The 139,203-nt window shown below is 60.9% G+C and overlaps 2 protein-coding genes and 1 long non-coding RNA gene across 12 annotated transcripts; 1 reads left to right on the top strand and 2 right to left on the bottom strand.

Annotated features, from left to right (window-relative positions):
* Window positions 1-15,679: 15,679 nt before the first annotated feature.
* On the bottom strand, window positions 15,680-18,774 carry LOC116574914. Its single transcript, XR_004279544.1, has 3 exons — window positions 18,622-18,774; window positions 17,178-17,530; window positions 15,680-15,712 (listed from the first exon to the last, which is right to left on the bottom strand). It is a non-coding gene; the product is annotated as an uncharacterized LOC116574914 (long non-coding RNA).
* Window positions 18,775-36,527: 17,753 nt separating this feature from the next.
* On the top strand, window positions 36,528-105,345 carry LOC116574906 (maestro heat-like repeat family member 5). Of its 7 annotated transcripts, none has more exons than XM_032315902.1 (30): window positions 36,528-36,769; window positions 46,326-46,477; window positions 47,705-47,850; window positions 49,078-49,206; window positions 52,657-52,816; window positions 54,388-54,440; window positions 66,031-66,138; window positions 66,473-66,589; window positions 67,454-67,573; window positions 68,600-68,746; window positions 69,383-69,505; window positions 70,234-70,313; window positions 70,735-70,870; window positions 72,559-72,654; window positions 74,154-74,258; window positions 74,943-75,078; window positions 75,378-75,550; window positions 79,287-79,436; window positions 80,180-80,334; window positions 88,406-88,565; window positions 89,300-89,481; window positions 95,740-95,877; window positions 96,250-96,364; window positions 97,140-97,283; window positions 102,195-102,371; window positions 102,869-103,024; window positions 103,632-103,754; window positions 103,917-104,019; window positions 104,257-104,331; window positions 104,579-105,345. In XM_032315902.1, exons 1-30 carry the CDS (start codon window positions 36,621-36,623, stop codon window positions 104,674-104,676), a joined length of 3,906 nt encoding a protein of 1,301 aa, XP_032171793.1. In that variant the 5' UTR covers window positions 36,528-36,620; the 3' UTR covers window positions 104,677-105,345. The 7 variants fall into 7 exon arrangements, with proteins under 7 accessions (XP_032171793.1, XP_032171792.1, XP_032171790.1 ...); XM_032315901.1 differs by having other exon boundaries at window positions 46,305-46,477; window positions 104,588-105,343; XM_032315899.1 differs by having other exon boundaries at window positions 46,305-46,477; window positions 104,579-105,343.
* Window positions 105,346-107,353: 2,008 nt separating this feature from the next.
* On the bottom strand, window positions 107,354-138,956 carry PTP4A3 (protein tyrosine phosphatase 4A3). Of its 4 annotated transcripts, none has more exons than XM_032315923.1 (6): window positions 138,871-138,956; window positions 112,664-113,523; window positions 110,801-110,893; window positions 109,043-109,173; window positions 108,506-108,580; window positions 107,354-107,593 (listed from the first exon to the last, which is right to left on the bottom strand). In XM_032315923.1, the coding sequence occupies exons 2-6, from the start codon at window positions 112,766-112,768 to the stop codon at window positions 107,476-107,478; spliced, it is 522 nt and encodes a 173-aa protein (XP_032171814.1). In that variant the 5' UTR covers window positions 112,769-113,523; window positions 138,871-138,956; the 3' UTR covers window positions 107,354-107,475. The 4 variants fall into 4 exon arrangements, with proteins under 4 accessions (XP_032171814.1, XP_032171815.1, XP_032171816.1 ...); XM_032315924.1 differs by lacking the exon at window positions 138,871-138,956 and adding an exon at window positions 123,417-123,674; XM_032315925.1 differs by lacking the exon at window positions 138,871-138,956 and adding an exon at window positions 122,154-122,232.
* Window positions 138,957-139,203: the final 247 nt, after the last annotated feature.

Below are 139,203 nucleotides of genomic sequence, written 5' to 3'. Positions count from 1 at the left end.
ACCGGCTGATGCCGGGCGGAAGAACGGGGGAGACAACACAGCCTACAAGGACACACTCATCCTGCGTGACCTGCGTACTCACTGCCTGCTGACTGTGCTGGGGGGGGGGGGGCGGTGAGAGCCCCCCCACTCCCTCTCCTAGCCCTGCCCCCTCCCTGCTGAAGAATCCTGGCTTCGGTTTGCTGGGCCACCTCCCTGTTTACCTGCCCCCTGACGCGCCCTCTTACCCTCCTTGCTCCTGGGTCAGTGCCCGGCACAGGGGATTGTCCAGCCCAAGACGGGCCCCCAGAGTCGGGCAGCTGTGGGCAAGGCAGTGCCATCAGCAGAGAAGGGGACACTTGCTGCGCCAGCCTCTGCTGTGACTGTGCAGGACAAAGAGGGTCCTGCTCGCCACACAGGGACGAGGACCAGCCTCCTGAGGAAGCAACCCTGGCGGCAGGTGGCACAGGCTGGGCCGTGGGGACAGAGTCAGCACTTGGAGCCCACACTGGGGCCTGAGCAGAAGGGCAGAGCGTCTATGGACAGGATGGACGCCACCCGGAATGTTGTGCCGTGAGATGGCCCAGGAAGGTGCTCCTGGATTCTCAGTGCAGCTGGTAGAGGGGCAGCGCCTGGGCCCCACTGACCCGAGCTGACAGCAGAGGAAACAGGCCCCCAGGGGGCTTCTAGATGCTCTATGGGTACCCCACAGGGGATCTATGCAAAATCCTGCCTTCTCTCCTGGAGACCTGGTTCTGGACATGCACTGAGGCCACAGGGACCAGTATGGACCAGCAGTGACCAGCAGCTGGCCAGGGATACACAGAGGAAGAGGCTTCCCAGGGCGAGGCAGACCCGTCGCACCTTCCTGAGGCATGGCCAACCAGCCAGGACATGTCCTCATTTCCCAGGGGTCTAGCCCAGGGCAGATGAAACGCTTGCCAGCTTGGAGGAGCATGTGTCCCAGAAGAGGTGGTGACAGAGGCAGCAGAGACCCCCTGCCTCACCCCCACCAATAAGTACAGGTGTGTCTGACCAGTTAGGAGAGCCAGGGAGACAGGCGGGGCCTGGCATCATGTCAGCCCCTCCTCTGAGGCAGGAGCATGGGTCCGGCGCCCACAGGGTCCTTCCTGTGGCAGAGCCACCAAGCCCTTTGCTATGGAGCCGCTGACCAGCCTCTGGGTCCTTGAGGAAGTCGCCAGGCTCTGCATCAGGCTGGAGGAGACTGTCTCTAAGGGTCTGGTCTCAGGGGCACCCAGCGTGGGCCCATACCTGGCCAGGGAGAGACGCCCACCTGACTCCCAGAGGGGTCCTGCCTTCCTCTCCCACCAGCATCTACGAGGTCCCTGCTCTGAGTCACGACCACACTGGCCCAGTGCACAGGCACAGGGACCCCCCCAGACCCCCCAGGAGTGCACCTACAGCCGGCCGGGGAGGAGGCTGGACGGAAGGGCCAGGAAGCCCCGCTCTGGCCCCTTCTCCTTGACGCCCCATAGGACCACAGTGCAGACGGTCCCGGGACCCCCAAAGCTGAGGCCTGGGGGCGGAGAGGACCCCCAATCCTCCAAAGGGTGGGAAAAAGGAGAGTACCAGCTGCCTGCGGCTTCTGGGAGGGGCCGGGTCTCGAGTGAGGCGGTCGGAGTGTCACACAGAAGGCAGGGGTGACAGCCGCTGGGGTGCGGGGTTGGGAAGTCGGTCCTGGAGAGGGAGGTCCAGGGTCCAGCTGGGGCTGCAGACAGAAGAGAGGGCCGGACCCGGGGCCGTTTCCCTCACCCACCTCTCCGCGCACACCTCCCTCCCTCCGCGCTGGGGCAGGAGGACGAAACTGGGGCATTAACTCTAAGCACACCTCTGGAGCCCCTAAACCCAGCCCGCACGTACCGGGCCAGCTCCTGCGGCCAGGCTAATGTCCCCGCCAGCGCGTCTGCTGGCCCTGGGGAGCACTCGCTGCTGGCGCTCAAAGGTTAAGTGAGCACCAAGCCCGCCTCCTTTCAAATGTCACTTTCTAGAGAGGAGAGGCGCCACTGCCGCTCCCACCCCAGTGACTGGGACCTGCAGCAGGACCCCACAGTGCCCTTCCGGGCACCTCTGCCTCATTCCGGAGCAGAACAGGGCTCCAGGGCTCCCCCCATAGACATCAAACCACAGTGCTGGGCAGCGAGCTTTTATCAGGCACCAGCTGAATGCACCGGCATTGTGTTCATCCCCGCACAGCCTCAGCAGAAGGTTCCCCGTGGGAGCTAAGGAAATGGGCCCCCAGAGGCAGTCCCTGGCTGGGGCCGCGGCGTCTGTCTGCTCCCCCATTACCCCGGGGCCACCAGGGGAAATGCCCGGTCACTTCTGGCCACCCCTGCCGGTCCACCACGCACCTTGCCAGCGCGAGGAACCGATGCCATGCTGATTCCATCGTGGAGGCTGGCCAACCGTGATCCAGGAAGTGTGGGCTCCGTAGCAGGGACTCCGAGACTGGGGCTTCTTCCAGCGGCCTCGCGGGAAGGGTGCCCAGCTGGGGCCCTCTTCCCCACGGTCCTCTACCTCCACGTCCGGCACACGGAGTGCCAGGAGTCTCTGCTCGCCGACTCCAGAGCGTGAAGGCCCGTCTTGAGATGGAAAGCACCTGCCGCCTAGGATCGTACTGTCGCCGCCTTCCTGGGGCCGGACACCCCCATTTTAGCCGCACCGACAACTCACGCCTCCCCCGGCCGTCCCGGAGAGACAGCACAATGGGCCAGCCCCACCGAGGTCCAGGCCCCCCCGTGGTCACTGGCTTGATAGCACCCCCTCCTGCAGCTGCTTCCTGGGATCCCACACACCCCAAAATAAAGCACATGCACTCAATTCCCTGCTCAGATTATACTTTCAGGGGCCACCCAACCTAAGAGAACAGCTCTCTGAGGCATCGATGTTACAGTAGGGGAAACTGAGGCAGGGACTGGCAGAGGGACAAGGAGCGCAGTCAGGAAATGGTACGCGCTGAGTGCTGCCCCTTGACCGTGAGGCTGGCCCTGCTCTGGGCACAAGGGCCAGTGCATGTGCTGGTCGCCCCAGCACCCGACTTCCTCCCCAGACGGCACATCCCTAGAAGGGGGGCGCCGCTTCCTGTCCTGCCTCCTGGTTCCTCCAGGGCGGCTGGAACCAGGGTATGTGATCAGTGCCACGAGGAGGTGGAGAAACAGAAGCACAGTGTGGCCCAGCAGGTCCACGGCCGGTGTGCGCCCAGGCCATCTGCAAACACCCGTTGGCCCCGAGACCGGCCCTCCGGCGCCGCGGCAGCTCAGCTCCCCTGCCAAGCAGCAGACGGTCCTGGCCGCCAGCCACTGACCCACGCCAAGAGAGCCGCTGTGTGTGCCCAGGAGGGGACAGCTGCTGCACATGGCCAAGCGCGAGACCACCACGTGGCATGGCAGAGGCCGGCCACCCCAGGCCACATGGTGCTGATTCCATTCATATGAAACGTGCGGAACGGGCAAGGTCACCGAGGCCATTGGCGGGTTCGCGGCTGCAAAGCAGAGGAGGCCCTGGCCCAGGGAGGTTTGGGGAAGAGAGGCTCCTCGTGGGGTGACGAAACCATTCTCAGATTGCCCGTGATGGCGGCGGCCCAGCTCTGCAAGCGCTAGAACCCCCTGACCTGTGCCCTGGGGTGTTGGGCTGGATGCTGGAGTCCACGTCACCATAGCTGCCTCCGAAATGGTCCACAGCTTTCTTTGGACAAACCTAAGCTGTTGGCTTCGAAGTTAACCCTTCTTACTCCCCGAGAGCACTGCCAGGGGAGTCGCTCAGCCGGGCGGGGTGGCCGGGCCCCCCACACTCCCACAGGCACCCCAACGGGGGCAGCCACCCCGCGAGGCCTGCAGGGACAGGCTGGTGCCCGCTGCGCCGGGGGCCGGAAGGGCTGCTCATGGTGGGCTTCCTGTCACCTGCCCCCGTGGACGGGGGCTGTCAGCGTGACCATAAGGAGAGGGAAGGAGACTGCGGGGTCCCGGCACGATGGACGACGGCCGACTGAGGATGTGGACGCCCGGCGGCCACGGCCCCGTACACGGGCCCCGGGAGCGGGCAGCAGGCAGGGGACGGCCGGTGCAGGCTTCCGAAGGACAGCGTCCTTGTCACCAGGGCGGCAGGCGGAGCGGCAGGTGGGGCACAGAGAGGAAGGGCCGAGGGGGGACGCTTCCTCTTCATTTGTCCCCTTTCATGCCTGATTTCCGCCTCGATTTGGGTAATTACTTGCTACTCAGCATCATTTCTTTCCCTCATTCAAGGAGGGGAAAAAAACACCCCAGAATTTCTGTGGGGGAAGGAGACGCCGACTCTGCAGCTGTTCTCGGCACGGGGGGCGGGCGCGCTTCAGAGTTGCTCCGGCTGCTGTCCCCTGAGCAGCCCGCGCCTTCCTCCCCACGCGGCGCTCTCTGGGAGCCGGGCCTCGGGCCCCTCGGCGACGCTGGTCCCAGACCCCGGCCGGCAGGTCGGTGGGAGCCAGGACAGGTTCCTCCCCAGGCAGAGGCAAAGACGCCATCCGGGAGCACGTGCGGTCCGAGGCCACGGCGGGCTCTGCTCACCCTGCGTGAGGCCCAGGGGGTTGAGGACGTCCCCTCTGTGTCAGAGGAGTGGAAACCGAGGCCCGGAGGGTAGGGGGCCCGCACGGCTCCCGGTGTCCAGTGCCGGGCAGAGCCGGGCACCTAAGTGTGCTCTGCTCCCACGCTCGCTCCCGCGCTCGCCAGGACACAAGGGCACGCCGCGTCGTGGGTTTGCCCGACATTTGCCTGCCCTGGGTGTGCCGCGGAGGGACAGACTGGGGCACGGTGTGGAAAGAGGCCTCCAAGGGGCCCCCAGTCTGGTAGGGGAGGACAGCGGTCAGAATCACGGTGACGTGGCCACCGTGCGTGGGCCGAGGGACAGAGCAGAGCGCTGGAGGCAGGAGGAGAGGTCCCGCCGGGCACCTTGCTCGAGGAAGCTTCTCAGAGGAGGCGGCGTCAGGGCAGACGTCTGGTGAGCCAGGGTCACAGAACGGGGGTCAGTGGAGGGGTGGCCGGTGAAAGGTGCGGCTGAGACAAAGGGGTGGGGCTGGGAAGGGGCAGGACGGGGCTCAGGGAAGAGCCACAGGAAGCCGTCCCGCACCCTTGGGCTGTCCCGCGTACCCTGCGCCCCTCCACACGCCAGGGCACCCTGAGCTCCATCCAGGAGGCTCCCTGCTGTCTGTCTGTCTGTCTGTCTGTCTCGGGAGAGGAGAGGGTCCCCAAGGCCATGTACCCATTTCCTGGGGGGACAGAGGGGACAGTAACAAAGGCCACACCCCGGGGAGCGTGACCTGCAGACACCGACCGTTCAGGAGGCGGAAAGCTGAGGTGCAGGCGCCAGACAGCTGCTTCCGGAGGTGCTGATGGAGACCCTGCTCCCGCCTATTCCTTCCGGGCAGCAGACACGTCGTCCTAGTCTCTGTCTGTGCCCAGATTCCTCTCTTCTTACGAGGACGCCCATCACAGCGATCCGTGGGCCACCTGCCTTCCAGTCTGACCTCACCCGACTTGCTTCCAGCTACACGGAACCCATTTCCTAATGAGGTCTCGTTCCCAGGTAGGGGGTCAGAGCTCAGACCCAGCTTGCACGGAGGGCCCACTTCAACGCACAAGTCAGGGGGCTGCGTGCACGGCTCGGTGGCACCCAGGTGTTTGATGATTGACTCAGAGACCAACTCCACTGTTCCCACCCCAGGGACGCACTGGTCTATACCCTTTATCCAAGACCCCCCTGATGAGAGCCGGCTTGTTGGAATATCTGAGTCTTTGGGGCAGACTGGGGTCCCCGCCCACACCCCTGTGGGAGGCGACCTCCTCGCCCTCCGCTGGTTCCCTCAGAAGACTCCAGACGCAGACCCTCCAGGGAAGCGACCGAAGACACAGTCGCCAGACCCAAACCTCCCCCGAAAAATGCGCCGAATGCCAGAGCCCTTAATATGATTTATTAATCTGCCAGGAACTTTTCAAGATTTTAATGTGGTATTTAGAGTCTATTTAACGGAGTAACAAAGCCCCCAGCACCAGAAACCGTAAATAATTATCACAGCCGTCGGGTCTTTCATGTGTGGACGCGGCGTCTTCCTCGGAGCGGCTCCGTGGCAATTTCGCTGCCTCTCCCCGCGTTTGGAACAAGCTCCCGGTTCATCAAAGAAGGTGCCAACCCAGGGCTTCAGGAAGTGCCAAAGAGGGACCCCTGCAAGTCTGTGATTAGAATACAAGAGGCAGGATCAAGGTAATTAATTTTTTTTAACTTAAAAAAATTTTGTTTAGTTTCTCCATCAGCTCCCGCAAAGCCGTGTGAATTATATCTGCTTATGTAAATAAAGCTAACGGGCGATTACATTAATTAGCAGCATAAAACTTTTGCTCATCTGGCTGGAGATAGTAGGTAGTTGGGGAGAGGATTAATTTCTAGTTTAATTAGAAATTTACATTTTCAGCAGCTCGGCCTCCAGCGGTGAACAATGTCAGTGCCCAGCGATGGAGTCCGGCTCTTTCCGAAAGGGTTGGCGTCCGAAAGGGCACTGGGGTCACTGTCCCCCAGACGGACTCTCCGTTCATCTCCCCGCCGGCGCAGAGCTGGCCGATGGAAAACCAGGCGGCAGAATGAGAAAGTCCCTCCGTGGGGGACGGGAGGGCAAAGACGAGGCTGCGGGGGGAGGCGGCGGCTGGGGGTGCCGTGATGCTGTCCCTTCCCCACAGCCCTCTCCCACTTGTCTCTGATGATCTCCGCGGGGAGAAAGGCCGGCAAGGCGAGATGGGCGGCCCCGACACCATCTTCGGCGGCGAGCACCAGCCTCGGACCCTCCACTCACTGAGCTGCACCTGCGACCCCAGGCAGGTGAGCACGTGGGCCCCAGGTGGCCCTCAGTTTGCTGCACTTGGCGGGGATGGACACGCTCTGTCTGTCCACACGTGCATCCTGTGCACGTGTGACCAGCAAACCGCAGCTTCTGAGTGAGGTCTGTGTGTCTGTCTAACGTATGTGCCAGCTTCTGAGTGAGGTCTGTGTGTCTGTCTAACGTATGTGCCAGCTTCTGAGTGAGGTCTGTGTGTCTGTCTAACGTATGTGCCAGCTTCTGAGTGAGGTCTGTGTGTCTGTCTAACGTATGTGCCAAGAAGGACGTGAGCAGAGAGAGGATTTCCGTGTCTGATGGGGACGGGTGCGTGCGTGCCGGTGTGATGGGCGCCTGTCGTGGACAGGGGGTTTGCTTGTGTGCATGTGTGTGTAAGAGGCACAAGCTGGGGCCCGGTCACCTTGAGTTTACACTCTCTCCATGGCTGTGGGCGGACGCCACAGCCCCCTGACCTGCTCTCCTCAGCCCAAGGGTGGAAGGGAGGGCCCAGGACCCCCAGTCCCCCAGGGTGAAGGCAGAGGTGCTGGAGACCATGACGGTGCTCCTGCAGCTTCCCCTGCCTGCCCGCGAGCCTCCTCGGACGGGAGCAAACAGCGGAGACCACCCTGCTCATCCTGTTGCGGATGAGGAAGCAGCAGCGCGGGCTCCCGTCCTGGAAAGCCCGTCTTGCCTCCCTCCCCGTGAGGCAGCCGTGCAGGCCGCAGGGAACTCCTGGAGGAGCGAGTGCGCTGCCCCCCCGGAAGCCTCTCCCGGCCCTGCGCCCCGCTCTCCCCACCAGTCATCGGGTTCCAAAGGGGAGGCCGACGGTTGCCGCAGCAGGTAGAGACCAGGGCACAGACAGAGCGACACCCCCATGCCCCCAGAGTGCTGTGGATTTGGGGGGCATTCCAGATGACCGCCCAGCCCAGAACAAGTCTCCAGCCGCGCCAAGGTTAAACCAGCACATTCCCATTTCTGTACACGGAGCCCTGCAGACACGCCGGGCCTGACGGAGCAGGTTCGGCCCAAGCCAGAAGCCCCTCCACGGCGAGGCCAACCCAGCCTCCGCCCCCTGACCAGAAGGGGGGGCCCAATGGGGTCACTCAGCCTTGAGCCCCAGGCCCCAGAACGGGGCCCAGCCCTCACCGGGGGCGCAGATGCTCCTGGATCCCCATAATAAGAGCCAACAAGCGGCAGCCATGTGGGCCAGGCCTTGCTGCGAAGACCTTAGGTCCATGGCCCCACGGATTCCTCCCAACCACCTGCTAAGGTGGGAACTCCCCCCCACTTCACAGATGGGTAAACTGAGGCACAGAGAGATCAGTGAATGGAGCCAGAGGGCAAGTCAAGCAGCCTGGCTCTAAGGTCAATCCACGAACTGCTGTGCTAGGAAGAGACCTCATCAGCGGGTTCTCTAGGCATCCCCCGGAGCGGAAGGGCAGCCTGAATTTGGAGAGAGGAGGGGAAGCCTGAACGGGGGCAGCTGCAGAAAAAGGCAGGCAGGGCAGAGGAAGGGGAGACACAGGCCGGGCCAGGCCACAAGGCTCTGGATCTCAGCCACGGAGCCGGACTGGCCCCCGTGTAGGCGGGCGGGGCTCGTGCGGAGAGTCGCTCCCTGAGCCCGAGCGTGCGGCGCCCCGGGGGGGCTCTGGTGAGATACTTGTTGACTTCAACCCCCTCCATCTCATAGATGGGGAGGCTGAGGCCCAGAGAGCCCCCTGGCATGTCCTGGAGCTCACACCATGAGCCAGCCCGATCTGACGTGAGAATTCAGCATCGAGGCCAGAAATGGAGAGGCAGAGAGGTGGTGGCTGAATGACGGATGTGTGGATGACGGACGGACGGACGGATGGACGGATGGACGGACGGACGGACAGACGGATGGACGGACAGATGGACGGATGAGTAGGGGGTGGGTGGGTGAGTAGTGGGTGAGCGGGGGAGGGGTGAAGGATGGACGATGGACAGGTAAGTGGTGGACGGACAGACAGACAGAGGAGCAGTGGGCGGACGTGTGGGTGACGGACGGACAGGTGGCACAGGGACAGAAGGGCGGTGAGCGGGTGAACGAGTCTGTTCCACCGTGTGAGCCGCGCACCGTCTCCCCGGGGGTCAGGCGCCCGGCCCCTCTCCACCCCCTCCTCTCGGTGACCAGTAGTTACCTGGTGTCTCTGCACCAAGTGTCCTTACCTGGGGGAGAGGACGCAGCACCCGCCTGGCCGGGCTGGGAGGCGACAGACCACCTACGGCAGCATCCGGCCCACCGCAGCCGTCTCAGAGGCAGCCGCTCCGGTCGGCCGTCCCCACAGCAGGGCTGGCGGCACAGACACCCTCCCCCGGAGCTTCAAGGCCTCCAGCGTGGAGCCCGTCACCGGGCCTCGGTCCCCGCTGCCGCCGCCCCCAGAGGCAGCGTATGCTCACGGGGCCAGGCTGCTATTTTTGTGCAGTGTGTGTCTTCAGAGAGAGAATCTTCCAGCAGCTCTGGCACCCAGGGAAGAGCCAGCCCTGCCCCATCATGGCCAGAGGAAGGGGCACGTGGATCGCAGACCCCACAAATGCCCTGAAATTCCAGGAGACAAGGCCGGAAGGGCAGCAGGGCTCTCTCGCCTTCACTAGCAGGTGCCCACCTGCGAGGCAGCAAGGGTTCGCGGTCACTCCCAGGGTCTCTGGCAGAGCCGACACGGGACCCAGTGACCTCACCCCGTGCAGGCTGTCTTTGGGACCATGTCCAGCGGCAGTGGCCTCCACTCCACAGCAACCCAGAGCACCAGGTGCGCTGGGCCCGGAGGCAGGAGGAAGAGGACCCCCACCTTCCAGTGATTCTGGGGTCTGCCCAGCTGACAGCGACAGCCGTGGGGAGCCGGCCGGTGCCCCTGCCTGACCAAAGGTGCCTGGAGCTCAGATGCGGCTGGGAGTGGCCCCCGAGGGCTGGGGGACAGGGAAACAGTGTCAGGACCTGCTGTGGGGAATCCGGGGTCCGGACCTTCCCCCAGGGCACAGGTGCATTTCCCACCTACTGCCCCACTGAGCTGGGTGGGATGCCCGCCCTGAGGGCGCCCCCTTTTCCTCCAGCACACCCCCGACTCCGCTGTCGGTCAGCACAGGTTCTGACCCCTTGCATCCGTGTCCTGAAGTCGTCCTGTACTTCTCTGTCCATTCCAGAGGCCCCCCTGGTTCCAGGCCACCATCAGGAAAAGACCTCCACGAAGAGGTCATGGGGAACCCTCAGGCCCCGCCCCCATGCCCTGCGGCCCTCTGTCTCTGTGGAGCCTCGGCCCAGGCCAGGGGCTTCCTGCCCCACTTCTGCCATCTCCTACTCTGGGCCCCCCATCTCAGTAGCCAAGTGACTCTTTAAAAATGTCCATCCAGGGGCGCCTGGGTGGCTCCGTGGGTTAAGCCTCTGCCTTCAGCTTGGGTCATGATCTCAGGGTCCTTGGATCCAGCCCCGCATCGGGCTCTCTGCTCAGCAGGGAGCCTGCTTCCTCCTCTCTCTGCCTGCCTCTCTGCCTGCTTGTGATCTCTGCCTGTCAAATAAATTAAAACCTTAAAAAAAAATAAAATAAAATAAAAATGTCCATCCCAAGCTTCCCGTGGCCGCCTCTGTCCCACAGTCCTCATCTCAGTGCCCTCGGCTCCCTGACCACATGGGCTCACGTCCAAGCCCGGCTACCCGCCCAGCCCCCACGACACCTTGCCCAGAGCCTGCCCAGTCATGGACTACTTGGGCAGCGGCCACACGTGGCCCCCGTCCTCAGCCCGACGCCCTCCCTGTCCTGCCTACTCGATCCCCTGTGGCCGCGGGGGTGCAGCGATTGGCGGGCGAGCTTTGGGGGTTCCTAGGTCCCTGGCTGAAATCACGGGCACCACCAAAACCCAGAAGTCCCACCGCAACTGCTCACAACGGCCATTCCGGCTGAGGGCAGCCCTGTACCCCTCCTCACTCCGGACACAGCGGGAGTCTGACACACAGACCACCCGCCCATCCAGGCCCACCCAGAAGCCAGCCCCCCTTCTCGGCCCTCAGCCTGGCTCCTTCAGCCCTGGCTTCCTTCTGTCCTTCTGCCCCGGCCTCCATCACCGCGTGCGGCAGTGAGACAGCGGCTCTCATGACAATGGCCGGAAGCCGGCTCAGAGCGGGGGTCCCTGGGGACATCAGCTCTGCGGAGGCCCGAGCTACACACCAGGCTGGGGTGCGGGTGTGGGGGAACCCTGCGGGTCACCAGGCAGACCTCAGAGGTGGACCGCAGAGCTGCCGCGGTCCTCGCTGACTGTGGAGCCCCGGACAGGTCAGCTCGCCACCCTGAGCCTCAGTGAAAGCAGACGCGGGGACCCGTTTTCTAAGGTTTGCAGGAAGGTTGTCATTCGCAGCGATGATCAGGTCATTTTCAGAACCTCTACAAGGGCAGGACTCTTCACCCCTCTGGCCTTCGTGGAAGGGGTAGTTCCCCCACATTCCAGAGAGAGAAGGGGTTCCCGGGGGAAGAACCCGCCGGGGCCGCTGGCCGCTGCGCAGTCACGTCCAAGTGCAGGCCCCCTGGACTGTGGCCCTGTCCCAGCTCCCTCCGCTCCAGGCTGGCCCTGGGCCACAGCGGCAGGGCTGAGGCCACACCCCGTCTGCCAGCAGGGCGCCGTTCTCTTGGGGGAGAGGGGACAAGACACTAGTTGAGCTTGTAACTCTCCCAGGAGGCTTGCACACGTGCGTGCTCCAGGCCCAGACTGACGGATGCTTGGCCCAGCATCCCCAAAGGCCACATGAAGGGAAAGGACTTTGGTTTGGGGCTTTGCACGCATGTGGGGCACTGGGAACCGGCAGTCCATGCACGGAGGACGGTGCCTGCGCTCCAACCTTGCCCGCCGGTCGGTCACTTACCCTGCGTGGCTGTCAGCACAGACGAGGCAAACACATCTGTGTGCAGCTGTGACAATGGTTCAGACTCCCAGGGGCCCCTGAGAGCATCTTGGGGCCCCCTCGGGGTTCCATAGGCCACACTTTGAGAACCGATGTATTAGGTCTACTCCGGGAGGGCAGGGATCTTTGTTCTTGTCACCTCCTGGAATAGAGCCCGGCGCGGAGGAGGGGCCGGCTGCGGGAGTTCACGCCCTCTGCACACGCAGGAAACGCAGCCAGCGCCTGGCAGTGCTGAGCCCGGGGCCGCACACCCGGCTGGACCCAGGACACTGGGCCCCCTCAGGCATGGGCCCTACTTGCCCTGTGCGCAAAGGCCAGGTCCCCAGTGCCTCCATCCCCCGCTGGGGCTCGGCTGCAAGGTCATATCATCACGTGCCCCCTGCAGCCTCCGTCCGTCCCCCAAGCCATCACCGTGGTCCCAGAGCACCTGCGGACCCACACAGCACCCACCTCCTGGCCCTGGGAGTGTAGGAGTCGTGTCTCGACCACGGCGTGTCCCAGCCTGTGCCGGCTCCAAGTAGGTGTTCAGTAAATGCCCATGGAAGGGCCAAGTCCGCCGGCACCGCTGGCCACAGAGAGCCCCACTCACATGCGCATGCGGGGAGCAGGGACAGACCAGGGGGGAAGAAAGGGAGTCCTGGCCGGCCCCGGCCCCTCCCTGGGGACCCCCCGTGTGCCAGGCTATCTGCATGGGCCAGGGGCAAAGCTCACAAAACTGCTCCCCTCCAGGAGCCCACCAGATGGATGGTAACAGCGACATCACTTGTACCTAACAAGGCCTGCCCTGGGGGGAAACTGTTGTACCTGAGCGAAGGAAGCCCCACCTCCCGTCCCAAGCTGCCATCCTGTCCCCCGTGGGGGCCGGGGAGCCGGGCAGGAGCACGCGTCCTCACAGCCCAGGGCACAGGCTCCGGAGGGACTGAGCCTCTCTAGGGCTGGGCTCCGGGTAAGGGCCCCGGGGTGCGCGCCCTCTCACACTTACCCCACCAGGGAGGGTGACCCTCACACAGAGGAAGCGGCGGCTCAGAGAGCTTCTGCAGCTTCCCCAAGCTCACACAGCAGCAAGCAGAAGCCCTCAGAAGCCTCTCTGGGCAAAGCCCACCATCTCAGCCCAGGCAGGCCGTGTTGGAACCCACAGTTCCCCTCCCCGGCCCCAGGCTGCACACGCAGCAGAACGTCCCCAGAAAAGGAGAGGTAGGACACTTAGACATTTAAATGCTGGCGGTGGCCATGGGATGCCTCCCTTTGTTGGGCCCCCTCCCTGCACAGCTCACCCCAAGACTGACCCGCCTGGCCTCCTGGGAGCCTCTCCTCCTCGGGTCCCACCGTGGCAGGACCCTTCTCCTCTCCTGGAAAAGCTGACTGCCACCACACTGACCCGATGTGGGGGTGGGAGGAGTTCACCTGCGTCTGTGGAGATAGTCCCCAGGGTCATGTGGAGAAGTGAGCAGCACCCACACGCACGGACCTACCAGATGGACACAGCACAGCAGTGACCATGCCATCTGTCTCCTCCGACGACAGGCTCGGAACCGTCACGGGGCAGCGGGAGGGAACATTTTAGACTGAATGTGGGAAGACATCCGGGTGCCTGGGAAGCTGGGGGTCACGTCAGCTGCTCCCCGAGGTCCAAATCACATCCCTGAGCCCACAGGACTTCCCTGCGTGCCCTGACCCACCAGCCTCCCCACCTGGGAGCACCGGCCAGCGGGCTGAGGTCATCAGTGCGTGAGGAAGGCCTTAGTCTGTGAACATGCTCATGGCTCAGTCGGGGGCTGAGGTCAGGGATCAGGACGCGGCCGGGAACGAGATGTAGTCTACAACCAGGGCCAAGGCTCAATGAATCCCCAGGATCAGGGCTCAGTCTACAACCACACTCCGAGTTCAGTGTTTGGGATCAGGGCTCAGTATGTCACGAGGACTGGACTTCGTGTTCAACCAGGGTTCGGGGTGCGTGCTCCAGCTGGGGGCCAGGCTCAGCACGGGACCAGGGTCAGAGATGAGCGTGTGGCTGGGCTCAGGGCTCCGGCCTTCCTGAGGAGGAGGACAGGCTCCGTGGCATCACTCCCCATCCCCGCCAGGCTCCACGTCCAGGTGGCCATCAGAGGAGTGTCGGCAAGAGGAAGACCTCCAGAAACTGGCTGCCGCTCCTGACAGCACACTACACCCGTCTGCCTGAGTTTTTTCTCCCTTCCCCTACCCTCAGCCCAGCCAGGCAGCAGGGGAAGGTGTAATTAAAAATCAGGTTTGTTAACACGAACACGACGTACATAATATTTAGAACATCTGAGCGCCTTTAACTCGCTACCGACGTGCATTTGCTCATTAAGCAGGAATTTTTTATGGCAGCAACACTGCAAATAGCTCTTATTAAAATGCTCAAAACGCCATCTGGTCCCTAGCTGAGGCTCCGCAGCGCACGGTGGCCCAGCCTGCCTGGGGACTTGGAGGTTCCCAGCCGAGCGGCACGGCCAGATTCCCCACCCAGTCCCCACGGGGGTCCTCTCCGCACCCCACTCCACTCCATCCCAGCGCAGAGAGGGGGAGCCAGCGGCCGGGACAGGGAGACCCTTGTCGTATCGGCTCAGCTACCGAGAGGAGACACGGGGCTGTGAGCCGCGTCCTTCTGACCCGGAGGCCTAGGCTCTCTCCCAGGAGGACGGAGTTTGATGAGAGGCAAGGAGCCAGGGCAGCCGCGCCGGTCCATGGGGCTGGGATGGGGGGGTGCGGAGAAGCCGGGCTGTCATAGTCTGGACGCTGAGACACCACGGCCTGTGGTCTGGCTTTGCGGATGGGGCCGGAGGGGCTCACCAGGCCGCTGCCCTGGGGATGCGCGACAAGGGTTTCGCAAACCTTCCCCCGGAGGGGCAGGGCTGCCCGGCCTCCTGAGCCACCTGAGGGCTGGCCTTGTCCGGTGGGCTGCGACCGAGCACCTGGACGGGACGTCCTGTGCTCTTGCCCAAATTGTCGGCTTTGGGGGCTGCAGAGCTGTTGGGGGTGGGGGAGGCGGGGCTCCCGCCCTAGAGGAGCAGGGGTCCCGGCTGGACCCAGCCTGCACAGGCCAAGGGAATCAGCTGTATCTCCCCAACCTTGGGCCGGTCTTCCGCTGTTCCTCCCCCTGCTCTGCCTGCTCCTCTAGGCCCCTCTGCCCTCGGGGCAGACATGCAGACAGAAAGGACCCCCACTCTGCCCTTAGGTGGTGCGGGTCAGGCGCTGGCTGACCTCAGGGGCACACAGGTTGCTCCCAGCCAGCCACGGCCACCACACTGAGTGTGGCTGAGGATGGCGTCTGGGTCCCTCCCCCAGCAGGAGAAGCAGCCTGTACCCCCAGCCAGCACCGGCCATAGCAGGAACCTGTCTGCCATCGCCCAGGGACGCGGGGGTGGGATTCAGCGTTGAGGGCAGGAGATGGCGTTCCTACACCAGCCCGAGGTTCCAGCGGGCGGCTCACCTCACCGACACACGGAACCACAGAGCATTAGCTTCTGTGGCCGCACACACACAGGCTCAGCCCCGCCAGCAGCAGATGGCACACAGCTGAGCGACTGTCACTCAGACTGCAATATCCCTGGGGAGTGAGCCGTGGGGGATCTCAACCTGGGTACAGGAGGAGCCAGGGAGGCTTCCTGGAGGAGGTGTGATCTGGAAACTGCCTGAACTAGAGAGATGGAGAGAAGGGGGAGCAGGGAGGGGCTCGGGGTCCTGAGGGAGGGGGTGGGGGTATGGGCAGAGCCAGAGACTGCCCAGGGCCACCAAGGGAAGCAGGTCCAGGAAGGACAGCCGCCACACTTCTCCCGTGAGCCACAGGCGGGAGCTGCAGGAGCACACACAGCAACACAGCTTGGAGGCAGGGAGGCTGAGGTCGGGGCAGTGGGAGACAGGAGGGGCCTCCGCACACCGAGTGGGTTCCCCACCCCCACTCACCCCTCGGCCTCTTCTGCACCTTCCTGTGGGCCTCGCAGACATAGCTGTCCCTGTGGGGGCAGATCTCGGTTTGGAGCCCCAGACACATCCCCCAAACCCCCTCAGTCTCAGTTTCCTCATCGTAAGATGGTCCTCAAACCACAGAGCTCGGGGGGCTGCTGCAGCAGAGAGCGGCTGCGTGGGGGAAGCTTCCAGAACCGCACAGGGCTTTTATCCGCACACAAACACGGCAGGCGCAGATGCCCACAGAACTGTGGCTGCACAGACATCCATGTGTGTGCGCACGTGTGTGCCTGCACAGACACACGCATCCGCACTAACAAACACACACACGCACAGGCAGGCGCACACGCAGACACACGCATCTGCACTAGGAAACACGCACGCACACACAGGCAGGCGCACACGCAGACACACACATCTGCACTAGGAAACACGCACGCATGCACAGGCAAGCACACAGGCAGACACACGCATACTCACTAGGACACACACATGCACGCACGGGCAGGTGCACACACATACACATCCACACAAACACACATGCACAGGCAGGTGCACACGCACACACACGCATCCGCACTAACATACATGCACAGGCAGGCACACACGCATCCACACTAAGACACACGCACACACGCACAGGCAGGTGCACACGCCAGACACATACATCCACACAAACACATACGCACAGGCTTAGGTGCACACACAGACACACGCATCTGCACTAGCACACACGCACACACGCACAGGCTTAGGCGCACACGCAGACACATGCATCCGCACTAGCACACACGCACACATGCACAGGCAGGTGCACACGCAGACACACACATCTGCACTAGCAGACACATGCACAGGCAGGCGCACACGCAGACACATGCATCCACACAAACACACAGGCACAGGCTTAAGCACACACGCAGACACACGCATCCGCACTAGCACACACGCACAGGCAGGCGCACATGCAGACACACGCATCCGCACTAGCACATGCCCATGCATGCACAGACAGGTGCATGTGCAGACCCAGGTGTGTACTTGCACACAGCACTCGGAGCTCAGCACACCCATTCTTTTCATGCCTCTGATTCCACAAATGTGGCCTCGGTCAGGATGAACAGACACACACCCTGATCCTAAGAAAACAGGGACCCGATATTCCAGTTAATAAACCCGTTAAGACACGCTCCAGTAAAAATAAGTCACATGCAGACAGTCCTCTCCACCGTCCCTTCGATCCGTGCCCTGGGTCTTGGTCGGTGAGCCAGCCCCAGAGCCCAGCCCGCACCTGCCCCAGCCTCGCTCTGCCCCAGCCTCCCAGCACGGACCCCTGCAGAAGCCTGGTGTGCACCCTCAGATCTGGGCCTGGGGCTTGGCAGGCATGGCTCCTCCCCTACCCGGTCCCCAAGCCATAAGTGACAGTTTTTAGAAAGTGTCAATGTATTCCCAGCTGTTGTTGCCAAAAAAAGGAAAAAGAAAAAAACCTTTCTTGGTTTCAAGGAAACTCACAACAACTTCAGAAAAGCGCGTGGATATGACGGATGTGCTCATTTCCCTGAAGATTCGGCAAAGGCCAGAGGCCCTGCGTTTGTCACATGCCGTTGGGGCCACTGGAAGTGGGCTGGCCGTGGGGGGGGCCGGGGGGCCGGGGGCCTTGTCTGCGCCTGGCACGGCTCCTTCCCGGGCTCCACTGAGCTTCCTGAAAGGAGCCTTCCTTTATGCCCGTTTATTCCCAGGAATAACGGCTCTTGACATAAACGAGTCCCGCTCGCAATTAGCCGTGATTAATGCAGAGCTTCACTGGAGTGGAGGAAGTTCGCGGTCCCCGGGAGGAGGTGGGCGACGATCGCATATTCATGGATCTGGAACAAATGTGCGTTTAAGGGGAGTGGGGGAGGCTCCCTGGGACTCCTTCCAGCCCCGGCTCTCGGCCTGGGAACCGGCTGCGTCACAGCATGGCTGGGACTGCAGACAGGACTGGGGTCAGGGGGCCGAGGCCCGCCCACCCCGGGGACTCCCCGCCATCGGGAGCCTTCGAAGGAGACCTCGAGGGGCCGGGCCTGGGCTGAGCACGGACACACATCCGTCCCTTTGGTTCCCATGACGGCCTCACCTCGCCTCGTGGGGAAACACCCCGTCACCCCACTTCACAGATGGGGACCCCAGAGCTCAGAGAGACGTCAGGGGACTTGGCCACCGTGGGGGGCCATCCTTGGGGGCACAACCCTGGAGCCAGATCCTGCTGGGTCACTCTCCACCCAGCCACTATGGAGTTGCTTCTCCCAACGGAGGAAACGGGCACAATGGGGACTCACCTGGCCTGCGGCTGGGGTGCTGTCCGGCAGCCCCGTGCCCTGCCTTCACACCTGTCCCCTGGGGCCCACGTGAGCCCAGCGACGCCTGAACTTCAAAACCCCGGAAGCCTCCCAGCTGCGCCCCCAGGAGGAACCCAGGCTCTGCAGGAAGCCTCACCTCCCTGGACCCCATCTGTCCCTGAGACTCCCATGGTGGGGAAAGAAGGGGGTGCTGGGGCCATAAGCAGCTCTTCTTAACGTGATTTCAGGACTCATTGGTGCTCAGTAATTAGGGGGCCAAAGGAGAACCCATCACCCCTAACTCAGCATTAGGGCCTGAAACAGGCCTCAGCAGCCCCACACGGACAGTCCCCACTGCGCAGAGGAGGACGAGGCATTGGGCAAGCCGGCCCACTGAGCCGGGCGGCTGTGCGTGCCCCCGTCCCAGACCATGCAAGTGACTCAGCCACCGTGAGACAAGACCTCGTTCTGCGCCAAGCCTGTGTCCCCCACATGCCGGTTAGCTCGCAGGCCTTCAGCGGGCTCCCATCTGGGCTCGTAAAACTCCATCCCTCCCACGGCCCCAGCCCAGACTTGGGCGTCCCCGGCTGCTCTCCTCCCCTGCTTCCCGTCAGCCTTCAGGAAACCCTGCCGCTCACCCACTCGGCTCGATTTCCAGCAGGTTCGCCTCGATTCTCCCGGCAGCTCGGCCTCCGCTCCGCCCGCCCCAGACCTATCCCAGCTCACAGCAGACGATCTTTCTAGACCTTCCAGACCTTTCTTCCCTGGCTTTCCTCCGCTGTCACGCCACACGCCCTTTCACACGTTTCCTGATTTGCCACCGGAAACTTGAACCCACAGAGGACGCATGCGTCCGCCTATGTCCCACGTGTACACCTGTGCCCCACGCACAAGGAGTAAGTCTTGTCATCCCCAGGAGCAGACGAGCGCCCGCCCCACAAGAAGGCCTGTTCTAAAGCCCTCGTGTAGTCTCTCTGCTCCCAACCCCCACCACGGGACGGGAAGAGCTGCCGCAGTTGCCCCCAGGCCAACCCTGGGCCTCGGGACGGTAGAGGCGCCACTGTGCCCGGCACCATGGGTCGCCATGGCCAAGGGACTCACGCTGGCTGTAAATGTTCTGGCCCAGAAGTGACAGACGTCATGACGCCCTGGACTCAGCAGCCAGCACTAGTCCCCTGACCCCGCCCGTCCGCAGGGGTTGGGGGAGCAGGCCTGCCCTGGGGAGTTCCAGAAGGCAGTAACAGGAAGCCTCTGGTGAGCAATGAGAGTGACCACCCGGAGCCAATCTGGCCGGCCCACGCCAATGCCCACGGCCTTGACCTTGCGTTGAGATCTTCATCCAGACGGCAGCCTACGGCCTCCGCCAGCCCGGCCTTCATTGTCATTCCAGGCCAGTGCCGTTTCCAAGGCCGAACAGGGGTGTTATCTAAAAGGGGGAGGGACACAAGTGGGTCCTCACGGCAACTCAATTAATCCTCCATCGGAAATTCTAACACAATCAATTTGGGTAGCCGGCCGACATCATAACACAGTAATTAGGAACAACTTTCAACTCTCGGCTTCCTTTGAAGATTGTAATTGCAATTAATTAAACATCCTCGGCGTCCTCAGAGCCTGTTCCAGAGGAAAGTGGAGCAGAGGCGGGGGCGGGGGTGGGGTGCCCCGACCCCTATTCTCAGCAGCCCGGGAATCTAACAGGAATGTGAAAGGGCACGGTGCCCCTGTCCCCCTGGGAAAGCCCGTCATGACTGTGAGGGAGAGGACCCAGCCTTGGGGCTCTGAACCAACACCCCAGGGTCCTGACCCCTCCACCTGCACCCAGGATGGAAGGGGGACCCCAGCCCTCTGTTCGGCCAGCTTAGATCCCCAGGCCACAGTCACACATTCAAAGAACATCAGTTGGGTACCCACTGTTGCCAATAGGGTCCCAGAAGCAGAGGCTTCCCCGCTGGGCACTGACAGGGCACTTCCCTGCCCTCTGGGCTGATGTCCCAAAGGTGGTGCTGACGGTACACAAGGCTGCGGGCTGTTGCCCCAGCAGGTGAGCAAGCACAAGGGACGGAAGGTGGGTCTGCGGAAGCCGCTGCGGGCAGCCTCAGCCCCAGGGCAGCATCAGCACCCTGGACAGAGCAAGGCCGGCCACCTGGGTTAACACAAGGGGACAAATGATAGGCCGTGGGAGAGTGGACAGTCACGGTGGAAATGGCTGTCCTCTCCCTGTTGGGCTCTCACCGTGAGCCAGGCGGGGCCTAGGGACCTGACCGGTGGGCCCCACATCCCCCCAACAGCCCAGGAGGAGACCCCACGACCCAGGGTCCCAGAGGAAGTGCTGGTCAAGAGCTGCCGAGTCAGGACAGGAGAGACTCAGTATTCCAACAAGCTCTGTGGTCCCCAAAGACTGGTTGCAGCCGCTGCCACCCCAGCGAGTACCAGCGCTCATCACAGGGGCAGGTCCCGACCACGAGAGCCACACAGTCCAGCACACACCCCCCAGCAGGATTCTCAGAAGGTGGAAGAACCTTGCGGCAACTCAGTGGGAGGAAGGTGGGGTGAACTGCTGCCACCGAGACCCAGATCCGGATGACAAAGGTGATTCCAGGTGTCACTCTTATCGTTCTAGCCCCAGGTCCTGAGACTCGGGAGCCAAACGAGGGGGACAGTGACACCAGACAGGAGAGACACATTGCCCCCAAGGATCGTGCCCAAGGAAAGCTAGAGCAGTTGGGTATAAATGTCCTCAGAGCATCCCAACAGCCAGAGCAAAAAGGGCGACGTGAGGGCTCCAGGGCAGTCCCTGTGAGGCGGAGAGAGGCAGAAGGAGTTGGATCCCAACAGCAACTGCCCACGCGCTCATCCCAGAGACAGGGGCAGGGTGCTGTCCTGATGTCCCCTGCACTCCGAGTCCCCGAGCTCCTTCATGCAGGCGGTGTCTTCCCTCCCCAAACACTCAGCCCCAGCCCTGGAGCCCAGCACCAAGCTGGTGCTCAAAAGACAAGTTAGATTTTCAAACCTGCTTTACACTAAAGGGCAGCAGCTCATTTTTCTGACCACGCTTCTCCATAGGACCAGGATACCTAACTGAAAGAGAAAATGTGTGACTTGGCAAGATGTGTCGGGCTTGGGGCCATGTCCTACTGCTCAGGTCTCCTGGCTGAGGTGGACATGACAGTCACTCTCCATCAGCCCTTCCATTTTACCCCACCTACGCTAGCACAGGGATCCAGGCTTTATTCTTACAGTCCAGTCAAGGGAACCCCACACCCTGGCCATGGGGATTCTTTCAGGTAACACAGCCCTAAGCCCGTTCATGCATGTTACTGACTGGTTAAATCTTGTGTCCTGGATCAAACCTTACCTGAAGCTCAGCTTATTTCTGGATCTTCCAGTTATATAAACCAATTTTTAACCTTTTGTAGCTTAAGCCTATTGGAGCCTGACGATGGGTTTTTTTTGTTTTTTTTTTAATTTTTTATTTTTTATAAACATATATTTTTATCCCCAGGGGTACAGGTCTGTGAATCACCAGGTTTACACACTTCGCAGCACTCCCCAAAGCACATACCCTCCCCAATGTCCATAATCCCACCCCCTTCTCCCAATCCCCCTCCCCCCAGCAACCCTCAGTTTGTTTTGTGAGATTAAGAGTCACTTATGGTTTGTCTCTGACCATGGTTTTAACACAGAATTCTAATAATACATGGGCTTGTACCCCTGGGCAAGCTCCGTCCCCTCTCTAGGCCTCCGTGTCATCATCTGTCTGCCAACCCCATAGAAGTGCCATGAAGATAAAATGAGACTGTGATATACTGAGTATTTACCCTAAAGATACAAACGTAGTGATCCAAAGGGGCACGTGCACCCGAATGTTTATAGCAGCAACGTCCACAATAGCAAACTATGGAATGAACCCAGGTGTCCATCAACAGAGGAATGGATAAAGAAGATGCGGTATATATACACAATGGAATACTATGCAGCCATCAAAAAATGAAATCTTGCCATTTGCAACATGGATGGAACTAGAGGGTATCATGCTGAACGAAATAAGTCAGCCAGAGAAAGACAACTATCATAGGATCTCCCTGATATGAGGAATTTGAGAGGCAAATTTGAGGGTAGGGAAGGAAAAAAATGAAACAAGATGGGATCAGGAGGGAGACAAAGCAGAAGAGACTGAGCAAAACAAACTGAGAGTCGCTGGGAGGAGGGGAATAGGGAGGGGCGGTGTCGCTGGGAGGAGGGGAATAGGGAGGGGCGGTGGGTTATAGACACCGGGAAAGAATGTGAAGTGTAAACCTGGCGACTCACAGACCTGCACCCCTGGGGCTAATAATACATTATATGTTAATAAAAAGTTAAAAATTAACAAAATAAAATGAAATAATTGAAAATAAAAAAAATAAAAAATAATTTTAAAAAATGAGAGGTGATAGTGGAAGTCTTCGGAACTGAGAACCCCGCACCCCTGTGAAGAGGACAGCTCTGTGCTGGTCTCCAAAGCTCCCTTCCCGCACCCTGGGCCCTGGTCCCGCAGCTCCTGCCTCCAGCCCCTGGACACCTGAAGCTCTGTTTTATCTCCTAGCCCTTGCCCACACCCTCGGCTCCACCTGGAGCACCCTCCCCCAGAGGGCCTGTGGCTGGTTCCTCCCATTCTTCCAATCTCAGTATAGACGCCACCTCCTCCAAGAAGCCCTTCCTGACCACCCTGCGTGAAATACAGTCTGTCCCTACTCATTTTCTTCCTAGCACTTACGGCCATGTTTTGCGTTTTTTGTTTTGTGCTGTTTTATTTTGTTTTTTAGGTTACTTCTGTGGGGTCTTTGTCTCCTAGATCAATGTCTCTCAAACTAGTGGTAGTAAAGGACCAGCAGTTTTACTTCCAATCTGTCCCTGACTAATACTTCCATAAACTATGTTTAAAATACATTCCTAGAAAATGTTTTACTTAAATACTAAACAGAAACCCTGAATTTTTGTCATTACTCTCTACAGTCATAAAATTACTCTGCCAACTTGTTTCAGAAGTTTTTCAATGGCAACTCCATCTCTGCCGTTCGGAGAGAGGTTCAAGGTCAGTCCCCAGAGGGCAAGCACAGCCATCAGAATAACCGCCCCGGGGAGGTAGAGACAAACCCCTGGCTTCCTTGCCTCTGGGGTGGGGCATGCATCGGTGCTGTCTCCCAGGGCCCCCAGGGCCTCCCCGGTTGCACAGAGGGTTAACTCGCTGGGCACCACAACTGTTAAGGGCTTCCTCCTTTCTCTATCTACTTCTTCACCTGCATGTCACCCCTCAAATACACTGCACTCAAACCCCCGTTTGGGGACTGCTTCTGGGCAGACCTAAACAATTCATACACAACACAGAACGTACATTGACCTGACGTCAATGTCGTCACAGCTCTCACCCTACTGAGACCCAAAGGCGTACATGTTAGAAAGTGGCTGTTGGGCATCTCCATAAGGTGGAAAGACAAAGCCCACAGGTGGAAGGAGCCTGGAGTCGGGGTCGGGGACCTCACAAAACCACAAAACCATGAAGGGAGAAGGGGAATCTGGAGAGCCCTCTTGCAAAGCCCAGAGACCTTCTCTTCCAGAGGTGGGCACTTCCTGTCCCTGGTTCTCCAGCAAGTCAAGAAAGGCTCTGGAAAAACCATTTCTGCCCACGACTGGGGAGCTATAAATAACTCCCGGATCAGAAGAAAGGAAAAAAGAACTCCAATTCCATCTGCACTGGAGTGAGAATGCACCCTCCCAGCGCGCCCGCCTCCCCGGCACACCTGGAATCCAAGCCCACCCCAGCCCCAAAGGAATCCTCAGCCTTTGGTCCCAGGTCTGCAGAGGAAGCGGCCAGCTGGCTGCAGTAGACAGGCCTATCCCCACGGAGGGAGATGTGCCCAGGATGGAGGCTGGCTCACCATGGTTGTTCCAGGCCCACAAGAGGCATTGGAGGGCATAGTAAGAGACACCCCTTCTCCCCAGAGCCAACACGGGAGGGCAGCAGGGGGCAGCCCTTCTGGGGACAGCAGCCAGTGGCATTCTGGCCCTTTCCGGGTCATGTCCTCTCCCCCGCTCACCCTGCACGCTCCACTCCTAGTGTCCCTTTCTCTCTACCCTGCAACCTACGGCCCTTCCCTCTGCCTGTCCCCAGACCCTGAAGCCCCTGTGTCTCTGGAAAAGGAAAAACCACCAAACTGGAAGCCGGGTATACAGACAGATCCCAGATGATCCTGGGAGGAGCCAGAACCTGGGTTCTGGGAGGAGCCAGTGTCCTGCCATGTGGGATGGGTGCGCTATTGCCCACCCCCGGGCTGGGGCCAGGATCCCAGCGTGCTGGCTCTGCGGGTGGACGCCAGGCCCTGCCACCCCCAGCCCAGGTCCGTGCCCTCGGACAGCCTGCCCCTGTTGCCATGCGGATTTCACTCCCTCACTCACTGTCCGCTGGAGCCCCGTGTGGATCCCCCACAGCACCGGTGACCAGGCCTTGGCCCCAGGGTCAGCCCCTTTCCCGCCCCAGAGCAGCCGGCAGTCTCCGGGCGTCCAGCAAAGAGCCTGGGTGGGCCAAGCAGGGCAATACTTTATTGGCCGCGTGGGGCACGGGCTAGCCCAGCCTGGGGGCGCCGCCGGGGGTGGCGGCGTCGGACCCCGAGGGCGCAGTGAAGGTGGCGCCAGAGCCAGGCCCGGGCGCCAGCAGCAGCAGGCCCGGCCTGGGCGCGCCCGCGCTGGCGTAGCTCAGGGCCAGACGCTCCAGGCGCCGCTTGCGCACTGCCGCCTGGGCCGTGGCGTGCAGGGGCCGCAGCAGCGCGGGGGGCGGCGCGCCCGGGCCGCGCAGCAGGAAGTCGAAGCCCGCGCGGTCGTGCGGGTCGTAGAAGAGCGGCCCGCGGGCGGGATCGGGCCCCGGCGGCCAGGCGAACGGGAAGGGCAGCGTGAAGTCCTCGGTGAGCACGCGGATGGCGAAGTCGTCCTCCTTGCCCAGCGCGCGGTAGGCGCGCCCGATGCCGCGGAAGTGCGCCGCCCAGAGCTGCGCGTCCCCGCCGTAGATGTCCGGGAACGGGGGCTCCGGGGGCGCGGGGGGACCTGCCGGGCCCGCGGGCCCCGAAAGTGACAGAGAGCAAGTGACCACGTGCGCGGGCGGTGCCGCCGGCGGGAAGCAAGGAGCGGGTGCGGGAGCCTGAGAACCTGCCTCGGGGCTGGGCCTGGAAGGCGGAGCTGGGGCCCCAGGGCTGACAGGGGAGGCAGGAGGCGAAGTCCGGAGGAGACAGCGCCATAAACCAGGAGGGCAGAAAGGCACCGAAGCCTGGCCGCAGGAGTAGGCCATTCGGTACTGCTTGGGTGGAAAGTTCCAGACGGGGAGGAGCCCGGGGAGTTTGGCCAGGCCTCCTGAACAAGCTGGGCGCCCTGGGCTCAGCCCGCAGAGGGGCTGGGGAAGGTGCTGTGGCCCCTCTCCGTTGAAAATTGATCCTGGGCTGCCCAGAGAAAGGACCGTGGGAGCCCAGCCTGGAGGCAGGATCGGGCCCCAGTGAGGATGAGGTAGGGACATCGCCAGGAGAAGTACTCTCAGGAGACTGAGAGGCCAAATGCCAGGCCTTGCAGATGGAGATGGGAGGAGCCGGGGCTGACAGACGGTTCCCAGCCTGGCACTGCCACCTTGTGACCCAGGAAGAGGAGCAGCCCCAGGGGATAGAGGGGTCTAATTGGGCAGTGAAATGGTTCTGTGTTTGCTGGACAGCCTCCCCTGGGAGCACATCAATCATCCTGTGCCTCGGTTTCCCCCTCTTAAATTTGGGAACAATCAAGCCTGTTCTGCCAGCCTTGCAAATGAGAAGGCATGGAGGAACCTACCTTGTCACAGGAGAGTGACTTCCTAGCTCAGCCCCATAGATGGAGCAGAGCCTCCAATCCCCAGGTGGTAGTGGGGTGGACGTGGCTCTGAGCAGGGCGGTGGACAAGGCCAGAGGGGCTGCTTCAGGGAGCCACTGTGCTCAGCACCGCGGACAGCTCCGAGACGGGCTTGGCAGGGCCCAGAACCACCATGGGGCTGAAGGGTCCCGTCTCCATCCTGCAGCCTGCTCTTGGGGGAGCTGCCGGGGTTCAGTGCCAGGGGGTGGGGCAGGGCTGTGGGGTGTTGCTGTGAGTCGGGGATGAAAAAACGCTGCAGAGAAGAGAGGAGCTCTGGATGCAGCCCCCAGGAAAGGAGAGGGGAGAGCCCTGGCCATCTTCTGAGCTGCATTTGGCCAGGAGATGGTTGTGGTGGTGCACACAGGTAAGGGGGTAAGGGCAGCAGCAAGGGGACCATGAGGCAAGCAGGGTGGTAAAGCAGGTGAGGGGCCGGTGGCTCGACCACAGCAGCGGTGAGAAACGCTCAGATTGTGAGTATGGCTTGAGGGTGCAAGTGCAGGATTTGGGGGTGGAGAGGGTCGGGGAGGGGAGAGAAGGGGAAGACAGCGGACCCAAGCCACTGGAGGAAGGAGCGATGGGATGGCTGGGGGTGCGGGGAGGAGTCAAAAGCCTAATTTGGGGCAGGTGGTGGCCTCCAGATGGGCCAGGGAAGAGGTATGGAGGACAATGGGCTTTGAGTCTGGAGTTGGGGCAGAGGCTGGCGGCTGGAGCTCTAGACATCTGGGAGATGGAGTTGAACGAGGTGCCGGGCCGGAGCATGGAAGCCAGGCAAGGAGGAGGGGCACGGCTGAGCCCAGAGATGCTGATGTGTCCCGTCAGACGAGGCCTCAGAGCTGACCCCCAGTCTGGCAAGCAAGAGGTCATCGGTGACCTTGAGCAAAGCCACTTTAGTGAAGTGCCGGGAAGGAGGGGCAGCTCCAGCAGGCTCTCGAGCAAGTGCGGGGGGAGACGGGAAGCAGCAAGTCTAACTAACCTTTGTGAGGAGTTTTGCTATAAATGGGGAGCAGAGAAGCAGGACGGTAGCTGAAAGGGAAGTGGGGTCAAGAGACAGGGTACAACAGCATGCTTTTATGCTGCTGGAAAGATCTAGCAAGGAGAGAAGAAGTCACGCTGCTGGAGAGGAAGGTGGGGGCCGGCCCTGAGCAGGCAGGAATGTCCGCCTTGCTGGCCCCGCTCTTCCTCCTCTCCCTGGCCTGCTGAGAGCAGGGATTGGGTGGACAAAGCTGTGGGCACTGGTGCAGGTGGGCTGGTGCCTGTGGCGCTGGGGACCCGTGGGAGTCCTCTTCCGATGGCTTGACTTTCTTGAAAGAGGGAGCGGGGCCAGCAGGGGAGTGTGAAGAGGGAGGGGTGCAGTGGGAGCCGGCAAAGACCAAGGCCCCTCAGGCTCACAGTCAGGAATTTAAAGAGCATTAGCAGCGGCTGAGCTGATCCCCAGCTCGGCTCAGCTGTATGGGTGCAGGCGGGGCGTGGGTGGGGAGCTGGGGGGTTGCCAGGCTGGTACAATAAAACACAGAGGGCCCAGGGAAGGAGGGTGTGTGTGCGGGTGTGATGATCAAGGCAGAGCTGGGTGAGCAGGGGTGGGGGAGGGAGGGAGGCAGGGCAGGTGGGAGGACACAGAACGTGCTGGAAACAGCGGACTGCGGCTCACCCAGGAGGGCCAGAATCCTGCTCTGAGGGCCTGGGCCTGGTGAGACTCCCGAGAATGGGGTCAGGGCCAGGCTGCAGTTTGGGTGCTCACAAGGCCAAGGGCATGACAAGGACGAAGGGGGGGTGTTGGGGAAAGGGTTGGACGAGATGCCCCAGAGGAGTCTGGGAGACTGAGGGGCCAGAGGGGAGGAAGGAATCACAGAAGCTTGACCACCGAGATGGAGAGGGAGTCAGGCCAGAGTCCCACATTCAAGGGGGTGGATGACTGTCCCTCCCCAGTAGGGGTAATGGGTTTGAACTTCTGAGGACCTAGGATCCAGTGCCTGGGGATTTAAGGAGGCAGTGGGGGAGGGGGACAGAGAATGATCTGGAAGGGCTGAGGAGTGAGAACCCTGGCCCTCCTCCGGGATCAGGGACCCAAGGGCTGCAGGAACCCCGGGAGGCCTGTAGGGCAGTGGTCCCAGAGGAGAGCAGGAAGAAGGGAATGGTAGGGGTGAGGTCAGTGCCCCCACCCTGGGCCTGTCCTGCTGTGTGACCTTGACAGAGCTCCCCCGGCCCAAGAAGAAGGGCGGACTGTCTGCGTCCTCTCCCACATCCTCAGAGCCCCAGATGCCGAGGACACCCCCTTCTCCTCCATCCCTCCCCCTCCCTTATGACTTACCTAGAGTGGCTGCAGGAGGAGGGGGCAGACCTACAGGGCTGGGGTCCCCCGAAAGAGGGGAAGCCATGTCAGCCGCCTGGGGTCAGGCTTGTTTACCTGGCTGCCCAGGAGACCAGGGGAGGGGCCTTCTGGGGGAGAGAACCTTGCATTTAAAGGGGACCCACCTGGAACCGGGCTGGTGCCAGGAGGGAGAAGGGTAAAGGGGTTGGTGGCCCCGTCCCCCCACCTCCCTGCAGCTCACCTGGCCCTGCTCAGGAGCCATCCGACCCCCCACCCAGCATTCAGAGCCCTCTGGGCCCCTCCCCACTCACCCACCCATGCCTCTTCTGCCCCTGCCCCCCAGCTCAGCCCGGTGTCCACAGCCCCCATCCTGCGTGCTCACAAGGCAGCAGAGCCCGAAATCCCTCCCCCCGCCCCACCCCTGTGTTCAGGGTCCGAGTGGGTGTGGGTCAGCAGCCCCGTCTTCAGCAACTCCAGTAGTTCCGAGAAATGGGTTGAACCTGCCCCCTGACCTCAAGGGACCTGATGGGTTCAGGTTCCTGCAAAGTGGACCAAGCCCCGGTAGGGGAGCAGGGACGTGAGGCGTCCAACGGAAGGGAGCCCATGGCACACGCGTGGTGCGCGCTGACCGCTGTGGGACAGCTCCAAGTGACCTCACCCTCCGGGGTCCGTCCTGGGGAGGCGTTTTCCCCAGCACTGCGCCTGCCGGGGGCCCCAGCGGCCGTCCTTGGGGAAGATGGGAAAGCACTGGACACCCAGCTCAGACTGTCCTGTGTGCACTGAAGGCCATACGTGCCCAGGGCGGTGCCATACGTGCCCAGGGCGGTGCCACGCGTGCCCAGGGCGGTGCCACGCGTGCCCAGGGCGGTGCCACGCGTGCCCAGGGCGGTGCCATACGTGCCCAGGGCAGTGCCACACGTGCCCAGGGCAGTGCCACGCATGCCCAGGGCGGTGCCACGCATGCCCAGGGCGGTGAGTTATCGCAGCCCCACTGTCTGCCAGAAGAGCACAGTGACAGGTGAAGGAGAGGGCACCTTCCAGACGCCCAGCCCTGCATCTCCACACCTCTACAGTGAACTCACTCTCATCCTCCAGGCCCCACCTCACGCTGCTTCCTCCAAGAAGCCCTCCCTGCTTTTTCCATACACCACAGAGCCCACAAGGCCCAGCAGGCCTCCCGCTGCAAGTCATCAGGGGCGATGCCTTCCTTGGTTAGAGACCTTGGGTCAAGTGCCACCCTCGGGCCTCGGAAGGTGCGTGAGTAGGACGTTGGGGAGGACACAGTTGCACGGTGGGAAGCCGCTGCTCCATCTTCTCCCCAGCAGGTCTGGACACATCTGGGCCAGAGCTCTGGCATGGTCAGCCCAGCTGCAGTGGGAGGGCTGAGACCCTCTCCCCCAAATGAACTGAAGCTCACAGGTTCCCGACACCCTCAGAAAAGCAACTGAGGAAGGGGTTAGGCTGGGCTGGGGTTCAGGAGAGGAACCTGGACACGCTCACTGCAGGTTGGGCAAACCACATGACCTCCCTGGGCCTCAGTTTCCCCATGCATAAAACAGGGCTCAGGCCGTGATCTCAAGGTCGTGAGACGGAGCCCGGCTTTGGGGTCCCTGTACTCAGCAGGAGGTCTGCCTGGGTTTCTCTCTCCCTCCTCCCTCACCCCCGCTCACTCGTGCTCTCTCTCAGTAAACAAATAAATAAAATCTTTATTAGAAAAAAAATTAGTGTCCCACCAAGGACGGATGATAGAAGGCAACAGAACTGGGAATGTGACCCGGTGATGAAGAGCGGCCCCATCCCCACAGACTGGCTTCCTGACGACCTTGGGACAGGCTCTCACGGCGGAAGAACCCCCGGTCCCTGAGCCAGTGCGACCAAGGCTGGACCTCCCCCCACCCCTTCCCTGCAAGCCCTTGCGAGTGCGTCCGGCGCTCAGCAGCAGAGGAAGGGAGCACACAAGTCAGTCCCCGCGCTGCTGCTCTACCCCGCGCGCCCTCCAGCGTGGGCCCAGAGCGCTCGTTCTCCCCCACTGTGTCTCGGGCATAGCACCGGCCCTGAGGAGGGTTTCCGGGGCCCGGCCTCCAGCCCAGACGTCCCGTCCCTGAGGGCCGTAGCAGGGTCCCGAGAAGCAGCGGCCCAGGGCCCCATCAGCCCCTGCACAACCTGCCTCCCACCAACCAGCGCCTCCTGAGCCCCTGGCCAGGCCGGCGCCCAGGCTGGATGTGCCCTCGCAGTGCTCGTGGGGCAGGAGCACAGCCAGCCGTAGGCCTGACAGTCAGCCAAGGGCGAGTGGGGGGCCTGGATGTCACGTGACAGTGTCCACTTTCCATCAGCCCGTGCTCCAGACACACAGGCCCCTGACCGCCAGCTCTCGAGACAGGCGGCTGCGCTGGGGGGCGACTCAGGCCTCCACAGCGTGGGGTCCGCTGGGGAGACCATGATGCCATCACTGATGTCCATATTCTGCAGACCATCCCTGGGTCCCGCCGCGGACCAGGACCCGCCGCACCGCAGCCGCCCCACCAGGGCGTATCAGTCAGGGGAGCCGCTGGTACCGCAGCTTCAAGGAGACCGGGCGCGGTCCCTCCTGCAGCGGCTGTAACAGGCCTCCAGGCAGCTCTGCTCCCCAGCGCCCCCCCAGGTGTGTGGGCTTCTCGCAGCTGTGGCTCCGCCCCTCCAGCTGTCCCCTGGTTGGAGGACACGCTCCATGGCTCCCCAGCCCGGAAGAGGAGGAAGAGGGGCAAGAGGCCGTCCGGGCCAGCAGCTTCCTTGTAAGAGCACAAGGGGAAGCTGCTCTTGGAGCTCTAACCCCAGGCTGAGAACCGGGTCCCACGGGCCCTCTTGGCTGCCGGGAGGCTGGGATACCTGGCCCACACCTGAGCCGTCAGGTGCCAGCATCTGGAGGGACAGCTTCCAGCTTGCTGCAAGGCGTCTTTGCCTGGCCTCCCCAAGCTCTGTGTTGGTTCGCTAGTGCTGCCGTGACAGTCCCCGCCAACAGCATCCCGGGGACGGGGACAGACCGAGGTGTCCGTGAGGCCGCACTCCCTCCGAGGGCTCCAGGGGAGAGTCTCTTCCTCACCTCTCCCAGCTCCTGGGGGCTGCTGGCATGTCTCCTTCATGGCCACGTCACCCCACTGTCTGCCTCTGTGGTCACATGGCCTCCTCTTCTCTCCGTGTAGGCAAGCTCCCCCTGCCTGTCTCCCAGAAGGATCCGCGCGACTGCATTGAAGGACCACCCGGAAAACCTGGGGTAATCCCCCCCATCTGAAGCTCTCTGACTGAATCCCATCCACAAAGTCCTATTTTGCTGGACAGGATAACAATTCCCCGTTCCGGGGATTCGAACGTCGACGGCTTCAGGGGCAGTATTCAGTGCCCACCAGACCTTAAGGCAAATCATTTGAGGACAAGAGGTCACTTGCGAAGCCAACGCAGGGCACACTTTGGGCAATGGAAGGAGGCTGAGCCAAGCTGTCATCGGGCAAGCGGCTCGCTCGGGGACCCAGCACGGCTCCATCCCACCAGCCAAGGCCCTGGCACCTTCAGCCAGTGGCTTTAGAGCCCCCTCGAGGAAGACAGGCTGACATTGGAACCCAGCAAGAGGAAGGCCCTGGTGATGCGGGTGCAGAAAGAGTGTCCTCTGCTCCCAAGTCCCCACCTCTGGGAAGCCTGCAGTCTAGCTGGAGAGATAGTGAAGACGAATCAGAAAATGAAAGAATTATCAATCGTGCTAAGGCTGGAGAAGGAAACTGTGGGAACACCCCCTGTGCTAGTCTGTGGTCCGAGACAGCTTCCTGGGGGAAGTAACTTTGAAGCTGAGGTTAAGGAAGGACAGTATGTCATGAGAAGGGGGAGAAAGAGGGTCTGAGAAACCCTTTGCCTATGCAAAGGCCCGGTGGCAGGAACAAGAAAGGGCCCAGGAAGCCATGTGGCTGGTGAGCAGTGAGCTCACCAGAGAAGGGAGGACACCAGGGAGACTGGGGAAGCCAGTAGGGGGCCAGTCCCCTTCCCTGGCTGGGAGTCAAGGCCAAAGCATTCCTTCCGCCACCATCTCGGCCACCTCCCTCCTCAGTACTGCTCCCGCTGCGTGTCTTCCTTGCTCTGCCTCCCCATCACTAGAGAAGGAGGTGCCTGTGTCCTGGAGAGGCCGGCCAGAGTGTCCAAGGGGCAGAGGCCTGGTGGGGGACACCCGAGAAGCAGAGGCAGCACGCCCCGCGGGACCTGTCCGGTGCAGCTCGAAGCCTCAGATAATCCCCTCCTGGCGTTGCCACCGCCTCCGAGTTATTTTTAAAATCTCATTTTCAGAAAGTGGAGGAGAAAACCTTTCCCTGCTTTTTTCGGTGAAAGGTTCAGATAGGAGTCTGGAACGGGGAGCGGACCCTGGAAGACAGGGCTGTCCTGGGCAGCGCCCCTACAGGACCTGGGGCCTCTGCAGACCCAAGGAGCGGGACCCTCCCGGGGCAGCCTCCACAGAGGAGCCGGCTGGCATGCTATGAGCACCTCCTAAGGGCTGGAGCACTGTAGGGAGAACTCCGGGCCTCCACCTTCCGGGGCACGGGGTCTAATGGAGACCATGGCAACGAGCCAGGGACCCACGGCCAGCTGGTCGGGGCCAGCAGCCAAGGCCATCTGGAACAATGGCAGAGGGTAGGGGACAGGGAGGGTGCCAGCAGGTGGAGGACCGCGTGCGTGGGCAGAGCAGAGTGAGCCTGGGTGGGCTGGCAGCACCCAACGGACCCCAGGGGCCGGGGAGCCCAGGGCCTGGAGGGGGGCACGCTCAGGAGGAAGGGAGTAACCCCTGATCCGGGAAGTGCTGGGGCCAGGACGGGAGCCAAGGGGCCCCAGGCAGAGGGAAAGAAGCCTAGAGCTTGAGTCTGAGACCCCCGCCCCGCATTCTAAACTACTTGAGGCTGGACCCCTTGTGCTCAGCGGGTTTAAACATCCCGAGAGGAAGTCGGGTGGACGGATGGGGCCATTGCGCTCCTGGGGGAGGGTCCTCGGGAGGGAAACTTGTCTGCCCAGCACCTGCTGTCAGTACCCCAGCCTCCCCCACTCCATCTCCCAGAAGGGCCCAGCTCCCAGGAGCCCATGTTGAAGCAACCTCAGCAGGCAGCCCAGGGAAAACGGGGGGGCCTCACAGAGGAGGTGGGCTGGGTGGAGGGGTCTCTGAGAGCAAATAGGGGAGAGCAAGGGGGTTCTTTAGGGAAGCATGGGTGTGGCGGGAGGGATCGGCACTTGTTGAAGCGGGTGGGACGGGTTTCTCGCCGTCACCGCGGGCGCAGGGACCAGAGCTCGGGGTCCCTCTGGGGTCCCTCTGGGCTCCAGCGTGGCAGGATGAGGAAACGGATCAGATGTGGAAGGCTGTCCGAGGTGGAGGGTGAGGGCTTCTTGCTAAAACTGGATGTCACAGGAGGGCGCAGATGGGCCCTGGAGAAGGTTCTGGAACCTGCCCAAGCAGAGAATGTCAAGGGCAATTCAGGGGAAGGCGTCTCATCAAGTCTGGGGGGTTGACCTGGTTGCAGCTGGGAGCTGGGAGGGGGTGGGGGTAGAGGGGCTGGGCCTGGGTAGCGGGTCAGGGGCTCGGCTGCTAGACCCCCCCCACCCCACCCCCCCCACCCACCCCACCCCCCCACCCCCCACCCCCGTGAGTCCCCTCCTCTCTGGGACACTAACAGCATCCCCTGGTGTGGCCCCCGGCAGGAGCGGAGCTGGAGGCAGGTCTGCAGAGGTGTGAGGTGGGAGCGAGCTGGCGCTCTCCCCCAGCTGCCGCCTCCAGTGGGTGATGGTGTCAGCACCCCCAGGTTGCCCAGGGTCCCCTCCCCAAACGCCTTCTGAGCCGGGAGGGCTGCGGGGTGGGGAGCGCTGCAGGGATGCCTGGGCTGAGACCTGCCTGGGCCCGCAGCGCCATCTGCCGGCCACATGGCAAGGCACGAGCGGGCGCCTCCCCCAGGCCCCACCTGCCTGCTCCCTACCCTGGGGGGGAGGGGCCAGACGGTCCGCAGGCCTCCCCGGCGCCAGGGCTGGAGATCCTGGCTCCACCACGGACCGACCTGTGACCTCGGGCGCGGTTCCCACCCTCTCGGAGCTGCATCCCGGTCCAGGCTGATGAGCACACCCAGCGATGGGAGGCGGCCCCCGGGGCTGGGAGCCCCCGTCAGGCAGAGGCAGGGTCCCCGGTGGGATGAGATTCCCTAATTTCTGGCAGGTTGGGGTAGGGGGAGACCGACATGTGGCAGGACCCAGTCAAGGGGTCCTTGTATCTTGCCATTTGCAGGGTGAGGGGTTGGGAGAGGGGGACAAATGTGAGATTCCAGGTCCCCGTGTCCCCTGGAGTGCAAGCGGGTCCACAGAGGAGACTCCCACCCCCAGTACGTTGTTTGAATTTCCTGGCCCTCCAGCCTCCCCTGAACCCTGGAGAGACAGGAGCGCCCCACCCCTGAAGACCTCCATTTTACCCGCCCAGGACTTGCCTGAAGTTCTCCCCCAGAAACGAGGTCACAGAAAACCCCCCTCACCATCAACCAGGGCACTGCAGGAACCTAAAAGGCCCAGCGGGGCCCTGAGAAGGTCAGGGCCAGAACCTGCGAGGCCCCCAGGGCTTGTCCCCTTCTCTGTTTCCTCCCTTCTGCCTGGACCCCTAAAGGGGGGGATGGGCAGCCCTCGGGGGGCTCCCCTCCCAACCCCAAGGTCTCACTCTTGGCCCCAATTCCAAATTCCCAACTGGAGGAGGGACCGGTTGGACCCTCTTACCCAGTTGTCCTGGCAAGTGTCGGAAAAGGCCCTCTCCGAAGAACTAGGGCTGCGCGTGTGACACTGTGGGTGTCCGTGGAGGACGGCCCCCCCCAGCAAGGCTGACTTCGTGCTGCCAGGGTGACACGGAGCCCGGCAGAGGCACGGGGTGGGTCCCCGCAGGTAGGTCCCTAGCATCACGTGACCGCTAGGGCACCGTGAAGTCTAGTCCAATACTCAGGAAGTGATAAGTTTGGGGTATTCGCACCTGGTTTTGGTATCATGCATGTAACTGCGAGCTTCCGCGGCTTCTTTAACAGCCAACTCTCCACATGCCTGAAAACTTAGGAACAGTCGGGAGAGCCATTTTGGGGCTGCCCCAGCACAACACCTCTGGCCAAGGCCACCGGGCAGAAAGGTCCCCAGGACATACCCCAGAGGCACTGGAGGACAAGCCTCGGAGAAGGGCAGCTCCCCCAAACCCTGTTCTGGCAGCTTGGCAGGATCCGGCTTTCTGGATCCTCCTTCACAAATGAGCATCTGGGAGCTCTAGGCCGGCCCCCTCGGCGCGCAGGGACAGAGGAACTCAAGCTCGGGCTTTCCGGCAAGCAGGGGTACGTGCAGACCCTCCATTTCAGAGCCACCTGAGGACCGGCTTCACCTCTGGGCCTTGGGGGAATCACAGTTCCCGCCGCCTGGGCTTGCGGTCAGGTGTAGGACTCCAGGTGACGAGCTCAGAGAGCGCCAGGGACCCGGGGAGGCCTCAATACGCCTACCATCGTCCTAACTCACCTCGCCCTCTGCGGGCCGTCTCCCCCAGCCCCTGCCACCTGCTGCAAATCCACACACCCTTCCCACGGGAGCGTCATGGGGTCCGACCCCAGTCAGACCCAGCAAAGGTGTCCACAATGCCCAGTGGCTGGGCCGAGCTGGGCACCTGCCCTGCGCCAAGCACAGCTCCCAGAAAAGAAGTTTGAATGTCAGAAGCACCCAGGGGAGGGTGGGCATTGCCAGCCCCCCATTTAGAAAGAGGTCGCGGCTTCAGGGAGGTCATCCAGCCAGCGGCCCCGCAGCTGGAGTTTGAAGCCCGGGGGTGCGCAGTGGCTGTCTGCTGTCTGTGAGACACAGGGCTGTTTCCAGAAGGCAGGGCTGCCTGCACCGTGCGGCCGCAGGGGCTGGAACCCAGGGCTTGCTGGGCATTGGGAGATGCTCATGGGGCTGCAGATAGATGGCCCAGCCACAGGCCCCGGCCCCAGCACTCCCTTGTCCCTGCAACAGCCTCGCCCTCGGTCCCCCAGCTATAGTGCCTCCAGCAGCCAAGTGTGGGGACAAGGGACCATGCTGGGACCTGCTTCTCTGCAACCTTGCAACTGAACTATGGCCCCATGTGATGGGGGGGTCATAAAGAACTTAATTCTGCCACCTTTCCCTGGTACAGAACATGTATCTGTCACCTACTGCTGTGTAACAGATGACCCCCCAAAATGCATCAGGAACACACATGCACTGTGCCCGGGACAGTGTCCAGTTCCACACCTCTGGCCCTGGGAAAGGGCCATGAGCACTGGAACCATTGTGACCTCGGGCTGAGGTCAGGGCCGCCCGGGGTGGGGGAGGGGGAGACACAGAGATAGGGCTGCCCCACCGGGCGTGAGGACAGAGCTGGAGGCTGGGGCCTGTGGGTTCTCCAAACCGCACCCCAACATGGACGGGCAGCACTCGGAAAAGCCACACAGCCACACCACGGCTGATAGGATGTCATCCACCACGTCCCAGAATCCCAGGTCAGCCCAGCGCCAGGCTGGGACATGTGGGAACCCAGAAGGGGACGCCCGATGCCCTACTTCCCACAGGTACCCTGGCTTCTCCATCTTTCAGAAGAGCGCCTCCCTGCAGGGCAGCAAGGGGCGCCCTCGGGGCGCATCTGGGGCTGAGCTCCCTGAGCCAGGGAAAGAGGTGTCCCTGCAGCCAGGAACAGCGCAGGGGGTAGAGGGGAGGTGGGCAGCGGCTTTGGGGTCGAGCCCCACCTGGCAGCCCTTGACTCGGTGGAGAGGGGCCTGGGAGGGAGGAGGCGTCCGAAGGTGGCGCGGCTGTTGGCTGCCTGTGAGGCTGGCACATGTCACCGTCCATGTCCACACATGCTCGCTGCAGGAGTGAGTGAGGGGACAAAGGGACAGATGGACGGGGACAGATGGACGGACACTTCCCGGCGCCTCTGCTTCTTATCTGCAGAATGGGCAGCCGCACGATGGCCCGTGTCCCAGCAAAGACGCAGCGCACCCCAAGCAAGGCTGTTGCAGCAGGGCAGGGGCTGGCGGGGGCAGGGCAGGGACTGGCGGGCTCCCTCCCCTGCCACCTCAGACCCCCAGGGCGCCCTCCCGGGGTGGGGGAGGGGGCCTGGGGCAGCCCAGCTCTCCAGACTGTCCCTGGGCGGGTCCTGGAGCAGGATTCCCGTGCGTGATGCCCATGGTGGCGGCTGTTCCAGAAGGAGCAGCCTCGTACCTGCTTTGAACTCGGTTATTTCGGTCTGCACACAGTTGTCTCCATGTGTGTGTTGTCAGGCCCGTCTCCTCCTCTGCCACATCTTGGATCACTTCGAAGGCGAGAAAACGCTCCCCTCTGCGGCTGTTTGCCTGACTGCTTCTGTCGTTTCTCTGTATTTAAAAATATATTCCGTTTTGGTCGTCACAGGGCTAGATGCCGTTTTAGGGCAAGATATGGGCCAAGAGCTGGTGGGGGACACTGAGCCCTCCCGGGTGCAGAGGGGAGCCGCGCTCCAGCCCTTGGGGATGTGCCCACAGAGGTAACACCAGCCGGCCTCCGTTGGAAAGGCCACACGTTCTGGGAGTGGCAAGGAAGTGGCTGGTGTTCTGAGCGGGGGTGGGAAGGTTCAAGTGTGCACTGAGCCGCGCCAGCCAGGATGCACGGTTGGGGCTCAGGCTGGGTCTGAACCAGCGCCGTCGCACAGAGGCTGTGTGTCCTGGGACCCAGATCGCTGAACCTCTCTGTGTCTGAGCACCCCTCGGGGTTGTGGTGTGAGGACAGTATGGAGTGTGACAAGGTGGGGTGGAGGGTCCGAAGTCAGGTGGTGAGGGGGGCACCCATCCCCCTCCGGCAGGACGCTCTGTGCCAATGCGGCTGGTGCTCCGCACCCCCGGACGCTGTCATCCAGGCGTGGCTCACTCCAGCCACCCAGCACCCCCACCCTGGGCACCTGTCGGACAGCCTCACCCCAGTGGCACCCCAACGGCCGAGGCTCCCTGACCAGGCTGTCTGACGTGGCCCCACAGCTTGTCCAAACCCTGTCCCTGCTCGATTTCTCCATCTCACTGTCCCCAGCTGGCACAGGACAGAGTCTGTCCTTCCCCTCTGCCCCAGGACGCGAGCACAATGAGGAAAGGCCCTTCTGTGCGTGTCGTTCAGATGAACCCCCGGGGCCTGGAGCAGGGCCTGGCACGCCGCAGGCCTTTAATAAGTCCTCACTGAGGGAAGGAAGGCGGAAGGCTTGAGGAGGGCCTGGGAACCGCGGAGACGGCCAAGGCCTCTGCGCCGACACCTTGTAAGCGCGGTCATCCCGGCACGTGCCCCGGACACGGGAGCTTCCCGAGGACCGTCTGGCTCAGCGCAGACACGCGACATCTCTGGCAACCCCGGGAGTGTCCCCTGCTTGGCCACCTGGTCCCTGGTTCCCCAAGAGGCAGACGGTGGGGAGGGTCCTCAGTTTGGGCACGGCTCTGGGATGGAGCGAGCACGAACGCCATCTGGGAAGGGAGCTGGAGGAGGCCAGGCTGCCAGGAACGGCTCCAGGAGCACGGGAGGAGGCGGGTCTCGCTGTGCGGAAGGCCCCCCGAGGCAGCGCGTCTCAGCCTCGCCCGCTCACTCGCGCCTTCTGGCCACCTTCACTGGCAGCCTGCCTGGGACGTTCTGGGGACCGGGGGACAACCAACGCATCCCCAGGGACACCTGGGAAGGAAGAGGGTCAGCGGCTGGTCAGCCGTGACACCAGGGAGCGGGCGCAGCCAGGGAGGGCCCTGAGTCAGCCGGGGAGTCGGGGGAGGCCCCCCCAGGATGCTCTTTCCAGGTCAAGAAGGCTGAAGGGTGGGCCTCTGTGCGTCGCCCTGAAAGGGACAGGGAGAGAGGAGGAAAAAGGACCCACGCTCTGGGCAGGGGGCCCAGGAGGCAAAGGCCGACCAGTAAGTGGAATGAGCTTGGACAACAGGAGCTTGGCAAGGGCGCGGCGAGGGACAGAGCTGGGGGATGTCGCGGGGCTTTTCCAGAGAGGAGAATGCGCTGCTGCTTTGATACATGGCTCTGCTGGTCATCCCAATACCTGGTGAGCACCTGCTTGGGGTGTCAGGCGCTGTGTAGGTGTTGGGGAATACAACTGGAGACAAGACATTAAGATCCCTGCCCTTGGGGCTGCCTTCCAGGGGGGCAGACGGGCCACAAACAGTGGATGCAATAAAGTAAGTTACATAAGGTGACAAGGTCAAAAGTGATGGGGGAAAAAATCGAGGGGGGGTAGGGGTAGAAAGAAGAGTGGGGTCAGGCTGCTGTTTTAAATAAGTTCATCTAGGGGGTGACCATTGAGCCAAGACTCGAAGGAGGCGAGAAACCGAGCCAAGCAGCTCTCTGGAGGAAGGTTGTTCCCCAGACCGAAGGGTCAGACCGAAGGGTGCAAAGGTCCTGAGGTAGAAACATGTCTGGCGGTCTGAGGATCAGCAGGAGCTCGGTGTGACTGCGCTGGAGTAAGCAAGAGAACGCAGAAGGAAATGAGACCAGAGAGAGGGTGAAATTATTTCTGTTCTTAGAGATCTTGCTTTTTTTTTTGTTATGGTATAATTTATGAAGAGTAAAATTCACTCTCTTTAGTGGATAATTCTGAACATTTTGACAAAGTCATACAATCGTGAATCTACTACCACAAGCAAGATAGGAAACGGGCCTTACCTTCCCCAGGATCCCCCCCCCCCGTCCCCTTTGTCGTCAGCCCTCCCCCAACTCCCCATCCTCAGAGGCCACTAACCTGTGTTCTGTTTCGTTGACCTTCTTCAGAAAGCCATCAAGATGGGCTCGAGAGCGTGGCTTTCCGGGCTTGGTTTCTCTCACATGGCTTGATGAGTCTAAGAACCACCCACGTTGCTGCGTTTCTCAGGGATTCCTTTCTTTTCCTTGCTGACTGTGTTCCCGTGGATGTAATACAGTTTCCTTACGCACTTATCCACTCACCAAAGAACGTGTGCATATCTTCAGTTTGGGGTTCTTACACGGCCATGACAAACGTTCGCATGCAGATTTTGCGTGAAAGCAGGTTGTGACTTCCAGGGCTGGAGGAGCAGGGTCAGGGGTCAGCCTGCTCAGAAAGCACCCCGCCTGCTTTCTGCACTGGCTGCACCGGCTCACAGCCTCACCAGCTCTGTGCGAGAGGTCCAGGGACCCCACAGCCTCACCAGCACTTGGCATTTTCAGGCTTTCCCCCAGTTTTAGCCATTCTGGTAGATGTGTAGCGATATCCCACTTTGGTCTTCACTTGTTTCCTTCGTGAAGAATGATCTGAAGCACTGGCTGTGTGCTTCTTTGCCATCTGTGTGTCTCCTTTGGTGGGACGTCTGCTCACATCTTCCTTCTGTATTTTGTTAGACTTTTTGTGTTTGTGCCTAAGTTTTTATTTTGTTTCATGCGTTATTTATGTGTTCTGGATACGCACCTTTATGAGATAGGTGATTTGCAAATATTCCCTCCAAGTACACAGCTTATCTGTTCATTTTTTTCTAGATGTCTTTCAAGAAGTTCTTAATTTCAATGAAATCCAACTTAATATTTTTTCTTCTATGGATTGTGCTTTTGGTGTAACATCTAAGAAATCGTTGTCTAACCCAAGATCGCAAAGATTTTCTCCTACATTTTCTTCTAGAAGTGTGGATCCCAGGTTTTACTTTTAGGTCTGCAATCTATCTTGAGTTAATTTTTGTATAGAGTGTGAAGTATAAATTGGGGGCATTTCTGCATGTATACATGCAATTATTGCACACCATTTGCATCATAAGAAAATGATGCACACATTTTCTTAATTGAATTCTTTTGCACTTTTATCAAAAATCAGTTGGCCTTGGGGCAGCTGGCTTGTTCAGTGGGTAAAGCATGCAACTCTTGATCTCAGGGTTGTGAATTCAAGCCCCACATTGGGTGTGGAGCCTACTTTTAAAAATTAAATTAAATTAATACAGCTAAATTTCCTTAAAAATCAGTTGTACATGTGAATATTTTTCTGGACTTTTTGCATTGAATATTTAGATATATTTTTACAAAACTGACATCTTAATAATATTAAGTCTTCTGATCCATGAACCTGGTATATTTCTCTACTTATTAAAGTTGTCTTTATTTCTTTCATTGCTATTTTATATTTTACACTTCATAGACCTCATGACTACTTGCTAGACAGTGTACCTAAATAGCTCATGATTTTTAATGCTACTGTATATGGTACCTTTTTATTTTCAAGTCCCAACAGCTCATAATGTAGAGAAATATAACTGATTTTTGCATCCTAATTTTACTTCTGCAAATTTACTGGAATCACTGTTCAGTTCTGGTAGGTTTTGGTAGGTTCTTTGGAATTTTCTAAGTAGGTGATAACATCCTCTGTAAGTAGAGATAGCTCATTTCTTCCTTTCCAGGCTGCACACTTTTAATTTCTTTTCTTACCTGTTTGTACTGACTGAGCCCTCAGTACCGTATTGAATAGAAATGGTGAAAACAGACATCCTTCCCTCATTCCCAATGATGTGGGGGAAACATTCAGTCTTTCACCATTAAGTATATTAGCTACAGGATTCTTGTAGATGTTTTTAATCGGGTTAAGGAAATTCCTTTAATTCTTGTTTTTATTGCGTACAGATGTTGCATTTTGTCACATCCTTTCTCTGCGTCTACCGAGATGATCATAGTATTTTCTTCTTTCATCTACCAATACGATAAGTTACACTGACTGATTTTCAATTGTTCAACCAGCCTTGCCGGCCCAGGAAGAGGCGCACTTGGTCATGGTAGATACGCACATCTGTATGTTTTGGATTCATACGTTAAGGAAGTTTGCGGTGTCTTTCTTTGGTTTTAGAGTCAGGGGACTAATGCTCACCTCACTGAATGAGTCAGGAAGTGTTCCCTTTTTAATGTTCTGAAAAAGTTGTGTGGTATGGTTATCATGTCTTCCTTAAAGGCCCGGTAGAATTGAAGAGTAAAGCCACCTGGGCCTCAAGTTTTCTTTGTGGGAAGGTCTTCAACTACAGATTCAATGTTTTTAACAGACAAATGTCTATTCTAGTTATTCAATTCTTCTTGATTGACCTTGGGTATTTTATGGCTAAGGAATTCACTTAATCTGGGTCGTCAAATTTATTGGCACCAAGTTGTTCATAATATTCTCTCATTATTCTTTCAATGTCTGTAGGATCTGTAATGATGTACCTATTCTCGCTCTTTATATTAGTAATTTATATCTTCCTTTTTTGCCCTAATAAAGCCTGATCGAAGTTTATCAAATGTATGTATCTTCTCAAAGAGCTGGCTTTTGGTTTCATTGATTTTCTCGTTGTTGTTCTGTTTGTACTTCACTGATTTCTCCTCTACTTTCTATTATTTTCTTTCTTTGGGTTTAATTTGCCCCTTTTCTCCTACTTTCTCAAATGGAAAACTAGGTCATTGATTTCAGACCTCTATTCTTTTCTAATACTTTAAGTTTTAATGCTATAAATTTCCCTCAAAGCACTGCTTTAGCTACACCCCATGCATTTTTATATGTTGTGTTTTCATTTTCTTTTAGTTCAAAATATTTTTTACTTTCTCTTTTATTTTCTTCTTGACACATGTATTATTTTAAATTGTTGCTTAGTTTTCAAAATATTTGGGGATTTCCCATCTAACTTTCTGTTATTGATTTCTAATGTCATTCTCTTGTGGTCAAAGAGAATGCTTTGTTTGATCTGAATCATTAAAAATTATCAAGACTATTTTATGGCTCAGAATATCATCTATTGTAGATGTTGCACGTGCACTTGAAGAGAATGTGTGTTCTTCCATTTTAGATGGAGAGTGTTGTAAATGCCAATTAGATACATTAGTTAAGAGTATGATTTAAATCTTTTATATCCTTAATAATTATGTCTTCTTATTCTATCAGTTATTGACAGAGAGATGCTGAAAGCTTCAACTATGATTCGACTATTCAACTATTTCTCCCTTTGCTATCTTTTTTGCTTTATATATTATGAAGTTCTGTTATTAGGTGCGTGAACATTTAGAATTGTAAGTCATCTGGATGAGTGATCCCTTTATCATTATGAGCTGATTCTCTTTATCCCTGGTTATATTATTCATTCAAATATATACTTTTTCTGATATTAATATAGCCACTTCTGTTTTCTTTTGATTATTGTTAACATCATGTACCTTTTTCATCCTTTGTTTTTCATTGATTTTTGTCTATTATATTTCAAGTGTGTTTCTTATAGGCAGCATATACTTGGGTGTTGATTTTTTATTCAATTTGACAGTCTCTGCTATTTGATTGAGATATTTAAATCCCTTGCATTTAATATGACTATTGATATGATTCGGTTTTAATCTATCATCTGGTGATTTGTTTTCATTTTGTTTCTTCTCTTCTTTTTTCTCTTTTTCCTCTTTGCCTCTATATCTTTTGTTGGCTTATTAGCTATATAGATTTTTGTTCTACTCTCTGATTTTTCAGTGATTGCTTAGGGCTTATGGTTTACAGATTTACTATATCACAGCCTACCCTCAAGTGATAGTATGCCACTTTACTTATGGTATAAGAGTCTTATAATATTTTATTTCCATTTCCCTCTCCTGGCCTTCATGGTATTATTGACATATATTTTACTTCTACATTAGCTGTAAGTCCTACAAAGCATTGTTATTTTTACTTTAAACTTGAAAAATAAGAAAAAATACTTTACATTCACCTACGTACTCACCATTTCCACTGTTCTCTATTCTTCTGTGTATTTTCATATTTCCATCTGGTGTTATTCTCCTTCTGCCTGACAGACTTCCTCAAGCGCTTCTTATAGTACAGATCTGCTGGCTACATATTCTTTCAGCTTCAGTGTGTATGATAAAGGTTTGGCTATACCATCAGTTTTTAAATTTTTTTCTCTGAGTATAAGATTCTAATTTGCCAGGTTTGTTTGTTTGTTTTCTCTTAGTGCTTTAATATGTTGCTCCACGTCTCCAATGCTTGCATTATTTCTTTTTTTTTTCTTTTGAGATTTTTTTATTTTTTAGTTAACAAAGAGAGACAGACAAAGAGGCAACACAGCAGAGCAGAGGGAGAGGGAGAATCAGGCTCCCCGTAGAGCAAGGAGCCCAAAACAGGGCTCAATCCCAGGACCCTGGGAACATGACCTCAGCTGAAGGCAGATGCTTAATGACTGAGCCACCCAGGTGCACTGCTTGCATTATTTCTGACTATAACTATACTCTGGCTCTTATCTTTATACCTTTGTATATAATATGTCTTTTTTTTTTCTCTGACTTTCCTCTGGCTTTTTTTCTTAAAATTTTCTCTTAGCGTTGGCTTTAGGCAATTTTATTTCAATGTTATTTGGTTTAGTTTTCTTTATGTTTCCTTCACTTGAGGTTCATTGAGTTTCTTGGATATGTGCGATTTTTAGTTTTTATTAGTTTAGAAACTTCAGGTATTATTTCCTCAAATACTGTTTTCTATCTCCCTTTCTTCTTCTGTGAGAATTTACGTTACATATACACTATGCCCTTTGAGGTTGTTCTACAATTCACTGATTGCTCTATTCCACTTTTTTCAGTCTTTTTTCTATTTGTGTCCCATTTGGGGGTAGTTTCTGCTGTGGTATCTTCAAGTTCACTAATCTTTGCTTCTACTGTGTCTAATATGCTGTTAAACTTATCCAGTGTATGTTTAATCTCAGATGTTGTATTCTTCACCTTGTTGATGTTTTCCATGTCTCTCCTTAGCATGCTTCTGTTTTAATCTACCATGTTGAACATGTGGAATATTGTTACAATAACATTTAATGTCCTTGTCTACTAATTCCATCATTTGTGTCATTTCTGTGTTGCTTTTTATCAATTATTTTTTTTCTCCTACTTAGGGGTTATAATTTCTTGCTGCCATGTATGCCTGGCAATTTTTTATTCAGTGTGAACAGGACAAAAATCATCAACTAATTCTATAGATACATTATGTGGTATATTAGACGATTGTTCATTTCTTTTAACATTTACCTATTAATTTGTTCTACCACATAAGAAATGTATATCATATCATGTCACTCAAAACACTCGGGTTTCCCACTGCATTCAGGAAAAACCCCCAAGTCCTGAAGATGATGAAGACAACACCAGTGCTTCCCTCTAAGATGGAGCAACAAGGACCAGGTTCCTCCTTCTGCCTTAAACAACTCAAAAATTGGGGGAAAAATATATAATCCCACTAACATCAGACATTAGATATCCATATATCTTTAGTTATATCCTTAGTGGCTAGAATGAACACACCATGCCCGTGGTCAGTACTCAGGAACTGGGAACTGTGAGTGGACAAGAAATGAGGTCCTGCAGCAGGTAGAGCAGAACCCACTCCTGCCAGGGGGGGTCCAAGGGGAAGTTGTGAGACAAACAGCTTGGGCACTACCCAAAAAATAAAAGATGCCTCCCCTTTTGCCCCACTCTGGCAATGAACACAGTCTGAGGGAGTCCTGCCCCCATATTTTCCAAAGAAGAGGTGAGGGAGAGGAAGTAGTAAAGGAACCTCACAGGCTGATGTCCTCCCTTCCCCCTGCCACACAGCTCTTCTTGGTGTCTCCATCATGCATGCGTAATTGTTCTCAAGTGCCAGGATGATGGGACCTGGGACACAGAGGGGGTTCTGGTCCAGTGCATCCATCTTCATGGCTCCTGCTCCCACCTGCTCTGCAGCTCTTGGGCCTCCCTCAAAGACCCCTTCAGTGGCATCTGGGTAGCCAGGACAGTCTTGTGTGTGGTCCTGAAAAGACTGGCTCCTCCAAGTCAGTGTAAAAGCTGGATCTTGGGATGCCATACCCTGAGCCCTCCAGGTCTTGCCAGTCATGTCTTTGCCACCAACACTTGCTAGAGGTCAGTCCGTTCCAGGCCCACAGGCGATATTGCCTACTTAACAACATCCCTGAGGCCTCCAGACTCCTTCCCTTCAGAGTTCATTCAGACCATTGAACAGAAAGGCAGACACACAGAAGGATATTGCCAAGCCTGATCCTGACCAACATGGCTCTCAGTGTCTACTGGGCTTGCATTCGTGAATGCACACAAAGGTGCCCAGATACACCCTGGACCTCTTTTCCATTTCAGAATCTTCTCCCCTGTCTCCAGATCCACGAAGGACCTATCTTACATGAAGGTACCTGCCCCCAGGGACAGACAGACACACCCCACCACCATCCTGCTCTGCAAGTCACAGAGCAGCCAAGCTGCTCTGGTGCCCAAGGAGCACAAGATGTTCATGGAGGAAGCCTACAATGCAGGTGATCACCAGCCCTGGACTCTGGCAGGGTGGAGATGGGGTAGGCAGGTTCAGCAGACCCCATCAGGTCCCTCCACTCAAAAAGTCCTGGGGATGAGGACCAGAAGGAATCCACACCCCTGGGATCTTGGGGATGTCAAGGACCTTGTGGACATAGTGAGACTTTTAGCAGAGAGCCCTACACACCTTTCTTGGCCTCGTCATGCCTCCTGAGGCACCATCTAAAGGCTAAAAAAAAATCCCTCCTTCCCTCACACTTCACCTTCCCCCTTTTCCCCACACCTCTGCATGCCTTAGGACCTCAGTCTAGGCCTGGCCTTCTCACAGGAATCCTTTCCCCCTCATTCAAAGGATGACTTGCCTTCATTCTTCTAGGCAAAGTTAAATTGCCACCTCCTTTGAGTAGCCAGTCCTGAGTGTCTCTCCATCTTTGTAGGGATGTATTGCCCCTCCCCTCTCTGTGTGCCCAGGGCTTTTTATAGAACTACAGAACCAGAGTCCACTGATAGTGGGTAGGACTCCCATGGCCTGGAGGCTCCTTCAGAACTGAGCTGGGTGCTGACTCCTCTTTGAGCCCTCACTCACAACCCTGTGATGACCCAGAAGGAATATCATTGAATGTTGAATGACTAGTTGGAGTGTGAAGAGGTAAATGAATGAACAGATAGAGGGACAGAGGGATGGGTGGCTAATTTGAGTCATGTGTGATGGATGGATGAATAAATTTATGAATGGATGGGTGTATGGACAGGTAGATAAATTTGTGAACAAATGGGTGACAGACAGATAGATGGATACATTTATTAATGCATGGATTGATGGGTGAGTATAAGGATGGACAGACAGGTGGATGGATAAATGAACTGATGGACAGACATATGGGTGAATGTGTGAGTGGATGGATAGATGAATCAATGGGTAGGCAGATGATAGACGACTGCATAAATGGATGCATGAAAAAGTGGTTGAACCAATGAATGGATGGAAATATGCCTGGGTGAATAAAGGTGTGAAGCCTTCATGCATTCCTGTTTATTATCCTATTGCAAACTCCAGGAGGACTGTTTGGATAGTCAGGAATTCCCAATGTGTTCAGTTCTTCAGTCCTCATTTTCAGATCACTCTTTCCCATTCCTGGCCCTACTCCTTCCCTTCCCACTTATCCCTGATGGCACAATGTAACCTTCCCACAGCACATTAACCCTCACACTTTTTCTATCTTCTTTAGCCATTTGTTTCAAGATGCTCCGGGACCTGAATAGTTCAGACACCCTTCGCTTGAAGTACATCATCAAGAAGATCAAGAACATGGCTTATGGGGCCCCCAACCTGGTGCTGGAAACAATCCATGACTACTTTGTAGACAATCCTGAGGTGATAATTTCTTGAGCCATTGGAGGGACTACATGGAGAGTAGAGGGGAGGGCCAGACCCCAGGGCCAGTTCAAATCTTGGCTCTTTGGCAAAGCTAAATGGTTTGGGACAAGTTGATGTCCTCATATGTCCAATAGGCTGAGTGGGGAGGGAAGAAGGTGGACCAATATGAGGGTTCTGAGGGTGTGGTCACCCTCAGAATAGCCTCATGGTATAGAAGCTATGATCCCCATAAATAAGAAAACAATCTTAGGAAAGGAATGTGATCTGCCTTAAGTCACAGAACAATTAAGTGGCAGAGAAAAATAAATGGATGGATGGATGGATGGATGGATGGATGGATGGATAAACAGATGGTTGGATGGTTGGATGGTTGGATGGATGGTTGGATGGATAAGTAGGTGGGTGGGTGGATGGACAGATAAATGGATAGATGGTTGTATGAGTAGATGGATGGATGGATGGATGGATGGATGGATGGATGGATGGATGGGTGGATGGATGGATGGATGGATGGGTGGATAGATGGGTGGATCGTTTAATAGATATTTGGATGAGTTGATGGGTGCATAGTTGGGTGGGTGGACGGATGGACGGATGGATGGATGGATGGATGTTTGGATAGGTTGGTAGATAGATGGATAGATAATTAGGGAGAAGATCTGATTAACTTTTAATGAATGGGTGAATGAATGAATGAATGAATGAGCTGACTGTAGAGGCAGAATGCTTTTAAAATCCCATAGCAGGGACACCTGGGTGGCTCAGTTGATTGAGCACCTGCCTTCAGCTCAGGTCATGATCCCAGGGTCCTGGGATCAAGCCGCACATCAGGCTCTCTGCTCAGCCAGGAGTCTGCTTCTCCTTCTCCCCTTGCTGGTCCCTACCCCACTTGTGTGCTCTCATGTGTGTGCTCTCTCTCTCTCTCTCTCTCAAATAAATCAATAAACTCTTTTATTTTTTAAAAAAAATAAGAAAATAAAATCCCATAGCAGTTCCTAAGGATAGAAACACTTTTATTCATCTGTCTTTGTAAAACCTAGCTCAGGGCCTGCATATAGTGAATGTTTACTAAATTGTTATTGGACAAATGGCCAAGTGCATCCGCTGTGATCCTCTCCCTCTGGCCTCCACGGCCTCCCCACACCTAGGCTTTCACTGGCAGCCACTCCCCGTGTGACCAGACCCAACGTGTCTCTGAATCTCTGCCCACTGTGCCACCCACAGATCTCCTCCCGACACAAGTTCCGGCTATTCCACGTCCTGGAGGCAGTCATCGAGTCCAGTGACTCCCTGGAGGAGGCCTGGGAGAAATCGTTCATGCAGCTGGCCCTGGAGAACATGACCAAGTCCACGGTGTGCCTCCCATCCCAGCAAATAGGCCACTTCTGGGAATGCAGGCTGCTGCCCTCAGCATCCAAATAATGGTGGGGGTGCCTGGCCCTGTGGTTGACCAAGCGATTTCTGTCCTTTTCGTTTTCTTATTACCAGCCCCTTCAGAGGGACAATCTCCTGTGCCCGTTTTACAGTTGAGAAAGATGAGATTCGGAGAGATCATTGCTTGTCTGAGTCTACAGGGCCCAAAAATGGAAGAGCCGGATGTCAGCTGCGGTTTAGTGCCCTTTCCTGGAAGTCTCTGCCCTGGGTCCCCCACCACCACCTGCTTTACCATTCCCATGCCTGCTTCCCACACCCACCCTCTGGAAGCCCTCCTATGAGCCCCACCCATTCTCCAGATTTAAGTGAGCTCAGCTGCCACTTTCTGGGTCCTACCTGCTAGACCGCACCTCTCCTCCCCGCCCACCTCAGGATGCAGTCCGGGTCCCGGGACCTTCCCCAGGTCTGTCAATGGCCTCAGGGACTTCAGATCCCAGGACTCGCAGAGGGCTGCAGGACAAGCAGAGCCTACCCGCATCTGGGGCAGCCTGGCTTAGCCTCCCTACAGGTGGACAAGAGCCCCTCGGAGGAGGGTGACACCTGTTTCTGCACACGCCGCTGCCCATTGCCAGCTCTCCAGTGCTGCCCAGTGCGAGCACTTCTATATGTAGCACGAGCTGGTCCAGGACTCAGAGGGGAGGGCAGGCATGTCCTCACCCAAGTCCCAGCCAACTGAGCATGTCTGCTGGTGTCTTGGTATCCACAGCCCCATCTGGGACCCCCTGTAGCCCATCCCAGCCAGGGGCAGCGTTGCAGAGACCCCAAGCCTTCCTCTTTCCTGGCTCACTTTCCTGCTTTGGACACACTCTCCAGCAGCTTCTTGAGAATGTGTGTTTGGGAACTACAGCTTGAGACCAGACATTTCTGGAAATCTGTCTGTCCTGGATCATCCTGGACTCTGTGTGGGAGACTGTGGACAGAAACATCTGAAATGAAGTCAGGACAGTCAGGGTAGTTCCCAAGGCCACGTGGGAGGTGGATCTCATCCGCGCCTACACCTGGATGAGTGCGCACTTCAGGCCGAGCTGACCGCAAACGGCCACATTGTGTTGCATTTCCCAGAATGAGGCTTATTGCGCTGAACACCGACCTAACAACCAGCATAGTGACCCAGCCTGTGTAGCTCAATGCTGATTAGTTTTGCCTACACCAATCATAATTCTTTCAAACGGCTTCAATAAGCCTGTGGCTTTTGTCTGTACAAACTCTTTCTCTTCCAGTCCAAGCACGTTTCCGTTTCCTGTTGAAATGGGATTGGGGGCCGGGGGTGGGGGGATTCCTTTAGGATTCCCAGACCCCAAATAAACTTTTGGTTTGCTTTGCAGCTCAGTACTTTCCCATTCGACAAGATCATTGTTGTGTTGGTGACGGTGTCCCGTGGTCTCCTTGCTGCCCGGATGCAGCCATAGAGACTCAAAGCCAGTTGTTAGGCCTTTGTTAGACCTTTGTCCGCCCACTCCTTCCTGCTGACAGACGTGCGTTCTTCCTTGAGTCTGCACGCCCTACAGCTCCCCAAGGGCGCCTCGCTCTGGGTCTGTCCCTTGCCACCATGCCTTCCAGCCCTGCCTCCTGCAGTCTGGCTGCTTGGGCTCTTTGCTTCTGGAACATTCCTCACTTAATTCACTCATGGTCTCACCCCCGGGGTTCCTCGAGCCCCCAAGGCTCCAGGGACACCTAACGCGCCGGTGCGGGCTGCTCCATGGTCCCCAATGTTCTCGTTGGCTCTCTTTGTCTCCCAGACCTCCCGCTGTATTCCCGGGTCTGGTCCTTGTGCCTTCGACTCTCCCGCGATCTTGATTTTGTCCCCAGAATGTTCCTTTTCGCATCATGCTGTTTATAGCATTTGTGGTTGTAATACCTCCGCTTATCTCTCAGGATGTTAAAGACAACAGCTTCGCTTGACGTTTTCATCTCTCCGTTTGGCCGGCATTTCCTCCAACGAGCTGTTTTCTGGGTTTCGTGGGGGGTGTGGTGGTGGTTTCCATCTCCCACACCCGAGGCTTCTCCAGCGTGGCTGTCTGCCCATGGTTAGCGCAGAGAAGGAGCTCTCTCTCTCTCGGGGTCCACTGTAGCTACCAGTGAGCCCACAGCAGCCTGGCTCCTCTGCTGACTTCTGTGGCTTTCGTCCTGGGCTGCCCAGATTTCCCAGAGAAGACCCTAACACACTGCCCGGCCAGAGCGGAGGGGGGCTCCCGGGCAGCAGCACAGTGGAGGGCCTGGCTTCCTGCCACAGACCATCGCCTGCCCCTCCAGAGGCCGAGCCTCCAGACTTTGCTGGGCCCTGCAGGTGTGCCGAGTGGGCACAGCACTGGGCACCTGACCCCCTCTTGAACCGCTGCACCCTCTCCGGGCCCCTGGCTACAGAGGTCTGGGAGACATGCCCCCTGTGAGTCTCCCAGCAATGGCAGCCCCGGCCCTGTGGCTCGTACTCAGCCCCGTTACCTCTCACTCATCGGCAATCCAGCTCTCAGAACGTGGCTGCTGTTTTCCTTTTTAAATCATCTCCTAAATGTTGTCGTGTTGAGGTGTTATTTTGGAAAGAGCAAAATCAGCTTCAATCCACCACCTTAATGAGAAAGCCCTTGTATGGAAACTTGGAGTAAATTATAAACGGTGATGATTTCATATGAGGTTTCCCGCGGCATCACAGGGCGTTCAGGGAGGGACCGTGGACCCCCCTCACTTCCAGATGCCACCAAACACGGGACGGACTCCTGGCCTCGGCCCAGGGCTGACCCTGGGGCCCTGCCCTCACACCAGCAGCCACAGAAACACCCCGGGTGTTTCCCACCCAGAACCGGAGACAAGAGGCGCCTGAAACGAGCAGATGTGGCCGCATTGAGCCCGGCTCCTCTGTGCCCTTGGCCTCCGCCTCACCAGACCGGGGTGGTCCTCTGCCCCCAGCAGCCGACACCCTGACTCCTCAGACACAGAAGCCTAGACTGGGGCTCTGAATTCACGGGGATAAGGGATCACAGGCCGTGACATTGTCCCCAGCTGCCGGGCTCCCAGGACAAAAGGCGACACTGACAGTCTTCAGGGCTCTTCTCCTGAGTGCGGACCTGGGAGTGGGCTTTGAAATGAGACTAGATGTGGACAGAGAGGTGGGCGGGGACAGCACTCCGGGCTCAGAAGCAAGAAGCACCGTGGACTTCTGGAACATTAGGACCATCCAGGGTGTTGAGAGTCACAGGAAGCCCTAAGCCCTGGGGGTAGCGCCTGCCCTTCACCTGCCAACTGTATACATTGGGCTATCCTGGGCCCCGTTTCCTAGCCAAAAACTGCCCGCCCACCAAACCCGACCATGTATATGAAATGCCAAAGCTTTGCCCAGATGCCCACTCCTCCTTTCTGCCCCCTGCCCTCCAGGAGCTGGAAGAGGCATACCAGGACGCGGCCAGTAATGTCCTGCTGGCCATCTGTAGGCACTCGTGGCGGGTGGTGGCCCAGCACCTGGAGACCGAGGTCCTGACGGGTGTCTTCCCGCACCGCAGCCTCCTCTACGTGATGGGCATCCTGACCTCTACTGGTATGTCCTGCCCTAGGGGCCTGAGGTACCCCCGGCCTCGCCTTGGCCAATCTCTGCAGCCCCCTGTGTCCCCAGGGCAGCACCTGGGGTAGACACCGAAGGGAGCGAGACTGTTGCCCCGGGGGGTTGACACACGGAGTTAGGCATCACATGCCCAACAAGGAAGTGTGTCCCTGCGGGGGAGATGGGCGGTCGTCCAAGTGCCCTCCAAGGCCCCCAGCCCCACGGCCTGCCCAGGCCACATCAGGACCCCCATGAAAGGAGACCCCGGCCAGCCAGCTGTGCTGCCCATCCCCACTGGCCCATGCTCCCACAGTAAGCATTTCCACAGTGGCCAGGACAGAAGCAGAACGGAGCAAGGCGGCTTCGGGGGGTGGTCCAGGTTGGATGGGGGGCCCACGCACTGCCACACAGTCCTGCCACTGAGGCAGACGGGCGCTCCTCCTCACTCGCGGACAAGGAAGCCAAGCTCACACAGGCAGTGTGAAGAGCCCAGAGCCACCCAGGAGCACATCACGGGCTGTGGCATCCACGACCAGTGTTTCCACAGCAGCCACTACCCCTGAGCCGTGGGCAGGGACACCCTGGACAGTGGGGTCTCTGAGGACTCTGAGGGGGGCCCACAGGGAGGGGTCTTGCCAGGGACAGTGTTGAGGTAATGCAGAACAACCAACTCTGGCTGAGCCCTGCCCTATGCCAGGCTCCCTGCCCTCAGGAGCTCATGGCCTCACGAGAGAGGCCAGCACCAGGTTACATTTAGGCTCTGCTCACTCGCAAGTGTGAGCTGAACACACTGCTGCCCCCAGAAGGCACTGAGCCGCTCTTGTGGCAATCAGGGAGGGCTTCCTGAAGGAGGACGCAGCCAAGCCTGAGCCATGCTTTGAGGAATGTGTAGGAATTTGAAGAGGGAATGGTATGTGTAGACCTCAGGGCCTTAGAAGTTGGGGCCATGGGAGGAAATGGATGTAGTGACCCCACCATCTATAGGGGGGCCGGGCCCAGCGGGAGAGGCCTCAGAGTCTGAGCTTCAGAGTTTGGGCTCTGAGGCTGGGAGGAGGCAGGTCCCAGCTTAACTGGGCCTCATACACTCTGCCCGGGACTGGCAAGCTGGGCAGAGGTCCCTCTGTGCCCAGGTGAGTTCTGAGACCCCCAGGGCCATTCCCAAAGCAGCCCTCCCTCTGAGGTTGAGTTTCCAAAGTTCCAGAAAAGCTTTCCATTCTCACAACACATCCCTCTCTGGGTGTCACTTTCCCCCCCTTGAGGGGATTCTAGCACATTCCAAATAGCCAAGCCTGGAGGGACTCCTCCATTCACCATCAGAGAGCCTGAGGCCCTGAGAGGCAACATGGGCCACCTCAGATCACAGAGCAAGGGTAACAGGGCCACAGAGTACCAGCTATCCAGACCTTGAGCCCGAGCCCAGCTCACTGCCCTCACAAAGCCAGGACAAACAGAGGCAAGACTCATCCTGACTCAGTCCAGTGCCCAAGGGCTGGAGGAGAAGGAGCCTGAGATCTAGCCTCCACGTGGATGTCAGTCCTGGCCTCCAGCAATGCCCTTCTGTCCCACAGAGGCAATCTTCAAGCAGGGAGACAAGGCTTGTTGGGAAGAGCACCTGGCCCAGGTAGGGATGAGGCCCAGGCACAAGGGCCTCCTGCGGGGATGATGGGGGCAACGGGGGAGCCAAGTGCCTGCTCGCCCTGGGAGGTGGGGGTGGGGGAGGGGAAGAAGGGAGAAGCCCCACCGTCACAGATGAGCAAACAGGCTTGGAGGAGAAGGGACTCCTGGGGCGAGACGCTGGACGAGTTGGGAGTTGAACCTCGGTCTCTAGATGCCAGGTGCAAGCAGGTGTTCAGCAGACAAGGCCCTTCCTCCCCATCCTGGGTGCTGGATCCACAAGCAAGGGGCCAGAGTGCTTGTGGAGACCAGATCTGAGATCAGGGAGGGAGGAAGCAGGCCAGGGTGGACAGAGCCACCACAGCCAAGGAGCGGTGTCATGCAAGCCCCCTCTGACCACAAGCCCATGTGAGGGGCTCCTGTGGCTGGGACAAGGGACATGGGCCGCCTGGCAGACCTAGGTCTGAGTCCAGATTTAACCAACCACAGCTGTGTGACCTGGGCAGCCTACTTTGCCTCTCTGTTCCTTAGTTTCCTGGTCTGCCCAATGGGGATAAAAATACCTCGCTCAAATACTCATTGTGAGGACTGGAGGACATAATCCACACAAAGTGCTTGTCACCGAGCTCAGTACACGGGAGGCCTCGCTAAATGCTGGTTAACGTTTTCAGTTACGAATAGTAGTGGCAGCGGTCACTGTCACAAGTGGCATCTGGTAGAAATAATAGCAGGGCTGCAGGAATACGAGTAATTAATAGGAAAATAAGACAGAAAATCACTAAGGATAGAGAAGTCTTGAACAACATAATTAACCAAATTGATTTAATTGACGTTTCTTTCAAATGCAAATAGAACATTCACCAAGACAGGTCATTTGCTGGGCCGTATATCAAGTTTCAATAAATTTAAAAAGACTGAAATCAAACAGAGTACACTATCCGACCAGAAAGTAGATCAGAGATCAGTAGCAAAAATGTACGTGGAAAAACTCCAACTATTCGGAAATTAGACAGTACACTTCGAAACGACCCATGGGTCAAAGAGGTCTCAAGAGAAAGTAGAAAACACCTTGTACTGAACAATCATGAAAACACAATGTGTGAGAACTCGTGGGGTTCGACATAAAGCAACCTCAGAAGAAAATTTGTTTTAATGCCTATGTTAAAAAAGAAAGATTTAAAATCTATTATCTAAAAAGCTTTCCAAAAAGGTACAAATTGAACACAAAGTAAGTAAGAAAGAAGGAAATAATAAAATCTATAGTACAAATCAAGGAAATTTTTTAAAGCAACAAAACAATAGTGAAAAATCCCAACAATAAGTTATTCAAAAACTTTGATAAAATGATAAGCTCTTTGACAGCCTGACCCAAAAAAGTTAAAAACACAAAGTGCTACTCTCAAGACAAAAAAAAAAAAAAATCACTGCACATCTGTTAGGCATGGAATGGCAATAATAAAATATGATCCCAATAAATTAAGCATTTTCAATTGCATAGACAAAGTCCCTGAAAAACACAAACTACCAAACTAACACAAGAAGAAACAAAAAATCTAAGTAGTCTTGTATCAGAGAAATTGGAATCATAATTATAAACCTTCTCACAAAGAAAGCTCCAGGCCCAGATACTTCATGGGTTAATTCCATTACATAATTAAGAAATAAATACTATCAATTCTCTACGAATTCTCTCAGAAAACAGGAGAAGCGGGGCACCTGGGTGGCTCAGTGGGTTAAGCCTCTGCCTTCAGCTCAGGTCATGGTCTCAGGGTCCTGGGATCGAGCCCCGCGTGGGGCTCTCTGCTCAGCAGGGAGCCTGCATCCCTCTCTCTCTCTGCCTGCCTCTCTGTCTACTTGTGATCTCTCTCTGTGTGTCAAATAAATAAATAAAATCTTTAAAAAAAAAAAAGAAAGAAAACAGGAGAAGCAGGAACACGCACTAAATCACGTTATATAAGAGGCCAGAACAAACCTAATACCAAAGCCAGACAGACATTACAGAATACTATAAACACCTGTCATGAAGTTAAAGTCAAATTCCTTAATAAAATATCCGCAAAATGAATCCAGCAAAATACAAAAAAAAAGATAATACACCACGATGAAGGGGGGGTTGCTCCAGGGACATGAGGCAAATTAACATGTGAACAGCAGTAAGTGCCATTCAATACATTCACAGAACTAAGTACGGAAATTATCATCTCTCAGTTAAGGAAAAGCATTTGACCACAGGCAACATCCACTGGTAATTCGATGTGTGTTTTCCCACCAAGTGATTCTCCAGTTCTCAGTGGACCCTGACTGGGTGTGCTCTCAGCTCTGACACGACCTGGAGATGGCATCAGACCCCACGGGTGGAAGGCTCCATCCCACAAGACGCCCCACCTCAGACGCCAACCACAAGTCCAGCTTGTGCCTTTTCTTCTGACCCACCAGCTACAGATCGGAGGTTCCCACACTCCCCTTCCCCTGCCATGGGTTTGATTCATTTGCTAGAGCGGCTCACAGAACTCAGAGAATATCTCATTCCTGGATCGCGGGTTTATTGTAAGAGCAGCTAACCCAGGAGCAGCCAGACAGCAGCGACCCCCAGGGCCTGGCGGGGGGAAGGGCGCCGAGCTCCCACACTCTCTCTGGGCCTGCCATCCTCCCCATACCTGCGCCAACACGGAAGCTCTTGGCCCCAGTCCTGCCGCGTGTTTATGGAGGCTTCGTTACTAGGCAGGACTGAGGAATTGCTGGGCATTGGTAATGACATCAATGACCATCCCCCTCTCCTCCCCGAAGGTTGACAGTGAGACTGAAAGTTCCAACCCTCTAATCATGGTCAGCTCCCCTGGCCGCCAGCCCCCACCTTGTGGCTACCGACCTACAGGCTCTCCAAAAGTGACCACATCAGCTTCAACTCAGTTGTGGTGACAAGAGGACTGAGTGAAAACGAAAGACACCTTTATCTTTCTTACCACTTAGGAAGTCCCAAGGGCTTTAGGGGCTCTGCCAGAAATGGGACAAGAGCAAATATGTATCTCGTATTACAAATCACAATATCATAATCTTAATGGCCCTCAAAGTAGGAGTAGAAAGAAATTGATCTCTCTGGAGAACTTGAGCTAAAGATGAACAACTGAGCACCTTCCTACCGAAAACCAGAAGGAGGGCAGAGCTCCCACCCCTGCATTCCCGGTGCACATTGCCCTGAAGTTTCTAACCAGCGTAAGAAGGTCAGAAAAGGCGGGGAATGACAAACGGGGAACGACATACACACGGCTTGCAGCGGAAAAAGTAAAACTGACTTTCTTGGCAGACGATGTGGTTGTATATACAGAAAACCTTACAGAAGCTTTAAAAACACTACAACTAGTAGAAATCAGCAAGATCTCAAAATACGAGATCAATATTTAGAAGTCTACTGAATGTCTTATAGACTAGTAATAAAAAATAACAGTGACCTAGTAACATTAAAAACATGAAAGACACAAAGACAGAGTTACCAAAATGTCCACAGGGGCCTCACAAAACAGCACAGAGAGCAGTTAAAGTTGAGCCTACGCAAGTGGAGATATGGGATGTTCACGGGTAAAAAAGCTCAGCAGCGGTAAGATGTCGATTCTCCCAAAATCAGTTGATAAATTCAGTGTAATACCTATCAACCTACAAAACTTTAAATTGTCATTAAATGAAAGTTTTAAATAAAAATTAAATAACATTTTACTTCAAATAGTTAATTTTAAATAAAAAATAAAATTTTACACGGAAATTGCAAAGGACCTAGAATAGCCGAAACAATCCTGAAGAAGGGGGAAAGTTGCAAGAATCACAGCACCTGATTTCGAGATTTACCATTGTTTAAAAAAATTTGGAATAAATGTAAAGTTCTGTTTGCTTTATTCAGTGAATCATGAATTGGGCAACCTCCCATCTGGTGTGTAGAAGGGGGCTGCAAAGTCGTGCTCACATGGGAGTATTTATAGGCAGATGAGGTGGGGGCCAGGGAGGAACAGGGTACGGCACCTTTCCTTGGGGCTGGCAGGGGTCTACCAGGCGTCTACCTCGCCCCTGCTGACCAGGAGATCCCAGAGTGACCACAGGTCACAGGCACGAGTGAGTCCGTGTAGGGCTTCTTGTGTCTCTCTCTCCCCCTTTGGGTCAGACTCACAGCTTAATGAGAGGTGTGGTCAGAAGCCCAGGCGTTCGCGACACCCCCACCATGACTGTGAGGTTCCTGCCGCCTCCACCCCGTGTGACACTCCCAGGTCGTGGCATGTCTTGGGGAGGTCGTTGGCTTGGTTATCCATGGCCGACCCTTGGGTTGTTGCTGTGACTATTACGAGCAGGGTAATTCTAAGAACCTGGTGGAGGGGTCATCAAGGCTCCCACGATCTCCCCGTGCAGGGAGTGCCTGCGTCACTGGGGACAGTGGGAGGTACACCCCAAGGGGGAAACATGTTTTCCAACAGTTTCTTTGTCACTGTGAGGGCAGGGGCCTTGCAGCAGGGGAAGCCTTCAACCCATCTAGAAAACAGCATCGGGTAGCAAGGACACGTCAATTACCCATGACACGTGGTGGTGGACGAGGTTCACGGCAGGTGCTCAGAGCACCTGCACACGGAATCCGAGTTCCGTGACTCTCAACTGACTCACAGTTTCTCTGCAGCAGACTTCCTTCCGTGAGATCCTCTGCTTTCCGCACCCGAGCCCCATCTCACACGGATGCTGTTCACCCCCCCGCGTCCTGGGGCTCGCCTCGCTGGGCAGAGATCATAACACGGGGATGGACAGCGCTGCCCCGGGAGATGGGGCTCGGGTGGGGAAAGCAGAAGGATCTCATGGGAGGTGAGTCTGCTGCAGAGAAACACTGAGTCAGTTGAGAGTCACAAAACTTGGGACCCCGTGTGCAGTTTGCAAATAAGCCTCATTTCCTAGGGTTACATCTGCCAAGGCTTCTCCTCACTTGGCAGCCCCGAAGGGAGCCGTTGGACGTCTTGTTGGGAGCTGAGTGCAGCAGGTGGCTGCCCCCGTCCTACAGAGACACGATTTCCCAGGGATGCAGGGGTGTTTCACGATCGGGAGGGCACTTGGGACAAATAAGAAGAGCCCTCAGGGCCCTTGGGGGCATCTTGCCGACTATTCCAAGTCAGTGCCAACAGGTATTGGCTGCTGGGGTCCAGGGACACTGGAAGAGACCAAACAAAGTCCACCATCTTTTTTGAAGTGAGGAAGGGCAAAGGGAGAGAGAAACTTAAGCAGGGTCCACACCCAGCATAGAGCCTGACGCAGGGCTCGATCTCACGACCCTGAGAGCATGACCTGAACCAAAATCAAGAATCTGACGCTCAACCGAATGAGACACCCGGGCACACCCAATGTCTGCCATTTTGAATAGCGAAGCCCCGTGAGTCTGGTGGAACCAGAAGCAGAAGGGAGTCTGGGTTTGGAACAACCAGGAAAGAGAGAACAGCGATCTTGTTAGTGCGTCTCAGTCCTGGACAAACCAACATCCTGTCCACTAGGTTTCTGGCCAGCAAGATGGCCTGTTCCAGGGCCGGTGCGGGGAGTGATCAGCCCTCGGGGCCATCAGGTCTTTCTCCTGTTGGCGTGAGGTCTTGCTGGGCTCAGTGGGTGTTGACACGATCGGGGAAGAAATGTAATTACGTCCATGTGAGTCCTTACAGGCTCTTTCTCCCGGTGTCAGTACTAGAGACGGCCCAGATTTTCAGGCACCTCAGTAATTAATTAAGTGACTTTTGTTTAAATTCCTCCTCTTCTATGTAAAAAATATAAAAATTGTAAAAATATAAAATATTCAGATTATAAAAAATATAATTGTAAAAAATATAAAATATAAAATATTGTAAAAAATATAAAATATTCAGATTGGTCAGGAAATTCTAAGGCAAGTTCTCCAATAAAGGCAAAACATATCAGCCTTTTGAATTTAGAAAGGAGGCTTCTACCGAACAGGGTGACAAAGACCGTCACACAACAAAAAAAAAAAAAAAAAACACGTTTTCCAGGGACAGGCCCCTGACTGAGACAGAAACTCCCTGTGAACTCAATCAGATGCATTCACTACGGAGAACTTCCAGGCTCCAGGGGATCTGCTGTCCTGGGAGAACCCGTCACTCTGGGATCCACCAGAATTCGGCAAGGCTTCCCGCTAATTTAATTTTAGTTTAAGGGGGTTGCTGAGTTCTGAGAACCCCATGAGCCCCGTCAGCCTGGGAGGCCCACATGGGGCCCCGGGGAAACGCGACGTGGTGTGGGCAGTCCCCGGGGGGCCTTGGGTACAGCTCTCCTCCAGCGCTCCAGCGGATTACAGTGGAGACGCCAGTCCCGGGAGGCCTGCTGCTGCTCTGGTCCCTGACCTTGGGGCTGCTGCTGCTGTCAGGCCAGCAGCGCGGGGACTTCTGTTTGCAGCTTTGTACCCATGTCCTTCCAAAGTGCTCAGCTGCTGTCCTGAGTTCATCCAACCGGTGGTCTCCCATCCTATTTTGTGTCTTTATCAATCTCCTAATGTTGGGAGATGCTCCGTGTACAAATAGAGCAGCTAGAACATGTCGGGTGCCCTTGGTTATCGTCTGGACCCGGAAACTCCGAACGAAGAAGGGACCTTCCAGGGGGACTTTAAAAAGACCTGTGTGTCATCAGCACGTTTGAGTGACAGCAATCGGTGCGGCCCGGGAGAGCTCTAGGAATGACCTGAGAAAGGTCGCTGCTTTTTGTGGCCGCTGAGGGCATCGTCTTGAAGTTTGGGGATCCGGAATGTCATCCTCAGCTTCCACATTGGGGCTCCCTGCCCCCACCAGCAGGGGCACAGCTGACGAAGCTCTGGTACCCCGGGTTAAGAAATCTAAATTCTTCAGAGAACTTTTGGGGACCCTCCCTGGGTTTAGGAAATTCTTCTAATGACCGCGCTTCGTTTGGCCTTTGACCAAGAAATAAGAGATGCTCAGGAAAATCCCTGAGCCTCCAGCGGCTTTATTTTTGGAAGGGACCATGTCATGGTCTCTGCAGAGTCCAGAGACTGTCCTGAGGTCTCAGGTCAAGGAGGAAGGAGCGAGCAGAGGAGTCCCGCCAGGCCCACCAGTGTCTTGTTTCAGGCACCTCTTTTGTCTCTCCCTTCTTATTAGGCTTCTGCAATGAATTGCTGAAGCTTTTCTGGGATTGTGAAGACTTTTAGAAGCTTCTGCATTGCAATTAAACTAGGTATCCTGCTCTGTTTGCTTAGTCTAGGAAACCTTGCTCTCAAGTCCACTCCTGAAGTAAATGATCCTGTCTCATTGGAATCTTCTCCGTAATGGCCATTGTAATTTTAGGCTGTTTTTAGTAAGATTTTGCCATTTTTGCAGATATTCATAGCTCTGGGACCATAGTTCTTGGACATAAAAGAAGCAGAGGTGGTAGAAGGTGGTGCACTTGACCCTTTGGGCTTAAGAACCTCATTGTTTTTGTTCTTTTCCTTCTTCCTAGTTTAGCTAAGCCTTTGGGGTTTCTCAGAGCCAAAGTAATGCTAATACCTAAGAGGGATACGCTGCGAGGTTGGGGATCGTGCCTGTTTTGCAGTGTGCCTCACTGTATTGAAATGTCCCTGAGTGTGGCAGGTTAGTGTCCATCTAACCCATTCTGTGACGTGCTCCAATAGTTTTTAAGTACACGACCGTGCCCACCAGTTCTTGCAACTTTTGGGTTCAAGAGGCCAGTTAGTAGGAGCCTTTGTCTATAAAACAAGACGTGCACGCACAGCAGCAGTGACCAGGGCCACCAGCAATCCCGGCCTGGAAGCGGGGACCGGGTAAGGACCGAACCCCAAAACCGCGATCTGGAGACCTGGCTGGGCTTCCAAGCGAAAGGGAACTGCTCAAGCAGGGTGCCCGGGAGACGAGCTCAGCGCCGAGAGGGCGGGGCTCGGCGTGGGGGCGGGGCTCAGTGCAGAGGGGGCGGGGCTCGGAGCCCACACCCTCCAGAGGCCTTACCCAAAACAGCCTCCAACTGGAGACGGCCCAGAGCAGTGCCCCAGCCAAAGACCGAAGTCCGTCTGTAAACCTCCACCTGAAGAAGCTGGAGAAGACGAAGCAAGTGGAGGAAACCGCGGGGAAAGGGGGAAGGTAGAAACCGCATTGGGGAGAAGGGCGCGTGTGATCCTGCAGCACTGGTGGCTCAGCAGCCACGGGCGCGTGTAATCCTGCAGCGCTGGTGGCTCAGCAGCCACGGGCACGTGTGATCCTGCAGCACTTGTGGCTCAGCAGCCACGGGCACGTGTGATCCTGCAGCACTTGTGGCTCAGCAGCCACGGGCACGTGTGATCCTGCAGCACTTGTGGCTCAGCAGCCACGGGCGCGTGTGATCCTGCAGCACCGCAGCCACAGGCGGAGAACACCAGACTCACAGCAGTGCCTCCTGCCAGGCTCCAGGTGTGCGACGCTCCTGAAAGGGGGAGCCTAGTCCACAGTGACGCCAGTCAGTTCTGTAGTGATGGGATCGCCTGGGAAGGGAGTCAGAGGGCTTTGTGGGGTCGTAGAACACACTCCAGCGCCTGGAGGGTGAGAGGTGGTGTGGTCTGTCCGCGTGTCAAAGTGCGGCGCGCCCCGCAGTAGGGACCCATGCCTTCCACTCTGAGCTAAACACACCTCCATAAAGACAGTCAAAACCCAGACACACAGATGCCAACAGACCATGAAGCGACGGCCAAGTTCCCTCGTGGGCAGGGAAATGCAAACCGCAGCCACAATGCGATACCCCCTCACCTCTGTCGGAGTGCTGGCTTCTACCAGAAAGACGGGAAATAACACGCGTGCCGGCGAGGATGTGCTGAAAAGGGAACGCTCGGGCGCGCTTGGTGGGAATGCAGACTCCTGCAGCCGCCATGGACAGCAGGACACAGGTCCTCACAAAAGTAAAAACAGAATTGCCATATGATCCAGGTGTCCTACTACTGGGTCTCTGGGAAATGAAAACACTAATTTGAAAAGATACATGCACCTCTATGTTCATTTTTTATATTATTTTTTCAGTGTTCCAGAATTCATTGTTTATGCACCACACCCAGTGCTCCATGCAATACATGCCCTCCTGAATACCCACCACCAGGTGCACCTGACCCCCCCTTCCCCTCCAAAACCCTTAGTTTGTTTCTCAGAGTCCACAGTCTCTCATGGTTCATCTCCCCCTCTGAATTCCCCCAACTCCCTTCTCCTCTCCATCTCCCCATGTCTTCCATGCTATTTGTTATGCTCCGCAAATAAGTGAAACCATATGATAATTGACTCTCTCTGCTTGATTTATTTCACTCAACATAATCTCTTCCAGTCCCGTCCATGTTGCTACAAAAGTTGGGTGTTCATCCTTTCTGATGGAGGCATGATACTCCATAGTGTATATGGACCACATCTTCCTTATCCATTTGTCCATTGACGGGCACCTTGGTTCTTTCCACAGTTTGGCGACGGTGGCCATTGCTGCTATAAACATTGGGGTACAGATGGCCCTTCTTTTTACTCCATCTGTATCTTTGGGGTAAATACCCAGTAGTGAAGTTGCAGGGTCAGAGGGTAGCTCTATCTTTAATTTCTTGAGGAATCTCCACACTGTTTTTCCAGAGTGGCTGCACCAACTTGCATTCCCACCCACAGTGTGAGAGGGCTCCCCTTTCTCCACATCCTCTCCAACACGTGTTTCCTGTCCTGTTAATCTTTGCCAATCTCACTGGCGTCAAGTGTTTACTGCAGCATTATCTACAATAGCCAAGATACGGAAGCAGCCCAAGTGCCCAACTGATGAACGGACGAAGAGGGCGTTGAAACCTTGCGCAGCCGTAGGAAGGAATGAGGTCTTGCCTCCTAGGACAACGTGGGAGGACGTAGCGGGCATCACGCTGAGTGGAACAAGTCGGTCAGCGAAGGACAAATACCACAGGATTTCACTCATACGTGGAACTGAAGAAACAAAACAGATGAGCAAAGAAACCAACCAAAAGCCGGACTCCTGAATACAGAGCTCTGGGGGCTGCCAGAGGGGAGGGATAGGGGATGGTGAAACAGATGAACGGGGTTAAGAGGTACAAACTTCCAGGTATAAGTCCCGGGGGTGGAGAGTGCAGCATGGGGAACAGGGTCACTAATCAGTCGTGGCGTGGCCTGTGTAATTTCCTGAGTTTTCAACCTGAACCTCAGATGAGCCACTATGACACCGGCCTGTGCAAGGCGAACGAAAGTTGACACCAGTTGAGAACTGGGGCTTCCGGGCAGCGCGGGTCCCATGGGTTCAGCAGACACCGGTCCTGGGGCCGGCGGCCTGGAGTAGCCATCAGGCCCGGCTGCACCCCAGCGTCCCGCAGGCACAGGCAAACCCGGGGCAGACGACAACTCCAGCCTGGGCTGCAAGCCCCCGCCCCCGCCCCAGGGAGCATCGCCAGAGGACGCCGCAGGGCCCGCCTGCAGGGGACGCTCTAGACGGGCTTGCGTCCAGCAACCGCGAGGCTGCGGGATAAAGACCCTCGTGTTCGAAGCTGGGCACCTGTGAGTGCTCCTTAGGATGAACTCCTGGAAACGGAAACGCCTGGGGAAAGGCGCACACATTTCAAACTGTCGCAGATGCTGCCAAAACCTTCACGGTAGCCCATCTCCTTCCCACCAAAGGACACTTCCTGCTGAGCTCCGGCCATCCTGTTTTTGGCCAGTCTTAGCCGAAAGGATACACTGTCCTCACTTCCGCTCCTTCCCCCGAGCCAGGCTCCGCGTGTGGGGTCTCTGTCCCGCCCGTGCGCGCTCCGGCGCCTACGGTCCTCCCAGTCCCTTGCTGCTTTGTGAAGCTCTTCACCCCGATACTAACCCTGCACAATGGGTTGCAGGAAAACAAAAAACAAGCAAACAAAAACAACTTACTGCCTCTTTCAGCGTAGTTATGGTGGGTTTGCTGAACAAACTTCTTCAAATATCCATCTCACATTTATCAATCGTTTCTTTTAGATTTGGGGGTTTGGGGTCAAACTTAGGAGGAGTATCTTCACCCCCCAAAGACCTGGGGGTCAAAATCTTGGTCTTGTCGAACTGTGGAAATGGGAACATTGAAATAGAGAAGCCCCGTGGTCCTCCTATGTTAGGGCCGAACTTCTAGGACTTACATTTAGAAGACACACGTCACCTGTTTGTCCGTCTCTCATTCATGCTTCCAAACAAGATGCATCAAACATCAACGACATGGCGGGCCCCGTGCCGGGTGCCAGGGAGACAGCCCGGAACACAGGTGACAGACCCTGGGCTCCCGCACCTCACTCTGGTTGGGTCCCCTTCGGCTGACACTGAGCCTCTGAGACGTCTGAGCCTCTGCCCAGTGCCGGGGACACGGGCAGACCGTTGGTTTCCAGCCTCTCCTTGAACACCTCCAGGGAGGGTATGTCAGGGAATGAGTTCCTTGTTCCTGGGGGCTATCAAGCAAATCAGAAGGCTGGCTCTGGAGACTCAGGGGAACGAAGCCAAGAGAATGATGGACTCAGGGCTCTGAGTGGCCAGGGCGGGACGGGGAAGGTGGAGGCCTCAGCTCCGGCCCGCAGGGTGGAGGGAGCGAGCGCTCCAGCCCTGCCCACACCCCTCTGCTCACAGATGGCTGTTAAGTCGGTCCAGTTCCTGAACACAGATGCGTGGCACAAGGCACTGCTGTTGGCACTCACCAAGCCTGACCAGACATGCCAGGAGCAGCCCCCAGAGAAGGTGGACCATGCCCTGTCTCCCCATAAGCAGCCCCCATGCCTACCGCGCATGCCCAGGGGCTCTGGCCATAGGAGGCACATCTGAAGCAAGGTCCAGGGCCCTAGAAAGACACTGGGACCCAAAGAAACCAGCGGGTCAGGGACCTGAGCATCAGGACTTAGAGCTGCTCCCCTGAAACTCCACCACCAGGGGGTTTGATGGTCCCAGAGCAGAGTCCTGAGGGCGGCAACAGGAGCTCAGGGAGGCGGGGGGAGCCTGGTCGGGGGAGGAGGCAGGCTGTCTGGATGGGCGGAAGTGGCTTAGGCCCAGGACAAGAAGCTGAACCTCCCCCCAGGCTTTTCTCTTCATCTACTATGGGCTGATCCTTCAAGCTGAGGACAACAGCACCACCGTCAGGGCACACCTGAGAAGCCTCCTGGACACATCCCACCAGTGGCCCAAGCAGAGGGAGGTAAGGTCCCAGCACCCCCAGCCCAGCCCAGCCCAGGGCTGCCTGATTGTGACCTCAGCCTTAGCCTGATCCCTGGTCATACTCTGATCCCTGCTCAGGTCACACGAAGAAACCTGATCCTTTTCACGCGCTGATCCCTGACCCTGGTCACGCTCTGAGCCCTGACCCTGGTCACACTCTGAGCCCTGACCCTGGTCACACTGAGCCCTGACCCTGGTCACGCTCTGAGCCCTGACCCTGGTCACGCTCTGATCCCTGACCCTGGTCACGCTCTGAGCCCTGACCCTGGTCACGCTCTGAGCCCTGACCCTGGTCACGCTCTGAGCCCTGACCCTGGTCATGCTCTGAGCCCTGACCCTGGTCACACTGAGCCCTGACCCTGGTCACACTCTGAGCCCTGACCCTGGTCACACTGAGCCCTGACCCTGGTCACGCTCTGAGCCCTGACCCTGGTCACGCTCTGAGCCCTGACCCTGGTTACGCTCTGAGCCCTGACCCTGGTCACACTCTGAGCCCATCACAGCTTGTGTCCTCTCCTTTGTCACTCCTCTACTTTCTGGACCCTTCTTTCTTCCTCTGGCCCAGGTCTGTTCAGAGCTAGTGGGGGCAGAGGAAGGTAACAGGCCTCCAAAGAGTCACCCGTCCCTGCTGCCTCCCGCAGCTCCCACCAGCCCCCATAAATGATGCCCCCACAGGGTTGGGCTCAGAGTTGCATATCCTAAGTAGCGTGGGGTTGGGAGGGAGATGCTCTGTGACCTTGGACAAGCCCCCCCCCCTTCTGGGTGCCAATTTCCACATCCCCAAGTGAGAGTCCAGGCCTGGTTCCGTGACCCGCATCAGTGATCCTGCTCTCCTGCCCCACAGGGTATCGCGCTCACCATGGGACTGGCTGCCGTGCGCCACCTGGACCACGTCTGGGCTGTCCTGGAGCAGTTCGGCCAGAGCACGCCCATTAAGTGGAGCCTCCAGAGCTTCTGCCTGCAGGTTCTGACTCTTGGGTGGCTGGGGGCCTTGGCAGGGGGCCGGGGCATCAGGACTCCCGCCTTCCATGAGGGTTCGGGCCTCCCAGAGGGTCTCCGGGGACAGTTAGGGGCACAGGCTTTGCAGCAAGCATCCTGGCCTCCAGTCCACCTGCACTGTGCCCCTTTCTCCTCTTGAATGACAGCCACCCCCGGCTGTTGGGGTGAAAACGGGCCTGGCATTGAGCAGGTGCTCCAGTGACGGCTCTCGCAGAGGCTGTGATGGCTGCTGTGCTCACGAATGGGACTTGGGCCACGGGCCCTGCCTGAAACATGAGACAAGGGCCTGGGCCCCTGCTGGTGGACGGCACGCCCACCCCATCCTCACTGCTCCCCGGATAACTCCTGCAGGCGCAGCAGTGCGTGGGACGGCACGAGGGCGCGCACTAGGACTAATGGGGAAGAATCAGAATCACCGCTAGCAACAGATACCCCAGCAAGGGCTGGCCGCCCCCTCAGGGTCCCACAGCCGGCAGGTGGCAGAGCAGGGACTGGGACCCACATCTCAAACCAGAGGGGGCCTGCTCATGATGGGCAGTGGAGTCATGTGACCCTCGGCTGTATCTGACGAGTGTCTTGGATGCCCCCCCAACTCTCTGGGTCTCCCTTGGGTCTGAAGGAGTGCCCCATTCCCATCTGTCTAAGGTGAGGCCTGGCCCTGCCAGGCCCCCAGCAGCCCGTATGCAAGGGTTGGAAAAGGCCCCAGGCAGGGAGGGTGAGGGAAGGACTCTGGTCAGTTCTGGGGAACCCCACAGGCCCATTCTGGGTCACCCTCTCTGGTCAGTTCTGGGGAACCCCACAGGCCCATTCCAAGCCCCCAGAGAGACAACTTCATCTCTCCTATTTTCCTATTGAGGTAAACTGAGTCTCACCAACACTCAGAACACCGTCCTGCAGTACCGAGCTAGGGACCAGAGTACTTCCTGTCACCGCTCCCCCGGGGACGGGCAGGAGGGCTCTGACCCTCCATGTCTGCCCCTGCTGTGGTCAGAACTCGGAGGACCCGCGGTGGAAGTGGGCCAGCAGCACCGTGCTCCTCGCATACGGTCAGGTGGCAGCCAGGGCCAAGGCGCACATCCTCCCGTGGGCGGACAACATCTTGTCGCGGATGGTCTTCTATTTCCACTATAGCTCCTGGGTACGGCTCCCCTCTGGAGCACAGCCTCGTCACAGCCCAGGTCCCAGCAGAACCTGGGTCGGCTATTCTAGGACTTCCCAGGGCCTTGGAGCCCTCCTCCCCACTTCTGCCCCACCCTGGAGTCAGGAAGAGCCAGGCCTGGCCTCCTTGTTGTCCAACCTGCTCACCCCATCATCCCCCCCAAAGCCACTGGAGGCTTCCATGATGGCCCCGGCCTTCCCTCTCTGTGGTTTTCACTCTGGGGCATCGGAAGGCCAGGTGACTCCCACCCCACCCCCAGGACAACATGGCCCTTACTCAATACTCTGCATCTGGGGCGTCTATCCAGGCCACGAGGGCCAGGCAGCCCTGGGAGGCCATCGCCTACCCCAGATCTTTGGTGCTGAGGAGCCACACATCGAGGGAGGCTGGACGCTGGGCTCCTTACAGCACTGTCCTGATACTGAAATGTTGCCAACTTATTCACAGTTTAAACAAAACCACACAGGTTCCCCCCACCAAAGCCCCACATATGTGGCCTCAGTCGAGGCCTCTGCTGTACCCCCTCAGCAATGCCCTGTAGCCACATGTGACACTCTCTCCTGCCCTTCCTGTGCCCCCCTGCACGCCCTGTTCCACGGCCTGACCCCATGCCAGGACGAGACCCTGAAGCAGAGTTTCCTCACCGCTGTCCTCATGCTGGTGGGGGCCATCAGCCGCAACGAGGGAGCCCACAGCTACGAGTTCGCCCAGATCTCTGAGCTCCTCGAGTGTCTGATGGTGAGTCGAGGTCCTGGGGCAGAGAAAGGGCCTCAAGGGACCAGCAGCATCCACTAGAAGCAGGCGTGGCCAAGGGGTAGGGAAGTTGGATTTCTGGGGTGTGGCTAAGCCCCTCAGAGGCTCCGGCAGCTGGGAATACATCCATGCACCCCCCTTGCCTTGGTTCAGCAGTAACCCTGAAGTTGGCCAGGAATGTCCACCTCACAGCTGATGTAGCGGAGGCCCAGAAAACCTGCACTGTCCGTTCTGCTAATACCACCGGAGCTCAGACCACTGCTCACTAGAGATTTGGGGCTCACAGGACCCCAGAGTAGTGGAGGAAGCATGCAAGTGATGGGCGAGTTGAAGCGTGATAATAACCATTTGCTGAGCTCCTGCTGACGCGGACACCACGCTCTGCACACCTTGCCACACCCGCGTGCCTGCAACCACACTGTTATTTGTGAACCAACGAAAAGCTGGGGCAGTTTGCAGACTTGCTCAAGGTCATGCAGCCAATACGCAGGAAGCCAGGTCCAGACATGACCTGTGCTATTCCAAACACTGGGATCCAGTTCTTTCAGTGCAGCTGGGTCACAGAGGCCCCCATGGGTGGGGGAGAAGCTGGAGCACAGCCCTGTGCATCCTAGGAGTACCAGGCACCAAGATCTTCAGGCAGGATGAGACGGGGTGTCAGGAGTGGGATAGGCCCAGGCCTGGATGACTCAGGCCCACCTGGGGGTCTACAGGTGCTGTTGGAGAAGGAACCCCGGGACACGCTGTGCACCTCAACTCGCCAGCAGGCCTTTTACATCGTCGCCAGCCTCTGGTAGGCTCGCCGGCCCCACGCAGGGCCCTACCCCAGGGCAAGCCTGTAACAGGCCCTCAGTAAACAGCAGCCACTGTTATTAACCCCCACCCCAAAGAATGAAAATTTGCCATCATTTGCTAAAACAGAGCTGCTGAAGTCCCCAGTGGTGTAACCAGGGCTGGGGTGAGACTTTGCAGGACTCGCAAAGTGACTTCTCCTAACCAGCCACACAAGTCCCTTACAAACCCTCGGGAAACTCCCCCGTCCAGGAGGCCGCACAGGCCAGGGAGGCCAACGTGTACCCTTGAGTCTCTGGTCGAGAGAGGGACAGCATGAGGGGCTGCTGCTCGCGGCTCGCCAACTCTCTCTGCCCCAGCCAGTGCTCCCGCTGCTGTCCAGCCCCCGCACTCCTCTCTCACTGCCCTCTACCTCCAAACAGTAAGCTGAGGCCACCCCTGGACTTGGAGAGGAAGTCACGGGTTCTGTCCGTCTGCCTGCACAGCGTGTTGGCCCTGCCCCTGCTGGACGTCCTGGAGAAACACACCTGTCTCTTTCTAGAGCCGCCCAACGTACAGGTGCGAGGCTGGGACAGGGTGCCCTTCAGTGAGAGGGGCCCCAGCTCTGCCCCCAGCTGCTCGTGGCTTGGGAGGGGGTGTGGGCCTCGACCCCCTGCAGACAGAGCTAGGAGACCCTGGGCATGTTTCCTAACTGCTCTGAGCCTCTATTTGCCCACCTGTGACATGGGGGTGATCATTGTGGAGATGCTGGTGTGTGAAACTCGGGATGAAAGCAGACACTGGTGTCCCGTGTCTGGTGCAGAGGATGCTCTGTGAATGGGAGTGTAGGTGGCCTCTGTCCCTGCCAGCCCTGGGAGCAGCCCTGGGCTCAGTCACACCTATGAAGCTGCTTAAACCAGTCACCCCCCACCCAGGCCCCAGCTGGCCCACACTTTGCTGGGCCAGATCCCAACCACCTCTGGGGATCTGTTAAGCAAAGCCTCTGCTGCTGGAGCGGGCACCCATCTCCCCGGGGCACCACCAGCCCCTGATGCCTAAGTGTTTACTGTAAAGGGCAGGGAACTGGTGTTAGCTGAGCACATGCTAGGTGCCAGCTCCCATGGACATGACGGTTCCCCTTCCCAGCAGCACTCGCCCTGTGGATGAGGAAACCAGCTCAGAGAAATGGAGGTGTCGGTGGGAGAGGTGGGCTCAACTCCACCCCAGGCCCTGGGCCCTGATCGTCCCACCACAGCCCTAGGCTGGGTCCAGACTGGAATGGAACAGACAAGCCATTCAGGTGGGGGGTGTGAGTGCAAAGGGTCCCCTGGGCCCAGGGCAGTAACACAGAAGCAGCCCCCGGGAAGGCTGGCTCCAGCCCCCACCCCCACTGCAGGACTCCGGACGGCCCCCACCCCACACTGCAGGACTCCGGACCGTCACCATCGCCAGATGACAGCGTCATGGCTGGCTCACCCAGGCAGATTAGGCTGGTGCCAGACACCAGGCGGGGGCTCCTGTTTATTCCCATTCCGTGTGCCCCACCACCGTGGCAGGTGGGACTGACTTCAAGCCCAATTCTCAGGTGACGGAGATAGGCACAAAGAGCTGGAACGAGTTCCCCAGGGCACCCGGGGAGTTGATGGCACCCAGGCAGGGACAGTCCAGAGGCAGGGGAGGAACCAGAGAGGGCACCCCAGGGCTCTGCTCTGACGTGCTGTCCCAGGGAGGAGGGCTGGGTACATCCTGTGGCCGCCACCTTCCCCAAGCATGCCCGGGGAGCCAAGCAGCAGAGATCGGGGGCCTCACGTGAGACCCAGGAGTCAGGACCATCTGTATCATTTGCCACAACCAATGCAAAAGGAAACTGGGCCCTTGTTTAAAGCTGATGAGGAATCTCAAGACAGAGCCCCAAAGCGCTAAATCAAGTAGATCCTCCCAGGCTCCAGGTCTCAGGCAGGCTGCCTGCCCGAGAAGCCAGCCTCACTGGGAAGGAACCAACCTTGGCCACTGAGAAACTTGTGACCTTGGGCAGGCCTGACCCAGACTGCCACGGCCCTGGCTCCTCAGCTTCTGAACGGGGACTGGGACAGGGCCCTTCCTGGGTCTGGTGTAAACACAAACCGTGTGCATCCTGGCCTTGGAATGGGCAGGAACAGGCACCACTCTCGCTGAGAGACCCGCGCACTCCGGCCCTGCGGCGGGCCTCGGCACTCTGTCGCTGCTGGGGCTTGGCGGCTGCTGACCTGCTCCATGTCCCCTCACAGACCCTCTACAACAAGACTGCAGAGGCCCTCGACCAGATGCTACAGAGTTTCATCATACAGAACCCCACGACCGACGAGCTGCACTTCCTGCTGTCGGTGAGGGCCGGCAGCCACAGGGCCGGGTGGGGGAGGCCCAGGCGGGGCAGAGGATGGACAAAGGAAGATGTCCCAAAAGAGGCAGGGCCTGAACCTGGGGTGGGGAGTGGCCCTGGGACGTGGAGGCTTCAGACCTGGCCATCTTCGGGGATCGCCGTGTCTCGGGGCACCTGGAGGGTGCTGACAGCAGGTGCGATGGTTGTAAGTGGGCCTTGAATGCCACATGTCAAGGGAACGGATGAGGACATAGGCCTAGACCTTGGCTGGGACCTGCCCACCCTCCCTGAGAACTCATTCTGCAGCCCTGTCTCCCGCTGTGAGGGGTCTCACAACCTGACACCCCCACTCCCTCACTGCCCTCCAGGGCTCTCCCCTTGATAGGAAGGAGACCAGTCAACAGGCAGGGACAGTCCGGGGGCAGGGGAGGAACCAGAGAGGGGACTCTGGCTCTGTGGGAGGGTCGGAGGCCAGGCCCAGGGGAGGCGCCTGAATGAGAACCAAGGAGGTCCCTGGGTAGAGAAAGGAAGGGAAGCGCCGAGCAGGCCGAGGGTGTGGCAGGAGCAGGTGAGACGCTCAGCGCAGGGACCAGAATGGAGAGAGCTCCGCATGGCTGGAGCACGGGGAGGGTGCTAAGTTCGGGAGCGGGGCAGGTGGGGTCGGGTCAGGTTAGGTCAGCAGGGCCAGACCTGGTCCGGCCTGGGAGCCTCGTGGGGGCGAGGGGAGCCGCTGAAGCAGGGGCACAGAGGGAAGTCCTGCTGGGGGGAGACCTCTGCATTTGAACTCCCGCGTCCCCCGGGGAATGTTGGTGACCACCCACAGCGACGCGGTGCTGGGAGCGCCTGTGTCTGCCACCCGCGGAAGGCACAGATGCGGTCATGGGACACCGCTGGGTTCCAGAATCTCCAAACACCGTTTTAGAATCACTAATTGTAATCATCTATAGCTTTAACAAAGAGGCTCAAATCGGGCCTAAAACTGTTCAGTGTAACCGCTGGAGGATGCGTTTGTATTCCCCTGTCATTCTGCGCATTCAGGTTGTGCAGAGAAAAGCATTGTTTTGAAAGGGGGTGCGTGTCGCCAAACGGGATGAAACCAGGAGCCTCGAAGGGCTCTGAGCAGGGAATGCCTCCTCCTCTCTAGCGGGGCTGCAGGGAGCACCTGATCGGCTGGGCCAGGGCGCAAGGAGAGCGGAGAGCGGGACGGGGGCGTGGTGGACGCCGAGGGGGCGGAGCCTTGCCCGGGGTGGGTGGGGCCTGAGCCGAAGGGGGTCGGGAGCCTCGGCGGGGGGCGGGGCGTGCTGGGCGGGGCGGGGAGGGGCGGGGCCTGGCTCTGGGCGGGGCGGAGCCTTAATTGCCTGCGGCGGAGGCCAAAGGTGCTGGGCCTGAGCCAACCCCACCCCCACCCCGGAGCGCTGGGCTGAGGTCGGGCTGGCAGGTGGAGCTGGCCGATGCAGGGGTCCGCGGCTGCAGCACCCCCTCCCCTCCCCTGCCCACCCGCAGCACCTGTACCTCTGGCTGGCGTCGGAGAAGGCACACGAGCGGCAGCGGGCTATGCACAGCTGCGTGGCCCTTCTCAGATTCCTGAGCCAAAACCCCTACCTGGATGTGAGTATCCAGCCTTCTGGCCCCCCATCCCACACCCGCTCTGCTGCCCCAGCCAAGCCGTCCTCCTCCTGGAGGCTGACAGGCTCGTGGAGCTCAAGGCCCCCTAGACTTCTGCCGCCAGGATGCGTGGATCCCGGAATGCCCTACAACATGGCCATGTAACTCCCTTTTTACACAGGAGGGCACAAGCTGGGGCAGGAATTGGGGCTCCCTACCCAGTCCGCCCCGCTGGGCTCTGAACCCTGATGCAGGGACCCCTGACCCAGGAGGCCGGGCTCCTGGCAACACCCCGTGAAGCCTCCGGCAGCATCTTCCACACCCTGAGCCTCCATTTCTCGCCCATGAAAAGGGAGGAAACGAGCCCTCCTCCGAGGGATACCCTGGGAGTCAGAGGAGGTGCTCCCCTGCCCCAGCCCCGGGTCAGGGCTGCTGCATTAAAATAGGATTCCTCTTGATTTCTGAGTTTGAGGCAACCCCTTATGTGTTGCCCGGCGTGCCCTGGGCTGCTGACTGTAGTGGCTGGGCCGGGTGGGCAGAGCCCGGGCTAGGGGTCCTGAGAGCCGAGCCCCAGCCCGGCCACACAGTCAGAGGATTTCTGATGCCAGCCTTGCTGGGGTGAGTGTGCAGCAGGACGGAGACTCACAGGAGGGTCTGAAGTCACTGGTTCCCATGTTCTCACCACAGCCAAAAGAGGACTTCAAGCGGATTGGGCAGCTGGTGTGCATGCTGGGGATTTTGTGCCAGGACCCGGACAGGGCCACCCAGCACTCCAGCCTGGAAGGAGTGGGCCACCTCTACCAGCTCCTGAGGTGCCAGAGAGGTGAGCCTCTGAGGACCACCACAGTGTGACCCGCTGCCACCCCAACCACGGCCTCAGCTGGGACCACGCCCACACTCCTAAACGCACCCTACCCCGGATCTGCCCCAAAACCCACCTCTAATCCCAGCCGTAGCCCTGTAATGTCCCCCATCCCAGGCTCACGCAGACTCCCATCCCCAGATGAGCACAAGCCTGACCCTGACTACCAGTGACCCTGTCCTGACCCCTCCCGTCCCCTCCTAGACCCCAAGCCTACCTTTGCCCAGCCCTCACCCTGTCCCACGCTCACCCCTGGCCAGCGACGGAAACTTGGAAAGTGGAGGTGCAGACCCCGGAGCAGCTTTCTCAGGCCCACGGGGATGAGGCTCCCGTCTGGAGCTGCGGAGACCAGAAGACAGCTCCGCCGGCCTCTCAGGAGCCGGTGTTCCCAAAGGACGGCGTCTTCCAGCTCAGCAGCTCCCAAGTCATCAAGGTCAAAGCCCTTAGAAGGATGGCAGGTCTGGGTGGGGAGGTACGGCCACGCTCTGCTCTGACCCCCAACGCCGTCCCCTCTGACAGGGCTTCCAGCTGTTGGTGTGGCCTGGCTAGACCCAGGGGGTCAGAGCCTGGGCCGGGTGTGAGTATTACAACCAACGCTGGGATCTCCCCTGTAACGTTGGTGATTCACTTAGAGTGCTTGGAGGAGTCCCTGGCCCTTGGCCTGGGACTGGGGAGTTGGGAGAGGGAGAATGGGAGGGGTCAGAGACAGACCCTGAGGTCAGCGGCCTGGGCTTGAGTCCCAGCTCTGTCCCCCCGGCTCTGTGACCTAGACAAGCCCCTTCTCCTCTCTGAGCCTCTGTCTTCTTCTGTAAAATGGGTGGAATGGTGCTGTGAACCCCCAGCCAGCACGAGCACCCAGTAAAACGGTGCTTTCAGGAGGCTCCCATGGCAGGTGTCCTCTGAGACACCATACGACGTCCTGCCCTGAGTCTGCTTTTTGCAGGAGGAGCACTGTCTGGAAATATCCCCCACATGCCTCATTTCCCAGGGTCCTCTCTTACTCTGAAAGCCAGGCCCTCCTCCTGTAGAGGTGAAACATGGCTTCCCTTGCCCTGTCATCTGGTCTACCTCAGCCAGCTCTTCCTTGGTCAGCCGCCAGGGGGAGCCCAGGAGTTCCCCGATGTCCCTTCCATCACCCCAGTGAGATCCTGGAACTTTGTGACACTCCGTGCCCCATGTGACTTGTGTTCTCCTCTGAACGTGAGCGAGGCTGGGACCCAGCGTGTGGGCTGGTGTTGACCGGACGAGCCGTGTTTCGTGGAGCCTCGTGTTCTGAATGGTCAGTTCATGATGGCTCTGACACAGTGACTTTGAGGCGCAGTGTTGGTGTTGAGCCCGTGTCTAGTGAAGACCCCTGTATGTGGCACACTGGTCAGTCTCCCCCTGTTAGACCTTGAGCCCTCCAGGCCAGAAGCAGGGTCGTGCCAGGGCCCAGTGCTGGGCCTGGTGGTAGAGACAGTCTTTAATAAACACCCACTGAGTTAAAACAGATCAAACCAGATGAGGAAGCAGTCGGAGCCCCAGCAAGGTCTGAATCCAGTCCTGGCTGACTCCAGTGTTCTCTGCAACCGCAGTGAGCCGTAGGGTTGCAGTCGATTAGAGGATGAGTATGGAAAATCCAAAGCCCTGGGGCCAATACATCAAGTATTGATGTATCAATATTGTATACACCAAGTAAGCCTAGCTTGACTTCCGTTTACACCGAAGAACCTGGGCTGGGGGCAGAGGTGGGGCAGGGCAGGAGGGTTCCCTGGGTACCAGCTCAGAGGGAGCCGGTGGTGAAGAGGCCCCAGGGCTTTAGATTTTCTGTACTAAACACTCAGGCTCTCAGACCGGCTGAATAGGCCATCTGTGTCCTGCCCTGTCCCACCACACAGGGAGTGGACATTCAGCTCTGGCTCTCTCTCCTTGGACAAGACACAGGGACGGACAGGAGCACAGAGAGGAGAGAGGATGGGAGGGTCTGCTGATCAAGGGTTAGTGGATCTGGGAAGGTTTGGAATGGAGAACTGACCTGGAATCTGTCCCCAACTCTGGATCTCAGGTACACTACATCTTCATCACCGTCATTACCACCATTACCACCACCGCCGCCGCCATCACCATCACCACCATGGTTCACCATCACCACCATCACCACTACCGCCGCCGCCATCACCATCACCACCATGGTTCACCATCACCACCATCACCACCACCGCCGCTACCACCACAACCGCCATCACCATCACCACCATGGTTCACCACCACCAACAACACCACCATCACTACCACCACGACTGCCATCACCCATCTCCACCATCACCAACACCATTGCCATTGCCATCATCACCACGACCACCATCACCCATCACCACCATGGTTCACCACCACCACCATCACCACTGCTACCACCACAACTGCCATCACCATCACCACCATGGTTCACCATCACCACCATCACATCACCACCACCGCTACCACCACAACCACCATCACCATCACCACCATGGTTCACCACCACCACCATCACCACCATCGCTACCACCACGACTGCCATCACCCATCTCCACCATCACCAACACCATTGCCATTGCCATCATCACCACGACCGCCCTCTCCATCCCCACCATCGTCACCCGCCATCACCATCACCCCCATCTCTACCATTACTGCCACCGCCATTCCACATTTATTCATGTCCTGGGATAAAGTAAGACATCTCCCAGGTACTGACCACTCTTGAGATTGTAGTATTCTGGGATTCGGAGACTCTTATCACCATTCCAAGTGGCATCTCTTCACATTCTCAGTGCTAAAACTTTAACCAAAATTCAACATTTTAGAAACCAATTTTAAATGTAATCTTCTAACAAGTGTTCCAACCAGATTTATAATAGTTTAATATTTTTTAAAGTTGTTATGACTACAAATATTCCATGAAAATCACTTTGAACATTCTAACCAACAACTAATCCTAATAGTCTCACAAACACTTACCAAAATTTCAGAATAATTATCCTAATAAATATTCAAGCATTACTTAATACTAATTTTTCTATCTAATGTAAGTATAAACATTTGAAACAGTTTCAAATAGTTCAACAAATATCCTAACGTGCAAAGAAACAGGTTACCACCCTTACCATCCCTGCAGACTTTCTACATTTCTATCGGGCTCCCGGTCACCAGCCTTCTGTCATCTCTGATTATCAGATGTTCTGAGTCAGAGCCTTCCGATAGAACTTTCTAGGAGGATGGAAGTGTCTGTCTGTACTTCCCAGGTAGCCACTGGCCACATGTGTCTATTGGGCACTTGTAATGTGGCCAGTGCTATGGAGGAACTGAGATAGTGAATTTTACTTAATCACATTTACATTGAAGAAGCTATGTGTGGCTGGTGGCTACCATAGTGGGCAACAATGCTCTAAGTCTTTTCAGAAGGTTCTACCAGGCAGCCCCAGGCTGGCCCAGCCCTCACTCTTAAAGACTGTGGTCAGTGGCTATGGAGCAGGGCTCCCACCCACCAGTTGCATTTCCCCAAGTCCCTCTTCATTCCCCTGAGTGGCTCACGGTCTGGACTCAGAGCTGCTCCTGGGAGAACATGGGCAGAGAGCAGTCGGGCTCTTGGGGAGGTGCTACCGCGGGACAGGAGCCCGGGGTCTGGACCCGGCCTCTGCTGTGGTGAGGGTGCCCATGGATCTGGGTCTGGGGATTGTTGTTCCGGGTGACCATGAAGACGCTTCCCAACTCTGAAGCTCAATGGCTCCTGATTACAATGTTGTACGGAGGACTAGGGCCTGGCATGGGGAGCACCCAGCTGGGCGGAGGCCAGCAGGTGAGGAAGCCCAGGAGGTGAGGACAGGGCGGAGGAGGGGAGGAAAGGAGGCTGGCCAGGCCACGCAGGCCCCAGGACAAGCACTGGGGTCTGAGTGAGGAAGGGAGCTGTGCCTCGGCACCACGACGGGCATCACGCTCCCCCTTCCCAAGCCTCAGAGACATGTGCAGGCAGCCAGCCTGCAAAATGGGTACATGTGGGGGGTTTCGGAGGAGAGGGGCTCAGACATCTGGACGTGCTCAGAGACCTGGGCAGCCTGAAGCCAAGGAGAAGGGGAAAAGAGATGGCAGGAGGCGGACAGCTGGGCACAGGCGACCCGCGGTGACAGCTGCCCCCTCCGCCACTGTTGCAGGAGGTCATGAAGCATCTCACGGTGGCAGAGCTGACCGACGTCCTCTGGACAGCCATCGAAGGCCTGGGCTCCACCAGCCCCTTCCGCGTTCAGGCAGCCGCCGATATGCTGCTCACCACCATCAAGGAGCACGGGGCCAACCTGGAGACCGTGAGAGGCTGGGGCACCTGCTGAGGGGGGGCAGGACAGGTCTGGGGACAGAGGGACGGACACCCAGCCGTCGGCACCCTGGGACTCGGGCCTGGTGCAGGAGACACAGACCCCCCTCCCTGACAGGTCCCGTGAATGAACGGATGGGCGGACGGATGGCCCAAGCAGGTGTGCTGGGGCCCCGAGGGGTGTTTTCAGGGTCCTGGGGCCCGTATGCACGGACGGAGCTGCTTTGCCAGGCTCCGGGGAGCACATGGGGGAGGAGGAGGCACACACCCTCCCAGAAGTTCTCAGTCTGACGGAAGGACAGACACAGGGAAGGACTGGACAGCCCAGGAAGTGCAAAGGCTACGACGTGCCCCCGGTAGGGTGGGGTGCCCCCCGAAACAGGATGACGGATCCAAGTCCTGCAGATAAGGACGCCCCAGGTCGGGGACACTGGACCCAGGCAGCAGGAGAGACCAGCAGGGGCTCGGGGAGGCGGGGGGGGCAGCTCCCAGGACAGCTGTGCCCAAGTGCTGTTCTCGGGAGATGTCGAGGTGGGTGTGTCTGAGCCTCCCAGGCCCTGGGCAGTGTTCGGACGGAGCCGGGGGGCCTCACATGCCCTGCGAAAGGCAGTGAGGCCTCTCCCCGCTCAGCCTGGGACTCCAGGGTGGAAAAGTGCCTCCCTCAGACTTCTGGGGCGGGGCCTGGCCTCCCCGCTCAGAGCAGCCCTCTCCCCCGTGTTCCGCCTCCCTGCGAAGGTTGCCAACCTGGGCCGCGCCATCCACTTGCAGCTGTGCTCCGTCCGCGTCCCCCAGGCCAAGGCAGACGTCCTGCGCGCCGTCACCCTGCTAGCCCGGAGCCACACGCCGGAGCTGGTGGCCACCTTCCTGGACTTCTCCATCCCCCTGGACAGGTGCCCAGCCCCACCCTCCCCACGGCCCCCACGGCCCACCCTCCGCCTCCCCCAGGCAGGGGCCGGGGCTTCCACCTCTGCCCTCCTGGCCGGCCCCCTCCCGGCCCACGGGGACGCCCCCCACGGCAGATCTGGGCGCAGGGAAGGAGCCCACGCCCCGTTCACGGACTGCGGGTCTCCCGAGGCAGGCCCTGGGGAGGAGCTGCTCCCCGTTCTTCCCCCGGCCCAGCCTCATTCCCGCCACCTCACCGTGAGAGTGCCTGGGACCCCAGGTGCCCCGGGCGAGACCCCAGCCAACACCAAAGTGTCGCCTTCCTTCCTGTTCCTCCAAGGACCTCGCCTCCCTCCCCCGCCTCCGGTGTCCACGGAGCCCTTTCGGGTGGGGCCAGCTTTCTCAGGAAGAATCCCAGCTCTGAGCCCCAGGGGCTCAGTCTCTTCCCCCAGCTACACACCCGCCAGGCACCCGCGTTCCTTCACGCCTGGGTCCTTGCAGGGTCACTCCTGATGGCGGACACGGTCTTGCTCACTCCCGGTGTCTGAACCCTGGGGCTTTCTCTCAGGGTCTCAGTGCCCGGAGCCGTCTCACCCGGCGGTCCTGTCCTCCCTCCCACGGCCGCCGCCCCCACGGTCAGCCTCTGGCTCGGGGCGTCTCTCTCCGCCACCCCCAGCACCCCCTTACGGGCCACCTCCTCTGGTACCCCTGGGAGCCTCTGCCCTCCGCGGCCTCCGGCCACTATCCGCCCCCGTCTCACGGCCCTCCCCCACCATCACCCCCTCCTCACCAGCATTAATTACTCCCCGGACATGCCCGAGTCCCTCGTCCCCTCTGTCACACTCAGCCTGCAAACCCCCCCTCAGTGAAAGCTCCCCATTTTGAATTCCCAGCCCCACACGCCCCTGCCTCCACACGGCCCCTTCCTCCCGCCGCCAACCTCCCTCCCATTCTACTGAAAAATCGGAAGCCCCCGGAAGAGAACTCCCGTGAGCTCCCAGCCCCCAAGACTCGTTTCCAGAAAGGTTTCTGATTCCCATGTGGAAGGGCCCTTTTGCTTCTGTAATATCTAGTTGTTTGGGGGTTTTTTTGTTTGGGCCTTGCCTGGATGGTTTTTGCACTGGGATCAGAGAAGACCCCTGTCATGTTTCTGCCTTCTGGGATTTGCCGACCTTTGGAACAGCTGTCATGGAGGTTCTACCGGCACGTGAGAACAGGCTGTATCTTCTCCGTCGTGTGGAGGGTTCCCAGTGTGTGTCCACAGACGCGCCTGAGGGACCGTGATGTTCCCTGACTTCGCGGTGTCCACTCTGTTCCGTCTTGTACTGAGAACGGCACACCGAAGCCATTACCGACGCGTTCTGTCCACAAACCCTTCCACGTCCTGCGGATTTTACGTCCTGCGTGGTTATCACATTCTTTATGCAAACGTACACCTTCCTTGGAATTGCGGCTTCCGGCGTAGAAAAGTGCCCCACCTTGTCGCGTGTAATGCTCCGCGGGCCCGAATGCCACCTTGTCTGCTACCAGGACAGCCGATGCCTGTCTGCTTCCCCGTTTTCCCCTCTTGCCCAGCGTGTGTGTCCTCTCGCACGCAGCACGGAGCCGGCTTTGATGTGTGCTCGGAACCGCGAGTCCCTTCCTTCTACTGAGCGAGTCCAACCCTTCCTTCCCACTTACCCACGCAATGGGCGTGCGGCGATGGGCGTGCGGCGTCTGCACTCTGCCCGACATCCCACAGCTGCGTGCGTGCTGCCGCGGCTCTACTGCGCTCCTCTTCTACGGGGCGTGTATTCCCGGATCCCTAATGTTTTTAATGAAAGACGACGTGTTTTTGCAATAGTGCCTGTGTTCATGCTCCCGACCCACTTTAATGCCCTCGGCCCCTTGTTCTGTCATCTAAGCTCTCGCCGTGTATCGTCTGCGGGAGGCTTCTAGCCCTCTCCGCGCCGGACCGGACCCGCCTCCGACAGACGGCTCTCGAGGGCTCCCGTGAGCTTGAAGGACAACTCGGCTGGGCGTAAAAGGCTCGGTTCACACTTGCTTTTATTGAGTATTTTTCAAGTGCTGCTCCGCGGTCGCCTTGCCTTGTTACTGGAACGTCTACCGATCGTGCTTTCTTTTTCCTTTATCAAGACGTCTGCCTTCACAAGAGGTCTTGCTTCTGGGACACCTTGCAAGGTGTCCGCCCACCTCTGGAACTGAACAGTTTTATTAAGAGGGGCCTCAGGGTTGGCCATTCTGTGTTCATTCTCCCAGGGACCTGGTGGGTCCTTTGACTGTGTAGACCAGGCCTTTGGCTGTCGTTTCTGGAACGTTCTCTGGGTGATAGCCTGAAACACGCGCTCCGTTCCCCGGCCGAGCTGCCAGGCGACCCCGTCCTCCCTCTCCCGCACCTCCGCTCCGATCCCTCTCACGTCTTTCCTGCCGGCTTCCTGCTTTCCCTCGACGCCCCTCAGCTGACTTCTTATCGTCCCTCTTGGGCATCTTGCGTTTTTTCCACTTCGGAGATAATTTCGCCCTTTCTTCCACCTTTTCCCGAACTCGGCCAATCCTCTGTTCCTTTCTTTAGTGAGGTGTGGCGGCGGTGGTGGTGGTTTTCTTTTCGGAGGTTGTAACTCCAGGTGGCTGTTCCTGTGTCTGGGTGCTTGCTGGAGTCTCCGGAGTGCTGTCTGCACGGAGGCTGCTTCGGAGGGGAGCCCTCCCTTGTTGGTTGGGCGCCGGTTATTTTTTTCTATTTTTGATTTTTCATTTCATTTCGTTTCATTTCGTTTTGTTTTGTTTTGCAATAACTCAGTGGATCTGTTACTCCGTTCCTGTTCCCGTCACACGCCGGTGGAGGCTTCTGCAGGATTCCAAGCTCAACGGCGCCCTCTTCTGTTCGTCCAGCACAGTCTGGAGGATTTAGTGGACTCTCCGGGTGGCAGGTGAAAAGGTCATGCGTCCTCCAGTTGGGGGGTGGATTTTTGGAGGGTTTTGGTTCTTTTCTCTCTTGCAGGGTCTTCCGTTTTCCTCCTCCACATAGTCCCTGTCACCGCCCGCTCTCCAAAGGCACCTGGTTCTTTTCCCCTATTTTTCTCCCCAGAGCCGTGCATCTTGGAGGCTGCCCTTCCCCCGGCACCACCTCCAGCCCCTTTCCCGTGGTCAGCGCCCTTTTATTCTCTCGTTTCCCTCCGGTCGGCCTGGGATGGACTTTGCCTTCCTGGAGGTGAGTGGGTTCAATTCGGAGCCCTGCCTCTGGCTTCCCTCCGCCGCGTCCCACGGTCTCCTCCCCCTCCTGGACCCCAGAGCCCCCGGCGGCAGCGGCGATGGGCACTTCTCTTGTTTGCCTACAGTGATGTCAAACTTCGGGTGTCCTCTGAGGTCACAGTCTCTGTGCGATTTTACTTTTCCCTCCTTCTTTCTCCGTGTGGTTTCTCAAGGTTACTTGAAGGGCAAGGAGCCTGGAGGCCGCCTTGTCTTCAGCTGCCCGGGGTCTGCGGTTCACCTGGGCCTGCACTGCAGTTTATACCTTCCTTCCCCGTCCCGAGAAGCACGTTTGTCGGATGGGAATGCACTTGACGCTGAGGATCCTTAACCTGGACTCATGTGGGCTTCTTGCCAGCCCGGGGACCACGTCAGAATCAAGTCTGTGCCCGGGGGTTTCTTTGAGCCGCGCTATGGTGTGAATTCAGACCCAGATCGGATTTCGTGATTCGGACCCTCGGGAGCAGCCCCTCCCTGGACCCAGCCCTCCGTCGGAGGCGGGCGGGCCTCCTGGCTGTTTCCTTCCGCAGACGGCCGGGTCGGTGGTTATCATCTTCACACGGAACCAGCGGCTCTTGGGGCCTCACCTCTGTGATGGGGGTAGACGTCCACCTGGAATAATTTTTCTTTCTCAGAAGCGCCTGAAGCTTCTTAGAAAACATCGGAAGCATTCTTAGAAACAACGTGGCAAGCCCTAACACTGTGAACAGAGCGGGGTGGTAGATGCCCCGCCAGTCTTCTTGTGTCGTGTGGCTCTTCCCCTCAACAGTGTGTGTTTACAATTCATTCCGATATGTTACCTGGGGCTGCAGTTCATTCATTTTTGTAGCCGTTTAGAGCCTCATGAAAGCCGATCGCCCTTTCTGCCACACACGGGTTGTCGCCGGTTTGGGTCTGTGACTAACGCACCCTCACGTGCTCCCAGGTGCCCCCATGCGCATCCGGGGGCGTGTCCCGTCCCCACCGGGGGTGCGTTCGGGACGCAAACGCCCTGGAGTTCTGCATGGACCCAACGTTAACGGACCCATCAGATCGTTCTCCAAAGGCTCGCGTCGCCTCACGCTCCTGCCGGGATGTTTTTGAGAGACTTCGGTCCACATTTCATCCACGCGTAGTCCCGACTTTCTAACCACTCGTTAAAATGTCACCCGCCTGGCGCACAGATTGATCGTCAGGTTTGTTCGCACGTTTCCAACGAAATCACGGTGCTGAGCGGTTGGTTGGCCGTTGGGAGTACCGTCTTGGGTGATCTGTGCGTCGAGGACCCAACACATCCTTCTACCGGGACGTCCCTCCTCCTCTTACCCACTCCCAGGAACTTCTGGGCACAAGCCTCTCCCAACTGCGTGGAAAGCCTCTCCTGGAAGGCACTCTGCAGCTTGTCTTTTCACTCCCTCAATCTGCCTCTCGGTGAAACGGAGCGCAGGTCCGGTCCTTCCCGCGCAGGATCCTACAGAAGTTCTGCTGACTGATTGCCTTCCGAACTCGGGTCCTGGCCGCCCGGTAAGTGAGACAGGTGCGCACGTGAGGCCGGGCTCCTGTTCTGTGTAGGGGCCGGCATCCTTCAGTGACAAGCCCGGCCTGTGCCCGAAGCTCGGGAGGCTCCGTGCCTGCCAGCAAAGCGCCCGTGGGTGGGGGTCTGTGTCTCGGCTCAGCCCCGCTCCGCTCGCCTGTCCCCTTGCTGACACCCAAGGTCCTAATTCTTGTAGCATCATTCGGGCTCTCAGCACCTGATACAGAACAGCCCCCCTGCTCCTTCCTCGACACCTGCCCAGCGGCTCTCGGTCCTGCGCATCTCGCATTTCTACGTGGACTTACACTTGGCTTGCCAAGTTGTCTTTCTTTTTCTCCCGTGTTTCTCATTTACCCTTTGGGGGTGACTTTGCTGGGTCAGCCCCCAGCTGCCCACCACCGGCGTAGGTACGACCCACGGTGTGTCACGCTGGCTCCTTTCAGTAATGGAATCCGCGCCGGCGAGACGGCCTCTTGCACGAGCGCTGGGATCTTGGTCGTGCCCTCCAGCTGGGGACAGGGCTGAGCGCCGCCGGTCCCAGACCCCGCGCCCCCTCCACCCACGCTCACCCCCCTTCATTTCTTTTTCATTTTACTGTCCCTAAACACATTCCTAAAAGTACATTCTCGAAGTTTTCGCCATTGTGCTGCAGGGGCCAGTGTCGCCTGTCGTCCTCGGAAAGGCGCTTCCTCCCTGTGCTAACCCAGACCTTGAGGGGGGCAGGCTGTCCGTCGGGACATAAACCCAGCAGCACCCACTTTTCTTTCCTTAGTAAGGTGTCAAGTGTCTCTTCACAGCCCTTCTATTTTGAATTAATAGGCTTTCTTTTTCGGAGCAGTTGTGGTTCATAGAAGAATCAGCAGAACGCCGCGTCCCGCCGCTGCCCCCCTGCTAGCATCCACTGCTGTCCCCCCTGATGGCACCCGGTGCAGGCCGCTGTGTTGGCTCCCGCCGGGGGACCATTCTGAGGCGTCGTCATCAACGAGAGCCCGCGGCGAGGTGGGGCTCGGCCTGGCGCCGACCGTCCATCCCGCGGGCTCGGACGGGGCGCCGTCCGTGCACCGCTCACCTGTCCTCCAGAGCAGCGCCACTGCCCGAAATCCCTCCCGCCCTCCCGACCACTCACAGCCGCCGGTCGTCTACCTGCCTCCGCGCTTTCGCCTTTTCCAGAATGTCGCAGACGTGGAGCCGTACAGTACGGGGCCTTTCCCTCCGGCTTCTAGTCCTCGGCGATCCGCGTTTCGGGTTCCTCCGTGTCCTACCCGAGCTGCCCTCCCAGCTCCCGGCTGCCCCGGGTCCGCCTCCTGCCGGTCCCTCCTGCCTCCGGTCTCTCAGGACAGGGCTCGGGCCCCAGAGCTGCCCTCACTTACACTCATCTCCCCGTGGCCGCCTCCATTCCCGCGGCTCTAAGTATCCCCTATTCAGACGCCTGCCCCCCGCCCCGAGTGTTCTCCCCCGCCAGACGGCAGCACGTGAATGTCGGGCAGGCGTTCCGCACCGGACACACCTGGGCCACGCCGCTGGCCGTCCCCGTAACACTGTCCTCTTGGGGGCTTCCCCACGCCGATGCCATCCGCCCGGCTTCTCAAACAAGAGCTCTCGGGCCAGCTGGACTGTCCCCTCCACACCCAGACCTACGCACAGGGAGCCCTACAGCTCCAGCGGCCCCGGCCCCGCAGCCCGTCAGGCCATCACAGGCTCACACGGAGTCCCAGCAGCCAGAGGGAGGCTTCAGAGATAAGTCGGGCCGCGTCTCTCCGCTGCTACAGACGGTCCCGTGGCCCCGTGCCATTCAAAGTCAAGGCGAAAACCTTACCGTGGCCGACAAGGTTGTGGCCTGGCCCCACACCCTCGCTGTCCTCCTCGGCCAGCCCCACTCTCTCCACTGCATCCCCGGCCCCTCCTGCCGGCCCTGAGCACACCAGCATCGGCTCTGTGTCGGGGCCGGAAGGTTCTCCCCACCCCAGAGCGGCGCGGCTCCCTGCTTACCGCCTCAGGTCTTTGCTCATGTCCCTTCTGGGTGAAGGCTTCCCAGCCGTCCCACAAAAAGCCTGACCGCAGCCCAGACGCACCCTCCTGCCGTCCCCCCCAGCGCCCCCTTCCCCTCCCCCACTTTACACACTTAGTCCCACACCCTTGTTTGCTGGCTGAGTCGAGCCGTAGGGGTCACTCCCACACAGACAAGGACTTGGCCGGTCCTGTCACTGCTCTGTTCCCAAGCTGGCTGCCCACACGGGACAGGGCTCAGCACCCACATGTCAGCAGAGCAAAGGAGAAGCCGGGGCCCCTGGTCGCCCTCGCTCCCGGAGGAGCATGTCCCCTAGGCTTCTCAACGCAGGCTTCGCCCCCGGAGACCTGCCCACTGTCTCACAGCCAGGACAGCACAGCAGGGACTCGGGCCCGGGTCCTTCCGACAGCAGAGGCCCCACTCTACAGTTGCAGAGCAGCTGTGCACCCCCGGCCCAGGGTCTGTCCTAAACCTGGGGTGGGGCTTCTCCAGGCCCCAGCTGTGGCTTCCCAGTCCCCACCCCCCGCTTCTCCAGCCCCTTCCACCCAGCACTCGGCCCCAAAGACCACCACTTAGCACAGAAAACAGAGGGCCATCAGGAGCCCCAAAGCCCCTGCCTCCCCGGGACTCACAGGCCATGTCCACGCACCAAGTGGAAAGGCCACAGGACTGGGCAGGCCTGGCCTCCAGCCCCAGCTCCCCGGTCACAAGGCAGGGTCCGATCAGTCCTCAGTTTCCCCATCTGCAAAATGAGCACAAGGACACTGTAAAGCTCTGTGCACATGGTGATGGCCCCACTTGGCCTGGGGTGGGCCCAGGAGCTGGACCCCAGCAAAGCCAGGCTAGGAGGAGGCAGCCGGGCAGGCCTCCAGGTACACGAGCTGAAGGCTGAGCAGGGCAGGCCTGGTAGGGAGGCTCTCAGCGTGGGCAGCAATGGCAGACGTGGAGGCCCAGAAGCAGGAGAGGACAGAGGGCAGTGGCCAGCTGCAGGGGTGCTGTCTATGCCTAGCAGCCACCGAGGGTGACCGGGAGTCTAGAGCTGAGGTACAGGGAGCCTGGAGGACAGACCCCAGAAGTGGGGGGACCCAGGTGCCTGGACCAGGGCAACTGGACTGCCATCTCCCGCCTGTCCCATGGGCCACACACACATCTGTCCCTGCTGCCCATTCTCTCCTCCAGTGCCCCCCCCCAGGGGCCCCCCACGCCCAGGGGAATCCAGCCCAGCCTCCTCCCTTAGCTCCTGAGGCCCTGGAGGTCTGCTGGGGCAGCTGAGCGCGAGCAGGGCCGCCCTCATGACCCCCTTTGCCTGCAGCCATGCCTTCCGCTTGTGGAGGGCCCTGGGAGCTGAGCAGCCCGTGAGCCGCCTGGTCCTGGCCATGCTACTGGACTGGCTGCGGGAGCGGCCACTGCCTGCCGGGGCCAGAAACGGCAGCCCCCAGCCCAAGGACCAGCCCTGGCTGCGCTCGCTGGCTGTGAGTGTGCGACCTCGCTTTCCCCCGGGCTGACACACCCCCAGCCCAAAAGCCCCCGAACAGCAGCCAGAGCCCCCCAGAGCCCCTCCCCACCCGGAGGCCCCCAGACACGCTGCCGCCCAAGCACAGGTGCGTGATGGCCGAACGTGGAAGCAGAGGGCACCCCCACCCGTCTCCGAGCCCGGCCCTCAGCCTTCCCCTGAGCACCCCCAGCCCCGCACTGACGCAGGCCCCTCCTACCCGAAACCACACAGCAGCATGGGCTCAGCAGGGCGGCCGCCTCCGTGTCCCACCACACCCCCAGCCCAGGCCTGCCCTTGTCATGACCGCCCAGTGCTGCCCCCACCCCAAGAACATTCTGGTCTGCGTGCTCCGATGGGCGCAGGAAGCCTCGGGGCTGCTGCCCGGTAGCTCTGCCTTCGGGGGCCATCTGTCCCCCGCTGTCCCTTGTCACAGACCTCTGTGCTGCTGTCCCACGGGGAGCACACCACACGGCCTTGCCACCAGGGTTCCGGAGCACGGCCTGGACACGGACGGACGGCAGACAGAACGGGCGGGTGGGGGTGGCTGGTGACCCAGGGCGTGCTGGGAGGGAGGGCCCAGGATCTCCTGTGGGTCCGGGAAGGGAGTCGAGAGGGCCAAGGCCCCCGGAGGGACATCTCAGAGATACAGCCCTGGTCCTGGAGGCTGGCACAGGAGGGGGAGGCCGGCCAGACACTCTCCTGCCCCGACAGGCCATGAGCACCCTGCACGAGCTGCAGTTCGCCCGGGAGTTCCAGAAGGCGGTGCGGGAGGCCCACCCCGAGCTGCTGCTGGCCCTTCTCACCCAGCTGCACTACGTCTTGGAGCTGAACCTGCCAGAGGGGCCCCGGCCCGGCCAGGAGGCCCCAGAGACAGCCACACCCAGCCCGCAGAGGTAAGGACAGACGCAGGCTCCCGCGGCAGGCACAGGGGCCGAGACAGGTACAAGCCTCCTGGGGCCGACAGCGCCGCAGCACCCGGCGGCCGACAGCTGCACGCACCTGCGGTGTCGGCTCTGAGGCCTCAAGTCCAAGCACACGGTGCGGCGGGGCCACGCTCCCTCTGAAGCCTGTAGGGGAGGACACTCCTGGCCGCCTCCTCTGCTGGTGCTCCGACTTGCAGACGGCGCCTCCCCCCTGCCCCCCTCCCCACCTGCCGTTCTCCCCTGCGTGTCTCTGTCGCGGTTTCCCTTTCATGTAAGGACACCGGTCACTGGCTTAGGGCCACCCTCCTGGTGGCATCCTAACTCGATTCCAGCTGCAAAGATCCTGTTTCCAAATAAGGTCACATTCACAGGTACAGACAGGGTTTAGGACGTGGACAGAGCTTTTGGGGGACACACGATTCAACCCCTGAACGCCCTCGTGGCCAGCGCAGCCATCAGCACGGAGGGACCCAGGGCAGGTGTAGGGCCTGTGTCCATACTCCCGGAGGGGCACCTGGCGGCAGAAACACCTGCCGGCCTGTGTGGACTTCATGGGACAGCGCTTCCCGTTCTCCCGGAACGTGGTCCTCGCAGGAATTCTGCGAGACGATGCTGCCTCCCCGTTGCGCACGTAAGGAGACCAAGGCTCAGAGAAGGTCAGAGCCTTTCCCCGAGACACACAGCACGCCCATGAGCTGTGAAGCCAGAGTGTCTGGAACGGCAGGGCGGCCCCGTGGCCACTGCGGAGTCCCACCTGGGTCCCCTTGTGCATGGCTCTGACCCCGGTGCTTTTTTGCTCTGAGGGGACCCCTGCGGCCTCTGCCCCTCCCCCGCCCGTGCAGCGCGGACGAGACCCCGGAGGAGGCTGCACTCGGCCACCGTTCCGGCCGGCCGCCTTGTCCTCCCTCCGCGCCAGGTAACACTGTTAGAAATCCAACAAGCTAGGCTTTCAACACCACGGGGCCGACTCTTTTCATGTGTTTGTATTATGCTGTGCTTCACGAAATTTGTCAGGTATAACAGCTCTCCCCAAGGCGCGTCCCGGGAAAAAAAAAACGTCACTTCTTCTCATATTGCTTCTGAATTTGAATGTGCATAAATTTCCTCTTTTATTCAGCTCAACCATGCAAAAGGCATGAATCTTCCTTAATAAGCTAATAAAACGTTTTCCTCCCAGAACGTCCGTAGGAGGGCTGGAAGGGAGCCGCACTGAGCCATGTCCGTCCATCTGCTCCCCACCAGCCCTGCTGCCCACATGGGCCCAGCCTCCCAGCCTCCCGCCCTGGCCTCCCCCCACCCCAAACTCACTCGCCTGCCCTCCACGCTGCAACCCAGATCCCGTTCACGATACGTCTGTGGCCCCAGGCCTCCCTGCCCCTCCCCACAGAGATCGGAAAGAGCCAGATCCTTCCCGTGGCCCAGAGGCCTCTCTCGCTCTAGCTCCCTGTTGCCCCCAGGACCTCCCTTCCTGCCACACAGCCCTCACGGGCACTTTCTGCTCCAGCCTCGGAGGTTTCCTGTTTCTTAAACCCAGCGTGCTCCTGCCTCAGGGCCTTTGCACTTCCTGTTCCCTCTTCCTGGAACGCTCTTCCCCTGGACAGCCTCACCTCCTGACCCTCTCCGAACCTTCTCTAACAGGTGGTGCTACTCCCACTCCGCTGTTCCCTTCCCAAGGCCAGCGCTGCCTAACAGTGGTTGCCTGCACCCTGCGGAATGGAAACTCCCAGGGAGCACAGGTGTCCGTCTGTCTGTCTCACTGGGTTCCCGTAGACAGCACAGGTGTCCGTCTGTCTGTCTCACTGGGTTCCCGTAGACAACACCGGTGTCCGTCTGTCTGTCTCACTGGGTTCCCGTAGACAGCACAGGTGTCCGTCTGTCTGTCTCACTGGGTTCCCGTAGACAGCACAGGTGTCCGTCTGTCTGTCTCACTGGGTTCCCGTAGACAGCACCGGTGTCCATCTGTCTGTCTCACTGGGTTCCCATAGACAGCACCGGTGTCCGTCTGTCTGTCTCACTGGGTTCCCATAGACAGCACAGGTGTCCGTCTGTCTCACTGGGCTACCTTGGGAATCTTTTGCTCCAGCAGGCGGAACGGACATGCTCAAGCAGTACACGCCCTCTCCCTCCCCTACCTCAGCCGCCAGGCCTCTCTCTGAATGAGTCCTGTCCAGGGGGGAGGGATGGTCCCAGCAACTGAGGGACAGACTCTCACCCCAGGCAGAGTCCGTTGGTTCTGACGGGCCTGTCTTCGATCACATGCTCATCTCTGTGCGACCACCTGGGCGCAGGATGGCGTGGGGCTCTCATTGCCCAACCTGGGCTCCCATACCGCCCCCAGAGCAGGGACAGGACCTGGGCCCCACCTGGCCCAGAGGGAAACCGCAGAGGCCCGAAGGAAGGGCAGGCCAGCCGGCAGCAACGACAGCAGACGCTCGGGGGTGGTGGCGAGGTTGGCGGCCGCTCCCCAGGACTCAGAAGGCACCGTCGTGCGGGTGGATCCCTGCCGTCTAGGCTCTGGTGTCTGACGGCTGTGGCACCATCTAGGGGTCAAGGCCAAGGAAGGGATCTGGGCCCCCACTGCTGAGAGTCCTCCTGTCTTGTGGGTGCCCCTGGCCATGTGGGGAGGGTCCTCTCCGGACGCTGGGTGGCGGCCCAGTGAGCCTTGAAGCAGGCTCAGACCACTCTTAGGGCTCCGAGGTCCCCAGCATCCTGCAGAGCTGGGCTGGCCTCTGGGACCAGCCAGTGGGGGTTGGGCACGACACGCCCCCCACCCCCCAGCGGGGCTGTGAAAGCTTGGCCAGCCGTGCCTGGGTGACCCTCCCCTTCCTTTGCATCTTTGACGACCAGAGCCCCTTTCTCTAGAGACAGTAACTGCTTCAGTCCGCGCTCAGCCAGGTCCTCCTCCAGGCAATGTCCATCCTGCCCCACAAAGGGGGCATTCCTTTAGTTTCTGACTAGTTTCTTCACGAACTGACTCTCTAATTCTCACGGAGCACCTGATTTCTCTTTAATTCTCATGGAGTGTCCAATTTCTCCTTATTTCAGACACTCTTTTGGACAGCTTAGAAGTACAACCAACATATTTTCCTTTTGGCCCTGGCTGCCAGGAAGCTCATATTTAAAGTTAATTTTCAGTACCTCCCTAGAATGACTCATACTTCCTTTTTACTTCTCATCTCCTAATTCCTTGTCTTTTAAACTTAAAGCTTTAAAAATAAACCTAAAGCTTTATTTTTAAAGATTTTTTTAATTTAAAACACTATTCACAGTCCTGGATTTGGACACTTGACAAGGAACCAACAAGCAATTAGTAATGATATGCTGTCCAGGCCTGGATCTGAGATCTAAGACCTCGTCCCAACCTGCTCCATGAGCACTCTGTCTGGTTTGGGGCGGGGGGGCAGGGCGTCTCTGCCCACACGCTGTGAGGGTCAGGAGACTTGGTGGACTGGGCAGCCTCTGTTCTGGACCCAACTTGATGAGTTACCCTGGACAAGCAGCCAACACTCCAGGCCTCGGTGAAGGCAAAAGTTTCTATTGCATGACCCCAGCCCCAGGATCTTGTCCTTTTGCCCAGTGGGGACCCTGGAATCTGTGGGGAGGTGTGTCTCCCCAGTGAGGTGAGCAAGGACTCCTGAGCAGGAAGGGGCCGACGTGGCACCCTGTCCCAGCCTCTGACCTCTCTTACCACCCCGGGGTCCCCGCAGCCCTGCCCAGACCTGCCTCTTCTCCTGACCCACCATCCCTTGGTCCCTGGCCTCAGCCATGCTCCATGCTCCCTGTACCTCTTGGAGGAAAGGAAAAGTAGGACTGACAGACAGCCATCCTTGTCAGCTGTGGAGGGCTGCCGTGCCCTCAGGTCAGCACTCAGCACAGCAGCGCCCCAGCCCGCACTGATCACCAGAGATGGGTCCCTTCGCCTGGGCGCTCACAGCCCCGTGGAAATGCAGACGGGGGTCAGGGGATGGCCCGGTGATAGACGGACAGATGACACACCCCTGAGAGTCACCACCTCCACAAAGGATGACCCGGAGCACCCTCTGCCCCCGCCGTGTGGTCCCTGAGGACCAAACATCCTAGCTGAGACCCGACTGATGGTTGAAGTCTGGGGGAGCGGAGGGCAGGGAGCCTTGTGGGGGAGACACGAGGGAGGGAACAGAAAGGAGCCTCGGAGTCCGTCTCTACACCAAAACAGTGGGGAGCCACGGAGGGCTCTGTGCAGAGGGAGTGGCAGGGGCTGATCAGCACTGGGGATGGGCGGCCAGAGGGGGCGTGGACACTCCTGAGAGCGCATCTGGACTCCAGGCTGGGCCTCTTGTCTGCACGGCATTGCTGGGGACAGCAGTGGCCAGTCCTCAGGGCGTCGGCAGGTCAGAGGGACGATGCCCAGTTTGCCCTGCTCGGTGCCCACCGAGGCTTCGCGCACCTGCACCCTCCCTACTCCCCTCAGCTCGTCCCCACACGCCGTCAGGGTGGCAGGTGCGGGCGACGCAGGAGACCCTCACACGCGGAATGACGGTGGGGGTGTAAAATGGCGCAGCCGCTGCGGAAAACAAGGGGGCCGTTCCTCGAAACGTCTAACATAGAATCACTGCGCGCAGTTAGCAGCAGGAGGAGGAGGCGGTGGAGAGGAGGGTGGCCCGGCCATCCTGGGGCAGGCGTCGCTGGGAGAGGCTGGGGAGGGCAGTCCTGGAACCCGCACACCCAGGCTCGCGCTCCAGGGCCTCTGTGGACAGCTGGTCTGGGGGCTGCGTGGATTTCGGGCCACACGTGTGTCTGGGCATCGCCAGGCGTCCTGGCTGGAGGAGGTTCCAGATTTCAGGGTCCTCTGGGCATGCCGATCCACCCAAGAGTGCCCAAGTCAGCCAAACGCCGTCTTCCCAGAGCCCTGGTGTGGTTGCTGGGGCAAGGCGACCCTGCACGCGGATGGTCTGGGCGCCCACGTTCCAGGAGCTTCCAAGGGTCAACACGGAAGAGACAGCACGCTACTGCACCCTGACGTCCCCTTCTCCCGAAACTGTGGTCACTCTGGCTGAGGCCTGTGCCCTGGAAAATGCTGTTTCTCAGGGGCCTCTCTCGGGGTGACATTTGGGGTTGACGCCGCCAGGGACCGTGATGCCGTGGAACTCCGTCCCTTGACCCTATGTGTAGCTCAGAATCATGCCTGGTCCCAGCTGATGGCCTCATCCTGGGACCCGACTCACACATCCCGGGTGACTCGACCCGTCACGGGAAGCTGGGCAGATGTGACCCAGCACAGGGTGACCGGGAAGGGGGAACAGGCCACTGAGGGGGGCCGCCCTGCTATCCCGGAGCCTGTTCTGGGGCCCTGTCCCTGTGTCCTGCCTGCAGAGCCGGGGGCAGCCCTGGGCCCGTGACCAGAACATCAGGCAGGCTTGGAGCCAAGGACCGAGCTGCCCTGGCAGGACCGTGTGGCCAGGGCAGGGCCCTCGTGCCTCTGGCAGCTGACGAGCATGTGGTCAGGCCTCACTTTGTCTCTGGCATCCTTTCCTGGGTGCACACGTGTCTGGGACCAGTGGAGACTGTGTCCCCTGCATGGTGTCCGGGAGGCAATGGACACTTCCCGGGCTTCCGTGGTGCCATACGCCCAGCCCTCCTCTTTACTCCCTGCAGCACCCTCTTCGGGTTCTCAGCCCCACATTTTTTTTTTAATTTTATTTTATTTATTTGACAGAAACCACAAGTAGGCAGAGAGGCAGGCGGGGGCGGCGGGGGAACAGGCTCGCCACTGAGCAGAGATCCCGATGCGGGGCTCGATCCCAGGACCCTGGGATCATGACATGAGCCAAAGGCAGAGGCTTTAACCTACGGAGCCACCCAGGCGCCCCCTCAGCCCCACATTTAAACAGCACCATCCCCCAAGCCTCAGCCAGGACCCTCTCTACCCTGTGACACGGGACCCCCAGCCCTGTCCCCAGAGCTGCGGCCTCAGGAAGCCCTCCATGGACGCCACCGGGTGTCCCCTGAGATGCTCAGACACATGTCACACTGCCTGTGCCCCAGGCCGATCTCACAGCTTCCCACAGTGCCCCCCGCTCCTCAAGGGGTGCCCTCTGCTCTCCGGCCCCAGCCACTGACCTAGAGCCCAGGCCCGGAGGCTGAAGGGGCTCCTGCTGCCCCTCCCCCAGCACAGCTCCCACCCATACCAGGCCTCCCCCCTGCCCCAGGAGGGGCTGGCCCAGTGACGGTGCCCCCGACCCCCTGCAGCATGTCCCTGGAAGCACTGAAAAGCCTGCTGTCCACCACGGGGCACTGGCAGGACTTCGCGCTCCTGGAGCTGCAGGACGCCTGGAAGCTCTTCACCACCATCCACACCTACCCGCAGGGCGTGGGTCTCCTCGCCAGGTAGGAGTGGGGCCAGGCAGGGGCAGGGCCTGACCCAGGCCACCACCTGTCCCGGAAGCTGGGTGTACCGACCGCGGTGGCCACCAGGGTGCACCCGTGAGCACAGCCCCAAACGCTCGCGTGCGCCCCGGCACCGGGAGCCTGCGGGGACAGGAGTCAGGCCACCAGGGGCCGGCCGCTCGGCCTCCCACACATCCAGCCCAGGCCTGGAAGCCAGTGGGCGGCCAGGAGGTACAGAGGGGGACCCCACACTCCCAGCAGTGGGCACCCACTCAGACGCAGCCCCCGCTGGGCCCGGCTGTGGTGGCCGGTCGACTCCGGGCCGCACCCCCACACCCAGGCCCGGCCCCTGCCCTCCTCCCCTCGCCCCAGGGCCATGGTGCAGAACCGCTGCCAACAGATCAAGGCAGTGACCAGCCGGCTGCTGCCCAGCCTGCAGAGCAAGGAGGAGCGGGAGAGGAAGGTGGCCATCCTCATCCTCACCGAGGTACGGCCTGCGCAGGGAGAGGGGAGCCCCTCAGACACAGGCTTGTCCTCCCGCTGCCTCCGTGCCCCCATCGGGACCTTGCCTGGACGGAGGCCCCTCCGGACGGCCCCTCCTACCCCGTCCATCCCCCTTCTGGCTCCAGGGCGGTCCACAGTCTGGAGCTCCTGGCTGGGTCCCCACTTCTCAGGCTCCCGTCAGCCTGTGGCCTGGGCGAACTGTCCCCACCTCTCTCTCTCCCGGGCCCGACCCCTACAGAGCTGGTCCGTCGGGCAGACGGAGCTCAGGTCCGCCCCAGGGACTGGGAAGCCAAGAAAGCCCTGGTTAAAACAGGAGAGGCGCAGGGGTCCAGCAGGTGTTGCCCTGAGGCGAGGGCCACGGTGGGGCTCATGAGGTGGGGCTCAAAACGCCTGAAGCCCCACGCCGCTCCCCACCCCACCCACCAGCAGGAACGTCTGAGCCACCCTTCACAGGGCTCCGTGCCCAGCTGTCCCATGGGCCCAGCCACAGCCGCCCATGGGCCCCAGCCTTGCTGTGTGACGTCAGGCAAGGCCCTTCTCCCTCTGGGCCTTGGTTTCCCCAGCTGTACTTGGAAAAGTTGAACCAGCATGGAGATGGGTTTCAAACCCGTGTTAACCAAGACACCCAGAGAGTGCTGGTAATCGTCCTCCGAAAACCCCTGCTGGACCCTGGCCCTCGAGCCTGGCCCCCAGATGCAGATGGAGCTCCCTATGAGAACGTGGCAGGCCTGACCTGCCCGCCTTGGGGACGACCCCAGTTCCTCTACAGCCCCACCATGCTGGAGGTGCTCCCCAGACAGGCTGTCCAGACCACGCTGGCCCGAAGCCTCAGGGACACCAGCCCCGAGGTCCGCGTGTTGAGCCTGCAGGGCCTAGGAAACATCCTTTTCCACCCAGAGAAGGTAAGGGCCGGGGAGGGGGGTGTTGTCGCCGTCACACACCCGCCCCACCAGAGCAGCTGGTGCGTGGAGTACAGACAGGCCTACTGGGTTGGAATCCTGGCTCTGTCCCTTTCCACAGTGTAGCTGGGAACACAGGACCCCCCCCCGGGCCTCAGTGTCCTCATCTGTAGAATGGGCTTGGTGATGGCCTCTCGGCAGGGTTCTGGGAGGGGTAAAGTGTCTACTCCGCTGGGACGTGTCTCCTTCCTTACCCAGCAGAGAGACGGTGCTATTGCAGACCTCCAGGGGCCAAGGAGGGGGGTCACCAGGAGTCACCCAAGCCTGGCCCGCAGAGGGGAACTTCCCCTGAGAATCTCGGGGCCCAGCCCTCTCCTCTGCTGGTGACCCATTTCCCCATCCCCCTCCAACCCCCACATCACTGGAACAGCCCCCGTCCCATGAGGAGCAGCAGGGGGCGTTAGCAAAGAGGCAGAAGAAAAGGGCCATGACAGTGCCCCAGGCCACTGGCCGTCCCGCTGGAGCCTGATGTCACCCCTGTTGTGGGTTCCTAGGGCGCCATGCCTTGGCAGGGGACCCAGGTGACACAGCAGATTGCCAGGTCCAACCCGTCCTCACCCCAGCACTTTCCAGTCAGCACGTTTCTTCGGGACCTGGGCCTGGGTCAGTGACCATCTCAGTGACATGGGAGTGGTCACAGCACATGGTCAGGAGCGCTGTGCTGAGTCCATGCATAGACAGCGCAGGGGTCCCCTCCGGCCTTTTATCCCTGGCACGGGTATGGATGTGCCCTGGCCTCTGCAGTATAACAGAAACGTCAGGTTAGAGCGATTTTTTCACCTGATCTGGGGGTGCACAGCCTCCGCCTCCCCCAACACGCCAGGGGCTACACAAACACCCAAGAAGATGGCAAGCTGCCCAGATGCCATCTCCACTGCTGAACATCAGGACTTACAGGGCTTGTGGGAGGAAGCATCTGATGGTGGGGGCCGTAGGAGGGCCGGGCTCCCGAGACATCCTGCAGCCTCCTGCCCGTCAGCCCACTTCCCTACCACTGTGTTCTCCTGGCACGTCTCCTGACATGGCTAAGAAGAGCTCTCCATTAGGGTCACTGCTGGCAAAGCCTTTCCCTGCATGTGACACACTGTAGGTACTTAGTAAGGGAGACTTGCGCTTCTTCACTCGCCCACCCATCTACTCGTCCAGGTACCTGTACACCCACCCACCCATCCGTCCACCGTCCATCCGTCCACCCATCTGCCCATCCACTCCTCCATCTACCTACCGATTCATCCACCCACCCATTTGCCCATCTACCCACCCATCCACCCACCCACCCACCCACCCATCCATCCATCCACCCACCCATCCACCCACCCATCCACCCACCCACCCAACCACAAAATCACCCACCCACCCACCCATCCACCCACCCACCCACCCAACCACAAACCCACCTACCCACCCATCCATCCATCCACCCACCCACCCATCCACCCACCCATCCATCCACCCACCCACCCAACCACAAAATCACCCACCCACCCACCCACCCATCCACCCACCCATCCATCCACCCACCCAACCACCCAACCACCAACCCATCCACCCACCCACTCATCCACCCACCCATCCACCCACCCAACCACACATCCATCCACCCACCCATCCATCCACCCACCCACCCAACCACAAACCACCCAACCACCCATCCATCCACCCACCCAACCACCCACCCATCCACCCACCCACCCAACCACCCATCCATCCACCCACCCAACCACCCACCCATCCACCCACCCACCCACCCAACCACCAACCCACCCACCCACCCATCCACCCACCCACCCAACCACCCATCCATCCACCCACCCAACCACCCACCCATCCACCCACCCACCCACCCAACCACCAACCCACCCACCCATCCATCCACCCAACCACCCATCCATCCACCCACCCAACCACACATCCATTTGTTCCTTGGGCCCTTCATTTGTGACGTACTCTTTCATTATTTTTCATTCACTCTTTACATACTGTGCACTCACTCAGTATTCACATCTGTTCCAGCATTCATTCACTCAGTCACTCAGTCGGTGGGTCAGTTGGTGGTCCGTCCGTCATCCGTACGTCTTTCTCCAGCCATTCCTGCAGGCAGGCAGGCAGTAGGAAGTCTCCTTGTGCCTCTGTGCCCTGCACTAGGTGGGGCCCCGTGGGGAATGGAGAAGACAGGCAGGAGGGCTGCCAGAGCGGGACGGCCAGGGCCAGGGAAGGAGCATGGCTCCCAAGTGGGGTGTGGGCTGCTGGCCACCGCGGGGCTGGGGAAACAGATGGATCCAGAGCACAGCTGGCCAAGAGGCCTGCTGGAATGGGGCCAGGACCAGCTGAACTGGGCAGGGATAGAGCAGGCCCCAGGGCTGAGGGAGGATCCACAGTCCCTGCCCCCACACCAGAGAGGTGCCCTCTGCCAGGACCCACTGGACTGTTCCACTCCCCCACCCACCCACCAGTGTGCGCCGTCTCAGCCACCTGTCCACCGTCAAACACAAGCAGCACTAGCTGGGTGGTGGTCCATGTCTGAGGAGGCCAGAGGGGCAGCCCACGCAGAAGACCCAACTAAGTGTGGCTTTAACAAAACAGACGTGCGGTTTTCTCCCAGGGGCACGGACAACCCCGTCTGCAGTCTTGGGGAGAGCAGGCTCCTCCTGGATTGCTGTGCACCCCTGCTCCCAGCCCCAGGTGCTGCCCCCGTGGGAGGGTCTGCACGGCCACCACCATGCCCACCCCAGCCAGCAGCACACCCTACCCTTGGAGGCCACAACCCACAAGGGCTTCACTCCCTTCTGCTCCAGACAATGGGCCAAGTGGAGGCGCCTCGGGGAGATTCCATCTCCTGGGCACCCGCGTGGCCGCCGCAGCAGGAGTCCCCTTAGCAAGAGGCCTTGTGCTCGTTGGAGATTGTCTGAAGATCCCATCACCATAATGCTTGCTGACATATTCCACCAGAAACCGTACAAACACAGGCATGGAGTCAGGCGGCCCTCGAGGCAGCAACCCCCACCAGCCAGCCAGCAGTATCTTTGCGCAGGGCACCTGTGACCTCCCACTGCAGGACCCTTTATTGGGCCCATCCACACACAGGTCTGGGGACTTCCGTCCTCCTGGCCCAGGGCTCCCAGCTCGCTGGTCTCCCTCCCTCCTCGCTCCCAAACCGTTCTCAGCTCTGCCGGTCTCCGCTCCTGTCCCTGGCCTGGCGCTGGACCCCGCCTCATCACTCCTTCCCATTCCTCTGCCCTGTTCACCGCTCCCTTGCTGGCCTTCCCCAGTCTCTAAGTACCATCTCCTGGCCGACTGTCCCCAGATCCATATCCCAACCTCAGCCCTGGACTCAAGCAGGGACTCACTGCTCACGTCCAAGCCGGCATCTCAGACTCAGCACGTGCACCACAAACTCCTCGCCCACACCCCACCCCCGCCCAAACAGGCGCCTCCTGCAACCCTCACCTCAGCTGGAGGGGACCGCAAACCTTGGGGCCGTCCGGGCAATGAAAAAATCCCAAGCCAACCCAGAATGCACCTGTTCTTCCACTGCCCTGCCGCCCTCACTGAAGCCACCAGCATCTCCCCCAGACCACCGCACTCCCCCGTGCCTGGCCCCAACGGCCTCCCCTTCTCCTTTGCAGTGTAGACTCCCCCCAGCAGCCAGTAGGCTCCTGTCATGAGCTCTGCTCACAAACAGGGCAGGTGTGCCCCTGCCTCAGGACCTTTGCTTGTGCTGCGCCCTCTGGTGCAATGCTTTTCTGGCACCTCTGTAAGAATTCCCTCCGTGGTGACCTTCTTGGTGACACCTTCTCCTATCTACTTCCTTAAAATTAAAGTTCCGTAACCACCGCAACCCCCACAGCCTCTACCACAGCCTGCTCCCCCTCCCGCCCCCACCCTGCTTTATCCTCGCTCAGATTGCTCGCCACCCTCTAATGCTCATTGTGCTGTGTGTGCTTCGTTCATTTTCTGGATCTTCCCATTAAGCCCCATTCTGGCTGTTCCATCCACCGCCAGAACCCCAGTCCTACCTCAGCACCCTCACTGCGGGCGCTCAGAAAGAGTCAGTTGCTGTTAGCTGACTCATCGGCAGGAAAAGTTTACTATTATAAACCAAACAGCGCTCAGGAAGCCAATGACATGGCCTAAAACTTGTTTTAAAGCTGTAAAAATCACTCCGGCTTTCACACACTGTCACTGAGAAGGGGCCCGATGGCGGGAAACATCCTTTTGCTGACATCTTGCCGTCCAGACGTTCATCGGCACAGTCCGTGAGCGCCACGACTGCAAAGATGGGCAGACAGAACGGGCTGAAGATGGGCTCAGTCTTTCACAAAGTAGCGTCAATGTGGGAAGTGGTCACTGTGACGGAAGGAGCCGGGAGCTCAGTCTGTGCACACCTTGTCTCGTCCTGCCCCACAGGGGGGCCGGGCACAGGGGCGGAGACGGGGTGAGGCGGAGGAAGGGGAGGGAGGTGTCCAGCACTGGGCGAGGGGCCTTCTGGGCAACATGGCGACAGGAGAAAGAAGCAGCTGGGAGCCCACTAGCGGGGGTGGTTGATATCCCTTACCCCCAGGAGGACCCCCTCAGAGAGGAAAAGCCCCGTCCATGCCCACACAGCTCCTGGAGGGCAGACCGGAGCTAGAGCACAGGGCCCTGTGTGCAAAGCCAGGGTGGGATCACACCAAGGTTGGGGGCACAGCTCCGGCCAGGCAGCCGGGGTGGCCAGGTGCCCAGGCCAGGATGGGGGCTGGGGAGGGGCCGCGGAGGGAGGGGCCCAGGCGGTTCCAAGTGCAACGGCAGGGCCGGGGTAGGGCACAGGAGCCACCAGTCCGGCGCCCTTAGCCCAGCGGCCCCTGCCACCCCTAGGGAGGCCTGCTCTGCGGACAGCTGCCGCCCTTCCTCGACGGCTTCTTCCAGAACAGCGAGCAGGTGGCTGTGCAGCTCATGGGCACCGTGTCTGACGTGCTGCACCGCCTGGGCACACACGGCGCAGCCACCCAAAGCCTCAGGGTCGCCATCTACGCCCGCTCCTTCTTCGACGACGTGAGTGCCCCGGCGGGGGAAGCGGAGTGCCCCTACTTGTGCCCCTCCTGTGCCTACACCTGGTCCTCAAAGGCAGGGGGATCCCCAGCTGCCCTGCACCTGGGCTGGGGAGACGCCCCCAGGGGGATACCCAAGTGTGCCCCTGAGACACCCGCGCAGAGCAGGGCCGAGCCAGGCCAAGTGGCCGCCAGGTGGCGCTCGGCCCCTCTCCAAGAGGCTGAACAAGCAGCCCCCCAATCCCCACCAGCCCCTCGGCCCCGGGAGGTCGGGAAGAGACCCTGAGCGAAGAGACATGAGTTCAGGTCCTCCCGGAACGCCTGGAACCTGTCTGACAGGGGAGGCACAGCCCTGCCCCCAGGGGCTGGGAACCTGGGGAAGGGGCTCTGCAGCCAGAACTGAGCCCCATCCCCTCCGCAGGATGGGTCCCGGGCTGGGTGGGGATTGGGTTCAATCGACCCAGGCGGGTTCGGCTGTGGCTCTGAGCCCCCGCCTTGCAGGAGCGGGCTGGGATCCGGGCGGCAGCCATGGCGCTGTTCGGGGACCTGGTGGCCACCGTGGCCGGCAGGGAGCTGAGCGGCCTGCGGGCCCAGGTACACCAGAGCATGGTGCCCCTGCTCCTGCACCTGAAGGACTGCTGTCCGGCTGTTGTCAAGGTCTGCGCCCGCTGAGGGGCCTTCCCCTGGGTGGGGCTGGGGACACACCGGTGGCTGGGGAGGGGGGGCAGCGGGGACTGAGGCTCTGCCGATGGCAGTGGGGCCGCCCGAGGGCAAGGCTGCTCCCAGGGCGGCAGTGTGGACCTGGGGTGGCTTCCTGGTGGGCTGAGGTCCGCCAAGCATGCACACGCACACACACATGCAGGCACACGTGCACACACACGGCTGTGCGGTCCCTGGGGGTCTGACCCGGCCTGTTCCGCTCACGGCTGCGTCCCCAGCACCTGACACAGGCTGGGGCTCGGGTCATTCACCGAACACGGAGAAACGGTCGAGCTTCCCTGTGCACCAGCCGTGCTCTGTGCTGAGGCCAGCACGGGATCCCGGGATCCTGGCGTGGGGAAGAGGCAACAAGCGGCCAGTTCCGGAAGGCATGGGAGGAATGGGACCAGCCCGGGGCCGGAGTGAGGCTTCCCCGGGGTGCAGGGTGGGGACGGCTGGAAGCACGCCATCGGTCCTCACACCCCGCGTGAAGCTCGTCGGGGAGGGCACAGACCTCCGGCGCTCGCGCCCATGGCCGGTCTCCCTCCCGCGGCTGTCCCCGCAGCAGGCCAAGTTCGCCCTGTACCGCAGCGCCCTGCAGCTCCGGTGGAGGCTTCCGCACACCCTCTTCTGCACGCTGGCCTGGGAGCGGGGCCTCAGCACCCGCCACTTCCTCTGGACCTGCCTGGTGAGGGGCCTGGGGCGCAGGGACAGGCTGCTGTTGGCGGAGGGGGGAGGCGGGGCAGGGGACGCTGGAGCCAGGCTCTCGCAGGTGTGGCCCCAGGGCCGGCAGGGGTGAGGCGGGGCTGGGGCCCGCAGTCCCGCCCCCACAGCGCTGTCCTCCGGCCAGATGACCCGCAGCCAGGAGGAGTTCAGCATACACTTGGCGCAGGCCCTCAGCTACCTGCACAGCCAGCACCGCCACATCAAGACCTGGGCGGCGCTCTTCATAGGTGAGCCCCGGGCCGCTCCGGGCCGCTCCGGGCTCCTCCGGGCCGGCCCGCCCCAGCGCCCCGACCCTCGCCTGCCCTCCCGCCCACTGGCACCTGCCAGGCTGCTCAGGTCCGCTGGCAAGAGAGGAGGGGTGGCAGGTGAGGGGCCCCGGCCTGGCAGGACAGGCAGGAGAGGTCTGAGCCCCCACCCCACGAGCAAGCCCCTGCCACTGGCCAGCGCCGCTGTCTGTCCCCCAGGCTACACCACCTGCTACCACCCCCAGGCCGTGTCCCAGATGCTGAACAGCGTCGACACAAACCTGCTCTTCTCTAGTAAGCCACCCCAAGTCCCCGGCAGCCCTCCAACCCCACCTCCAGGGTGAGACGGGCGTTCGCACTCACGCACGCCACCCGCGGCTCCCCAGAGTGAGGGGCAAGGAACAGGTGGGGCTGGGGAGGGCAGCACCCCGGGCCTGGGAGGCAGAGGAGGTGGGGTCTGGGGAACCTCCGGCTGCCACCCCCACCCCTGCTGGAAGGACGGGACCCCGGTTCCCCCCTGACTGTGTCTCCTCCCCTGGAGCTTTCGAAGATCTCAAAAAGGACCCAGAGCCTGGCATCCGGGAATTTGCCGCCAGACAGTGCTCCTTCCTCCAGAAGGTGGCAGCCGGACCGCAGTGACCTCCACCGCCCTTCCTCAGCCTCCTGCCCCTCCCTCGTGCCCACCGACTCAGCCCTGCCCCACTCACACAGAGCTTGGTTGCATAACATTTTCCATTTGAAAGAAAGATCTAGATTCAACAAAGAAGCGTCCCACCTGTCGGCTCCCTGCCCACCACCCCGTGGCCCCAGAGGACGGAGGCAAGCTCAGGGGACACTGGCAGGCCTTGGGGACAAGGGGGCAGCCCAGGTCTCCCAGAGACAAACCGTGAAGTCCGTGCAGGGTCCTGCAAATGACAGGTTCTCTCTCCCTTCTCGGCCTTGGTCTCCCCACCTATGAAATGGGCACGTGGGTCCTTCCCTGGCCTGCTGAGGTTCCTCCTAGGGACTCACCTCCAGGCTGTCCCTCTTAGGACCCGCCAGACCAGCCGGCCCCCCGCCAGCCTTACCCGTCAGGCGCCCACACCAACCCCTCCACACCTTTGCTCAGGAAGCTCTTCCCACCCGGTGCACCTTCCCCACGCACTCCCACCTGGGGACCCCCACACCCCCCTTCTCCGAGGATGAGCCCCGGGCAGAGGGAGCCCCCACCCCGGCCCCTCCTCAGCCCTGGGGCCTGGGCCACCCGTCCCTTGCAGGGGACACGCTCCCAGGCTCTCACCCCACCCCACCCCCCAGAAACTGTAAGCCCCTCGGGGCCGGGACACCTGGGGGAGCCCCGCCCCTTGGATGGTGGGCCGAAACACTACAGCAACCTTCACAGAACACGAGTTCACAAGCCGCCTCAGATGCGTTTCATTTGGCAGAGCTGGGGGCCCCCCTCCCCCTGGGAGCCCAGAGTGGGCTGAGATCTGCAGCCGCCAGCGTATCCGTCTGTCCCTCTCTGAACAGAGCGCCAGACGAGTGACTTGGGCAGTTGCCTTTTCCCGACCCCCATCCTGTGACCCCCACGGGTGCTCCAACCCCCTGGCTGGGGCACGGGGTGTTGTGCCCTTTCAGAACGAAGGAGTGGGCTAAGAGGGTCCCCTTGGTCCAGCCTTGTGGCTGTGGTCCCTAAAAGGACCCCTAAAAGGGGGGCTTTGTCCTCCAGCCCCTGCCAGGCAGTGAGCGGGCAGGCCTCCTCCACACTGTGCTCTGGGAAGTCCGGCTCAGTGAAAGCTGGAGCTGGTGGGTCGGACCCGAAGCTGACCGAGAGCTGAGGGACGAGCCTGGCATCGGGGAGGGGCCCCACTCCCACCTAGCAGGGCGGCCGGGCTCTGTGGAGCGGGGCACAGCGAGGACGCCCCATTAACAGTGCCAGTGGTAACAGCTGCAGCAGGCCGGGAGACGGAGGGATGGGTCTGGGTCCCCATTAGCCAACTCCCAGGGCCCCAAGAAAGGGGGGGCCACACAGCGCCCCCAGGGCCCGCTGGGCAAGTGCGAGCAGAACGGACCCAGGCAGGACACCTGCCTCCAAGTGCATGACAGTGGGCCCTTCCTGGGCATGCCTCCTTCCTGCGGCAAAACAGAAGGGGTGACAAGTGGGTAGCTCAGGGAGCCCTTCCCCACACACCTCTCCCAGGCTGCGTGCAGGGTGCGGGGTGGAGAGAGGGAGGCTCGGGCCAGGGAGGTGTCGGTGGGGAGTGGCCTGACGCCGAGCCTGGAGCTGTGACTCCTAACACAGCCGCTGGGTCCCAGGGACTAGGAGAAATGCCGCTGGTGAAGGTCCCTGGGTGCTGTCCACAGCTGGGTCACAGGGCCTGGGGACAGGGGCTCTGGCACGCCCCACCCCCAACCAGGCCGGCCCTGGGCCCCCTCCTCTTGGCCGTGCCCCGCACAGGGAAAGGCCAGCCCCCCGCTCAAGGAGACCTGAGCACGGCAGTCCACACCCCCCGGCAGGCCTGGCCGTCCCTCCTGTACCATCAGGCCCACTCACCCCATGGAGCCTGGGGTCACCCTCTGCCCCTCCGGCTTCCCCTCCCTTCCTGGGGCCAATGGGATGGTGTGTCCCTCCCCCTGGAGCCAAGCTGGCCACCGCCATCTGCACCCTCCTCTGGGCCTCTAAGGCTGAAATGAAGACACTCGGTGGGGGCAGGACTGAGTGGTCCCCCCACGACACACGGGGCCCTGAGGACTTACCAAGTGAGCCCCAGCCTGTCCTGCAAGGGCCAATGCCGGGGACCCGGCCTTGCCTTCTGATGCCCCAGCGCCCCCCAAAATGGCAAGGCACCTGGGCGAGGCCCCATGCAGGTCACATGGGAGTGGGGCTGGCTCAGGCACATCAGGGACATCCCCTGTCCTGAATCTTGGGAGAGCGCGGGGACGCAGCATGGATGCCAGGGGGACCGCAGCGCAGCCGGCCGGAGGACCCCCGCCACCCGCAGGACCCCGGCCACCCGCTCCTTCCCACCGGGCCCCGCACCACACTCTCCAGGCACACACACAGCCACGGGGTCCTGCTTTATTGCCTTTGAGGGTCCAGGACGGCGGACGGTCTCCAGACCCAGTAACTGAAAGTGCCAAGGCCAGGTCGGGGCGAGAGGCCGTGGAGGGAGTAGGCCCCGTGGTTAGAAAGAACGCGTGCTCCCTGACAAACCAGCCTGAGCGGGCCCTGCGGGTGGGCAGGGGCGCCCCAACGGAGCCTCAGAGCGACGGGGCAGGGGGGCCGAGGGAAGCACGGACGGGCGCACGGAGACACGGCACAAACGGAGGAAGGAGCCAGCACAGGGCGAGCCTGAGCTGCGGACAGGGGTGCCGAGGGGCCGAGAGCCGGGAGAGAAGGCGAGCCGGCGGCAGCGAGGCGGTGGCCGCGGTCGGCGCCAAGGCCCTGGGGGCCCCGGGCTACATGACGCAGCACCGGGTCCTGTGCGCGTGCGGCTCCTTGAACCGCAGCCTCTGCCTGGGCCGGTATTTCTCCAGGTAGGTGAGCTGCTTGCTGTTGATGGCTCCACGCCGCTTCCTGGGGGGACAGGACAGGGAGGGGTCGCGGGTCGGTGCCGGGTTGGTGTCGCGCACGCCCAGCTCCCAGGACGGCCTCCACCCAAGATCCTCCCCTCCCCCACCTGCGGCCACTGCGGCTGGCCCCCTCCTCCGGGCACCCCCACGGCGCCCACCCTCCCCAGGCCCCCTTGTTGCTCGGGTACCACCCCACCCCCCGGGCCACAGGGTGGGACTTGGGCATCTCCGCAGCCCAAGAGGGAGGGAGGAGGGGGGACTCGGGTGACAGGTGATGGGACGTGTCAGGACGGCTTGGTGGCCCCTCAGGAGGTCATCCGTCCCCACCCACCCAGGCCCTGGAGCGTAGCCGTGGACTTCTCTGGCCAGTGAACCACGAGCAGAAGGGACGCATGTCAGCCAAGCCAGGCTTCCAGAGCCCCCCCGGCCCCGAGACTGGCAACACGGGAGGAGCACTGCACCCCAAGGGCCCCAGGGTCGCTGAGCGGAGCCCCCACATCACCGCAGCGAAGGGTCAGATGAGGGAGGACACGTCAGAGCTGTGCTCGCTGCTGGGGTTTGGGCCTGCCCGGTGCCACGGCCCGGTGCCACGGCCTGTCCTCGTTCCCGCAGCCACAGGCCACGGAGCCGGGAGCCACGCCTCACCCCCACATCCCAGCACCAGGAGCCACACACAGGGACCAGCCCTCACCCTGGACGGCGGCCCGGCTACGGGACCCACACGAGTGCGTCATACCCCAGCGTGAGGCTGATGGGATGGGGGACGTCTCTGAGGTCACCCTGTGGCCAGGGGTCAGGAGCACCTGCTGGCAAGACACTGGGCCCTACGGGGTGGGGAGTGCCGCGTAACGGCCCCTGAGCCCAGACCCCCAAGCGCACAGCCACCGCCCTCCGCCCACCCTCGCCGGCCACTCACTGTCGGATGAACTGGATGGCGTCTTCGTACTTCATTCCGCTCTCGATGAGAGCCAGCGCCACAAGCACTGGGGCCCTGGGGGGGACGCAAGGCTGGGTCACCACACCTCGACACCCCAGCCCCTTCCCCGGACGGGTCCCCGCGGAAGGCACAGGGCGATGCCTTCACTCTCACACCCAGCACGAGGCTCCCCCAGTGCAGCCCCGCCCCCGCGGAGGGCACAGGCCGCAGCTGAACCTGACACCTGCTGCGTGGCCCCAGGCCATGTGGTCCTTGCCCTGAAACTGGGGGTGCACTGCCCGGGTCACTCAGTCACCCCTGACGGTGGGGGGGTGGTCTGTGTCTGGGGGGCGGGCTGTCCATTCCTTCCGGCTCGAGTGCAGGGACCACGTTGCAACCCAGCAGCAGGGGGTGGGGTCAGACTTGGGGAAGGACCGTCCCTGGGGTCACGTGATGGGGGTCAGCACCCACTGCGAGAGCGCACGGACCACAGATCCCGCAGTCCGGCGAGCCCCGCCCCGTGCCCCCCCAGCTCACCGTCCCAGGCCGGCGACACAGTGAACGGCCACACAGCTGCCAGGGTCATCGCAGAACTTGGCCTTCAGCAGGCTCAGCCAGTCCTCCACCACCTTCCCCGGCGGCGGCGCCCCGTCATCAAAGGGCCAGTCCTGCGGAGGGCAGAGGCCCGTGAGGCTGGGGGGCCGGGGCCGGTCAGCCCCTGGCCCGGACAAGGTCGGCACTCTGGGAAGCACGGAGGGACCCCACGAGGGGGGAGGGACAGCAGGCCCCAGAGGGCAGAGCGCTGGCCAGGCCTGCAGTCCCCACGGCAAGGCTTCTCAGGCCTCTCCTGCTGACTTCTTCGGCCCCTTCTCCGGGAAGCCTTCCCAGAACACCCATCCTCTTCCCTCCTAAGCACAGTGAGCCCTTCGTCCTCTCCCTGCCAGCCCGCGCTGTCACTCCAGGGTCACAGCCTGACCCGCACCAACCTGAGTGTTTCTGAGGCAGCAGGCCCAAGGGGTCTGGGCAGCAAGCGTGGAGGGTACGTGCACCCTCCTGGCCCCAGCCCCCAGCCCCACCGCACAAAGCAGGCCCAGCCCGGGTACCCCCTGGGAAGGAGCGAAGGAAGGGTAGTCGGCTGAGCCACACTGTTCTGGACACTGGATTCCAGATGGTTCCTGCCGGGCCCTTCCCCAACATTCAGGGTTCATCCAGTTTAGGATTCGACCGGTTTTGGAAACTTAGCGGCACTGCCCCCCTCCCCCAGCACTCTGGAAGAGGCGAGGCGAGCCTGCAGGCTAAGCCCAGGCCAGGTCACGGCCGTGAGGGCAGAGATGCTTAAGTCCCGGCAAAGGGTGCGCAGGCAGGGCAGCAGGGAACCGGTCCAGGGCCAGAGCCCTCTGACTCCAAGGGTGAGTCCACATGGGCTCGCCATGGCTGCCGGCGAGGCGGGTCCCAGAGGGGAAGCTGATGTCCGGAGGACCTTCGGATGCTAGGCAGGCCGCCGCTGGACTCCCGGCTGCCCCCGCACTCCAAGCCTCGGGCAACCCTGCCCTACAGGGGATGTGCCACAGTCCCACAGGCGGCCGGCAGCACAGCCAACACATCCCTTGCCTGATCTCAGGTCCCCAGAGCTAGGAGACCAAGGAAACAGCTCCCAGGCTCCCTTCCCCACGGCCTCGAAGAGTGCTTCCCTGGGGATAGCCCAGGTGTGCCTGCCCGCCCCTCCCCACCACGCTGCCCACCCACGAGCCCCAAACCACAGGCAGCAAGACACAGGGAGCCCCAGCAGCCCGGCCCGAGCTGCTGGCTGGGAGCCACCAGGCCCCGTTCTTCCTCACTGCTCAGGACGCCTGTGCAGGGAGGGCTGTGGCCGTCAGAGCTCCAGCCACCGGGTCGGGGGCTGAGTGCTATTAGGAAAGTTCACTCCCCCCAGTGCTCTGGCCCCGGCACCTTTCGGCTGCAGCCTCAGACAGCGACCGAGCCTCAGGCTCACCCTGGCAGAGCCCCAGCACTGGGGGGACCCCACTCCGGGAGCCACGGCTGTGCATCCGGCACGTGCGCCCGCCTCCTGGGCCCCGCTGGCTAGGGACAAGCTCAGCCACTCTAGACATGTGCCCAAGCATCACGCGGCCCGAGCACCAACATGCAGAGCGGGGAGGGGGGCAGGTGACAGGCAGCAAGGCCTGTGCCCGCCTCCCAGCGAGGGAGCCCCACACTCCCAGTCCAGGCCCACCCCACACCGCCCATGCCCCCCACCCCCCAGCAGCGGTGCCACCAGAGCCCCGAGGCCCTCACCACGACAGTGATGCCGTCCTTCTCCAGAGGGGCCTTGTCGTAGGTCACGTCACACACTCGCACCACGGTGGTGGCCCCGTACTTCTTCAGGTCCTGGCGGGGAGGACAAAGGCGGGCTGGGCTGGGGCTGGGGGCCCAGGGGTGCACACCTCTGTCCGGGGGCCCCCAGGGCAGGGCCGCACCCCCTTAATGAAGCAGGCTGGTCCCAAGCAGAACGGTCAGGGGTGGGCTTTCGGGCCCAATGACACAATGAGAGGACGGGGCCTTCCTGATGCTTCCGCACAGGCCGTCCCCACCTGCTCTCCCTGCAATGTGGCTAGGCCGCCGTGAACCCGGCTTCCAGCACATTCCCACCCTGCTCTTGGGTGCTCAGGACCCCCATGGTGCCAGCATCTCCCAGACAAAGCAGGGGCAGGACACCGTGGCCCGGGCTGCCCTCCTGGCCAGGGTCTTGCACACGGTCCCGCGAGGGCCCAGCCCGGGGTCTTGTGCACGGGTCCCGCGAGGGCCCAGCCCAGCCCCCACACGAGGGTCTGCGGCGTCTCAAAGGGCAGGCAGGCACGTGCTCAGAGGCAGCCGGGCCCTACTCACCAGCGGGGAGCCCCGGGCTACCAGAGGAAAGGCGGAGGCAGCTCGCAGCCGGGCTGTAGATATCTACCCTCTACGTGGAGGGTCCGCTCCACGGGAGCCCGTGTGGGGCTGCTCCCACCCCACCTGCTCCAACAGCCATTCGGGGAGCGCTGAGCCATCACCGGCTGGACCCGCGCGTCATGCGACAGGGACACAGGACAGGATGAGGGCGGGACACCGCCCCCCCAGGAACACAGCGCACAGGAAAGCGGGTGGGGCTCTGAGGCTGCAGGGTCCCCTCAGAATTCCTCTGAGCACACGGCACAAGGGGAGCCCCCTAGCCCAGGGCCGGGCTCTGACCCTTGACACAGACTCCCCTTGACCCTGGTCACACTCTGAGCCCTGACCCTGGTCACACACGGACCCTGAGCCCTGACCCTGGTCACACACTGAGCCCTGACCCTGGTCACAGTCTGAGCCTTGACCCTGGTCACACACGGACCCTGAGCCCAGTCACAGGCTGACGGCTGAGCCACGTCTTCCCCCAGGTCCTGCCATTACCTTGAGGGCCTGCGTGGCGAAGAGGGACAGCCCTCTTCTGCAAGGCTCTTGGCACAGTGTCCAGGGCCCAGGCCCCTGATGGCAGGGTGTCCCCTGCCTCCCTCTATACAGTGTTCCACGTCCTCTTGTCCCAGCTCCCTGCTTAATGACAAGCACGCATGGGGGCTGCCCTCGCGCTGCAGAGGGGAGTGCTGAGGGTCTGAGACCACCCGAGCACTTAAATGCGGCAGCAGGCTCTGCAAACAGGAAGGCGCTCCGCAGAGGCCGGGCTGTTACAGGAGGGCATGGGGAGAGCTGCAGGCTCTGCAAACAACGTGTGGTCACCCCCACAATGGCCAGCTCAGACTCCTGCCCAGGCCCTTCTCCTAGACCTCTCCCTGAAGCCCCCAGCCCAGCCTGTCCTAACTCAAGGCCCCTGAGAGCCAGCAGGCTTCCCGCCACCTGGGCTGGCCGTGGCACGGAACTTCACCTGCCTGCCCCTGCCACTTCAGCGACCAAGTCTCACAGTGCGACCCTCCCTCCTCCTCCCCGCTCAGCCAGCACACAGAGGCCACCAGCCGGCCACAGACGCCTCCCATGAAGCTCCCCAGGAACACCCCAGTCTCCCAGCTCCGGGGCCCTAGGGCCAGGGTGACAGTTCTGCCACGAAGCGCAGCGCTCGGCTGGACAGCTCCGAGCCGCAGCCCCACCGACTCCTGGGCATCAAGCCGAGCACCCACGAGCCCCACTCACCTGGATGAAGGTGCTGAGGGTGGCGTCGGTGGGGTTGTGCGTGATCAGGAAGCGCATGCTCTTGTAGCTCACCTCCACGGGGGCCGGCCGGTTCATCCGCGCCATGCTGCTCCGCAGTCGCGGCGAGGCCCGGGGAGGCGAGGCCCCCACGAGCCCCCGCGCCCCAAGGAGACGGAGATCCCGGTGCTTGCCCGACACACAGAAAGCACTTCGTAGTCCCGTCTGCACAGACACCGTGCGATGCCAGGGGGGTGGAGGGCCTGGGCCCCGAGTCCGGCTCTTCACAAGCAGAAGGGAAGACAGCCCCCAGGGCAGGGTGGCGGCCCACGCCCCCAACGCGGGGAGCTGGACAACGATGAGGGGCCAAAGGGAAAGGGGGACACCCAAACCCCGGCCAAGAAGCCCTCACAAAGCCCAGAGTGAGTCTGCCGCCGGGTCTCTGCCCGGCGCCGTCCGCATAGGTGGACGGGCAAGCGGCCCCCTGCACTCGAAGGCGGGCCCCGGACCCTCAAGGACCAGATGGAACCTGAACTTGAACTGAACCCACAGGGCAGCCTCGGGGTGGGGGTAGGGGTGGTGGGCGGCAGCCGTGGCGGCGGGCGGCTCTGACGCTCGGGGCCTCAGTCACGTTACCCCATCGGGGTACTGCAAGTCCTGGAGAGGGCCCGGGGGCTCAGGCGGCAGAGCCGGCCCGGGGCCGGACAGTAGGGGCCATGGGCGGGCGAGGGCAATGGTGAGAGCGAGAGGCACGGGGGCCTCCTCAGCAGCAGGCGTGGCAGGGATGTTGGGCCCGGCAGTATTCAGAGCGGCCCCCCGAGGCCCTCTCCATAAATCCCAGGCTGGTCAGCAGTGGGCCACGTCTGCGGAAGGACCGGAAAGAAAAGGAACAGACAAGGGGTCACCTGGAGCCCCCGCCTCTGGAGGGGAGTGGGAGCCTGCCCATCCTGCTGTCGCTAACCTAGGGCCCTGCTGCGGGACCGTGCTGGGGGAGGGACCCTCATCAGGCCTCAGTTTCCCCACCTGGGAGTACAGGAAGGAGCGCTCCCGCCGGGGCAGACTCCAAGCCCGGACGCCACCAGAGTGGAGTGAAAAGGGACAGAGGGAGGGAGTCTAGGTACGCACACCCCAGGAACACGCTGCACCCCAGGGAGCAGATTTCAAGGTCCCCGCCCCGAGCCTTGCTCCCCCTCTGCCGCCTGTGACCAGCAGACACCCACCCCCAGCCCATAAAGTCACAGCGCTGTGCGGAATTCCCGGCCCCTGTGGAATTTCAGAGCCCAGATCGTTCCGGGGCGGCCAGTCCTCCCAGAGGGGCTCAGGAAGGGCTGCCACAGAGCTGGGGCGAGGTGCAGCCCCCCTCACAGCTGTGAACCACCTGAACTTGTCCCCCGTGCCCCGTGGGGGTCCCTGGCTCCCGCTGGCCCCCACCCCTGCTGTCTCCACCGCTCACCCACAGGGCTGGCCCGAAGCGGGAGTAAACAAGCGGGCTTCTGCCCTCGGGGAGCTCGGGGCAGCAGAGGCAGCCACAGCAGCCAAAGGTCCAGCCAGCCAACGGAGCATGCCAAGACGTGACAGTGCAGGTGGCCAGGAACGGGTCACCCTGTGATGGCCTCAGGGAGGGACGCTGCTGGACCACTGAGTCAGCCATCAAGCATGTCCACAGGCATGTCCATGTCCATCTTTGGGCCCCAAAGTTCTCAGGGACCCCAGCGGGACCACCCGGCCCCACCCCCACCCTCACAGATGGGCTGGGAGACCTTGGGCAATCATTGGCCTCAGTTTCCCCATTTGCACCACAAGAAGTCATACAAGATGGCCCTGTGGTTCCTCTAGCTGTTACCCAGTGGTCGACAGACCCCTCCAGCCACCGAATGTGGCCCCGGCCCCACCTACGGCTCTCTTACCTGCTCACCCGGCCGGCCCCTCTGTCCCCCAACCCAGCACCTCTTACCTTTGTCCCCGCCCCAGCAGCCCCTTCTCCAGCTGCCCACCAGGCCAGGAGAGCCGTGGAGTCTCAGCCCCGGTGCTGGAAGCCCCCAAGGCCGGGGACCCCAGGTAAGAAGGGACCCGCTGCCCCAGTGTTCCTGGGCTCCGGGCAGGGGCCACACTTCACCCTCTGCCCAGTGCCATGGTTCTGGGAGGGCTCAGTGGGGAGTGTCCCGGGAGGGGGAAAAAGGCAGAGGAGCCCGTCCTGGTTCAGCCAGACCCTAAACCTGAGCCACCCCAGAGCAAGCTACAGCTCAGAGTGCGGGCAAGGGAAGCGACAGCCACAGGCGCTCCGAGCACCACACAAACACCAGTCCCTCTTGGGGCCGCAGAACGCTCCCGAGTGTGTGTGCATGGCTGTGTTTACCAGAAAGCAAGAGGAGCAAAGGCCCAAGGAAACCCCAGGACTGCAGACCTCTCCATGCAGGGCTGACCTGTCCCCTCACTGCCCACAGATGCCGGGCACTTCGGGGAGACCCCAAGGGCAACAGCAGAGGGCCTCGCTCTGCTACCCAGTATCCCTGAACAGGTCCTCGGGGCTGAAGGCCACTGGGCAGGGAAGGGCCACAGGACTGTCCCCTGGAGCCTGCAGCTGCCCCTATCGGCAGGGGTGAGGGGTTAGACTGGCTGGGGGACAGGGAGCAGGATCCAGGCTAGAGTGGGGTCAGGGTCTGGACCAAGGCTGGACCCACCCCAGGCTGGATCAGGGTCTTGCCACACACCCCACTTGTCTGTGCCGAGACTGGGTCTCCCACACCCAGATGGGAGCCAACAGCGATGCCTCACCCCTGCTGACCCAGGTCCTCCCACGTGGCTCCACCACGCCCTACGACCAGCCCCCGAGAGGGGTCCTTCCTCCCTACCACACCCCCTCCGTGAGGCGCCAGGAACCCTGAGCAGGGCTGACCCCTGTTGGCCAGCAACCATCCCCCAGGCCCACTACCATGAGGCAAGAGCCCCACTTGTACACGATGCGGCCCCTCCAACCTGCCTGCCAGGGGACCCCCAGCCCAGCGCCTGGGACCCCAGCCCGGCACGGAACCCTCTGCTCGGTCCAGAGCAGCCATCCTTTGGAAACCCCGTTAGGCAACCAGAGTCCTCCCTGTCTGCAGATGAGTGAACAGGCTGGGGAAAGGCAACAGGACCCTCTCCGGGCCCTGACCAGACAGACGCTTCCTGAAGCTCAAGTCTGGGAGGCAAGAACACCCCGCCCTCAGTCATGAGAGGGGGAATCCAGATTCGGAGGCTGCCGCCCGCATGCCGGGTCATGGCCTGCTGGACCCCACAGGGCTTCAGAGAGGGCCAGCCCCTCCCGACGCACGTCCCTCGGTGATCTGGGAGACACTGGAGCGGTGCGGCTCCGTGAGGTCCCGGGAGAGGTGAAGCAGAGCGTGGGAGCGCCGTGGGCAGGGCTGGGACCGGGCAGGTCCTGTGGGGCCTTGGGTGGGGCCACCACGTCCTGTGCTGTGTGAGCCCCCAGCTGCGTGGGGGCTGGTCCAGGGGTGCAGCCCCCTCCCCCGGCTGAGGCTGAGGTCCTCCCGGCACGCCCGCACGCCCCAGCTCACCCCTGCTCGCTCACGTGCGCGCACACAGGCAGTCTGCCGCCGCCTCCATCCGCCCGGTGGGCCGGGCACGGGGGCGAGACCCAGAGTGTGGGGCGCACCGGCCCCCCTGGGATGCTCGGCAGCCCGGTGGCCAGGAACTATATATAGTGCCCGGGCATCACGTGGGCAGGATGACCGGTGCCCGGCGGGCCACCGACTTCTTGTGGCTCCCACACCTGCCGCCTAAATATAACCGCAGCCGGGTCAGCGTGCGCAGCCAAACAAAGGGGCTGCGGAGGGCTGAGCAGGAGAGAGGAAGCGGCAGGAGGAAGGGGAAATGCAACAGCAGAGGGGAGGCGGCTGACCGCCGCGGGGCGGGACCCTGCCTCCCAGGCGCCTGCCTCCTGCCTCTGCGCATCAGCGCAGGAAACCATCGGCCCTCGGCACACCCTCCCCAGCACCCTCTGGGGCTCCTGATGACCCCTGCCAGGAGGAGGTCCCATAGCAGAGGGGGCCTACCCAGGGCTGGGTGCTGGGGGACCTCCGCACAGGCAAAGGCCTGCAGGACAAAGTCTCCGTGGCAGACGAGTAGAGGCTGCCAGAGAGAGGTGGGTTGGGGATGCCGACGCCTACCGGCTGAGGGCCAGGCACCCCTCACCTGGCCTGCTCGACTCCTGCCCAGCTCTCCAGCCTCAGGCCGGAGGACTCCTGAGCACCTTCCTGTGTGTTTCTGTGTGCCCAACACCACACCTCACTGAACCCTCACTGAACCCTCACCACCGCCGGGGAGCCCGCCATCCTCCTGCCCACCCCTCGCTGTGTGCACATGGGGAGACTGAGGCCCTGGGGCTAAGAGCCCACACGGGGTCACCCAGGGAGCTGTCTCCACACCCCGCTCACCTTCACCAAGAGACCCTCTGCAATGCTCCCAGGTAGAGCCATCCCCAGGGTCTGGCCGACCCCAGCAGCAGGGTCCCGGCTTTGCCTCCTGGGAGCGCCATGTAAGGAAGGCAGTGCCCCCCAGAAGATGGGCGTCAAGAGTCAAGCCTGGCATCACAGTCAACACTGTGCCTGCTCTGGCCAGCCCGGGGGCCCTAGGAAGACAGGGGAGCAGGGCACACAAGCCCCAGCACACAGGGTCCCGGGAGGCCTTGCCTTGCTGGAAGGCGGCTCCAAGCCCAGCCAGCCAGCCTGGCCGCTGCGGTCGGCAGTCAGAGCCATAGGGCTGGGGGGAGCAGGGGTGTGCTGGCAGGGGCCCAGGCCAGAGCACGGCCCCCTCCAGGCTCATCCCCACGCACGCACCCAGAAAGCATCAGCCATGGCGTGGCCGCTGCTGGACAGGCAGGCAGGAAGGAGGCCCCGCAGGAGCCCCACACACAGGCCCACCCTCCCCAGGCCACGTGGTCTGCCCTTCAGCTCAAGGCACCCAAGGCAAGGGCTCCTGTCCTCATGCCTCCATCTGGCACCAACGTGGGCGTCAAGCCAGGACTCCCATTTCAGGGCTCTTAGCTCCCCACTTCCAGCAGCACCTTCCTGAAGGCCATCTCTGGGCACTCGGCGCCCCCACCGCCACCAACCTCCCATCCTGACTGCTTTCAGAGGAGCTGTCCCCTCCGACGCTGCCTGCCGTGAACGAGACACCTTGGCCACACTGTACGGATAAAACACAACAGATCAGAGAGGCTACGTGACTCGCCCGAGTCGCCCAGCCAGGAAGCAGAAGAACCACGGTTGGGGCTGAGTTTTACTGAGCCGCAAAGACCCCTGCTCTTGCCGACTCTGGGCCTCTGGGAGAAAGGGCCTCTGGGCAAGCCGCTTCCCCCGCCCCAGTCCGAATCCTCATTCGTACACAGTAAAAGTTGCCCATCGAGCTCTTTGACACTGCATCCAAGACATAGGGCACACCGTGCTGCTCAGGCGATAGACCTGAGCCCCGCAACAGTGTCCCCCCCCCTTGCCCGGGGCACCCGCTCTGGCCAGGCCTGGGGGGCACCTGCTGCAGCTGGCAAGACCCCAAGCCCTTCGGAGAAGTCTATTTTTATCAGAGCAGGAGCCGTTCCTGGAATCCTCCCAGAGCGAGCCCAAGTCCACACACAGTTGGGGGGGCAGTCGTGAGCCGGCCCAGCCCCCCGATCCCCTAGGAAACCCTCCCAGAGCCCTCCCGCCCTGCACCCAGCAGCACTAAGGGTCAGCCCCGCTCACGGCCAAGCACAGCGCCCTCCCTTCCCTCCATCCCTGTCCTGTCCCCTCTCCCTCCAGCCACATGCCCTTTAGAGCAGTGTCCCAGCCCCAGGGAAGGCACGTCCCAAAGGAGGGACACGGAGGCTGTCGAGTCCACGCTGCCTCCGCACGGGGCCTGGCACCAGAAGGGCTCCCCACTTGTTTATGGAAGGAACAAATGACCCAACGTTCTGGGCAGAGGTCCAGATCTGGGAAATGTCCAGAACCCATCACGGGATCTCAGCCCCTGAGGTCCAGAGGGAACTCGAAGGTCACCTCCGCCACCCAGTCCCCCAGCTCGCACACCTCCAGGGACAGGGAGCTCACTACTCCTTGGCAGCACTCTCTGCCTTCAGGCAGCTCCCTGAGTAATCGGGGCCCCCCTCCAGGGCCCGCTGAGTGCCCGCAGCTGGGATGGGCACCGGCGGGAGGAAGACTTCCAAGCAGATTAAGCCAGCGCAGCGGGTAGCCCCGAGGGCAGCCCCGCTGGAGGGTCAGGTGATCGGGGAGGCTTTCCTGAAGCAGCCGGCCAGCGGGGAGCCCAGCGCGGAGCCCAGTGCGCTGCAGATGCCTGGAATCTCATCAGGGCTTGACTGGCTGCCCTGACTCCCCGGGCGACCTGGGGCCAGGGCTTGCCCTCTCTGGGGCACGTGGCCTCCGCTGCCGATGGAGACGCCACCAGGGAGGAAAGCCACCTTCCGAGCTGGTGCCAGCTCCCAGCCAGTCACGGGGCACCCGGCTACGACCTGCAAGCAGAGCTGGGGGGAGCAGGCCTCGGTTTGCACTGGGGCGGGCACCTCTTCCGCCCGCCAGGATCTCGGAGTGGAGGCCTGCGCGGAGAGCAGGCTCCCCGAACCATGGCAGCTGCCCCTTGGGCCCACTCCGGCCGCCTCGCCACACCTGTGGCTTTAAGGGTGCCCCGGGGGGGCGTGGTGCTGACTCCCCAAACCGAGCGCCCCCCCCCAAGGTCACCCTCGAGGGCTGTCAGCCACCAGCGCTACCGGGACAGGCCCCAGCTCCACCGGAGACCGATGCGCACGTGGGCGGGCACCTTGAGAGTGCGGGTAAGGCCACGGGACTCCCCACCAGCTGTCGTTAGTGGCAGGTACAGCACGGCTGGGCGGGCCGCAGGGGTCTCCTGGACCCAATGGCCATCGGGAGCCAGCCACGCCTAGCCTGAGCACCCCCTGGCCCGGACAGCACTCGCCCAGCAGGCACCAGAAGTAAAGGGCGCCTCTCCAAGCTGCTGTCCGCCCCACCCTGCCTCACCTGGCAGGGCCCGGGCCCTCCCCTCAGGGGCACCTGCGCAGGGACACGCAGGGCAGGAGGAGTGAGCACAGGAGGGACAGCAGGCACGGGTGCCAGAGCTGCACACAGGGCAGCACCACGCTGGGACGGTCAGGGCCGGGACTCAGGCTCAGGGGTCGGGGTGCAGCCAGGCCTGTGACCCAGCACCGCCTGTGACCAGACACGACGAGGCTTGCCTTGCTGGGGTGTCAAGAAGACAAAGGGACAGTACAAGATAAGGGCTAGAACCCCTGTGTGGCTGTGGGACAGCAGGGCCAAGTACCCCACAGGTGCCCCTTCTGCCAGGGCACCTACCCTGCCCCCAGCCCTAGCAAGCCCCTCCTGATGGCCAGGCTGCCGGTGACACCCATGGTGACACACGGGCCACAGCATGTGGACTGCACCTCCCGGACAGCCCCCTCTGTCGGAAGCCCCACCTCCCGCGCACCACCACCGACCAGGGCAGCACCACCACCCGAGCCCTGCACTGGCTCTGGGAGCCTTCGGCCACCTGTGTGCCCACTCCCGCTCCTGACCTCAGGACTCCCACCAAGCGGGAAGGAGAACCAGGCGTGTGCAGCCCATTTACGAGTACCGAGCCCTCCCGCGCCCGGCACGGGGCTGAGCCCAGAGACGCGGGGAAAGCACGCACCGGAGCAAGCCCCCCAGATGGGGCTGCCGGCCACCCCTCCGCCCCCTGCCCTGGGAAGCCACCTCCCAGACAGCCCCCACGGGTGCCCCACACGCAGGCAGCGCTCCTGAGCCAGGGGTCACCCCGCCCCTCACGGCACCCTGTGCCTCAGTTTCCTAAGCTGCCACATACAGGGGCATTTCCCGGCACCATCCGTTCCCAGGCTGCCTGGGTCACACCTGGGCCACCCCCAAGGCTGGTGAACCAGGGCTCCGGCTTCACCCTGCTAGGTCTCCTGCCAGCGGAGCACTGCCTTCCCCCGACCCCACAGCCACCGCCCTCCAGGCCCTCCTGCCAGCGGAGCACTGCCTCCCCCCCGCCCCCGCAGCCGCCGCCCCCGGGCCCTCCCGCACCCTGCCTTGACCACGCACTTCCTTCCACCACCCGCCCGCCCGGGTACCCCCGGCAGCCCGTTTCCTCAGCCTCCACTTCAGACTGCGAGGCGAGGTGTCATGGACCAGCGACCGCAGGCCCTTACTGTCCCCTCATCCGCACGGAGGGAGGAGGACTGTGGCTGCCCTCCGGGGACGATGTCAGGAACACAGATTCCGTCCTGAGAAGCGCACAGACCAGGGATCCCACCCCAGAGCGGGGACCGCCCTTCCCTCCCCGACCTCGGGCCCTGGACCCCAAGACCCCCAGAGAGCTCAGGACCCCACCTGAGACACAAACTGGGGGGCCCAGGGCTGCCCTTGAAGGACACCCGCACACCCTGCTCCCCCATCAGGGGATGGAGGTCCCGGGGGTGCCCCTTCCTCTCCTCTAACCAGCCAGCCCGCTCTCCCCACCAGGGTGGGCATCGAGAGACACAGCGGGCAGCTCAGTGGGCACTTCCATGAGGGCACGTGCCACCGCCAGCCCCAGACCCAACCCGGGACCAAGGGCCCACGTCCTCCACCCACCCACCTGGTGAGCACCCCAGTCCCCTTCGTCGAGACCTGGACATACAATGATGGCCCCACGCTGCTGCGGCTCATACACCGCCTGCGGCTCCCCACGGCCCCAAGCCAAGCTCTGACTTTCCAGCCTGACCCACTGGTCCCAGCCCTCCGACCCTCAGCTTACGAGTGGGAGGAGGCATGGGACGCCTGGGTGGCTCAGTGGGTTAAAGCCTCTGCCTTCGGCTCGGGTCATGATCTCAGGGACCTGGGATCGAGCCCCGCATCGGGCTCTCTGCTCAGCGGGGAGCCTGCTTCCTCCTCTCTCTGCCTGCCTCTCTGCCTGCTTGTGATCTCTGTCAGATGAATAAATAAAATCTTTAAAAAAAAACAAAAAAAAAGTGGGAGGAGGCGGGGGGGGCCTGTAGGATCCTTGCCTCCAGTCACCCTCTCGTCTGTGTCCAGAATGCCCCCAGACTCTCCTCATCCCCCCCACCAGGAAGTCCTCCTGGATGCCCTCACTGCTGGGATTTTGCCAATTGAGTTTTCATTCCTATGTGTACCTACCCAGCATCCTCTCTGCTCCAGGCCCCATGCTGAGAGCACCGGGGCCAAGGGTGAGTGAACCCTCACGACCCGACCCTCAGGGAACCCACCATCTGGGGTGGGGGTCAGGCAATGGACTGCACAGACAGAAACAAGACTGGGAGTAGCTCTCGGGCACCGCGGCCTTTGGGCCAAGATGCGGGCCCCACCCTACGGACACGGCAAGGGTCCCCACCTGGGAAAGGCATCAGACTCGCCAGCACCTGTTCCTGCTGCCACTCTGGAAGCCACTTCCCACCCCATGTCCCCATCACCCCCAGCTCTGCACACACCCCCACCTGAAGCCAAAGCCCAGGACCCCATTTTCCACAGGGGCCGGACAGACGCAGAGCAGAGCCGCCGGAAGCCTGGGTCCCGCTGCTGAGCCCGGGGCTCCTTCTTCCCTTCCACCCGAGGAATCACGCGAACTCCACCTGTGCGAGCCCCGGCCAGGGCAGGTTTCGTAAACACGAGGCCTTCGGAGCAGCCAAAGTCGATGCCCAGAGGCCCGGCTGCAAATACCACCATCACCCCGCCCCCCACCGCGTGCCCAAGGAGGGGCACCAGGCCTCAACTCAGAGCCCAGCAGCTCCTGCTTTGCACACAATTGTGACCCAACCTAGAAAGCCACAGATACTTCCAAACGCCTCAAGGGGGGGTCACTCAAACCCAAGGCAGCGGCCAGTGATGGTCTAATAACGGCACCAGCAGTTACCACCTGCAGAAAACCTGCTTTCAGGCTAAAGACTCCGGGGTTCCAACAGACCCTAAGTGCCTCCGTTTACTAGCTGGGGAGGGGTCTCCGCAACCCTGAAGCTCCACAGATCCCTGTTGTATCAGGGGGTTTAGCACCACCGCCGCCCCCGCCCCCGCCCCCAACCAGGCTGCTGTAAAAATCAAAGGAGGAAATGGGTCCGCAGGTGCCCCCCACCCCAAGCGGCAGAGCCTGTGGTCACAGTCAGCATCTCAGCAAGTGGCCAGGCCGAGCCCAGGTCCGAGCAGCTGCCTGGCCAGAGGGTGAGCCCCCCAGCACCGCCAAGGACCCCTGATGACCAGGTGACCTCAGACGGGCCCCATCCACACCAGCTGTTATGGCCATGCTGTGACGACCCACGGGACCCCCTCTCACTCCCCTGCCAGCAATAAATCATCAACTATGTGAGCACTGTGTTCACAGTGGGGCCCTGCATATCTCTCCCCCGCTCCCCTGAGCGGGCAGAAGAGGCAGGCCGGGACATCCCCCCCCCCCACAAATCGTTGCCCCTCCACAGTGCAGCCGACCAGCAGTTCCAGGGACCCTCCTCTGAGCCACGGGCCGGGCGCACAGCAGTACGGGACAGCTCGGGCTCTGGAAGGCGAAGCGTCCATCCCTGGGCCACCCGCCCCTACTTCGACAGAGGAAGCTACTGAGGCTCCAGCTGACCTGAGTGTGAGCAGAAAGGCCTGGGAACCCCTGCCGCCCCGCTCTGAGGTCTGCCCCAGGGATGGCCACACCCAGGCCTCCACCAGCCCCACCTTCCCCACCGGACCCGAGGAGCTGCTGGGAGCCCGCGGTCACTCACCCGCCTTCCCGGTCCCGGAGTCCTGGGGCACCGCGCCCCCGCCCAGCTTTATCCCCGCCCGGGCTGCCCGCCCTCCCGCGTCAAAGGCCCCTGATCGCGGTAAACTGTGCTGGGAGGGAGGCGGGGGCGCGCTGGGGCAGCCCCAGAAGGATCCCGGCCAGCCTTTGGCTCCCACTGCACTCCCCCCTCCCAGGGCTGCCTGGAAGCAGGGCAGTGGGGCTGGGACAGGGATCTGAGGTTGAGGCGAGCACCCTGGTCCCAGGAAGCAGTGGGCAGGAGAGCCCCCCTCCCCCACGGGGCCTGACTCTGGGCTGCAGGAGGCAGGACAGTCCCCAGGGCCCTGAATCCAAAGGCAGCCAGAGCAGGGGGAGGGGGGAAGGGAGGGAGCAGGCGAGGGGGCCAGGAGGGGGCTGGAGGAGTGGGCACAGAGCCAGCCTGGAGATCTCTCCAAGGCCCCGAAGCCCAGCCTGGCAGCCCAGCCTGGCAGCCGGCAGAGTGGAGGGTCAGGAGGACAGCCTGGGGCTCCCCAGTTCTCTGGCCTGTCTCCCCACTGCCTGCTGCAGGTTGGGAAGGGGGTTCCAGGACCCTTCCCTTGCTGAGGGGGCACTCAGTGCACCCCTACCTCCCCAACCCACTCACACAGAAACAACCTAGCCCTCTCTAGGCTGCCCCCAACCTCAGCAGCCCCCCAGGGCCCTCCCCAGACTGCTCTCGGGCTCCGGAGAGCTGCCCACGCTTCCCCAGGGCCCCCGCGAGCCCAGCCCTCAGGTCTTCCTGTTGTCCGTTTCCCCCACAAGGAAGCCAGGGAAGCCGGCTAACAGGCCAGCGAGCCCACCACACCCACAGGCCAGCGAGCCCACCACACCCCGGCCGGGGCCTCAAGGCCCCACAAAAACACCAAGGAAGGGAAGAAGAGGGAACCCCACCAGTGGGGGAGGGGTGCTCCTGTCCCTGAGGCCCAGGGTCCCTTGTCCCTCCTCCCCCCAGGATGCTACCCTAGTGGGGAGGGCACCAGGAAGGATGAAGCCCTCTCCCCAGACCCTGGATGGGGGTGGGGGTGGTAGCCCAGGCCAGCCCTGCCCGGAGAGGTCACCGACGTCCCTGCTCCGGCCTGCCCCCCACCAGGTGAGCAGCAGGCCAACTCCTCCCGAGCTGCAGGCACGGCCTCCACACCTGGCCCCGGAACGGCGGCCCCATTACCCCACCAGCCCGTCCCGACGTCTGCCCACAGACAGCTCCCCGCTCTGGTTCCCACCAGGCACCTGCCAGCTGCCCACCGGCCACCCCGCCCCAGACAGAGCCCCTTCCCAGTGGCCCAGGGCCCAGGCCTTGACCCATGCCTTGGCCAGGCCCCAGAGCCCTCCTTAGCCACCCAGCTGGCCCGCTGGATCTGCGGCAGCCTCTGCCAGGTGCTGTGACTCACACACCTGCCACCAGGCCTTTGTCCTTTGTCCCTTGTCCCTGCCTGGGCCTCCATCTGGTGGCCCTCTTCCCTCCCACCTCTCCCAGCCCCCACCGCATGAACCTCTCCTCACCCCTGCAGCCCTCCCTCCTCTCCTCACCCCTGCAGCCCTCCCTCCACTGCCCCGCCCCTCTCTGGACCAGTCCCAGAGGCCATGTGCACCTTGGACCAACCCTGGAGGGCAGGGCCACGTCCAGCCCCCTTCAGATCTCCCCAAGGGAGGGTAGAGACTTCAGAGGGTCAGCGTCCACGAGTGGACCTCCAGGCCTGCTGAGGAGACAGGACGGCACAGGACGACTGGCCAAGCCAGAGGCTCAGCAGGACCTAGTGTGACTGAGAAGCCGTGTGGCAGCCCAGGGGCAGCTCTGTCAAGGCGCACACGGTGGGTGTCCAGACCAGACGCCCGTGCCAAGAGGGTGGGGACCCCATTCCCCTATGCCACCATGCCGCCCGGTGGCCCGCCACATCGTCTGTGTTCTCCGGTCCATACCCCATCTCCCACTAGGCCTGGAAGGACTCTGCCCAGACTCCCAAGTCAGACCACAGAAGTCTCACACGGCCAGGGACCTCGCACGGATGGGGAGACCCGGTGTCCTGCCTTAGTAACCAGAGGGTCAGAGCCCTCCCACTGTGGCCCCTGGGCCTATCACTGCCCCTCCCCGGGCCCCAGCCCGCCTGTCTTAGCAAGGACACAGCTGGACTCATCTGCGCGTCCGATATTGCCCCGTTGGTGAAAGGCAGGTTCCCAGGCATCCCCCCTCCCCACGGGGCCCCACCACGTGCACTGGCACACACAGTCAGGTGAGCCCCGGGAGGCTAGAAGCAGGGCTCTGCAGGCCCTGCTGCACCCCCCGCCCCCAGGGGTCGTCTCCTGCCCTCAGCCTCCCCGCCTTGCGAGCCCCAGTCCCGGAGGTCTGGTTATCTGGCAGCAGTTTCCAGCCTACAGCCCGTTACTCTGGAGTATACGGTGTTGGGTTGGGAATTCCTAGGCTCCGAGTCTAACAGGACGAAGAGCTTCGAAAGCCTGCCCTAGCCTGCACCCACGGTCCCCAGTGCTTTCCCCCTGGGCCCCGCTGGGCTGGTGCCGACTCCTGGCACCATGCCCCCGAGCCTCCGGAATGGGCACGGCGTCCCAGAGGAGCCGGGAGCTTCACGGATTCGCTTGGCGCCAACGGCCCCTGAGAGGCCCTTGTACCCACCAAGCCCCCAGCTCAAGCCCCTGCCAGGAAGGCAGAGGCCCCAGGAGGCCCAGAGGAGGCCCCCAGTCCTTGCCGTCCCGAGAGCCCCGGGCCTCCCCAGTCCACCAGGTGGAGCCCAACCACTCCCATGCCCCCCGCCACACACACACACACACACACACACACACACACACACAGGGACCCTCAACGGGCAAAAGGCACCTGGGGTCCTCAGAACCGTGGTGGTGGCATGAGCCTCCCGGATGGTCCATGGGGCCTCCCAGAGGAGGAAGTCCCTGCCCCCCGGAACCAGCTGGAGGCCCCACGGGGTGCGCCCTGGGATACCCCGACAGCTGAGAAAGTCCTCCGTGTGGCTGCCTGTGCCCCCACGCACACCTTTTCTCCTCCCTGGGCCTTTCGATCGTCTGTACAACTTGGATATAACAGACCCTCTCAAGGGGGGAAAACAAGAGCTGCCCCCCAACAGGCCCCCCCGGTGCCCACGGAGTTGTCCCGTGGCCTGGGGGGCAGGGGTGGGGCGCCCATGTGAGGGGAGGCTCCATTAAGAACACCCCCAGTACTGGGGGGCATTTGCTGCGCCCGCCTGAGTCCCCTCCCCCTGGAGGAGCGGCTCTGGCTCGTCCTGTGGCCCTGGACCATGCAAGGTCAGCACCCCCGAGGGGGATGAGAAGGAGATCCTGGGGGAGATCTAGGGTGTCAGAAGACAGCTGGCAGCAGACAGGCGGTCAGCCCCTCCCCCGCTGCACCTGCTGTGCCCCAGTCCCAACCAGGAGGCAGGATAGGACCCCCCCGCACCCTCAGGGGAGGGGGCTCTGCCCACAGATGCAGCAGCCAGTCCCCTGTACCCGTGCAGCCACCCTGGACCCATGGCAGGACATGGCCAGCAGCTGCCCCAGAAGCCGGCGGCCCCCGGGGAACTGGACCCTGCGGCATCAAGGCGTGCTAGCCGCTTCTGCTCACCACCGCACCCGAAGCCGGGCCGGAAAAGGAGGCTGCGGCCCAGCCGGAACGCGGGTCCACGCTCAGGCGCGGCTCGGCTCACCACCCCCACACACCCGAGGGGCGTGCCCAGGAGTGCAAACAGCGGAAGGCTCCAGGACCCCTGCACACGCAGACCCTCCCCACATTCATCCTCCGCGCAGTGCTGAAGGAAGCCATCAGCCCTTTCCACAGATAAGGAAACTGAGGCTCTGGCCATGCAGTCAGTGACTTGACTTGCCCGAGGCCACAGCTATGCACGGCTGAGCCAGCCCAGGTGGGCACTACCTCTGTGTTTTCTCCTTAAAACAACCCCTGATCCGGAAACCGAGGCCCGGCCCTCCAACAGATCTCAGGGCTCCCGGAAGCCCCGTCACCCATCGCCTCCGTCCGTTGCCAAGGCCCCCGCGCCCCCCCCCACCCAGCACACAGGCCACCAGGGGTCAGGCGGGCGGGAAGGGGTCGCAAGATCACGGAGGTGGCCAGGGCTGCTGGCCAAGACCCTGGTGGATGCGCGTCAGAGGGGCCTTCAGGAGCCACGGGAAAGAGTTCTGACCTGGCCTCGGGAGGCCACATCCAAAATAACCGGCCCCACCGCCCCGGGAGGACTCCGCCGGGCGCACGTAGGCCTCACAGCCCTGGGCGCTGCCAAGCTGGGTGCGGAAGGTCATGGCTATTTCTGGGCCAGCCTGGCAGCAAGACACAGCCCCCCGGCGCCCCCAGAGAACCTGCGCAAGAGGGGCAGGTTGCTGCATCCAGGACACACGCTAGAGGGGCCCACGGGCCCCCCAGGGCAGTGGGGAGCCCCGCGCTGCTACTTTCCTCTTTCCGGCGCTGCCGCCGTCTCAGCTCCGTGTCGGCCCCACCGGCATCTCCAGCGGTCGCCGGGTGCCGAGCCCCGGGCTGGATCCCTGTGTGGACGGAGAACCGTGTCCCGTCTCTGAAACAACAGTGGCGCTTCCTGCTCTTCAGCAGCTCGAACCCTGAGCACACGCAGCCCAGGACGGCTCGACGACCCAGGCCCCCACGGAGTCCAGCGTGACACCCACCACGCACAGCGCTGTGTCCACCCTGCAACGTCGCAACCTCGTGGGTGCCCGTGGCCGTCCCACCCGTGGGAGCCTGAGGCCCACGGAGCGCAGGAGACTCTGAGGCGGGGCCTCCCCCAACCCAGGCCCTGCGGGGTCTCTAGGGGCCCAGCAGGAGGGGCTCCCTCCCATCACCTCGACCCCAGTGTGGCTCTGCCCCACACCCTTGCTCAGGTCCTGACTGCTCCCAGAGGGTCTCTGTGCCTCAGTCTGTTCATCGGTAAGATGGGTTCGCCGGACGCTGTTCCCTCATGGAGCTGCTGGTGGCCGCTCTCCTGGGATCTGCAGGGACACTTCCCTTCCCAGCAGCCTTGCCTGAGCCCCTGGAATGATTCTTCTGTGCCAGACACCCAGGGGGACTCTGAGGGGACTCTAAGCCCCGTGGGAGGACCTGCATTCAGAACAGGGATTCCCCCAGGGGTTTCCTTGGGACACCGAAGGGGCTTTTTTTCCTGCAAAATGTCCCAGAGCCTTTATTCCTCAATAGATGCGACGGCCTGGGACGGGGGGCGGGGGCAGGGCAGCCGGCAGCACGTTTCCAGAATGTTTTGGACGCCAGGCACCAGCAAAGACGGCCCCTCCCAGAACCTCAGCAACACACCGGGTTGGGTCTGCCCCACGCCCCAGTCCCAGCTGCGAGGGTGGGAGAGGCTCCTGGCCAGGCCTCCCTGCCTCCAGCTCCTCTGTGCGACCCCCATGGTTGTCACGGCAGGGACCACCACACAGAGACAGAGGCGGAGCCCAGGCCAGGCCACCCTGAACCCCCAGCCCCCGGTCCTCTGCCCGGGGCCCCCACCTTGGTCAGGTGAGGGTGGAGGGATTAGCTCCGGGCTGTAGCCAGCCCCTGCTTTAAAGTGACCGAGCCCGCGTCCCGTCCGCTTCCCGCGACTGGCTCCTCAGCCGCTCCTCCAGGAGCTCCAGACAGGGCACGACCAGGGGTGCAGAGCGCATGTGGGGCTGCACGGCCCCGAGCCCGCACCCAACTGTGCTCTGCAGACTCCCAGCGTAGGAGCCCCACAGCAGTGCCCACCTCCCCACCCAGACAGGACGATCAGGAGTGGAGGGGTCACAAAGCAGGGAGGGCAGGAGACTTTGCACAAGAAGAGAGACATGTCCGAAGCAGGCCCCACGCGCCACCAGACTCACCAACTCCGGGCACTACCCCGGGGGGAAGGCCGGCTCCACGCCGTGCTGCTGAGCTCGCTGAGTGCCCGCCAGTCCTAGCACCGCTGCCCGCTCTCCTCTAAGCCCTGCCGGCCACCCCGGGGCAGAGCCGGGCTAATCCTATTTTGCAGACTTTAACTGAGAACCTGCACAGGCCAGACTCTGTGGCGCGGGGAGCAGGCTCCATGGCTTTCCTGAGATAAAATTCACGGACTGTGACATTGGCCATTTTAACTATTTGAAACCAGACACTCGGGCGTTTTCTAGCATCTCCGTGGTGTTGTGTGATCATCACCACTACCTAAGCCCAAAACATTTCCATCACCCCAACAAGCAGCCCCACACCTCTTGTGGACCTGTCCCACCCCCACGGACACCCCCACCCCCGCCGCCCGCCCAGCCGCTGGCGTCACCTGTCCACTTGGGAGCACATCTCCACGGACCTGCCACGTCCGTAAAATCACACACCACGTGGCCTTGGGGGTGTGGCTCCCCGATCTCCACATCACGCTTCCGAGGGTCAAGCGTGTTGTCCCGGGGTCAGGGCTGCACCCCTTTATTGGCTCCCCTACGTGGAGACCATGCTCAGCTCACGAACAGCTGGGTCAATCGCGGGTCTGTCCCCCCGACCCCCACAGGGACTGTACGCTGTCCAGACAGCAAGGCTGGACACCCACAATCACCCGTGCTTCCAGGACCCAGGGGTACCGCAGAGGCAGGGGGCTTACCCTCTCCCCAGCAGAACGAGTGGGGTCCCTCGTGCATCCAAGTGTGAGAAAAAACCCAGGGAGGGGCAGACAGGGTATGGGGGGTGGCAGGGCCTGGGGGGGGTCCAGTCAAGAGGGTAGGCGTGGCAGCACAGGGGCGAGGGGTGGCGGGGAGCACCTGGGCAGTCCCCTCCTGGGTCCAGCAGGGGCACAGTGGGCTGTGGAGGGCGCTGAGCAGGCCGGGGAGGGACAGAAGGCCCAGCAGCCAGCCAGGTAAAAGGGGGCCCTGCGGGGTCCCCGGGATTCGTCACAGCATCTTCAAAAGCTACAGACACAGCCACCGCGCGTCGAGTGAGCACAGCCCGCAGGTTCGTTCGTTCTGGAGGCAAGGCTGGTTCAGAGGCGAACCCCAGCCAGCAGCAGCACCAGGACAGAAGGGAAGAAACGAGCGACACTCTACGGGGTGACACCACCCGGCCCCATGCGAGGGCCCCCATGTCGGCCAGCCACACACAGCCTGTGCGGGTGGGCCTGCCCACACCAGCAGCTGGACCACACCCCGCAGGACAGCAAATGACACGCTGGCCCCCTCGAGTCTTGAGAGCTCCCCCTGAGAAGGGCAAATGGGCTGGGGGTCAGGCAGAGGGCAGGGCCCAAGGGAAGGCCAGGAGGGCGGGAGCAGAAAGGTGGTGACCCAGGCTGCCGGCGAAGCGCAGGAAATGCCCCCCGGGGAAGGCAGGCCCTGGCGGGCCCCCATTCTCAGAATCACTGCAGGGCAGCGGCGGGGAGGGGCAGGTCTTTGTAACCCCAGATCGAGGGGTGTCACAGAATCAAGCACAAGAGGAGGAAACAGAAACTCCCCAGAACCCCCAACAGGGGCAGGAGAGGCCACATGGAGTGACAAGTGAGACAGCAGTGCCTGGGCCCCCTGAGGTCACCGAGAGTTTGGGGAGCGTCTGCCCAGAGACAGCCGCCACCCTGGCGTCCTGGGTACCCGACCCTCCCCCACACTCCCTACCTGGTGTCACCCCGCTGACACGGTCCTTCAGGGTTGAAGCCCCTGATGACACCCACGCCACTTCGAAGGAAACGCCCAAGTCCCCTCGCCCCCGTGGGCCCCACCACCGGCTGCTGTCCTCCCACACCCCTCCTCGCTCTGCTCTGGCCTCACCCGCCCTCCTGTTGTCCCGACGACGTGACGTGCCATGTACGGTCTCGCCTCCAGTCCTTTGCCCTTGCCGTGCCCTGGGCCAGGCGCTCTCTGTCCCCAGAGCATCCTGTCCTGTCGCCAGGCCTTGGCCTCCCCTCTGGGACTCCCTCCTGGCTCCACCTGCCCGTCCCAACCCCACCTCCTCGAAGGCCCCGTCCGTCACCGGCTCACAGACACTGGGCTCCGGGTGGACGCCGTCCACGGCTGTGCTCTGGGGCCAAGGGAGCTCGTAGAGAAAAAAGCTCATGGCAGGCAAGACCACAAAGTTGGCCACAGCAACCTGGCAGGGACCCTGGGGCCAGGAGCCCACAAATCATAGCGCCAGCAACCGAGAGGCTCTCAGCCATCAAGGAGCCCTGCCCAAGCAGATCGCCCCACACATCTAGAATCTTCTACCCTTGATGCAGGGGCCACACGGAGCCCCTGCAGAAGGGGAGGTGAGTGGAGACCCCCACCTTGCCCTGCACCGTCAACAGAGTGTGCTGTACCCAGGAAGGAACAGCATGGAGAGCTGAGGCCAGCCCCGTCCCCAGGCCAGCCTCCCCAGGTTCTGGACTCCTGGCCCAGCGCCCCCTCCTCCCACTAGCCGTCCAAGCTTCTCCCACTGTAAGGGCCTCTCAGCAGGCCCCAGGACCCCGGCCCCCACCTCCACAGCCTCCCTCAGGCCTGGGCACACACGCCGCAAACCATCTGTTATACACTTTTTAGTACCTCGGCACACGAGAGGGGGTGAGGCCAGCAACGCTCAGACCCGGGGGCAGCCCGGGCTCTACAAACCGGCTGCCCACACCGGACGGCAGCTGTGGGGCTAGGTCACAGACTAGTGGGCCTGGCGTGCAGGAGGCACTCGGGAACAGCTGGTGACCCTCCTGGGACAGGCCCACGACCGCCTGTCCTCAGCCCACGGGCGCCGCTGGAACATCCCGCCTCGCCCAGGACCGGCTGACGGCCGCGCCTCCCGGCCGTGGTGCTCCTGGAGCCCAGAGCCCGCCCAGAGCCCCGGTTCTCACGCTCACTTCCTCACGGGAAGGGAAGGGTCGGGGAGACGCTCACCCTGCCTGCAAGACCCCAGGACAGAGCCTGCCGAAGTGGGGGGGGGGGGGGGGGACGCAGTGAGAGCGCAGGGGAGACAGGAAGAAACCAGGTGGGGATGCCCCTTGCTCCCCATGACAGGCCAGGCAGGGCCACCGGACCCCCAGCCCACCAGGCTCCTCCTGAAGGCGGGAGGCCGGGCGGGCACAAGGCGGCCAAGGGCCCGCTGGGGTCAGCATCCTTCCTCAGGCTGGGCAGGCCCAGCTGGCAGTGGCCGTGGGAACTGTCCCCAGGCCCAGCCAGCCACACTCAGGCCAGGCAGTGGGCACGTCCCAAGGGGCGGAAGCCCAGACCCTGATCCTGCTGGAGGCATGTCCAGACCTGCCGGCTGACCCAAGGGTCTCGAAGGGGAGGGTGAGGAGAACAGGGTCTCGGGCCGCCCCCACCACTACAGTCACCATCCAGCCCCCAGACCCTGCCCACCCTTCTGCTTCCCCTCCCAACAGCCACCCCCTTAGCCACGCTCCCAGAGGCCACAGCCTCCACCTGCACCCCGCACCCCTGTCTCCTGGGTTAGGGGCCCCTCCTGCGGCTCCCTCCACCCCACCCCTCCCCAACCAGCTCACAGCCCGCCCCAGGACTGAGGCTGGGACTTCGTGGGCCACGGCCATGCTGGGCCTCATCTGAGGCCCGTGGAGGGGGAAGGGTAGCAAACAGGCTGGACGGACAGACGGACACACTTGATAGACAGCTCCACCCGCACTCCCGCCCGCGTGCCGCAGGGGGCCTGGGAGCCCCCAGCTCCGCCCCAGTCCATCCCTGCCCCCTACACTCCACCGGGGACCCCCGGCCACTGGCTGTCCTCACAGGCCTGGGGGCCCCTCGGGACGGCCCTTCCGGTGACTTCCTGCCAGGGAGGCTGGGGGGAGGGAAAACAAGGCCTCCAGATGGCTTCCTGCGGCTGCCCGGCCGTGGGAACACCCCAGCCGCCGAGGTCTAGGAAGAGCGGTGCGGGGGCGGGGGAGGCTGTGTCACCCATCAGCAGGGCACGCACTGTGCGCCTCGGGCTGCCCGGACCCACTGCCCGTCTTACGTTTCCCAACATCCCCACGAAAGGGGTTCCTACCCCCGTTTACAGAGGGGGAAACTGAGGCACGGGTGGGTGAGTTACACCAAAGGCCTGAGGCTGGACCTCCTCTCTGCCCCAGTATCAGGCTCTCACCCCACTGCGGGGTGGGGGTGGGGGGGCAGGCCATCCCAGCCACGCTTCAGAGCTAAGGAAAAGCCAGAGAGGGGAGCGCAAGCTGGTGGCTGTGCCGGGGTCCGCTCCCCATGCCCCACACACACAAGGAGGCTCCCCATCTGTAAATGAGGGACCGACAGTCCTGGCTCCACGCCACTCTGCAAGGACCACACAAGCCCCGCCAAGGCCACCTTCCCTCCCAGCACACCTCCCACACTGCTGCCCTGAGCAGGGTCCTCCAACCCAAACACGCAGCCCCCACCTGGGCCAGCGGCTGGCTGTGAGGAGGCCCCAGAGTATGGCTGACGACGCAGCTGCCCCAGCGACTTGGCTAACTCCGGCCCGAGCCCCTCCCTCCTACCGTGATGCCCGCATCCTTCACGCCCCGGGCCAGATGCCGCCTCCTCCCAGAAGCTCACCTGGACTTCCTATCTACCACAGCCTCAGACTCGGAGGGTCACACGCTCTAGGAAAGCAGCTGCTATCCTGCTCACCCACTCTCCCAGGGTCAGGGCCACCTCTCTCTGCCGTCACCCATTCCCCACCAGGGGCCAGTGCAGGCCTGGGCAGCCCCTCACAGGGCACCGGGAGGCGGAAGCGAGGCCAGGCCAGTAGCTTGCATCCTCCAGCCGACATCACAGCCGCCAAGATGGAGGTGATGGGCGTGGGCGCTGACTAACACGCTCGGGTCCATCCAGACCCAGAGACCTGGGTCCGTGGGGACCATCAGGAAAACGGCCCGTTTCAAGTGAGATGCAGAGCGGTCGGCTCCCACGAAGTCAAGCTGAGATGCCCAGGAGCTCGGAGCCCACCGTCATCAGAGATTGCCTGGGCTGTGTGGGTTTTTATACGGAACATCACAACATCTGGATTAAATCACAATGATGCAGTCAGGGACCTGTTCGAGTGTCACCCCTCCCCAGACGTGAGCCCCAGGGCAGGTGGTGCTGTCTCGGCCCACCCCGCCCAGGCGCCGAGAGCCCAGCATGCCAGCTGAAGAAGCCAAGGCACCAACAGCCGCGCTTCCCCAGGTCCCAGGCCCCTGGCGAGGGCGAGCGGAGAGCCGGGCGAGACCCAGTCGCACAGAGCAGACGCGGGGCAGGAAGCAGCAGCAAGGCTCGGGCGGCTGGAGCTTCCCCACCAAGGCCTGACCTCCCGTCCAGTCTGCTGCGAGGTCCACAGTGTGCTCCAAGCACCCCATTCTCCAGACAAGAACACTGAGGCTCAAGAAGCCCAGAGGCAGGGGCGGGTCACCAGAGAGACCAGCAGAGCTGGGACCAGGGCTCTGGGCTCCTCCAAACCATGCGGAGGGGCGGAGAGGACAGCGAGATGACCGTGGAGCGCCCCAGGCACCCCCAGACAGCCCCTGAGTTCCGCGAGGCCATTCCCAGCAGACGGGCCACTGGGCAGCCGGCCAGAGAGCAGCCCGAGAGGAGCGGCACGGCTGAGCACGGCAGGGAGATGAAAGCAGGGAGATGTTTGCTTTGGCAGGCCCTGGTCTGGGCCAGAGCGTGAGGAGGGGGCCGGGGTCCCCACACCAGCAGATGATGGGGTGCACCATCAGGAGCACCCTCTGGGGGCGGGGCGACACAGAAGAGGTCAAGCCCACCACGTGTAGCCACGGGGCAGGGATGGGACAGGCAGGCAGCGGGGGAACCCTGGGCGGGTGGCTGGAGGGGAATCCTCGGCGGCCTCCCGCACCTCTTCCGGGAAGCCTGAGTCACAAGAGGGGCCGCAGGGCCGGGAGAGCGGCTGGGAGCACCAGTCCCCATGGGAAGGGGACAGGGCAGGGCCGCCTGCCTGTCAGCCCGCCTCCACCGGCTGGGCCAGCCCCGGCTTTGGGGTCTCTGCGGCCACAGAGGCCGTGGGAACGGGCTCCTGCCGCTCCCGGGAAGGGCTGTGGGGACGGTGGAGCTGGAGAAGGCAGATCAGAGCCCCCCTGTCTGCGGAAGGGGAAACTGAGAGCCCTAAGGAGAACCAGAACTGGCCCGAAGCCCGTGACCTGTCCTGGACTACGTGTGCTCCGGCAGCCACGCCTGGACGCTGTGGAGGCCTGCGGCAGCACGTCTCCTGACATCCTGGGCTCAGAGCCCCATCCCAGCACATCAGTGCCCCGCTAAGCACTCAAGACCCCAGACTCCCTACGGTGGGAGCCGTCCTCCTGATGCTCCCACTTCTGGGACCATATCCCAGGGAAGTCGGACCCTCGAGGCTCCGCTCCACCCCACCACCCCTGCTCTAGAACACTCCGCGGCTCCCCCAAACCTGAGTGAGGCCAGTTTCCCACCTTCCGTCTGCCCACACCAGCAACAGTGCCTGCTCGGGGCACCAGACGTCCTGAGGGACACGTGTGCTGCCCCCCAAAGAGCACCTAGTGACCCGGGGTGATGACCCACTGACAGACCCTGATCGGGTCCAGCCCTCATGTGCTGGGAGACTATGGCACTGACGCCCACCCCAAGGGTCACCCAGCAGGAGAGTGGGGCCCTGAAGCCAACTTCCCAGCCCAGCCCCTCCCCCAGCAGACAGTTCCTGAGCATGGGACGCAGGCTCTCCCCGCTGCTGGCTTGTGGTGACGTTCCACGGTCCTGCCTCCATGCAAGACCCCACCGCGCTCAGGCCAGACACCCAGGACGAGCACCATAATGGCGGCGGCCAGAAGACCCAGGACAGAGGGGTCGGCAGTGTTGGAGGCCTGGGGACCTCCCGCGGGAGATGAGCCTGGCGGGCGTAGGTCTGACAGCTGACACCGGCCCTTCCTGGGTCCCCCTCCTCACCACCTGCCAGCCCTCACCCCTATCCAACGTCTTCCTAGCACATCTGCGAGCGTCACCCTGCGCGGGTGACCTCCAGCTTGGGCAGTCCGGCTCACAGCCTCTCGGGGCCAGGCTCACAGTAGGCTCCCCAGTTTGCTGGCCCAGGGAGACAGGAAGGCCTGACTGGCTGCTTTGACTCGGATCCCAAACCACCCGGGGACCCTAAAGGTGCCGGCCCTGTGGAGGGGCACCCCCGGGTAATGAGATCCTGCCCCCCACGGGTGAGGTGATGAGAACCCTCCTACCCCTGACAAGAAGGCCCAGGGCCATGGCCCTGGTCCAGGTCGGAAGGAGGGAAGTGGTGTTCCCCACGCACCTTCTGACCGCCAGGGTGCGGTCCACCCACATGACGGACCCCACACCTCCTTGCTCCCATTCCACAGATGCAGAAACTGAGGGCCGAGGCAATGGTTCCTGGCAAGAAACTAAATCCAGGCCCTCCTGATTAGCTCCGCCTTCTCTGTTGTACCTGCCGGCCATGGGAAAAGCCCCGAGGGGCAGTACAGCATAGCGGGGACTCCAGGGAGCAGGTGACAGCAGCAAGGGAGGCCGGGTGGAGGCAGGATGCCAGGCAGCTGGTGGGGAGGCCATCCCAGACGGAGGGCACAGGCTGGGCCGGGCAGCGGGGAGAAGCCCCGGTGCACCGTGTGGTGACTGCCTACAGTGAGGTTTGGAGCCTCTGGGTAACGGCAAGTTCAGGGTCTCTGGGAAACCATCAGCCATCGCTGGAACCACAGCCCCAGCCGCTCCCGGCTCTGCCCCTCCAGCCAAATGCTGCCTGGACATGCCCGTGCCCTTTCTCCTTGACCCACCCTCTTGCTCGGGTCCACCAGCCAGTGAGGCACAGTGTCCCCATCTGGATGTGAGCCCCCAAGGCCCCTAGCACAGGCCTGTGTGCTGCCAGTGCACCCCACTGGGGAGCAGGGCGGGCTCACAGCAGCTTGGCCAAGGCCGATGGTGCGCACCTCTTCCCAGCCACGTGGGCAGGAAGTCAAGCTGGCACGCAGGAGACAGAGGAGACCCGCTGGGGCCCCCAGCCCCATCCCGGAGGTCAGGGAAGGTGTCCCGGAGGACAGCAAGGGCAAGGAGGAGCCGGCAAGCCAAGGAGACAGCCTAGAGGCCCCATCTGCTCACCACCGGCATCCTCCTCCACCACCCTGAGCGCTTGGAGGGGGGCACACGCCCTGCCCTGTCCCCCTCCAGCCAGTGGAGTCCTGAGGCTCACCCCGACACCCACCCGATCCCAGCACGGGGCCTGGCACAGAGTACGTGCACAGAGTAATTACAGGGTCGTCCTAGGGACAGTTGAGGGGCAGCCTCTCTCCCTGAAGAGCGGCTGGGATGGGGGGGGCGTGGAGACACACCCATGCCGGCCTCAGGCCCAGACTCCACCTCTCCCGTTGCCTCCTTACAGCAGCCTGCAGGGTGGGCCAAACAGCACCCACTTCACAGATGGGCAAACCAAGCCCTGGTTAGATCTGCAGGGGAAATGGACCTGACTCCACCGTACTGGGCCTCAGTCTCCTCATCTGAGAAATGGGGTTAATAACCTCGCGGGAGGACATGAGGTCACCCGGACGGAACTCTGCAGAGGCCGCTGGGCAAGAAGAGCACAGTTCCCCTCCACGGACCCCATCTGGTCCCCACCCCCGGGCTGCTCTGGTCGGAACCCATTATCAGGTGCGGAGCTGACCACAGAGCCCGCAGGCCAGGAGACGAGGCGCAGGGCCTGGCGAAGAGGCTGGGGTGGCCACGGGTACTGTGACCTGCTGGCCTGGACCCCCTGCCACCCTCAGGCCCGCTCTCCCAGAGCCAACGGGCCAGGCGCCGGCCTGAGAGGTCACCACACCACACAGGGGCTGCGCTCTGCCGGCTCGCAGCTGGGCACACCGCCGGTCCCAGCCGCAGCTGCCCAGCCGAGCCCCAGGCGCGCGCGCGGAGCCACCTGTGAAATCCCTGCGACACTGGCACTAGGCTGCCGACGCGGCTCCGCAGCGGGGCCAGGGCTCGGGGAGGCACTGCCAGGCTACCAGCCCCGGCAAGGGTCTGAGCCGGGCCGCAGAGCTCAGCCTCCGGGAACATGGTTTGGGGACATCGGCTGCCCTCCCCGTCCTACCGCAGGACAGGGAAACCCCTGGGGTTCTGATAAGACCAGGTCCCCCGGGACCACGCCGATGAAGAAGCAGAGTAGGGACCGGGGCCGCACCAGAACCCCGAGCCGCAACTTCGGGAGGACGACCTGCGGACGGGGTCACGCGCCCCCCCCCAGACACGGGAGCCGGCTCAGCTCTTCCGGCCGGGGTCGTCCCGCTGCACGCCCCCGGGGAAGGGGGGAACGACGGGCTCGGCCCGAGCCCGGCCTCCAGCGCCCTGCACGTGGCCGCGCCCAGGCCCGCGTTCCCGCAGCAGCAGCAGCAGCAGCAGCGGCGGCCAAGCCAGGCCGCGGGGTCCCGGGACGCGCCCAGCGCAAGAGGCGGCCACGCTCCGCCTGCGCGCCCACGGCCCCACGCGCCCGCGCCGCGCGCCCACGCCGAGCGCGCGCCGAGGAGACTGACCTGGCGGTCCCGGCGCCGACTCGACGGGCGGAGGCAGGGGGGCGCGCGTGCACGTGGGCCGGCGCGCGCAGGCGCGACCCCGGCCCCGGGAGCGCGGGCCGCGCCGTCGGGTCACGTGGGCGGCGCGGCCCAATGGGAACGCTCCCCACGCTGCAGTCGCGCGCGCGCGCGCGCCCCGGAGGCCCCAGACGGAAAGGGGCGTGGCCATGGGGGCGGTCCGGGGTCTGACCTTGGCCCCTGGCGGGGGCAGGCTACCAAAGGCTGGGAGTGCGGATGTACTGCGGCTCCTTTGAGCCCCCGGGGCGGGGCGGGGGGGGGGGATGGAGGGGGCAG

Source organism: Mustela erminea, chromosome 16, assembly GCF_009829155.1.
Source record: "Mustela erminea isolate mMusErm1 chromosome 16, mMusErm1.Pri, whole genome shotgun sequence".
Taxonomy (NCBI): Eukaryota; Metazoa; Chordata; class Mammalia; order Carnivora; family Mustelidae; genus Mustela; species Mustela erminea.
The sequence above is the reverse complement of the archived record's forward strand: the minus strand, read 5'-3'. Positions and strand labels throughout refer to the sequence as shown.

Coding starts and splice junctions, on each gene's coding strand:
- PTP4A3 (XM_032315923.1), bottom strand. CDS start 112,768: ATGGCGCGGATGAACCGGCCGGCCCCCGTGGAGGTGAGCTACAAGAGC. Junction 110,894..112,663: donor CCCTCAGCACCTTCATCCAG/GTGAGTGGGGCT, acceptor CCTCCCCGCCAG/GACCTGAAGAAGTACGGGGC. Junction 108,581..109,042: donor TGTGTCGCCGGCCTGGGACG/GTGAGCTGGGGG, acceptor CGTCCCCCCCAG/GGCCCCAGTGCTTGTGGCGC.
- LOC116574906 (XM_032315899.1), top strand. CDS start 36,621: ATGGACGGGCAGCACTCGGAAAAGCCACACAGCCACACCACGGCTGAT. Junction 95,878..96,249: donor GGCGTGGGTCTCCTCGCCAG/GTAGGAGTGGGG, acceptor CCCTCGCCCCAG/GGCCATGGTGCAGAACCGCT. Junction 103,025..103,631: donor GCTGTCCGGCTGTTGTCAAG/GTCTGCGCCCGC, acceptor CTGTCCCCGCAG/CAGGCCAAGTTCGCCCTGTA.